Source organism: Stegostoma tigrinum, chromosome 25 (assembly GCF_030684315.1).
Source record: "Stegostoma tigrinum isolate sSteTig4 chromosome 25, sSteTig4.hap1, whole genome shotgun sequence".
Lineage (NCBI taxonomy): Eukaryota > Metazoa > Chordata > Chondrichthyes > Orectolobiformes > Stegostomatidae > Stegostoma > Stegostoma tigrinum.
This window is the reverse complement of record NC_081378.1, coordinates 53,773,841-53,918,019: the sequence shown is the minus strand read 5'-3', so window position 1 is coordinate 53,918,019 and position 144,179 is coordinate 53,773,841. Positions and strand designations below refer to the sequence as shown.

The following is a 144,179-nucleotide window of genomic DNA, read 5'->3' as shown; positions in this document are numbered from 1 at the left end:
AAACTTTGGTTAGACCGCACTTGGAATACTGCGTCCAGTTCTGGGCGCCCTATTATAGGAAAGATGTGGATGATTTGGAGAGGGTTCAGAGGAGGTTTACCAGGATGCTGCCTGGACTGGAGGGCTTATCTTATGAAGAGAGGTTGACTGAGCTCGGTCTCTTTTCATTGGAGAAAAGGAGGAGGAGAGGGGACCTAATTGAGGTATACAAGATAATGAGAGGCATGGATAGAGTTGATAGCCAGAGACTATTTCCCAGGGCAGAAATGGCTAGCACGAGGGGTCATAGTTTTAAGCTGGTTGGAGGAAAGTATAGAGGGGATGTCAGAGGCAGGTTCTTTACGCAGAGAGTTGTGAGAGCATGGAATGCGTTGCCAGCAGCAGTTGTGGAAGCAAGGTCATTGGGGTCATTTAAGAGACTGCTGGACATGCATATGGTCACAGAAATTTGAGGGTGTATACATGAGGATCAATGGTCGGCACAACATTGTGGGCTGAAGGGCCTGTTCTGTGCTGTACTGTTCTATGTTCTATGTTCTATCTCCCTCTATTTCTCCTCTCTTGCACTCTCTCACTCCACCTCTCTCTCTCTCTATTTCTCCTCTCGCACTCTCTCACTCCATTTCTCTCTATTTCTCCTCTCTTGCACTCCCTCACTCCACCTCTCTCTCTCTCTCTCAATTTCTCCTCTCTTGCATCTCTACTCCACCTCTCCGCGTCTATTTCTCCTCTCTAGCACTCTCTCACTCCACCTCTCCCTATTTCTCCTCTCTTGCACTCGCTCACTCCATCTCTCTCTATTTGTCCTCTCTTGCACTCTCTCACTCCACTTCTCTCTCTCTGTTTCTCCTCTCTTGCTTCTCTCACTCCACCTCTCTCTCTCTATTTCTCCTCTCTTGCTTCTCTCACTCCACCTCTCTCTCTCTCAATTTCTCCTCTCTTGCACTCTCTCACCCCACCTCTTCCTCTCTATTTCTCCTCTCTTGCACTCTCTCACTCTTTCTCCTCTCTTGCACTCTCTCATTCCACCTCTTCCCCTCTATTTCTCCTCTCTCACATCTCTCACTCCACCTCTCCCCGTCTATTTCTCCTCTCTTGCACTCTCTCACTCCACCTCTCTATCTATCAATTTCTCCTCTCTTGCACTCTTTCACTCCACCTCTCTCTCTACTTATCCTCTCTTGCACCCTCTCACTCCATCTCTCTCTACTTATCCTCTCTTGCACTCTCTCACTCCATCTCTCTCTATTTCTCCTCTCTCGCGCTCTCTCACTCCACCTCTCTCTCTCTCTCTATTTCTCCTCTCTTGCACTCTCTCACTCCACCTCTCTCTCTCTCCCTCCATTTCTCCTCTCTTGCACTCGCTCACTCCATCTCTATTTCTCCTCTCTTGCACTCTCTCACTCCATCTCTCACTCTCTATTTCTGCTCTCTTGCATCTCTCACTCCACCTCACTCTCTCTCTCTATTTCTCCTCTCTCGTACTCTCTAACTCCACTTCTCTCTCTCTCTCTATTTCTCCTCTCTTGCACTCTCTCACACCACCTCTCTCTCTCTACTTCTCCTCTCTTGCACTCTCTCACTCCATCTCTCTCTATTTCTCCTCTCTTGCACTCTCTCACTCCATCTCTCTCTATTTCTCCTCTCTTGCACTCTCTCACTCCACCTCTCTCTCTCTCTCTCTCTATTTCTCCTCTCTTGCACTCTCTCACACCACCTCTCTCTATTTCTTCTCTCTTGCATGTCTCACTCCACGTCCCTCTCTCTCTCTATTGCTCCTCTCTTGCACTCCCTCACTCCACCTCTCTCTCTCTCTATTTCTCCTCTCTTGCACTCTCTCACTCCATCTCTCTCTATTTCTCCTCTCTTGCGCTCTCTCACTCCACCTCTCTCTCTATTTCTCCTCTCTTGCATCTCTCACTCCACCTCTCTCTCTCTATTTCTCTTCGCTTGCACTCTCTCACTCGAGCTCTCAGCCTCTATTTCTCCTCTCTTGCACTCTCTCAATCCACCTCTCTCTCTCTACTTCTCCTCTCTTGCACTCTCTCAGTCCACCTCTCTCCCCCTCTATTTCTTCTCTCTTGCACACTCTCACTCCACCTCTCTCCCCCTCTATTTCTTCTCTCTTGCACTCTCTCACTCCATCTCTCTCACTCTCTCTATTTCTCCTCTCTCGCACTCTCTCACTCCACCTCTCTCCCCCTCTATATCTCCTCTCTTGCACTCTCTCACTCCATCTCTCTCTATTTCTCCTCTCTTGCATCTCTCACTCCACCTCACTCTCTGTCTATTTCTCCTCTCTTCCACTCTCTCACTCCACCCCTCTCTCTCTATTTCTCATCTCTTGCACTCTCTCACTCCACCTCTTTATATTTCTTCTCTCTTGCATGTCTCACTCCACCTCCCTCTCTCTCTATTTCTCCTCACGTGCACTCTCTCACTCCACCTCTCTCTCGCTATTTCTCCTCTCTTGCACTCGCTCACTCCACCTCTCTCTTTCTATTTCTCCTCTCTTACATCTCTCACTCCACCTCTCCCCGTCTATTTCTCCTCTCTTGCACTCTTTCACTCCACCTCTCTCTCGACGTCTCCTCTCTTGCACTCTCTCACTCCATCTCTCTCTATTTCTCCTCTCTTGCAATCTCTCACTCCATCTCTCTCTATTTCTCCTCTCTCGCGCTCTCTCACTCCACCTCTCTCTCTCTCTCCCTCCATTTCTCCTCTCTTGCACTCGCTCGCTCCATCTCTATTTCTCCTCTCTTGCACTCTCTCACTCCACCTCTCTGTCTCTCCACTTCTCCTCACTTGCACTCTCTCACTCCACCTCTCACTCTCTCTATTTCTCCTCTCTTGCATCTCTAACTCCACCTCTCTCCACCTCTATTTCTTCTCTCTTGCACTCTCTCACTCCATCTTTCTCTCTCTCTCGCTCTATTTCTCCTCTCTCGCACTCTCTCACACCACCCCCTCTCTATTTCTCCTCTCTTGCATCTCTCACTCCACCTCACTCTCTCTCTCTATTTCTCCTCTCTCGTACTCTCTCACTCCACCTCTCTCTCTCTCTATTTCTCCTCTCTTGCACTCTCTCACACCACCTCTCTCTATTTCTTCTCTCTTGCATGTCTCACTCCACGTCCCTCTCTCTCTCTATTGCTCCTCTCTTGCACTCCCTCACTCCACCTCTCTCTCTCTCTCTCTATTTCTCCTCTCGCACTCTCTCACTCCACCTCTCTCTCTCTATTTCTCCTCTCTTGCACTCTCTCACTCCATCTCTCTCTATTTCTCCTCTCTCGCACTCTCTCACTCCACCTCTCTCCCCCTCTATTTCTTCTCTCTTGCACTCTCTCACTCCATCTCTCTCACTCTCTCTATTTCTCCTCTCTCGCACTCTCTCACTCCACCTCTCTCTCTCTATTTCTCCTCTCTTGCACTCTCTCAATCCATCTCTCTCTATTTCTCCTCTCTTGCATCTCTCACTCCATCTCACTCTCTGTCCATTTCTCCTCTCTTCCACTCTCTCACTCCACCCCTCTCTCTCTATTTCTCATCTCTTGCACTCTCTCACTCCACCTCTCCCCCTCTATTTCTCCTCTCTTGCACTCTCTCTGTCTCTCCACTTCTCCTCTCTTGCACTCTCTCACTCCATCTCTATTTCTCCTCTCTTGCAATCTCTCACTCCACCTCTCTCTCACTCTATTTCTCCTCTCTCGCACTCTCTCACTCCACCTCTCTCCCCCTCTATTTCTTCTCTCTTGCACTCTCTCACTCCATCTCTCTCTCTCTCTCTATTTCTCCTCTCTTGCACTCTCTCACTCCATCTCTCTCTATTACTCCTCTCTTGCACTCTCTCACTCCACCTTTCCCCCTCTATTTCTCCTCTCTTGCACTCTCTCTGTCTCTCCACTTCTCCTCTCTTGCACTCTCTCACTCCACCTCTCCCCCTCTATTTCTCCTCTCTTGCACTCTGTCTCTCCACTTCTCCTCTCTTGCACTCTCTCACTCCACCTCTTTATATTTCTTCTCTCTTGCATGTCTCACTCCACCTCCCTCTCTCTCTATTTCTCCTCACTTGCACTCTCTCACTCCATCTCTCTCTATTTCTCCTCTCTCGCGCTCTCTCACTCCACCTCTCTCTCTCTATTTCTCCTCTCTTGCACTCTCTCACTCCATCTCGCTCTCTCTCTCCCTCCATTTCTCCTCTCTTGCACTCGCTCACTCCACCTCTCTGTCTCTCCACTTCTCCTCACTTGCATTCTCTCACTCCACCTCTCACTCTCTCTATTTCTCCTCTCTTGCATCTCTAACTCCACCTCTCTCCACCTCTATTTCTTCTCTCTTGCACTCTCTCACTCCATCTCTCTCTCTCGCTCTATTTCTCCTCTCTCGCACTCTCTCACTCCACTTCTCTCTCTCTCTCTATTTCTCCTCACGCACTCTCACAGTCCACCTCTCTCTCTCTCTCTCTCTCTATTTCTCCTCTCTTGCATCTCTCACTCGACCTCTCTCTCTCTACTTCTCCTCTCTTGCACTCTCTCACTCCAGCTCTCTCTCTCTCTCTCTCTCTCTCTATTTCTCCTCTCTTGCACTCTCTCACACCACCTCTCTCTATTTCTTCTCTCTTGCATGTCTCACTCCACGTCCCTCTCTCTCTCTATTGCTCCTCTCTTGCACTCCCTCACTCCACCTCTCTCTCTCTCTATTTCTCCTCTCTTGCGCTCTCTCACTCCAGCTCTCTCTCTATTTCTCCTCTCTTGCATCTCTCACTCCACCTCTCTCTCTCTATTTCTCTTCGCTTGCACTCTCTCACTCGAGCTCTCAGCCTCTATTTCTCCTCTCTTGCACTCTCTCACTCCACCTCTCTCTCTCTACTTCTCCTCTCTTGCACTCTCTCACTCCAGCTCTCTCACTCTCTCTATTTCTCCTCTCTCGCACTCTCTCACTCCACCTCACTCTCTGTCCATTTCTCCTCTCTTCCACTCTCTCACTCCACCCCTCTCTCTCTATTTCTCATCTCTTGCACTCTCTCACTCCACCTCTCCCCCTCTATTTCTCCTCTCTTGCACTCTCTGTCTCTCCACTTCTCCTCTCTTGCACTCTCTCACTCCACCTCTTTATATTTCTTCTCTCTTGCATGTCTCACTCCACCTCCCTCTCTCTCTATTTCTCCTCACTTGCACTCTCTCACTCCACCTCTCTCTCGCTATTTCTCCTCACCTGCACTCGCTCACTCCACGTCTCTCTTTCTATTTCTCCTCTCTTACATCTCTCACTCCACCTCTCCCCGTCTATTTCTCCTCTCTTGCACTCTTTCACTCCACCTCTCTCTCGACTTCTCCTCTCTTGCACTCTCTCACTCCATCTCTCTCTATTTCTCCTCTCTCGCGCTCTCTCACTCCACCTCTCTCTCTCTCTCCCTCCATTTCTCCTCTCTTGCACTCGCTCACTCCATCTCTATTTCTCCTCTCTTGCACTCTCTCACTCCACCTCTCTGTCTCTCCACTTCTCCTCACTTGCACTCTCTCACTCCACCTCTCACTCTCTCTATTTCTCCTCTCTTGCATCTCTAACTCCACCTCTCTCCACGTCTATTTCTTCTCTCTTGCACTCTCTCACTCCATCTTTCTCTCTCTCTCGCTCTATTTCCCCTCTCTCGTACTCTCTAACTCCACCTCTCTCTCTATTTCTCCTCTCTTGCATCTCTCACTCGACCTCTCTCTCTCTATTTCTCCTCTCTTGCACTCTCTCACACCACCTCTATTTCTCCTCTCTTGCACTCTCTCACACCACCTCTCTCTATTTCTTCTCTCTTGCATGTCTCACTCCACGTCCCTCTCTCTCTATTGCTCCTCTCTTGCACTCCCTCACTCCACCCCTCTCTCTCTCTATTTCTCCTCTCTTGCACTCTCTCACACCACCTCTCTCTCTCTCTCTATTTCTCCTCTCTTGCATTCTATCACACCATCACTCTCTGTTTCTCCTCTCTTGCATCTCTCACTCCACCTCTCTCTCTCCCTCTCTCTGTATTTCTCCTCCCTTGCATCTCTCACTCCACCTCTCCCCGTGTATTTCTCCTCTCTCGCACTCTCTCACTCCACCCCTCTCTCTCTATTTCTCCTCTCTTGCATACTCTCACTCCACCTCACTCTCTATTTCTCCTCTCTTGCACTCTCTCACTCCACCTCTCTCTCTGTCTCTATTTCTCCTCTCCTGCACTCTCTCACTCCACCTCTCTCTATTTTTCCTCTCTTGCGCTCTCACTCCATCTCTCTCTCTCTCTATTTCTCCTCACTCGCACTCTCTCACTCAATCTCTCTCTCTCTCCACTTCTCCTCTCTTGCACTCTCTCACTCCACCTCTCTCTCTCTCTCTCTCTATTTCTCCTCTCTTGCATCTCTCACGCCACCTCTCTCTCTCTCTATTTCTCCTCTCTTGCACTCTCTCACTCAACCTCTCTCTCTCTATTTCTCCTCTCTTGCATCTCTCACTCCACCTCTCCCCGTGTATTTCTCCTCTATTGCACTCTCTCACTCCACCTCTCTATTTCTAATCTCTAGCACTCTCTCACTCCACCTCTCTCTCTCTATTACACCTCTCTTGCACTCTCTCACTCCACCTCTCTCTCTCTCTATTTCTCCTCTCTTGCACTCCCTCACTCCATCTCTCTCTCGCTCTCTATTACACCTCTCTTGCACTCTCTCACTCCACCCCTCTCTGTCTATTTCTCCTCTCTTGCACTCTCTCACTCCACCTCTCTCTCTCTATTTCTCCCCTCTTGCACTCTCTCACTCCACCTCTCTCTCTCAACTTCTCCTCTCTTGCACTCTCTCACTCCATCTTTCTCTATTTCTCCTCTCTTGCATCTCTCACGCCACCTCTCTCTCTCTCTCTCTCTATTTCTTCTCTCTTGCACTCTCTCACTCCATCTCTCTCTATTTCTCCTCTCTTGCACTCTCTCACTCCACCTCTCCCCCTCTATTTCTCCTCTCTTGCATCTCTCACTCCACCTCTCTCCCCCTCTATTTCTTCTCTCCTGCACTCTCTCACTCCATCCCTCTCTCTCTATTTCTCCTCTCTTGCATCTCTCACTCCACCTCTCTCCCCCTCTATTTCTTCTCTCTTGCACTCTCTCACTCCACCTCTCTCTCTCTCTATTTCTGCTCTCTTGCACTCGGTCACTCCATCTCTCTCTATTTCTCCTCTCTTGCACTCTCTCACTCCACCTCTCCCCCTCTATTTCTCCTCTCTTGCACTCGCTCAAACCACCTCTTTATATTTCTTCTCTCTTGCATGTCTCACTCCACCTCTCTCTCTCGCTATTTCTCCTCTCATTCCACCTCTCTGTATTTCTCCTCTCTTGCACTCCCTCACTCCATCTCTCTCTCTCGCTCTCTATTTCTCCTCTCTTGCACTCTCTCACTCCACCTCTCTCTCTCTCACTCCACCTCTCTCTCTCTATTTCTCCACTCTTGCATCTCTCACTCCACCTGTCTCTCTGTCTCAATTTCTCCTCTCTTGCACTCTCTCACTCCATCTCTCTCTATTTCTCCTCTCTTGCACTCTCTCACTCCACCTCTCTATTTCTTCTCTCTCGCACTCTCTCTCTCCACATCTCTCTCTCTATTTCTCCTCTCTTTCAATCTCTCACTCCACCTCTCTCTCTCTCTCTATTTCTCCTCTCTTGCATTCTATCACTCCATCTCTCTCTATTTCTCCTCTCTTGCATCTCTCACTCCACCTCTCTCCCCCTCTATTTCTTCTCTCTTGCACTGTCTCACTCCATCTCTCTCACTCTCTCTATTTCTCCTCTCTCGCACCGGCCCTCTCTCTCTATTTCTCCTCTCTTGCACTCTCTCACTCCATCTCTCTCTCTCTCTCTCTCTATTTCTCCTCTCTTGCATTTCTCACTCCACCTCACGCTCTCTCTCTCTATTTCTCCTCTCTTGCACTCTCTCACTCCATCTCTCTCTCTCTATTCCTCCTCTTGCTCTCTCACACTCCACTTCTCTCTCTCTCTCTATTTCTCCTCTCGCACTCTCTCACTCCACCTCTCTCTCTCTCTATTTCTCCTCTTTTGCTACTCTCACTCCACCTCTCTCCCTCTCTCTCTCTATTTCTCCTCTCTTGCACTCTCTCACTATTTCTCCTCTCTTGCACTCTCTCACTGCACCTCTTCCCCTCTATTTCTCCTCTCTTGCACTCTCTCACTCCACCTCTCTCTCTATTTCTCCTCTCTTGCATCTCTCACTCGACCTCTCTCTCTCTATTTCTCCTCTCTTGCACTCTCTCACACCACCTCTATTTCTCCTCTCTTGCACTCTCTCACACCACCTCTCTCTATTTCTTCTCTCTTGCATGTCTCACTCCACGTCCCTCTCTCTCTATTGCTCCTCTCTTGCACTCCCTCACTCCACCCCTCTCTCTCTCTATTTCTCCTCTCTTGCACTCTCTCACACCACCTCTCTCTCTCTCTCTATTTCTCCTCTCTTGCATTCTATCACACCATCACTCTCTGTTTCTCCTCTCTTGCATCTCTCACTCCACCTCTCTCTCTCCCTCTCTCTGTATTTCTCCTCCCTTGCATCTCTCACTCCACCTCTCCCCGTGTATTTCTCCTCTCTCGCACTCTCTCACTCCACCCCTCTCTCTCTATTTCTCCTCTCTTGCATACTCTCACTCCACCTCACTCTCTATTTCTCCTCTCTTGCACTCTCTCACTCCACCTCTCTCTCTGTCTCTATTTCTCCTCTCCTGCACTCTCTCACTCCACCTCTCTCTATTTTTCCTCTCTTGCGCTCTCACTCCATCTCTCTCTCTCTCTATTTCTCCTCACTCGCACTCTCTCACTCAATCTCTCTCTCTCTCCACTTCTCCTCTCTTGCACTCTCTCACTCCACCTCTCTCTCTCTCTCTCTCTCTATTTCTCCTCTCTTGCATCTCTCACGCCACCTCTCTCTCTCTCTATTTCTCCTCTCTTGCACTCTCTCACTCAACCTCTCTCTCTCTATTTCTCCTCTCTTGCATCTCTCACTCCACCTCTCCCCGTGTATTTCTCCTCTATTGCACTCTCTCACTCCACCTCTCTATTTCTAATCTCTAGCACTCTCTCACTCCACCTCTCTCTCTCTATTACACCTCTCTTGCACTCTCTCACTCCACCTCTCTCTCTCTCTATTTCTCCTCTCTTGCACTCCCTCACTCCATCTCTCTCTCGCTCTCTATTACACCTCTCTTGCACTCTCTCACTCCACCCCTCTCTGTCTATTTCTCCTCTCTTGCACTCTCTCACTCCACCTCTCTCTCTCTATTTCTCCCCTCTTGCACTCTCTCACTCCACCTCTCTCTCTCAACTTCTCCTCTCTTGCACTCTCTCACTCCATCTTTCTCTATTTCTCCTCTCTTGCATCTCTCACGCCACCTCTCTCTCTCTCTCTCTCTATTTCTTCTCTCTTGCACTCTCTCACTCCATCTCTCTCTATTTCTCCTCTCTTGCACTCTCTCACTCCACCTCTCCCCCTCTATTTCTCCTCTCTTGCATCTCTCACTCCACCTCTCTCCCCCTCTATTTCTTCTCTCCTGCACTCTCTCACTCCATCCCTCTCTCTCTATTTCTCCTCTCTTGCATCTCTCACTCCACCTCTCTCCCCCTCTATTTCTTCTCTCTTGCACTCTCTCACTCCACCTCTCTCTCTCTCTATTTCTGCTCTCTTGCACTCGGTCACTCCATCTCTCTCTATTTCTCCTCTCTTGCACTCTCTCACTCCACCTCTCCCCCTCTATTTCTCCTCTCTTGCACTCGCTCAAACCACCTCTTTATATTTCTTCTCTCTTGCATGTCTCACTCCACCTCTCTCTCTCGCTATTTCTCCTCTCATTCCACCTCTCTGTATTTCTCCTCTCTTGCACTCCCTCACTCCATCTCTCTCTCTCGCTCTCTATTTCTCCTCTCTTGCACTCTCTCACTCCACCTCTCTCTCTCTCTCTATTTCTCCTCTCTTGCACTCTCTCCATCCACCTCTCTCTCTCTCACTCCACCTCTCTCTCTCTATTTCTCCACTCTTGCATCTCTCACTCCACCTGTCTCTCTGTCTCAATTTCTCCTCTCTTGCACTCTCTCACTCCATCTCTCTCTATTTCTCCTCTCTTGCACTCTCTCACTCCACCTCTCTATTTCTTCTCTCTCGCACTCTCTCTCTCCACATCCCTCTCTCTATTTCTCCTCTCTTTCAATCTCTCACTCCACCTCTCTCTCTCTCTCTATTTCTCCTCTCTTGCATTCTATCACTCCATCTCTCTCTATTTCTCCTCTCTTGCATCTCTCACTCCACCTCTCTCCCCCTCTATTTCTTCTCTCTTGCACTGTCTCACTCCATCTCTCTCACTCTCTCTATTTCTCCTCTCTCGCACCGGCCCTCTCTCTCTATTTCTCCTCTCTTGCACTCTCTCACTCCATCTCTCTCTATTACTCCTCTCTTGCACTCTCTCACTCCACCTTTCCCCCTCTATTTCTCCTCTCTTGCACTCTCTCTGTCTCTCCACTTCTCCTCTCTTGCACTCTCTCACTCCACCTCTCCCCCTCTATTTCTCCTCTCTTGCACTCTGTCTCTCCACTTCTCCTCTCTTGCACTCTCTCACTCCACCTCTTTATATTTCTTCTCTCTTGCATGTCTCACTCCACCTCCCTCTCTCTCTATTTCTCCTCACTTGCACTCTCTCACTCCATCTCTCTCTATTTCTCCTCTCTCGCGCTCTCTCACTCCACCTCTCTCTCTCTATTTCTCCTCTCTTGCACTCTCTCACTCCATCTCGCTCTCTCTCTCCCTCCATTTCTCCTCTCTTGCACTCGCTCACTCCACCTCTCTGTCTCTCCACTTCTCCTCACTTGCATTCTCTCACTCCACCTCTCACTCTCTCTACATCTCCTCTCTTGCATCTCTAACTCCACCTCTCTCCACCTCTATTTCTTCTCTCTTGCACTCTCTCACTCCATCTCTCTCTCTCGCTCTATTTCTCCTCTCTCGCACTCTCTCACTCCACTTCTCTCTCTCTCTCTATTTCTCCTCACGCACTCTCACAGTCCACCTCTCTCTCTCTCTCTCTCTCTATTTCTCCTCTCTTGCATCTCTCACTCGACCTCTCTCTCTCTATTTCTCCTCTCTTGCATCTCTCACTCGACCTCTCTCTCTCTACTTCTCCTCTCTTGCACTCTCTCACTCCAGCTCTCTCTCTCTCTCTCTCTCTCTCTCTATTTCTCCTCTCTTGCACTCTCTCACACCACCTCTCTCTATTTCTTCTCTCTTGCATGTCTCACTCCACGTCCCTCTCTCTCTCTATTGCTCCTCTCTTGCACTCCCTCACTCCACCTCTCTCTCTCTCTATTTCTCCTCTCTTGCGCTCTCTCACTCCACCTCTCTCTCTATTTCTCCTCTCTTGCATCTCTCACTCCACCTCTCTCTCTCTATTTCTCTTCGCTTGCACTCTCTCACTCGAGCTCTCAGCCTCTATTTCTCCTCTCTTGCACTCTCTCACTCCACCTCTCTCTACTTCTCCTCTCTTGCACTCTCTCACTCCAGCTCTCTCACTCTCTCTATTTCTCCTCTCTCGCACTCTCTCACTCCACCTCACTCTCTGTCCATTTCTCCTCTCTTCCACTCTCTCACTCCACCCCTCTCTCTCTATTTCTCATCTCTTGCACTCTCTCACTCCACCTCTCCCCCTCTATTTCTCCTCTCTTGCACTCTCTGTCTCTCCACTTCTCCTCTCTTGCACTCTCTCACTCCACCTCTTTATATTTCTTCTCTCTTGCATGTCTCACTCCACCTCCCTCTCTCTCTATTTCTCCTCACTTGCACTCTCTCACTCCACCTCTCTCTCGCTATTTCTCCTCACCTGCACTCGCTCACTCCACGTCTCTCTTTCTATTTCTCCTCTCTTACATCTCTCACTCCACCTCTCCCCGTCTATTTCTCCTCTCTTGCACTCTTTCACTCCACCTCTCTCTCGACTTCTCCTCTCTTGCACTCTCTCACTCCATCTCTCTCTATTTCTCCTCTCTCGCGCTCTCTCACTCCACCTCTCTCTCTCTCTCCCTCCATTTCTCCTCTCTTGCACTCGCTCACTCCATCTCTATTTCTCCTCTCTTGCACTCTCTCACTCCACCTCTCTGTCTCTCCACTTCTCCTCACTTGCACTCTCTCACTCCACCTCTCACTCTCTCTATTTCTCCTCTCTTGCATCTCTAACTCCACCTCTCTCCACGTCTATTTCTTCTCTCTTGCACTCTCTCACTCCATCTTTCTCTCTCTCTCGCTCTATTTCCCCTCTCTCGTACTCTCTAACTCCACCTCTCTCTCTATTTCTCCTCTCTTGCATCTCTCACTCGACCTCTCTCTCTCTATTTCTCCTCTCTTGCACTCTCTCACACCACCTCTATTTCTCCTCTCTTGCACTCTCTCACACCACCTCTCTCTATTTCTTCTCTCTTGCATGTCTCACTCCACGTCCCTCTCTCTCTATTGCTCCTCTCTTGCACTCCCTCACTCCACCCCTCTCTCTCTCTATTTCTCCTCTCTTGCACTCTCTCACACCACCTCTCTCTCTCTCTCTATTTCTCCTCTCTTGCATTCTATCACACCATCACTCTCTGTTTCTCCTCTCTTGCATCTCTCACTCCACCTCTCTCTCTCCCTCTCTCTGTATTTCTCCTCCCTTGCATCTCTCACTCCACCTCTCCCCGTGTATTTCTCCTCTCTCGCACTCTCTCACTCCACCCCTCTCTCTCTATTTCTCCTCTCTTGCATACTCTCACTCCACCTCACTCTCTATTTCTCCTCTCTTGCACTCTCTCACTCCACCTCTCTCTCTGTCTCTATTTCTCCTCTCCTGCACTCTCTCACTCCACCTCTCTCTATTTTTCCTCTCTTGCGCTCTCACTCCATCTCTCTCTCTCTCTATTTCTCCTCACTCGCACTCTCTCACTCAATCTCTCTCTCTCTCCACTTCTCCTCTCTTGCACTCTCTCACTCCACCTCTCTCTCTCTCTCTCTCTATTTCTCCTCTCTTGCATCTCTCACGCCACCTCTCTCTCTCTCTATTTCTCCTCTCTTGCACTCTCTCACTCAACCTCTCTCTCTCTATTTCTCCTCTCTTGCATCTCTCACTCCACCTCTCCCCGTGTATTTCTCCTCTATTGCACTCTCTCACTCCACCTCTCTATTTCTAATCTCTAGCACTCTCTCACTCCACCTCTCTCTCTCTATTACACCTCTCTTGCACTCTCTCACTCCACCTCTCTCTCTCTCTATTTCTCCTCTCTTGCACTCCCTCACTCCATCTCTCTCTCGCTCTCTATTACACCTCTCTTGCACTCTCTCACTCCACCCCTCTCTGTCTATTTCTCCTCTCTTGCACTCTCTCACTCCACCTCTCTCTCTCTATTTCTCCCCTCTTGCACTCTCTCACTCCACCTCTCTCTCTCAACTTCTCCTCTCTTGCACTCTCTCACTCCATCTTTCTCTATTTCTCCTCTCTTGCATCTCTCACGCCACCTCTCTCTCTCTCTCTCTCTATTTCTTCTCTCTTGCACTCTCTCACTCCATCTCTCTCTATTTCTCCTCTCTTGCACTCTCTCACTCCACCTCTCCCCCTCTATTTCTCCTCTCTTGCATCTCTCACTCCACCTCTCTCCCCCTCTATTTCTTCTCTCCTGCACTCTCTCACTCCATCCCTCTCTCTCTATTTCTCCTCTCTTGCATCTCTCACTCCACCTCTCTCCCCCTCTATTTCTTCTCTCTTGCACTCTCTCACTCCACCTCTCTCTCTCTCTATTTCTGCTCTCTTGCACTCGGTCACTCCATCTCTCTCTATTTCTCCTCTCTTGCACTCTCTCACTCCACCTCTCCCCCTCTATTTCTCCTCTCTTGCACTCTCTCTGTCTCTCCACTTCTCCTCTCTTGCACTCTCTCACTCCACCTCTCCCCCTCTATTTCTCCTCTCTTGCACTCTGTCTCTCCACTTCTCCTCTCTTGCACTCTCTCACTCCACCTCTTTATATTTCTTCTCTCTTGCATGTCTCACTCCACCTCCCTCTCTCTCTATTTCTCCTCACTTGCACTCTCTCACTCCATCTCTCTCTATTTCTCCTCTCTCGCGCTCTCTCACTCCACCTCTCTCTCTCTATTTCTCCTCTCTTGCACTCTCTCACTCCATCTCGCTCTCTCTCTCCCTCCATTTCTCCTCTCTTGCACTCGCTCACTCCACCTCTCTGTCTCTCCACTTCTCCTCACTTGCATTCTCTCACTCCACCTCTCACTCTCTCTATTTCTCCTCTCTTGCATCTCTAACTCCACCTCTCTCCACCTCTATTTCTTCTCTCTTGCACTCTCTCACTCCATCTCTCTCTCTCGCTCTATTTCTCCTCTCTCGCACTCTCTCACTCCACTTCTCTCTCTCTCTCTATTTCTCCTCACGCACTCTCACAGTCCACCTCTCTCTCTCTCTCTCTCTCTATTTCTCCTCTCTTGCATCTCTCACTCGACCTCTCTCTCTCTATTTCTCCTCTCTTGCATCTCTCACTCGACCTCTCTCTCTCTACTTCTCCTCTCTTGCACTCTCTCACTCCAGCTCTCTCTCTCTCTCTCTCTCTCTCTATTTCTCCTCTCTTGCACTCTCTCACACCACCTCTCTCTATTTCTTCTCTCTTGCATGTCTCACTCCACGTCCCTCTCTCTCTCTATTGCTCCTCTCTTGCACTCCCTCACTCCACCTCTCTCTCTCTCTATTTCTCCTCTCTTGCGCTCTCTCACTCCACCTCTCTCTCTATTTCTCCTCTCTTGCATCTCTCACTCCACCTCTCTCTCTCTATTTCTCTTCGCTTGCACTCTCTCACTCGAGCTCTCAGCCTCTATTTCTCCTCTCTTGCACTCTCTCACTCCACCTCTCTCTACTTCTCCTCTCTTGCACTCTCTCACTCCAGCTCTCTCACTCTCTCTATTTCTCCTCTCTCGCACTCTCTCACTCCACCTCACTCTCTGTCCATTTCTCCTCTCTTCCACTCTCTCACTCCACCCCTCTCTCTCTATTTCTCATCTCTTGCACTCTCTCACTCCACCTCTCCCCCTCTATTTCTCCTCTCTTGCACTCTCTGTCTCTCCACTTCTCCTCTCTTGCACTCTCTCACTCCACCTCTTTATATTTCTTCTCTCTTGCATGTCTCACTCCACCTCCCTCTCTCTCTATTTCTCCTCACTTGCACTCTCTCACTCCACCTCTCTCTCGCTATTTCTCCTCACCTGCACTCGCTCACTCCACGTCTCTCTTTCTATTTCTCCTCTCTTACATCTCTCACTCCACCTCTCCCCGTCTATTTCTCCTCTCTTGCACTCTTTCACTCCACCTCTCTCTCGACTTCTCCTCTCTTGCACTCTCTCACTCCATCTCTCTCTATTTCTCCTCTCTCGCGCTCTCTCACTCCACCTCTCTCTCTCTCTCCCTCCATTTCTCCTCTCTTGCACTCGCTCACTCCATCTCTATTTCTCCTCTCTTGCACTCTCTCACTCCACCTCTCTGTCTCTCCACTTCTCCTCACTTGCACTCTCTCACTCCACCTCTCACTCTCTCTATTTCTCCTCTCTTGCACTCTCTCACTCAACCTCTCTCTCTCTATTTCTCCTCTCTTGCATCTCTCACTCCACCTCTCCCCGTGTATTTCTCCTCTATTGCACTCTCTCACTCCACCTCTCTATTTCTAATCTCTAGCACTCTCTCACTCCACCTCTCTCTCTCTATTACACCTCTCTTGCACTCTCTCACTCCACCTCTCTCTCTCTCTATTTCTCCTCTCTTGCACTCCCTCACTCCATCTCTCTCTCGCTCTCTATTACACCTCTCTTGCACTCTCTCACTCCACCCCTCTCTGTCTATTTCTCCTCTCTTGCACTCTCTCACTCCACCTCTCTCTCTCTATTTCTCCCCTCTTGCACTCTCTCACTCCACCTCTCTCTCTCAACTTCTCCTCTCTTGCACTCTCTCACTCCATCTTCCTCTATTTCTCCTCTCTTGCATCTCTCACGCCACCTCTCTCTCTATCTATTTCTCCTCTCTTGCACTCTTTCACTCCACCTCTCTCTCTATTTCTCCTCTCTTGCACTCTCTCACTCCATCTCTCTCTATGTCTCCTCTCTTGCACCGTCTCACTGCACCTCTCTCTTTATGTCTCCTCTCGCGCTCTCTCACTCCACCTCTCTCTCTATTTCTTCTGTCGCACTCTCGCACTCCACCTCTCCCTCCCTCTCTTGTCTCCCCCCCCCCCCTCCCCCTCCCCCTCCCCCCCCTCCCCCTCCCCCCCCTCCCCCTCCCCCTCCCCCCCCCCTCCCCCCCCCCCCCCCCCTCCCCCCCCCCCCCTCCCCCTCCCCCCCCCCTCCCCCTCCCCCTCCCCCCCCCCCCCTCCCCCTCCCCCTCCCCCCCCCCCCCTCCCCCCCCCCCCCCCCTCCCCCTCCCCCTCCCCCTCCCCCCCCCCCCTCCCCCCCCCCCTCCTCCCCCCCCCTCCCCCCCCCCCCTCCTCCCCCCCCCTCCCCCCCCCCCCTCCTCCCCCTCCCTCCCCCCCCCCCCTCCTCCCCCCCCCTCCCCCCCCCTCCTCCCCTCCTCCCCCCCCCTCCCCCCCCCTCCTCCCCCCCCCTCGTGTGTATTGCTGCGGTTCTCCCCGCCCCGTCCCGTCTCTTGTTGCCCCGGTGACCCTCACCACGCCCCCAATCCCACAATGCTCCTCTCACCATGGATCAGGGTAATGGACGTTTTTCTCCCGCTTTCCCTTCCTCTCTCGCTTTTCCTTTCTTCTTCGCGCCGGGTTTGGGCCCCGTGCGTTCTCTCCGGTTGCTGCGGGAGGCGAGTCTGTCAACGCGCCCGACTGTGAGTAACCTCCGGCTGGAGCGGGACTGAGGCGGCTTGACGATTACTCGAGAGCGGCCTAAACCGCCCGGAGTCCCCGCGGTAAAGTGCCGGACCGCCTGTCGCTGTGATCACCACTCCCCTCCTTCCTCCCATGCACTCTCTACACCTTGATTATCCCCATCGCCCTGATCTTGCTCCGACACCCTGATCATCGCCTACTCTCATCCCACCCCCCCCGCACTCCTTCATCTTCCCCCCTCACCTCCCCCCCCCACTCCCTCACCTCCCCCCCCACTCCCTCACCTCCCCCCCCACTCCCTCACCTCCCCCCCCCAACTCCCTCACCTCCCCCCCCCACTCCCTCACCTCCCCCCCCCACTCCCTCACCTCCCCCCCCCACTCCCTCACCTCCCCCCCCCACTCCCTCACCTCCCCCCCCCACTCCCTCACCTCCCCCCCCCACTCCCTCACCTCCCCCCCCCCACTCCCTCACCTCCCCCCCCCACTCCCTCACCTCCCCCCCCCACTCCCTCACCTCCCCCCCCCTCCCTCACCTCCCCCCCCCACTCCCTCACCTCCCCCCCCACTCCCTCACCTCCCCCCCCACTCCCTCACCTCCCCCCCCACTCCCTCACCTCCCCCCCCACTCCCTCACCTCCCCCCACTCCCTCACCTCCCCCCACTCCCTCACCTCCCCCCACTCCCTCACCTCCCCCCACTCCCTCACCTCCCCCCACTCCCTCATCTCCCCCCACTCCCTCATCTCCCCCCACTCCCTCATCTCACCCCCCTCCCCCTCCTCACCTACCCCCCTCCCCCTCCTCACCCCCCCTCCCCCTCATCTCACCCCCCCTCCCCCTCATCTCACCCCCCCTCCCCCTCATCTCACCCCCCCTCCCCCTCATCTCACCCCCCCTCCCCCTCATCTCACCCCCCCTCCCCCTCATCTCACCCCCCCTCCCCCTCATCTCACTCCCCCTCCCCCTCATCTCACCCCCCCTCCCCCTCATCTCACCCCCCCTCCCCCTCATCTCACCCCCCCTCCCCCTCATCTCACCCCCCCTCCCCCTCATCTCACCCCCCCTCCCCCTCATCTCACCCCCCCTCCCCCTCATCTCACCTCCCCCTCCCCCTCACCCCCCCTCCCCCTCATCTCACCCCCCCCTCATCTCACCCCCCCCTCATCTCACCCCCCCTCCCCCTCATCTCACCCCCCCTCCCCCTCATCTCACCCCCCCTCCCCCTCATCTCACCCCCCCTCCCCCTCATCTCACCCCCCCTCCCCCTCATCTCACCCCCCCTCCCCCTCATCTCACCCCCCCTCCCCCTCATCTCACCCCCCCTACCCCTCATCTCACCCCCCCTACCCCTCATCTCACCCCCCCTACCCCTCATCTCACCCCCCCTACCCCTCATCTCACCCCCCCTACCCCTCATCTCACCCCCCCTCCCCCTCATCTCACCCCCCCTCCCCCTCATCTCACCCCCCCTCCCCCTCATCTCACCCCCCCTACCCCTCATCTCACCCCCCCTACCCCTCATCTCACCCCCCCTACCCCTCATCTCACCCCCCTCCCCCTCATCTCCCCCCCTCCCCCTCATCTCCCCCCCCCTCCCCCTCATCTCCCCCCCCTCCCCCTCATCTCCCCCCCCCCCCTCATCTCCCTCCCTCCCCCTCATCTCCCCCCCCCACTCCCTCATCTCCCCCCCCACTCCCTCATCTCCCCCCCCCACTCCCTCATCTCCCCCCCCCACTCCCTCATCTCCCCCCCCACTCCCTCATCTCCCCCCCCCCACTCCCTCATCTCCCCCCCCCCACTCCCTCATCTCCCCCCCCCCACTCCCTCATCTCCCCCCCCCCACTCCCTCATCTCCCCCCCCCCACTCCCTCATCTCCCCCCCCCCCACTCCCTCCTCTCCCCCCCCCACTCCCTCCTCTCCCCCCCACTCCCTCCTCTCCCCCCCACTCCCTCCTCTCCCCCCCACTCCCTCATCTCCCCCCCCCACTCCCTCATCTCCCCCCCCCACTCCCTCATCTCCCCCCCCACTCCCTCCTCTCCCCCCCCACTCCCTCCTCTCCCCCCCCACTCCCTCCTCTCCCCCCCACTCCCTCCTCTCCCCCCCCACTCCCTCCTCTCCCCCCCCACTCCCTCCTCTCCCCCCCCCACTCCCTCCTCTCCCCCCCCACTCCCTCCTCTCCCCCCCCACTCCCTCCTCTCCCCCCCCACTCCCTCCTCTCCCCCCCCACTCCCTCCTCTCCCCCCCCACTCCCTCCTCTCCCCCCCCACTCCCTCATCTCCCCCCCCCACTCCCTCATCTCCCCCCCCCCACTCCCTCATCTCCCCCCCCCCACTCCCTCATCTCCCCCCCCCCACTCCCTCATCTCCCCCCCCCACTCCCTCATCTCCCCCCCCCACTCCCTCATCTCCCCCCCCCACTCCCTCATCTCCCCCCCCACTCCCTCATCTCCCCCCCCACTCCCTCATCTCCCCCCCCACTCCCTCATCTCCCCCCCCCACTCCCTCATCTCCCCCCCCCCACTCCCTCATCTCCCCCGATCTCCTTCCCACCCGCTGATCCCCACCCTGATCCCCCCCGACCCCACCCTGATCCCCCCCCGACTCCTCTTCCCTCACCCTTGTATAGCCCTCTCCCTCTTCCACGATGCCCTCTTATCCCACTTTCTCCCCTGCACCCTTTCCCCCAGACCCCTCCCATACCCTACCCTACCCATTCTTTCCTCCCCCCTTTGCACTCCCCCACCTCCAGCCGCCAGTATTGCGCATAAGCAGAAAGTCATGTATTTAAGACGTTTTTTGTTTTATTTTCAAAAGATAAAGATCTGCAAGGCACAGATGGTTCTGGATGTCTGAGTGGCATTGATGTTCGAAGACGTATCCCCATCAAGTTAATCTCTAAACAGTCTAACCGAAATAGAATCTCATCCCGTGTTCAGAGGAATATGAGCAGAAACTCTGCAAAGTCTCTCACTGCAGATGAAGGTGACAGGATGATAGCTTCATTACAAAATCAGGTTAAAAAGTGGTGTGGATTTTGTTAGGCGCACTTGCTTGGGGAGAATTACAGAATGATTACAGCAGAATAACGCACTGACCCCTGCCGCCTCCTTGTAACTCTGCAAACTTTTCAGCTGCTTGAATCTGCCTCCAAAATCTGTTATTGTAGTGGATTCTAGATCCTAACCACGCACTGTGTTTTAAAAATATGCTGTCTTAGCCTTGTTCTTTCTCTATGCACTTTAAATGTGTATTTTCTGTTGTTTGAATCATTTCACCATTGAGAGTAATTTCTGTCCATCTACTTTGTGGAATCCCTACAGTGTGGAAGCAGGCCATTCGGCCCGTTGAGCAAAGACTGATCGTCCAGCAGGAGCATCTAGACTCTGCATCCTACCCTATCCCTGTAGCCCATAGCTAATCCACCTAGTTTACACATCCATCGACACTAGACACATTATAGCTTGGCAAATCCCCCTAATCTGTACAGCTATGGACTGAAGAGGGATCTGGAGTACCCGGTGAAAATGCAGACATACACGGGGTGAAAGTGCAAGCTTCCATACTGGCAATTGCCCGAGTGTGGAATTGAACTCGGGTCCCTCGCACTGTGAGGCAGAAGTGCTAACTACTGAGCCACAGTGCTGCCCTACTTGGCATCAGCCTTTTGAGAATTTTAACATCTTTGTCAAACATCTTCTCAGTGTTCTCATTTTCATCAATCTATCTGTGTATTTTGAAGCTTTCAAACACATTCCTGAAGTGCAGTACCCTGCAAAAACCTGAAGGCTCCAGTTGAGGCCAAACCAGTGTTTGTGTTCTTATAAGCTAATGCTCCACAGAACTCATCTCTTCCTACCTTGACTCAGTCTTTGCCCCGTCATCCAATCCTTACCCACATACACCCATGATTCATCTGACGCCTTATGCCGGTTTCAAAGCTTCCAGTTTACTGCAGCCACCTCCTCTTCACCATGGATGTGTAATCCCTTCACGCATCCATTCCCCACCAAGAGGGTCTTCGGGCTTTCGGCTTCTTCCTGGAGCAAAGACCTGAACTATCCCCACCCGCCACCACCCTCCTCTGCTTGGTTGAGCTTGTCCCCACCCTCAACAACTTCTCTTTCAACTCCTGTCCTTTTCTTCTGATAAGGTGGGTTGCTATGGGTAACCGCATGGGCCTTAGTTATGCCTGTCTCTTCCTGGGGTACGTGGAACATTCCTTGTTCCAGTCCTATTCTGGCACCCACCCACAACTCTTTCTCTGATACATCAATGATATCATCGGTGCTGCTTCCCCCTCTCGTCTAGCATTGGAAAACTTTATCAATTTCGCCTCCAATTTCCACCTTGCCCTCACTTTCACCTGGTCTATCTCTGGCTCCTCCCTTCCCTTCCTCGACATTTCTGTTTCCATTTCTGGCCACTAATCTCCATTACAAACCCACCCACAGCTACCTGGACTATACATCCTCACACCCTATTTTATGTAAAGACTCCATCCCATTCCCTCAGTTCCTCCGATGACGCCAGCTTCGACAAGGGAGCCTCCGACAGGGCCCTCATTCAGGTTTGACCCACCTCCCGCACTTCTGCCCTCAGTCCTTCTCTTCACTCCCGCAACAGCGATAGAGTTCCCCTTATCCTCACCTACCATTCCACCAGCATCCACGTCCGGAAGATCATCAGACGCCATTTCCAGCATCTCCAGCAAGATGCCACCACCAGACACATATACCCCTCCCCTCCCTTGTCTGCCTTCCACAGGGACCATTCCCTCTGGGACACCCTGGTCCACACTTCCTTCACCCCCAACACCTCCCCGCAGCCCTATGGCACCTTCCCGTGTAACTGGCGAAGATGCAACACCTGCCGGTTTACCTCCCCACTATCCAAGGGCCCAAGCATACTTTCCAGGTGAAGCAACACCACCTGCACTTCCAAGAATCTAGTCTACGGCATTCGCTGCTCACAGTGTGGTCTCCTCTACATTGGGGAAACGAAGTGTAGACTTGGCGACTGCTTTGCAGAACATCTATGTTCTGCTCGCAGAAAAGACCCTAAGCTACCTGTTGCCTGCAACTTCAATGCACCACCCTGCTCTCTGGCCACTCTCTCTGTCTCTGGCTTCACCTCTCTTGGCTTTGCTTAACCTGTCTGTCTATATCCCTCAGTAGGAATATGACTTTGTGTCATCCTAACCAGTTGCCTTCCCTATTTTTGTTTTTTCTATAAACTTGAGAGTATTGAAGATGCACTTTTCTCATCCAAATCATTATTATATAATCTAAGTAATTGTGGCACCAAGCACTGATCCGTGTCACACTCTACTAGTTACAGGTTGCTATCCTGAAGTGTCCCCCTTATCCCAACACTGTCCCCCATTAGTTAGCCAGGCCTCTATCCATATTAAAAGACAACCCCCGATACCATGGGCTCTTCTGTTAGATAATGTGTGTGTGTTGTACATTTTCAAATGTAATCTTAATGTCTGGTACATTATCAAATGCCTTTGAAAATTCAAATATGTTGCATCGATTGCTTTCCCTTTCACTCTGTCCCCCTTATTTCCTACTACCACCGCAAAGAACTCTGGTAAATTTATCAGGCATGATTTCCACTTCATGAACCTATGCTGACTGCGTGAGTGTATGTATTTCTAAATGCTATGCTGCTGCATTCTTTGTATTATAACTGGCCTACATTCCAAATAGAATGATTTACTCCTGCTGCTATTTCTTATGTTTTTATTACTTAGTTAATCCAAACTTTGTTACTTTTAAATAATGGAGTCATTGTTCTCATGGGAAACTTTTGCTTTTGATATCATGTAGAAGGATTTGACTATGACGATGATGAGAACTATGAATGCAAAGCTGGAGAGGTGTTTGGAAGCCAGCATCGACTTCCTGTGCAGTTTTTCTGGGATTTTAAGGTAACTTTTAAAAAAAAAATAACTGTACGTGTAAATATTGAAATAATGTCATAAATCATGATGTTTAAACATGCTTTACAGATAAATTTGCTTGGAGAGAAAGATGACACTCCCATTCATTTCTGTGATAAATGTGGATTACCAATTAAGATATATGGACGCATGGTGAGTGGCATCCTGAATATTGCAGTAGATTTTCAGATAAGAAAACCATGATTTTCTTTTCAGTTTTCTTTCATATTTTGCATTTAACAAGTTATATGAAAACTGTTGATTGAGATTACAAATGTGTTGAAATGTGTGTGAACTCTGATTTTTTTAAATTTTACTCTGGCAGATTTCATCATCCATTAGTTTCCCTGCAAATAATCTTGTTTATAGGCGAACACTTAAACAATTTAATTTAACAATGAGTTAATCTTGTGCACTTGTTAGTATTTTGTAATTGTCTGAAATTCAAATTGCCTTCTGCAATAGAGTTAGGTGAGAGTTAGGGCTAGTTTAGAGTCTAGAGGACATAATCTGCTATCTTATCAGAGGGAGAGATTGCTGCGGATGAGTTTAACCTGACAGTCTCCATGCCTTGAACAATATTGAGAAAGTGGGGTTTTCACAGTGACCTCAGAAACGCAGGAATTAAATGTGTGCTAATGATGTCACTGCATCACAAACCAGCCATCCAGCAAACTGTACTGCTCAAACACCCTGCCATTTCCCCTTCTCTGTCTTCTGCCAAAATGCATCACGTTACACTTCTCTATTGAAAGCCATCTGTCATTTATTTGCCCATTCTTTTAGCCTATCAGTGTCCTAAAAATGTCAGTTGCTATCATCCTCACTGCTACACCTGCAATGTAGGTAAGTGTTAGACAGTAGTCATGTCACTGGATTAGTAATCCAGAACCCCAAATTAATATTCTAGCAACATGGCTTCAAATTCCACTATGAGAAATAGTGAAATTTGAATACGACAAATTTGTAAAATTAAAAGTTGGGTCACTGGTGATGATGCAGTTTTCAATTGTTGTAAACATCTATTTGGTTCACTAATGTGCTTTAGAGAAGGACATCTTGGCCTGGGCGGCATGACAGTAGGGAAAATTCTCGAATTCATTGTCAAGGAATTTGTAGCAGAGCATTTAGAAAGCAGTGGCAGAATCAGACAGACATAGCATGGATTTATGAAGAACAAATCTGTTGGAATTCTATGTAACTAGTAGAGTTGACAAAGGGGAGCCATTCGATGTGGTGTATTTGGACTTTGAGAAAGCATTTGACAAAGTCCCACGTGAGCGATTAATGTGCAAGATTAAAGCACCTGGGAGTGGGGGAGATGGATAGGAAACTGAGGAGAGAGGAAACAAAAAATAGGAACTCATGGGTCCTTTTCAAATCGGCAAGCAGTAATTAGTGGAGTGCCACAGGCATCGGTGCTGGGACCCCAGCTATTCACAATACATATTACTGATTTGGATGAGAGAACAAAATATAACATCTCCAAGTTTGCAGATGATACCAAATTGGGTGGGAGGTTGCACTGTGATGAGGATACAGAGATCCTTCAGCATGATCTGGACAGGTTGGGTGAGTAGGTAAATCAATGGTAGATACAGTATAATTTGGACAAATGTGAGGTTATTCACTTTGGAAGCAAAAACAAGAAGGCAGAATAGTACCTTAATGGCTATAAATTGGGAGAGGGGAAGTGTGCAGCAGGACCTGGGTGTCCTTGTATACCAGTCGCAGAAGGTAAGCATGCAGGATCAAAACTGACCCTGGATAAAATGACTGAAGGTGGCAGACACAGAGGAGTTGAGCCTGATGACATCTATAAACAGGAGGGAAAGCAAGTTAAAGCCAACATATAGTCTAACAAAACAGCCACAGAAAACATGATTGAAAATTAAAACAAGTCTGTACAAAGATAGTACATGAAATGAATTTTAAAAGTAATTTTAAATTGCCAATAAAATTTCCCTCTAAGATGTATCAAATTTTACCTGTTTAATTTTTAATTTATGTAATGGGGATTTTAATTGGGAAGGAAGATTACCTTTATATGTGTGTAAATGTCTACCAAATCAAAACTAAGTGCTTAAAAAAGAGGTTGATTTTAATTACCACAGATTTGATTAGCTCTTTCAGAGCTGTAGACCTCTGACAATGAACACTGGAGTACACAACCTGCTGTTTTCTAATCTTAAAACTTTTTCTTTATCTATGCAGACACTAATTCTTCTCTTCCATGAGCCTCCATGTTTTTAACCAGTCTTTTTTGAGATACTTTGTCAAGTGCTGTCTTAAATCCATGTAGATGAGTATCGTTCAACACATTTTAGCATTGCCGGTCCATTGTTTTCAATTGGGAGGAGACAATTTGCTGCTTTCTATTGATTCAGATGGACATTAAGACTCTCAAGACACAGTTCCCTGCCAGAACTGGAAAAATCCTACAATAGAAAACAATTCTTAACATTAATTTTGTTTGAGGGAGTAAAATTAAACAAAAGGCAAGTAAAATACTGCAGGTGCTGAGAATCTGATATAAAGTTAAAAAATGCTGCAAATGTTGAGGTTCTGCAGTACCTGTGCTGAGAAAAACTGAGTCAGTGCTTCAAGTTGCTGAGCTTTCAGAATTAACATCAAAATGGTGTAGCCTTGTGTGTAGTTTTGGTAACCTTATTGACAGAAAGATACAGTTGCCATTCCTTAGAGCCAGCTCTCAGAACCTTTGTGAACAGAACCTTTGGTGTCCCTAGTAGCCAAGGCTCCCTGTTTGGACCAGATTAACAGCCGCAATCCTTGGGATAGTGCAAAATGATGGTGTTGAGATAGAAGATCAACCATGATTTTGTTGAAAGGTAGAGTAAGCTTGAGGAGCTGAATAGCCATCTGCTCTTGTTTCTTATGTTCTTAAGTCTAACTCCATTTCCATTCAAGAAAGTGAAACCGTATTGGTTTTTATCTAGTTACTCAATCACAACTGGTTTCTGTTGTGATGAGCCGCTGCTGCTGAAAATATTCTTTGGTAGGGTTGTTGTGACATGCGTAGCACAATTGTTCATCTTTATTCCTGTCCTTCAATACCAGTGCATCTCTGGTAAATTGTTACAGGACTCTTCCCACCGTTTGCGCGTAGTTTTAACCATCTGATGAATATGGTGAGCTGACTGACACCTGACCAGTCCATGAACGCTAGTGCCAGTATTGGGATAGAAGGGAGTCAGTGGGTTTCATTTGAAGTGGCAAATTGGATATCTAAGGCTATCTAGGGGAATGCTCAGGAAAGGGGATACACAGGTCAGAAGATATGGACGCATTACAGGGTGGCTATTTTGGCATTCATACCTAGAATGGGACTTGAAGAGGTAGAGCATATAATCTTTAGAAAACAGAAGCAAATAGGGTAAAAAAGCAGAGAGAAATAGTAAAAAGGCAAAATTAATAGCACTTAAATGTGCATAGTGTTCAGAACAAAATAATTGAATTGACTGTGCTCAGTATTCAAAACCAAATAAATGAATTAATGGCACAAATAGAGGTTAATGGGTGTGATGTTCTAACTATTACAGGGAACAGTGACTATAATATATTAGAATTGAGATATAATGATAGTGAAAAATTGCTAAACTATAGAAGACACTAGTTAAAGTGCACCTGCATTTCTGTAAATAATTTTGGCCTTCTTATCTAAGGAAGGATAAGCTGGCATTGACAACAGTCTGAAGAAGATATAGTAGGGTAATTCAACGTTTAGAGGGATTTTCTTATGAGGAGGTTGGGCTTGTACCCTGACCAGCACAGACCATGAGCACCACCATGATCCCTGACCAACATCTTTATCTCAGGCTTGCTGCAGTGCCCATTTACTGCTTGGGAACCCTGCAACCTTCTGGACTGAGTATCGGGTTCAACAATTTTAGGGCCTGAGCACCTCCTCCCATGTCCTTACCCCAACACCCACACACCAGGGTTCAGTCATCACGTGAGCTGCTACCACAAACAGCCCATTGTCAGATACTAATGGTTGCCATTACCAGTGACTGATTCTCCCAGAGTGACCTATAGCCATTCTGCTATCTGCCCAGTTGCTGTTCTCTCTCTCTGGGCTCTATCTCCATCTGTCATTTACTCCTAGCCCTACCCTATCTATCACCTTTTCCTAGCTACAATAATTTCTGAAGAAGCGTCACGGAACCTGAAATGGTGACTCTGCTTTCTCTCCATAGATGCTGCCAGACCTGCTGAGATTTTCCAACAATTTCTGCTTTTGCTTCTGATTTCCAGTATCAATAGTTCTAGAAGAATAGAATTCCTACAGTGTGAAAACAGGCCCTTGGGCCCAACAAGTTCACACCGAACCTCGGAGCATCCCACCCAGACTCATCCCTCCCAGACTCATCCCTCTATAATCCACCTAACCTACACATCCCAATGGGCAATTTAGCATGGCTAATTCACCTAGCCTGCACATCTTTGGGCTGTGGGTGGAAATTGGAGCACCTGTAGGAAACCCACACAGTCATGGAGAGAATGTGCAAACTCCACACAGACAGTTGCCTGAGGCTGGAATCGAACCTGAGTCCCTGGTGCTGCTAACCACTGAGCCACCATGCCACCCTTTGGTTACTTTTGTTTAGTGTTAAACCACAGAGAATATTCATAACAAAAAGAGAGGAAGTAAACTGGTTTTTACCAGTTTTGACAGGTACAGTGTGATTTTTGGAAACTACAGGACTAGATGCTGTTTTCTTTTTACTCACTCCAGTTTTCTGTTTAGCTAAAAAAGATATTCACACCTTATCTATCTTTACTAACACTGCGGACTTGTAAACCAAAGTCCCCTTATTTCTCAGTACTACCTCAGTATCTACCATTCATTATGCATACCTTTCCCCTAGTCCCAAAGTGCATCATCTCATACTTAGTGGGAATAAACTGCATTAGCCAATGCTTTGCCCAATTTATCAACTGACTATAGCCTAAGATACAAAACCACCAATTTTCATGTCATCTGCAAATTTACTAATTATACCATTTACGTTCACTTCCAAGTCATTAATGTATACAATAAACAGCACCAATCCCTGTAGTACGCTGCTGGTCACAGGCTCTAATCATACAACCCCTCCACTATCAGCCTTTACTAACTGTTTGCAGGCCACTTTTGGATTCAGTTTGCCGACATGCCTTGGATCTCATGGGCTGTTATCTTTCAGACCAGGCTTCCATGTGGAATCTTGTCAAAGGCCTCATTGAAGCCTATGTCAACTATATCATCTGCACTACCCTCAGGCTTCTTGCAATAAAACAGATGCAATTTCGCTTTCCAGTTCTCCCAGGTGTCTTACCATGCCCATGTCTTCTCTGCCTGCTGGATTGTTATGGCACTCCTATATCTGGCTGTACCTTGTTCCCCACTTCACATCAGCTGTTTTCCTACACCCCCTGCTAAATCAGTTTAGAGCCTTCCCGGCAGCACAAGCAAACCTCCCAGCAAGGACATTAGACCCATTCCATTTCAGGTGCAACCCATCAGCTTGGACAGGCCCCCCCTACCACAGAAACTGTCCCAGTGATGCAAAAATCCAAAGCCCTCCCTCCTACACCCACCCTTTTAATATGCATTAATATGACCTGTCATCCTATTTCTATATTCAGTAGCATGTGCCCCTGGAAGTAATCTTGAGATTGCAACTTTAGCAGTCCTCCTCTTTAATCTCTGAATTCCTAATGCGACCTTATTTTTTTTTGTCCGTGTCATTGGTATCCAACATTTGCAGTGACTGTTGGCTATTCACCCTTTCCCTTCAGAATGTTGCTGTGAGACATATCTGACCCTGGTACTAGGGGACAACATATCATTTGCAAGTCTCATTTGTGGCTGTATAACCGCTTATGTTCAGTTCCCCTTAGAATTGGGTCCCCTCTCAGTAAAGCTGTCCCAGATTTTTCCTCCCCCACTGTGCAGCAGAGCCAGTTGCAGTGCCACAAACATGGCTGTTGCTGCTTTCCCCGGACAGGCAATCCCACTCCCCTCCCCCATACCCAAAACAGTATCCAACACACTATATCAGTTTGAGAGGAGGATGGCCACAGGGGACTCCTGAACTGCCTGCCCATGCCTACCAGTTTCGCTAGTGGTTACCCAGTGCTTTTTTATCTGTCAAACCCTTAGTAGTGATGTGACCAGGTCGCTAAACATGTTAGGTATGATGTTCTCAGCCTAACGAATGTTCCATAGTGAGTCCATTGTAGCTCCAGCCACTTCTTGCAATCAATCAGGAGTTGTGGCTGAACACACTCCTGTGTACACAGTCACCATGGAGACTGGAAGTGTCCCAGATTTCCCACATATCACAAAAAGAGCACTGTACGGGGCCAATTTCTCCTCCCATTATGATTCTTGGCAACCACAAATGATAAACTTGGAACAAATTACTCTACTTTACCTACTACTCAGCAAAATGAATTTCCCACTCTCTTCCTAACAAAACACAAACCACAAGAATGACAGTTTATAGGTCTCTCACCCTGTGATACTCAGAGTCCCTATAGCTGGTTCCTAATCAGCGAGCCATCTCATGGCTTCTTCTGATATCACCCTGATTGCTTCTCCCCAGTCAGAATCAAGTTGCCTTTTTTCCAGTTTTTATCATTCACTGCTAAGAGCAACCTCCAACCTACTCAGCGACTCCGATTCCCAGAAAGTGATTAGGCTTCACAAACGCTGCAGTATTAGTTTTTCATCTAACCTTAATCACCCGGATTACTTGCTTCCCTTCGTCCGTTTGAACCCTGACATCACTTCTGGTGTTCTGCCTTGAGATTCAATGACGGTTCTTTCCTGCTGTTGCTCTGACTAAGAGAGATGTGGGCCTTGCCCCTCACCTAAAAATCCAACAGCTGCTTTGCTACCATTCACCCCTCGGTTTGCACCACTCTTCTGCCACTGCTTCAATTGAGATTCTTTTCTCTGAACATTGAACAATTTGATAATTAGATAGAAAACTGTAGACAGAGTCCGCAGAAGTTTTTCAAGATTCACTCTCCTGTCAAAACCCAGTCAGATTGTTTTTTCTTGTTTCCAATTAAGTGTTTGTGGTTGGCTGGTTAGTGCCAGCTCTCCTATGATTGGCTATTTGAATATCCAACCAATTTTCAGCCTGAAGCATAACAACAGCTTGTGCCCAAATCATCTCTAGTGTCTTTTGAACAGCAATTAAGTGCCATTGCTTTCCACGCCAGTTACCAAGAGCAAATATCTATCTTTGTTCTCTTCTTTAAAACAAGCTGTTATTCAAAGTTCAACTCTTGACTTCAACTCGAGTTCCAAAACAAAGACAAAAGTGAAAAATATTGAGGGCCTCACACAATTCTAATGGTTCTTGCATATTTGGTTGATTGCTGTAACAATTTGCTCTGTATCTGAACTTTTGGCAACCTTCAGATCATTCCCAGCTGTGTGATTATATTCTCAAGTTCACCTGGGCCATCTCCAACACATCCCTCACCTTCCTGGTCCTCTCTGTCTCCATCTCAGGCAACCAGCTAGAAATTGATGTCCATTTCAAGCCCACTGACTCCCACAGCTACCTAGAATACACCTCCTCCCACCCACCCTCCTGCAAAAATTCCATCCCCTATTCCCAATTCCTTCGCCTGCGCTGCATCTGCTCCCAGGATGAGGCATTCCACTCCCGCACATCCCAGATGTCCGCGTTCTTCAAGGTCCGCAACACCCCCCCCACCCCCCACCCCAGTGGTCGAAAATGCCCTTGAATGTGCATCCCGCATTTCCCGCAGCACATCCCTCACACACCCCCCCCCCCCCGCAATAACCGCCCTAAAAGAATCCCCCTCGTCCTCACATACCACCCCAACAACCTCCAGATACAACGTACCATCCTCCGACACTTCTGCCATCTACAACCCGACCCCACCACCCAAGACGTTTTTCCATCCCCACCCCTGTCTGCCTTCCGGAGAGACCACTCTCTCCGTGACTCCCTTGTCCACTCCACACTCCCCTCCAACCCCACCACACCCAGCACCATCCCCTGCAACTGCAGGAAGTGCAACGCTTGCCCCCACACCTCCTCCCTCAGCCCCATCCCAGGCCCCAAGATGACTTTCCATACATTGGGGAAACCAAGCAGAGGCTTGCAAACTGCTTTGCAGAACACCTCTGCTCAGTTTGCAATAAGCAACTGCACCTCCCAGTCGAGAACCATTTTAACTCCCCCTCCCATTCCTTAGACGACATGCCCATCATGGGCCTCCTGCAGTGCCACAATGATGCCACCCGAAGGTTGCACGAACGGCAACTCATATTCCGCTTGGGAACCCTGCAGCCCAATGGTATCAATGTCGACTTCACAAGCTTCAAAATCTCCCCCTCCCCACTGCATCCCAAAACCAGCCCAGCTCGTCCCCACCTCCCTAACCTATTCTTCCCCTCACCTATCCCCTCCTCCCACCTCCAGCCGCACCTCCATTTCCCACCTACTAACCTTATCCCGCCTCCTTGACCTGTCCGTCCTCCCCGGACTGACCTATCCCCTCCCCACCTATACTCTCTTCTCCATCTATCTTCTCCTCTGTCCATCTTTGGTCCGCCTCCCCCCCTCTCCCTATTTATTTCAGAACCCTCTCCCCATCCCCTCTCTGATGACGGGTCTAGGCCCGAAAGGTCTGCTTTTGTGCTCCTGAGATGCTGCTTGGCCTGCTGTGTTCATCCAGCTTCACACTTTGTTATCTTGGATTCTCTAGCACCTGCAGTTCCCATTATCTCTGATTATATTCTTTCTGCTTTTCAATTCCAACCAAATGGATCCTATTTCTGTCCCTTCAAGGGGCTGTTTTTCTTTCCAGATCTTTTTTGAATTGACTGTTAAAAGACCACTTCCCTTAATTCTTAATTATGTGTTTCTGTTATTGCCACTGTATCAGATTCCCGCACAGCTCTTTGTGCTGTGGCTCACCAACCTTTGTAAATTCACATTTTGTGCATTTCTAAATGTATTATGAACATGTCTTTCTCAAGACTGCACCTCTAAAACTTTCTTTTACAACTGTACTTCTTTTTCTAGTAGTGTCCAGTTTTCGTTCCTTTATACACTTGGTTCATCTTTTCTGTGATTCACACACACTCTCTCACTCACGCACGCACTGGCCCACACGCACTAGCCCTCTCGCGCTCGCCTACAGTCTCTCTCACGCACACTCACACGCTGTGACTCATGCGGACTCTGACTCACATGCACTCTGTTGCACGTGCAGTCTCGCACGCCCACTGTCACTCGCGCGCACTCTCCCTCGTGCGCAAACACTCTGTCTGTCACACACGTGATGCAATGGCCTCGTGGTATTATCACTGGACTGTTAATCCAGAGACCCAGACAATGTTCTGGGGACTCGGGTTCAAAACCTGCCATGGCAGATGGTGGAATTTGAATTCAACAAATATCTGGAACTAAGATTCTAATGATGACCATGAATCTATTGTTGATTGTTGGAAAAACCCATCTGGTTCACTAATGCCCTTTAGGGAAGGAAACTGCCATCCTTACCTCGTATGGACCGTATATAATTCCAGACCCACAGCAATGCGATTGACTCTTAACTGTCATCTGCGCAATTAAGGATGGGCAATAAATGTTGCTTAGCCAGCAATGCCCTCATCCTATAAATGAATAAAGAAAAAAATACACACACTCTGTCTTCCCATTTTGGGATTAAGTTGAAACCCTGGACCCAATATTGACTTTACTGTAAAGTCTTGCAATTGTATGATGTACTGAACAAGTGGGAATTTAATATGTTGCTTCATAAATCTGCATTTCTTCACAGATCCCATGCAAACATGTGTTTTGTTTCACCTGTGCAAGTTTGCAAGAGAAAAAGGGTGACAAGATGTGCCCTGGGTAAGATGTATTCTGTTTGTTTCGTCACTGTGCTGTGCCTTTCTTAGTATTGAAAATATTTTAAACTGTTTTCCCTTTGTAACATCTGGTCTTTGGCAGCATAAGTCCAAGGTCAGTAATATTGCCAGTTATTTGACAAGTGTTTTGATCAATTCATGCTTCATCATTTGACTCTCTGTACAACAAATGGCAGTGTATATCATTGTAGATATTTTTAATCAACCAGTTATGACACACTTCTGGAGCAAGTGGGAACCCAGGCCTTTTTGTTCAAATGTGGAAGTGTTGGTGTTGGACTCGGGTGGACAAAGTCAGAAGTCACACAACACTTTATTACAGTTCACAGCTTCATTTCTTTGGAGCAATAAGCCACATAAAAGTTTCAGAACGTCTTAATTTATACACTTGAAAATTTTGAGAGCACACGCGCGCACACACACACTCACCTCCCCCGCCTCCCCAGTACGACCGGCCAGCGGTGCTAAGGTATCGCTTTGTATTTGGATCTCTGGTACAACATCATATACAGTCAAAGCACGCCTCAGCAATTTACTTGCTGTGCACAGTTTAATTATTGACTGTCCTTAACCCAAAAGATGTATTGCCACACTCAGCAATTTTAACATTTTTCCAATTAAGCTAATGATATCACTGAACAGCATAGAGGCTTATGGTCCACCCTGGTGCTTCAAAATGTTCCCCGGACTTTCTGACCTCCCTTCTTGAGGCTTTTCACATTGGATACTGTATGCAAATAACGTTTGCCAGCTGCACCACATCAACTGCCAATTAATTGGATACATGCCTATCACTTCAGGGCGTTATTTATTTCTCCCAGGTGACTTGCTGGTCTGTTTTTAATGTCTCATACCGGTCTGAATGTTTTCCTTTATTGCTTGTAGTGAATTTTTGTGTACGTAGGTGGATTTATATGTACTTCAAAATTTATATCTATGATTATTTGAAGGGTCTGAACTAAAACCTACTCTTAGTATTGTAGCAGATTGATTAAATAATTCAAGAGAAGGAACTAATTAGTGTGAAATGTTCTTTTCTACATCTTCTGCAAAAGCAACTGCAGCTGCATATCCAGTAACTTTGAGACTACAGAGCTACTGTTGTTCTACTTGTGAAGACTACATTAGGCAAATGTTTTCCCAAGTTGTCTAACTACTGTCAGCCATGTTCTGCTGCATTTGTTATGGGCAGCCATTGGTCATTTTATGCTGCTCAGTTATAGGCAGCCCTAACACCAGGTTATAATCCAACAGCTGTGTATGAAATCACAAGCTTTCGGAGCTTAGATCCTTCATCAAGCTTGTTATGGGCAGCCATTGGTCATTTTATGCTGCTCAGTTATAGGCAGCCCTAACACCAGGTTATAATCCAACAGCTGTGTATGAAATCACAAGCTTTCGGAGCTTAGATCCTTCATCAAGCTTGTGATTTCAGACCAACCTGTTGGACTATGACCTGGTATCATGTGACTTCTGACCTTCTAGCTTAAATATAGGGGTATTTTCACTGTGCCACAAGACTCCTAATGCATGTGACCAAGTACAGGAAATGTAACCAACAGCAGCGACTGGAAGTCCCATTTTTCAGATCTGGAAAGATCTTCATGTCTAAGATCTTCGTATAGTGCACATATAGCAAAGTGGTCACACCACAGGTAAATAGCACATGGGTAAAAAGGGAATGGTGACCACCAAATAGACCTATTTTCGATGATGCTGGGAAAGTTAGCTTCTCTGAGGAATGCAGCAAGAACAAAGTCCATAGCACCACAAGTGGCTCAGCTGCACAAGGTAGGGAAGAAGATGAAGAAATGGGAGAACAGTAGTGATAGGGCATTCTATTCAGAAAGGGAACAGATGGATGCTTCTGCAGTTGCATATGTGAGACCAGAATGGAATGTTGTCTCCTGCTGCCATAATCAAGGAAGTTAGTGAGTGGCGACGGGACATTCTAACTGGGAGAGCATACAACCAGGAATCATGATCCATGTCTGCATCAATTACAAAAGTAGAAAAAGGAATGAGGAAACACGAACAGATTGTAGGGGGCTAGAAAGCTAATTAAAAAGCAGGACGTCAAAGGTTGTAGCCTCAGGATCAAACATAGCAAATGCTGGAGAAACTCAGCAGGATTGGCCGCATTTGTAGATAGAGAGTCATAGTAAAAGTTTTGGATCTGGTTTGCCTATCAGAGCATTCATCAATAAAGATATCAGTGCAAAACGTTTACATGTGGATTCTTCTCAGTGGAGTGAAGAGACAATAAGAGGCAGAAAGCATTAGTCGGAGTTATTTATAGACCTCCAAATGGTGGTAGTGGGGACATCATTGAACAGGAAATTAGAAATGTACAAGAAGAGTGCATTAGGTTACTTTAATCTGGGCGTATCATTTTGCCAGTAAACTACGGTGGATGAATTCGTGGAATGCGTCTTGGAGTTTTTTTTAAAGACCAGCATGTTGAAGAACCAACAGGAGATCTTGTTACAGAGAAGTAGGAACTGCTGATGTTGGAGAAACTGAGATGACAATGTCCAGAGCTGGATGAACACAACAGGCCAAGCAGCATCAGAGGAGCAGGAAAGCTGACGTTTCGAGACTCTTCTTCTGAAAATGGGGGGGCGGGGGGGGGGTAGAGGATTCTGAAATAAACAGGGAGAGGGGGGGAGACAGGGAGAAGATAGGTGGAGAGGAGACAGACTGGTTAAAGAGGCCGGGTTGGAGCCAGTAAAGGTGAGTGTAGGTGGGGAGTAAGGGAGGGGATAGGTCAAGGACGAGGGATGAGGTTAGTGGTATTTGATTTTGCGTAATAAGGGTCTAATTAATGATCTGTAATGAATAGAATAGAATCTTACAGTGTGGAAACAGGCCCTTCGGCCCAACAAGTCCACACAGAACCTCAGAGTATGCCACCCAGACTCATCCCCCATAACCCATCTAATCTACACAGCCCTATGGGCAATTTAGCACCTAGCCTGCACTTCTTTGGACTATGGGAGGAAACTGGAGCACCTGGAGGAAAACCACGCAGACAGGGGGAGAACATGTAAACTGTACAGACTGTCATCCAAAGCTGGAATCAAACCTGGGTCCCTGGTGCTGTGAGGCAGCAGTGCTAACCACTGAGCCACTGTGCCGGCCCCTAAGAGAGGTCCTTTAGGAAACAGTGGCCATAACATGATAGAATTCTTCATTGGGCTAGTTCACACTTAGAAATTAGAGTCATAAATGCAAATAAAGTTTGGAGGTGGGATGGGGACTAAGTTGGCTGTGATAGACTGGGTAACTTCGTCACAGTGGATAAACAATTGTTAATATTTAGGGAGGCAATACATATATTCAATCAATTGTGTATTCCTCTTGGGCAGAACAACATAACAGGAGAAGTAGCACAACCGTAGCTCACAAAAGAAAATCAGAATAGCAATAGATACCAAGAGGATGTTAGATAAATTTTGCTAAAAATTTAACACACCTGAGGAGTGGGAGCTGTTCAGAATTCATCGATGGAGGATCAAGAAGTTGATTAAGATTGGAAGCAAAGTTTATGAGAGTACACGTGCAAGAAACATGAGAGTGGACTGTAAGAACTTCTGTAAGCTTGTAAATAGAAAAAGATTAATGAAGATAAAAGTATGGCCCCCACAATCTATTTAGGGAAAATTAACAGGAGAAAACAAGAAAATAGCAGAGCAGTTAAACTGTAATTTGTTTCAGTCACAGGAGAAGACACAAATAGCTTGCCAAAGATGCTGGGGAAGCAAGGTTCATTGAGAAGGAGGAATTGAAGGAAATTAGTATTAGTACAACAAAATATGCTGGACAATCAAGTGTGTCTGAAGACTTGTATATTCCCAGGGAATTCCCATTTCCATCCCAAGATACTAAATGAGGTGGGCATGGAAATTGTGGGATGAGTTCACTATCATCTTGCAGATTTCTATAGTCTGGAATAGTTCCAGCAGATTGGAGGGTGCTAAATGAACCCCCATATTAAAACCGGAGGGAGGAAGGGAGGAAACCGGGAAATGCAAATCATTAACGTAACATGAATAGTTTGGAAAATGGTAGAGACTGTTGCAAAGGATGTGATAACAGGACACTTTAAACAAATGCAAGAGGGACTATGCAAAGTTATAATGGAATTATGAAATGGAAATTGTATTTGACAAATCTGCAAGAGATTTTTAATTCACAGCTAGAACAGAAAGAACTGATATGGGACAACCAGTGGATTTGGTATATTTGGAATTTCAGCTTTTAATTAGGTTGATGTGGAAAATCACTGCATATAGGATATGGCATATGCATATGGCATGATAATTGATTTTCAGATAAAAATAAAAACTAGGGAAAAATGAGCAATTTTTGGAGCAGAAGGCAATGACAGTTGCAGCACTACAGAGATCAGTGCTTTGGTCTGAGCTACCTACCATATGTATCAATTTGGCTAACAGAATCAAATGTAATCTTTTCCATTCTGCTGACAACACAGAACTGTGGATTGAGAGGAATATGTAAAGGTGCTTTAATTTGTTTTCAACAAGTTGAGTGAGTAGGCAAATGCAACTTTGCTATAATGTGGATAAATGTGAAGTTATCTACTTCAGTCAGAAAAACAGAATGCCCCAGAATACTGAGATAACAAGGTGTAGAGCTGGATGAACACAGCAGGCCAAGCAGCAGCATAGGAGCTGGGAAGCTGACGTTTCGGGCCTAGATCCTCCTTCAGACCCTTTTCTGAAGAAGGGTCAAGGCCCGAAGCATCAGCTTCCCAGCTCCTATGATGCTGCTTGGCCTGCTGTGTTCATCCAGCTCTACACCTTGTTATCTCAGATTCTCCAGCATCTGCAAATCCTGCTATATCTGCCCCAGAATACTGTTTGAATAATGATAGATTGGGAATTGGAGGGCACGGTGGCTCAGTGGTTAGCACTGCTGCCTCACAGTACCACAAACCCAGGTTCAATTCCATCCTCAGGTGATTGTCTGAGTGGATCTTGCATGTTGTCACGTGTCTGTGTGGATTTTCTTGTGGTGCCCTGGTTTCTTCCCACAGTCCAAAGATATGCAGTTTAGGTGGATGGGACATGCTAAAGTACCCATAGTGTCCAGGAATGTATAGGTTAGGTGGATTAGCCATGGGAAATGTAGGGTTACAGAAATAGGGAAGGGGGCTGAGTCTGGGTGGGATGCTCTTCTGAAAGTCGGTGTAGACTTGTTGGGCTAAATGGCTTATTCCACACTGTAGGGATTCTACGAGTTCTCTGATTCTTTGTTGAACTACAGAAAGACCTAGGCATACATATACACTGGTCACTGAAAGCAAGCATCTGAGTGCAGCAAGCAGTTAGGGAGGAGTATGTATGTTGGCTTTCATTGCAAGAGGGTTTGAGTACTGGAACAAGGAAATTTTAGTGCAGCTGTACTGGGCCTTGACGAGACCTAGAGTATTGTGTGCAGGTCTCCTTACTGAAAGAACAGATAAACTTCCCATAAAGGTAACCTTATAGTGGTTTATAAAATTGATGGGCATGGATAGGGTGAATAGCCAAGCTCTTTTTTTCTTAGGGTAGGGGAGTCCAAAACCATTGGTTTAAGATGAGAAGGAAAAGATTTAACAAGGACGTGAGCATGGTGTGTATGTGGAACGAATTCCCAGAAGAAATGGTGGAGGTGGGTACAATTACAACATTTTAAAAGGCTACGTGCATGAATAGGAAGGGTTTAGAGGGATATGGGCCAAATGTGGGCAAATGAGACTTCATCAGATTGGGATGTCTGGTCGCTGCTGATGTGTTGTGCTGCCAGAGGATGCACAGATGTTGCAAAATGATTTGGACGAGCTGAGAGAGTGGGCAAATGCATTGCTGACGCAGTATAATGTGTATAAATATGAGATTATCCAGTCTGAAAGGCTGCAAATTGAGTTGGGGAATGTACAACAAGACTTGGATATCCTTATAAGTCAGTTACTAAAAGTAACAGTTGGTAAAGATGTCAAATGGGATAATGGGCTTCATAGCAAGACACTTCAGGTAGTAGAGGAGTCTTCTTTACTTTGTTCTCCACATCTCAGATATTTGGGCTAATCTTGAGAAGGTGCTGGATGATTTTGGGATTGCCCACTCAGCAAGCAATATGAAATCTGCTGTACCTGTCCTTGTTAGTCAATGTCAGACTTCAGAAGCAGCCTTCCTGCAATTATACAGGGCCTTGTCATAGAATCCCTTGTATGCAGTTCTGGTCTCCTTGGCTAAGACAAGATGTTATTGTTACACAGGGAATGCAGCCAAGGTTTATCAGACTGATTCTAGTGATGATAGGACTGACGTATGAGGAGAGGTTGATTTGGATCCATTAGTTAGAATTCAGAACTATGGGGTTGTCATTTCCTGAAAGCTGTGAACAGGACCAGATAGAATAAACATAGGAACGATGGCAGGGCAGTTCAGAACCTGGGTTCACAATCTAAGGATACATGGTAAACCATTTAGGACTAAGATGAGGAGAAATTTCTTCGCCCTGAGAATGGTGAGCCTGTGAAATTTGTTACCATAGAAAGCATTCAAGGCTAAAACATTGTATAATTTCAAGAAGGAGTTGGATATAGCACTTGTGGCTAAACCAATTAAAGGATATTGGGGAGAAGCGAAAACAGGCTATTATGTTGGGTGATGAGCCATGATCATAACGAATAGTGGAGCATCGCTGGGTGACCCACCCATGCTCCTATTCTTCGTTAATGTTGCCATTTGTCACTGGGACTGCAGGTTTTCTTTCACAGCAGAAGAGGTTTGATGAGCAAAAGAAAAGGAAAGCAGACCAGGCTATCTAAATCATAATGCAATTAGAAATGATCTCAGAACAGATAGCAAAACAAATTTTCAGCCAGATTCCCAGCAGTCTCCATTACGCAGAGAAATTACACCCCCATCTCAACTTGTTACAGTTCTGCTTAATTGATTCCTGACAGTTTCCCTGCCATGAATTGTGGAGAATCTTTTCCAAATCTCCCAAAGTGAATTTTTCCATAAATCTGAGAGCCTAAACTTTCTCAGTTCTAATAACAACTGGTGAATTTCTAACCAAACTTCCCTCATCTGGAAAGTTCAAAACTAAACACTTCAGCTCAGGTAACATTTTCCCTCTACTATCCTGAATTGTCTTCGTATAGAAGAAGCTGAACTGACTTTAAATTCAACAATGGTATCTTATGAACACAGCAGAAATACTTGCTTCTGAAATGAATTTAGAAAAAACCTGCTCATCCTATATTGTTCAAACTGAAAATATAGTTAACTGACTTACCGCTATGTTTGCCTTTCCTGTGCTGTCGCCATATCCTTTATTAGTATCTGGAACTCTACCAATTTCTGTCTTGAACATGTTCAGTAATTAAGCTTCCACAACCCTGTGAATTAGCAAATTCCAAAATATTACTATCCTGTAAGGTATGAAATTCGCCTTCACCTCAAATGGTCAATTTCTTACCCTGAGCCTGTGTTCCCTCATTCTAGACTCACTAGCTAGGCCCTGCTCATAGCCAACTGTCATACTTTGTTAGAATTTTCTGTGTTTGACTGAGATCACCTCTCATTGTTTGAAAAACTAGAGGATGCAGGTCAAGTTTCCTCATCTCTTATGAAACAATCTCGATCCCAAGGGTTCGACTGGCGAACGTCTTTTGGGCTCCCTTTATGGCAAGTATATCCATCTTTCAAAAAGTGGACCAAAACTGTACACAATAGTCCACATCTCATCAAAGCTTACAGTTACAACATGATAGCTTGAGACTGAAGGCCAACATATTTGCCAGCCATCTTTCTTATTGGATCCTGTACACACAGTGAAAACTCCATTCCCTTATCCACTTTATCGACCTCCTATGGCCAGTTAATTTGAGCATTTGAATGCTTCCTTTCTCCCCACTCCCATGATGATTTTGTTTTTTTTATTCATTTCCTTCATCTGTAAATTTCTTTGTTGTCCTCCCTTCCACAATTTGATGGTTTGTAGATTGCACCTGTTAGAACACATGCTGTTTTATTACATTTTATATTTTTCAAAATGGATTCTATTTCTGTCGTGCTGATGGCTACATTACCTTTTTTTCCCCATTGCCATTGTGTCTATCATTCTGTCAGTGTCTATCCCATTCAGCATTGTAATAATACAACACAGCACAATGTGAAGGTGGGACTTCGTCTCTCTAGGATTGTGCAGAGGTCACTCTTATTAAAACTGTCATGAACAGATGGATTTACAGCAGGCAGATTGGCAAGGAGCAGGTCAAGTTTATCCCTCTTGAATGCTTCAGCACCTGCTGCAGACCCAGCCTTGCAACTAAGTGCTTTAGTACCTTACCAGCTCAATTGGTGGTGCTGCTGACCCATTCTTATGAACATTGAAAACCCCACTTAGAGTATATTCTGCGCTCTTACCAGACTCTTTGCTTCCTCCATCAGATATTTCAGTATGGAGGAGCAATGATTGATTGGCTAAGGAGGGCAGTACATAATAATCAGCAAGTTATTTTTAATTGACTTGTGGAATATAAGCATTGCTGGCTGGCCAGGATTTATTGCCCACCTCTAATTGCCCTTGGGAAGGTGTTAATGAGCTGCCTTCAGTCTGCCAGTTGTTGGTTGACCCACAGTGCCGTTAAGCAGGGAATTCCAGGATTTTGACCCAGTGATAGTAAAGAACTGCTAATATATTTCCAAGTCAGGATGGTGAGTGGTTTGAAGGGGAACTTGCAGGTACTGATGTTCCCATATATCGACTACCTTTCTCCTTCTAGATGTAAGCAGTCTTGGCTTTGGAAGGTGCTGTTCAGGGTTCTTTGGTGAATTTCTGCAGTGCATCTTATTGAAAGTACATGCTGCTAATACTGAGTGTTGATGGTCAAGGGAGTGGAGTTTTGTGCTAGTCAAGCGGATTGCTTTATCCTAGATGGTGTCAAGCTTCTTGAGTGGTGTTGGAACGGCACCCATCCAGACAAGCGGGGGGTATTCCAACACACTCCTGACTTGGCAATGTTAGATAGGCTCTGGGGAGTCAGGAGGTGAATTAGTCACCTCAGGAAGCCTTGCCTCTGACCTGCCCTTGGAGCTGTGTTTATGTAGTGGGTCCAGTTGAGATTCTGGTCAATGGTAACCCCAAGGATGTTGATAACGGGGGAGTCAGTGATGGTGACACCTTTGAATGTCAAGGGATTGTGGTTAGTTTGTCACTTATTAGTAATACTTTAAGTCTGGTATTTGTGTGGCATGAATGTTACTTGCCACTTAACAGCCCATATCTGGATATTGTCCAGGTCTTGTGGATTTGAACATGGACTACACTGATAAGCATATACCATATTCTTTATCCCCAATTAGTCCAATCCACCTCTGATTATCTACTGACAACTTGAATTCCCTTTTATTTAAACTGTTACTTTATTCTTCAATTCTGTCTTTGCCATTCATCATTTCCCTTGTCAATTTATGATATATAGCCTGGTTCTCACTTAAATAATTTATCTGACTTGCATTGTATACCCTCTCTGTTGCTCGCTCACTCTCTCTCGCTCTTGCTTTTTCTCTCTCCCCCTCATCCAGGAGCCCTGGCTTTGATTCCCTCGATTTGTTCCCTTATTGGAATATACACATCCTGTACTTGAAGCAGCTCATGAACCTTTGTCTACAGTGATCACTCACCCAAGTATCTCCAACAGACACTTGGTCAACTCAGCCCAACTCATTTCCCACAAGTAGTTCCAGCAATATGTTGCTCCTGGTTGGACTGAGACCGGTGGTCAAGAAAGTTCTATTGAACCCGTTACTGAAATTCTTCTCGCACCCCCACCCACCCCAATTGCATTACCCTATCCTGTGGCATTATCCCAGTCTATATTTGAAGGTTAGATCATATGGAATACAGGGAGAGCTAGCTATTTGGATACAAAATTGCCTCAAAGGTAGGAGACAGAGGGTGGTGGTGGTGGTGGGTTGCTTTTTGGACTATGACCAACAGTGTGCTGCAAGAATTAGTGCTAAGTTCACTGCTTTTTATCATTTATACAAATTATTTGAATGTGACTACAGGAGGTATGGTAGTAAGTTTGCAGATGACACTAAAATTGGTGGCTGAGTGGAGCGTGAAGGAGGTTACCTCAGAGTACAATGGGACCTTCATTAGATGGGCAAGTGGGCCATGGAGCAGCAGATGGAGTTTAATTTAGATAAATATGAGGTGCTGCATTTTGGCGGGGCAGATCAGGGCAGAAGTTATACACTTAATGGTAAAGTTTGCCAAGCAAAGAGACCTTGAGATGCATACTCATAGTACCTTTGGAGTGGAGTCACAGGTAGGCAGGGTGGTGAAGCAGGCATTTGGTATGTTTCCCTTTATTGGTCAGTGCATTTAGCATAGGAGCTGGGAGGTTATGTTGGTGTATAGGATATTGTTTGGGCCACATTTGGAATACTGCGTTCAATTCTGGTCTCTCTGCTATAGGAAAGGATTCAAAAAAAGATTTACAAGGATGTTTAGAGATAGTACGAACTGCCGAGCCTGGAGAATCTGACATAACAAGGTGTAGAGCTGGATGAACGCAGCAGGCCAAGCAGCATCAGAGGAGCAGGAAAGCTGACGTTTCGGGTCTGGACCCTTCTTCAGAAAATGGATGTTGCCAGGTTTGGAGGGTATGAGCTATAGGGAGAGGCTGACTAGGCTGGGATTATTCTCCCTGGCGTGTCGGAAGCTGAGGGGTGCCCTTATAGAAGTTTATAGGATTATGACAGGAATGGATAGGATGAATAGCTAAGGCCTTTTCCCAGGTAGAGGGGAATCTAAAACTAGAGGGCATAGGATTAAAGTGAGATGGGAAAGATTTAAAAGGGACCTAATGGGCATGTTTTTCACGCAGAGGGTGGTTCGTGTATGGAATGAGCTGCCAGAAAAGGTGATGGAGGCTGGTAAAATTAACAACATTTAAAAGGCATCTCGATGGGTATTTGCATAGGAAGGGTTTAGAGGGATATGGGCCAAATGCTGGTAAATGGGACTAGATTAGGATATCTGGTTGGCACGGACAAGGTTCTGTTGCCGTGTTGTATGTCTCTATACTCTACTGTAATTAAATTAAACTCCCCTGATATCACACTGTATTTTTTTAACATTACTGTGACTTTTCTTCAGGTTTTCCCCTGAAAACCTATAGATTACTTTCAGGAGCATGATTGTTCCTCCTTCTGTTTCTCAATTCTTAACCAAATCAATCAGCAACAGTCCCCAGGACCTGACCATTAAATGTATAAGTCCTGCCCTACCAAAGTGCAGCACCCCACATTTATCTATATCATGGAAGAAAGACATAGTAATTACGGAAGAAATGGGAATGCTGGAAAGAGAGGTGGTAAAGATAGAATCAATTTGGTTAAGACAAGACAGTCCTCACTATCGGCAGCTCCCCCCGATCTTTGTGGTGATCCGCAAACTTATTAATCAGGCCACTTGTATTCACTTCCACATATCACTGATCCCTGAGGAACACCACTGGTCATAGATTTCATGTTAATAAAACCCTTCCACTGCTATTCTTTGTCTTCTGTGACTAAGCTAGTGTGCACCCAGCTTAACCAGCTCACCATGGAACCCATATGACTTCATCTTTTATATCAGTTCTTCGTGAGGGACCTTGTCAAAGGCACACAACACCTACTGCATTGCCTCATCAATCATAATTGTCACTTCCTCAAAAAAGTTAATCAAGTTGTTCCCCACATGAAGCCATTATGCTAATTGCTAAAAAGTCCATCTTTTTCCAAAAGTGAGTAAATCCTATCCCCGTGAATATTTTCCAATTATTTTCCGACCACTAACGTAAGGCTCACCAGCCTATAATTTCCCTGATTATCCCTGTTGCTGTCAAACAAAGGAACACCATTGACAGTTCTGCAGTACTTTGGGACCTCTCCTGTGACTAAAGAGGGTACAAAGATTTCATACAAGACCCCAGCAATTTCTTCACCTATTTCCCTCAGCATTCTGGGATAGATCCTATCAGATCATGGGAACTTTCCTACCTCAACGCTTGTTAAAACGCCTGACACCTTTTTTTGACACTGCCGAGATTCACCACCCAACGTGACGTTTTCCTTTGTGAATACCAATGCAAGGTATTTGTCAAGGACCTCACCCACTTGCACCACTGACACATTTAATTTTCCTCTTTTGTCCTTGAGTGAACCTCTAACTACAGTCTTGCTCCATTTATACATATAAAACTCCTTGGGATTCTCCTTAATCCTGTTTGCCAAAGACATCTTGTGGCCTCCTTCAGCCCTTTTAATTCCATGTTTGAGTTCTTACCTGCTAACTTTGTGTTCTTTGAGGTCTATGTCTGTCTTTAGTTTCCTAATCTTTATGGACACCTCTGTTTTCTTTTTGAATAAGCTTTCAATTTTTCTTGTCATCCAAGTTTCCTGAATCTTGCCATCCCTCTCCTTCATTTTCACAGGAACAAGCTGGTCCTGAAGCCCAATCAACTGGTCTTTAAAAGATTCCACGCGGTGTAAATGGTCAGTCTTAGCTGCCCATCTGTGATGTAGAAAAATAAATTTCCATTCCCTTTTTAGAATCTAATCCAGGTCTTGTCTTAATCAATACCTTTATACCCACTCTGTTCAAATAGTCTTATTATTTCACTTCATGATTTAATTATAACATTTAAATTATTTAATTTTCAAGCAAACTTAAATGAATACCCGAACTTTAAAAGTATAAAAGAGAAATTCTCAGACAGCAACCACCATGTAATACTTTAAAAATAGTATCAGAGATGATGGGAACTGCAGATGCTGGAGAATCCGCGATAACAAAGTGTGGGGCTGGATGAACACAGCAGGCCAAGCAGCATCTTAGGAGCACAAAAGCTGACGTTTTGGGCCTAGACTAGGCCTGGAACGGCAGCTTTTGTGCTCCTAAGATGTTGCTTGGCCTGCTGTGTTAACCCAGCTCCACACTTTGTTATCTGTGATACTTTAACTTTGTTTTCTATTTTTTTGGAGAACATCAGTTCTGATCTCATTTACTTTCCGTTGCCACTTTTAACTGTCCTTCTTGGCTGTCTTCTCTGAGGTCATTCTTTGGTTGATTGAAATTTTTTCTCTTCATTCACGGGATGAGGGCATCACTGACCAGGCAGCATTTATTGCCCATTCCTAATTGCCCAGAGGGCAGTTCAGAGTTAAACACATTGTTGTGGGTCTAAAGTCATATGAAGGCCAAACCAGGTAAGGATGGCAGTTTCCTTCCTTAAAAGGCATTAATGAACCAAATGGGTTTTTCCAACAATCGACAATGGATTCATGGTCGTCATTAGATGATAGATTCCAGATACTTTATTGACTTCAAATTTCACCATGTGCTGTGGCGGGTTTCGAACCTGGGTCCCCGGAAAGTTATCTGGGTCTCTGGATTAACAGTCCAGTGATAATGCCACTAGGCCATTGCCTCCCCATAACACATTTAATTGTGGCATAAATGCTTATTACAACAAATGGTTTCAATTATTAAAATATAATATCGGGTCTGACAAAACTTATTTTCATTTCTTTAGGTGTAGCGACCCAGTTCAGCGCATTGAGCAGTGTTTACGAGGCTCACTATTTATGTGTAGTATTGTCCAGGGCTGCAAGCGGACCTACCTTTCTCAGAGAGACTTGCAGGCCCATATCAACCATCGGCATATGAGAACTGGGAAGGCGGTCATCAGGTCACAACCAGAGCCACTCCATCCTGCAATGGCACCTCCAGCAGAAATTGCTGAGCGCTTTCTGATGCCACAAGATAAGCACCATATTTCGCATCTTCCTCCGAAACAACATGCCATCTTGATGCCACCACCCCCTCTGCAGCATATGTCACATGATCACTACAGCCAGACACATGAGGATATTCGTCCACCACCCACTGAGATGCCTCTTCCTCCACCACCAAGGTCAGTGAGTCAGGAAACCTTTCGAATTTCAACCGTGACAACAAGAAAACACAGCAATCTGATCACTGTTCCTATTCAAGATGACTCTTCAAGTACAGGAAGTCGTGAGCCCCCGGCAGCTGCACCTCATCATCATCCTGAATACCAGAACAATCCGGTGGTATCTCATCCACATCACATGCTGCCTCCACAGCAGCACTATGCTCCTCCTCCGCCCCCTCCACCACCAATAAGCCACCCCATGCCTCACCCAGCACAGGCTGCTGCCAACCCCCACATGGTGTACAACCAGGCCCCACCTCCACCTTTGTCAGCTGCTCCACCACCAATCAATCCACCACCAGGACACATCTTGGCTCCAATGCCACCATATCTGAACCATCCACCCCATGGACCACCACCTCCTCAGCATACTGGTCCCCCTGTCAACACTCCTCCACCCCCTCACCACTACTCTGCCTCCACAATACCGCAATATACAGAAGACCAAGGAACACTTAGTCCTCCATTTACTCAGCCAGGAGGGCACAGTCCAGGTATTGGTGTTTGGCCTGCTCCCAGAGGTCCTCCTCCACCAAGGATTCAAGTCCCACCTCCTCAGGCTCCATTACCTGGGCCACATCACCCTGATCAGACGCGATATAGGCCGTATTATCAATAAGTTATGGGATGATTGTATGGAAGTACTTTATTGTTCCAGGATGCGACATTGCTTCTTCAAATGCAAATTTCTTGGGCCTTTATGAAGCAAACCTGCTTCTGGAGAGATTTTGATGCAATAAATTATTAATAAAATTGGAACGGTTTGTGTGTACAACAAAACTTGCGATTGAGTTTTCATGTCCAATATGTACTACTTGCATTTTTTATGAAAACTAGCATCTAATGTAAATTGTGGAATTTGCTGCTTGTGTGAGAAAGGCCTAAGGAAATGAGGGAATCCTGTGAAGATTCTACTGGAACTGACAGTTAACCTGGTTAACTATTCTCAAGGTAGAGGAACAAGTGACCGTAAGTTTTTTATTTAGCCATTTAGAGAGCATGTAGTTACAATATGTTATATTTTAAATATATATCTTACTGGCCTTTTTTTGGCTCATTTGTGCTTAACACTGTAATCAACATCTACAAAATGTTCTGTAAATAGATCTAAAAGTGTAACTTCATTGTAAAATGTTAAAAGTTGACAAAAGTAGAGTTGCTGTAAACTGAATGCCATCTAATAGGAGAACAGTATTTTTTTGGATTACGAATGTTTTAAATGTACAATGTAGCATTAGAATATTAAAGTGATTGCTGACTTTTCAGGGGTTTGCAGTCTCTGGACTGTGTAATGTTGTAGCCTAAGTCAATGTTTTGTTCACTGTCCTCAGCTTTCCAGCTTGGATAATGTTTCATTAATTGAATAACTATTTCAATTTACATGAAAAAGTTAGAGTAAACTTCAGGACAAGGTTAATGGCAGTTCTTTCAATTTGTGTTAATTTCAAATAAAAGTACTATATATCATGTGATATATGGTGTGAATAAGGAAGAAAGTTTTTAATCTGTTTAATTTGTTATTACTACCAAAGATTACTGAAGAATGGTCTCAGTTAGCATCTGTTTTTAGTAATGCTTGTTTTAATCAACAAGTGTCACGACTCAGTGGGGAAGCGCATTGGAAATCAAGCCCCATTATCCCCAGATTTGTCAATCCTCCTTAACAGATACAGAGACACGTTGTTGGTGGAGGGAAAACTGGGGGAAGACAATTCAGTAGTTTCTCTTCATGAGTTGCAGAGATGATCCATATGCTATTTATAGTTTTTAGAATGGTTAGAAAGTCTAACTCATCTTTCTCTGGATACTGGTTTGCAAGAGAGACAAGGTAGCTGGTTTGCATATAAAGGGTTTCTGATTAAACAGTCACATCTCACAACAATTGAAGAAAGGCTGAATTTGTTTTCTTCACTGTTAAAGTGGGTTTTGATTGTAAAGAACTGCTCCAGGCCAGTAGACATCAAATCATTTCTCTTCGGATCTTGTTTTCAGCCCAAGCTGTTGTTACCTGATAGCCAGTTAACTACTTGTTGTCAATCAAAACTGCGCCTCTGCACAGCCCCTGAGCTCCAGTTCATCGACAGCCTAAACTTCAATTACTGCTTAAAAATCAAAAGAACTGTGGATGCTGTAAATTGGAACAAAAACGAAGTTGTTGGAAAAGCTCAGCAGGCCTGGCAGTATCTGTGAAGGAGAAAACAGTTAACATTTTGGGCCCATTGACCGCCCCTCAGGGGTCACCAGACCCGAATTGTTAACTCTGTTTTTTCCTTCACATACTGCCAGACCTGCTGAGCTTTTCCAGCAACTTTGTTCAATTACTGCTTGTTCAAACACCTGTTTACACAATGCATCAGGCTTGGACAACTCGTTTTACAAAACAGGCAACAATCATTTAGAGTCAGACATGACATGAGATCAGAAAAAAAACCCATCCAGTCTGCACCAGTCAAAAGCAAACACCTAACTGTTCGAATCCCATTTTCCAGCAAGTGCCTTTTCACCTTGTGTGTTTTGGAAGTGTACATTTAGATATTTCTTATGAACTTTTCTACCTGTACCCCCCTTAAAGACAGTGAGTTCCTACCACCATCTGGATGAAAGTATTTTTCCCATCATCCCCTCTGAACCGCCTACCCCTTATAATTTTATACATCTCATTCATTTCCTCCTCCTTTCCCGCACCACATCCACCCATATTCTCTTTGGCTGCAAGGAAAACAACCCTAGTCTATCCTGTGTCTCTACAGGGCAGAAATGGCTAGCACGAGGGGTCATAGTTTTAAGCTGGTTGGTGGAAAGTATAGAGGGGATGTCAGAGGCAGGTTCTTTACGCAGAGAGTTGTGAGAGCATGGAATGCGTTGCCAGCAGCAGTTGTGGAAGCAAGGTCATTGGGGTCATTTAAGAGACTGCTGGACATGTATATGGTCACAGAAATTTGAGGGTGCATACATGAGGATCAATGGTCGGCACAACATTGTGGGCTGAAGGGCCTGTTCTGTGCTGTACTGTTCTATGTTCTATGTTCTATAACTAAAACTCTTCAGCCCAGGCAATACTGTGGTAAATCTCTATCCCCTCTCCAGTGGAATCACATCCGTCCTCTAATGTGGATTATAGAACTGCAAGCAATGGCTTAACTGCTGTTTATACACAGGAACAAAAACAAAAGTTGGAAAAGTTCAGCAAGTCTGGCAGCATCTGTGAAGAAAAGATCAGAGTTAATGTTTAAAGTCCGGTAACCTTCCTCAGAACCATTTATACAGTTCCAGCATTGCCTCATTGATCCTAAACTCCATTCCTAAACTAATAAAAGCATGTATCCCATATACCTCCCTAATCAGAGGAGCAGGAAAGTTGACGTTTCGGGTTGAGACGCGCAACGTCAACTTTCCTGCTCCTCTAATGTTGCTTGTCCTGCTGTGTTCATCCAGCTCTACACCTTGTTATGTCAGATTCTCCAGCATCTGCAGTTCAAACTACCTCAGCCCAATGGTATCAATGTGGACTTCACAAGCTTCAAAATCTCCCCCTACCACATCCCAAAACCAGCCCAGCTTCTCCCTGCCTCCCTAGCCTGTCCTTCCTCCCACGTATCCCCTCCCCCCATCTCAAGCCCCATTCCCATCTCCTACCTACTAACATCCCGCCCCCTTAACCTGTCCCCTGCCCACCTACACTCACCTTTACTGGCTCTTTGACCTGTCTGTCTCCTCTCCACTTATCTTCACCTCTAACCATCTTCTATCTGCCTACCCGTCTCTCCCTATTTATTTCAGAACCCCCTTCTCTTTCCCCCCCCCCCCCCCCCCCCCCTCATTTCTGAAGAAGGGTCTAGGCCCAAAACGTCAGCTTTCCTACTCCTCTGATGCTGCTTGGCCTGCTGTGTTCATTCAGCTCTACAGCTTGTTATCACAGATTATCTAGCATCTGCAGTTCCTACTATCTCTAATTCTACACATCCTCTTTCCAGCACTAAGCCCATTGCCTTTGACAAATATTTTTAAGGAGAATCCAAAGAGATTATACAAATGCATTAAGAGCAAAAGAGTAACTAGAGAGAGAATAGGGCCTCTTAAGAATCAATAAGACTGTCTGTATGGAGCCACAGGAGATAGGTGAGATACTTAACAAGTATTTACTGTGGAGACTGATATGGAAGCTGCAGAGCTTGGAGAAATGAATAGTGATATCTTGAAAAATGTCCATAATGCAGAGGAGCAGGTGTTGGATGTCATAAAATGCAAAAAAGTGAATAAATCCCCAGGACCTAATCAGGCATACCCTAGAACTTCGTGGGAAGCTAGGCAAGTGATTGCCAGGTCCTTGCTGGGAAATTTGTATCATCGATAGCCACGAGTGAGGTGCAGGAAGGATTGGAGGGTGGCTAATATGGTGACATTATTTAAGAAAGGCGGTAAGGAAAAACCAGGGCACGAGAGACCAGTGAGCTTGACATCAGTGGTGGTAAGTTGGAGGGGATTTTGAGGGACAGGATTTACATGTCTTTGGGAAGGCAAGGGCTGATTCGGATTAATCAACGTGGCTTCTTACAGGGGAAATAATGTCTGACTAATTTGTTTGAGCTGTTTGAAGAAGTGACAAAGACAATTGATGAAGGCAGAGCGATGTATATTGTCCTTACAGACATCAGCAAGGTGTTCAGCAAGATTCCACGTGGTAGACTGGTTAGCAAGGTTAGATGACATGGAATCCGGGAGAGCTAGGCATTTGTATATAATTTTAACCTGAAGGAGGGAGACAGAGGGTGGTGGTTGTTTTTCATTCTAGAAACCTGTGACCAGCAGTGTGCCACAACTATTAGTGCAGAGTCTAACTGCTTTTTGTCATTTATATAAATGTTTTGGATGTGAATATGGGAGGAATAGTTCCTAAGTTTGCAGATGATACCAAAATTGGTGCTGTGGCGGACAGCTAAGAAGGTTATCTCAGGGTACAACGGATCCTTGATCAGATGTGCGCATGGGCCGAAGAGTGGCAGATGGAGTTTAATTTAGATAAATGTGAGGCGTTGCATTTTGGTATGGCAAATCTGGGCAGGACTTATGCACTTAATGGTTTCCTGGTACAGACCATCACAGGATCCTTGTGACCAGCATGAAAGCCACTATGTATCATTTCAAACCAAATTTATAAACTAAACTATCCAACAGTCTGTGCACATGCCAATTAATCATCTCAGGTGCATTCCCTTAGTGTCTAGCTTCCTTTTGCCTTTGCCTGTCTTTGTGTTTCCACGCAGTACTACTCAATCAGTGTAGCATTAATCGTGTAAGACATTTAGTTGGTGTCGCAATCTTAAGTGATGACTGGGAGCAAGTTTGGGCCTAGAAACCCAGCCTCAGGCAAAACCAGTGGCACGGCAACTCAGCGGTTAGCACTACTGCCTCAAAGGTCTAGGGATCTGGATTTGATTCTGCCTACTGGCAACTGTCTGTGTGGAGTTTGCACTTTCTCCCTGTGTCTGTGTGGGTTTCCTCCCACAGTCCAGAGATGTGCAGGCTAGATAGATTGTCCATACTAAATTGCCCATCGTGTCCGTGAATGTTGTGGCTAAGTGGACTAGCAATGAGAAATGCAGTGTAAAAGGGATATGTTGGGTCTGAGAGGGTAAGTGTGACCTTGATGGGCTGATTGGCCTGCTTCTACACTGTAGGGATTCTATGATAAGTATGAGACGCATAGATAGAGCTTTTTTTCCCAGGGTACAAATGTTAATTAATAGGGGACATAGAGTTAACTTAAAAGGGGATAAGTTCAAAGGAGATGTGAGAGGTAAGCTTTTTACACAGAAGGTGGTAGGTGCCTGGAATGCCCTGCCCGAGGTGAGGTTGGAGGTCAGGTATATGAATAGGCAGGACGTAAACTGCATGGAGGCAAAACTGTTTTAGTTTAAAAAGGCATCGTGTCAGCGCAGTCTTAGTAAGGCCGAAGGATGTGTTCCTGTTCCTTGTTTTTAAAATGTTGTATATGTTTGGGCGATGTAGTTGAATAGCTGACACTTTGGACAAGTCATGGGTGGGAAGATGAGGTGAGACTATGAGTGCCTATTGATTTGTCATTGATGGAAATTGCTGATAGGTGAGTAACATTAGAGTATTTCACATTCAGTTTGAGGTTGAAAATTTTAGGCCTGAAATTAATCTCTTAAACTTAAGGCAATTCAAGGAAATAATTCATGAAGAGAATGTTGTCTAAAATGGATTGGGAAAATAAATTAAAAGGTAACTTGGTAGAGAAGCCACTGTTAAACATTTAAAAAGATGTTTCACAGCTTTCAACAAAAATATATTGTATTGAGAAAGCATGCAAGAAGAAAGAACTATCCATGGCCAGAGTTAGAGGAACTGGGGACGCAGTGGGTGAGCAGTGCAAACCAGCAAAAATGGCTGAGGAAAGTCAGAGGTACAAATTGGAGCATGAGAGGAAACCAACAAACACAATAAAATACTTTGCAAGCATATGAGAACGAGAATGGTGACTATAAATTGATTGGCCCTTTGAAGGGTGTGATTGGAAACTTAACAGAAGCAGAGATGGCAGAGACCTTTTAACAGGTAATAAAGTGTGGGGCTGGATGAACACAGCAGGCCAAGCAGCATCTTAGGAACACAAAAGCTTACGTTTCAGGTCTAGACCCTTCATCAGAAAAGGGGGTTGGGGAGAGGATTCTGAAATAAATAGGGAGAGAGGGGGAGATGATGGGAACTGCAGATGCTGGAGAATTCAAGATAACACAAAGCTGACGTTTCAGGCCAAGACCCTTCATCAAGGAGAGAGGGGGAGGCGGACTGAAGATAGTTAGAGGAGAAGCTAGGTGCAGAGGAGAGTATGGGTGAGGAGGTAGGGAGGGGATAGGTCAGTCCAGGGAGGACAGACAGGTCAAGGGGGCGGGATGAGTTTAGGAGGTGCGGCTTGAGGTGGGAGGAGAGGATAGGTGAGAGGAAGAACAGGTTAGGCAGGTGGGGATGAGCTGGGCTGGTTTTGGGATGCGGGGGGGGAGGGAAGATTTTGAAGCTAGTGAAATCCACGTTGATGCCATTGGGCTCATCCCCGCCTGCCTCACCTGTTCTTCCTCTCACCTATACCCTACTTCCACCTCAAGCCGCACCTCCATTTCCTACCTACCACCTCATCCCGCCCCCTTGACCTGTCTGTCCTCTCCAGACTGATCTATCCCCTCCGTACCTCCCCACCCATACTCTCCTCTGCACCCATCTTCTCCTCTATCTATCTTCAGTCCGCCTTCCCCTCTCTCCCTATTTATTTCAGAATCCTCTCCCCATCCCCCTTTTCTGATGAAGGGTCTAGGCCCGAGACGTCAGCTTTTGTGCTCCTAAAATGCTGCTTGGCCTGCTGTGTTCATCCAGCCCCACACTTTGTTATCTTGGAATCTCCAGCATCTGCAGTTCCCATTATCTCTGATCAGCCTTTTAACAGTTATTTGTATTTTCCGTCACAGTAGGTGGCACAAAGAACAACTGTAAGTAACAGAAGAGCAGGGGAAACTTAAATAGAAGCAGTGCCACGAGAGTAAATGTACAAGGAAATTGAATGGGACCTATAGCTTGTATCCTAAGGTCTTAAAGGAATTGACTATGAAGTCGTGAATGCATTGTTTGTAAACTTGCAAAATTCCTTATATTCAAAAAATACTAGCAGAGAGGAAAGCCCCACATGTTCCAGAAAGAAAGGAGGCATGAATAGGAAATTAGAACCCAACTAATCTGACACCTATTATTGAGAAATGCTAGAATGCAGACTGACTTTCATTGGTTAGTTTAAATAAGGTGAGCTTGCTAACCTCTGATGATTCTGTGCCCCTACCTCTGATGTGCAGCCACTCAATAACGCACTTAACATTGTCTACACATGACAATCTTGGTAATAAACAAGAAACACATCTGCACCAGTTTCCAGGGTCTCATTTTGCATGGGTGCAGCCTCATGGAATACACCCTCCTACACATGGATAAGGATCTATAGTATGTGCAACATACAACCAACTAAACTAGTATGGTGCAAAACCTGGTATTTGTACAGCTGGCACCGTGCCGCTTTGGACCCATGGTGTGAAGATGTTGTCAGCCTGCAAATGTGCAATGCTACTTTTGACCTTTAACATTCAATGTAAGGTTCCTTCCAAGTGTTTACTATGGGTGATAAGGATGTATCAAAAAACATTAAAGTTCAAAAGTTTCCACAGACTATATCGATTTACTGTCTGATTTTTATGGTCTTATTGATTTTAAAATACCAGTGGATGCTAATTTCCATAGAACGTCCTTCAGTTCTTATCTGTTCTACATAATACAGTTATACATTATTATAGTTTGTTGAAATGATTGAACCAGTACACTAGGTGGAACTAACTTGCACAGAGCAAAACATCAATGGATTTTCTGCACAGTAGCAATATTTGGTCTTACACAACTCTAAATGAAAAACAAGCATATTTTAAGGAGTGTAAAATTACTGCAAATACATTTGAATTTTCATGATGATTTTCAAAACTTTTAATCCTCTTAGTACTAACAGTAGCTTTAATGTTTCAGTTTTCTGGTGTATTAGATGATCCTGTTATTACTAAAATTCTACACAGGTGTGACATGACTTGCCAATTTTCATATTCTATGCCCCAATTGATGAAGGTAAGCATGCAATATACTTTCTGGACCAACTTATCCACTTGTGTTACCAATTTCAAGGAACGGTGAATCTGTATACCTAGATCCCTCTGTATGCCACTTACTGTATACTTACCCCCTGAATTTGCTCTCCCAAAATGTATCACCTATTTGTCCAAATTAAACTTCATCTGCCATTTCTTTGCCCAAGCGTCCAGCCTGTCTATATCCTGCTGTGTCCCCCAGCAATCTCCTCGCTATCCACAGCTCCTTCTATCTGTGTGTCATCTGCAAACTCACTAATATGGTCATCTACATTCTCCTCCAAATTGTCTTTATATTACAAACAACAGGGGTCCAAGTACTGATTCCTGCTAGTTGTACGACCAGTCAGAGATCTCCAGTCTGAAAATCATCCTCCCACTGCTACTGTCTGTCTTCTGTGACTAAGCCAGTTCTGCACCCATCTTCCCAGCTCACCGCAGATCCCATGTGACTATATCAGCCAGTCATGAGCTCCCTTGTCAAAGGCCTTGCTAAAGTCCATATAGACAACATCTACTGCCCACAATCTACGTTCTCCAGTTCCTATCTATATTGTGGTAGTTAGTCTTTCTCCCGATTTAATACTTGCAGGCAAGGACTACTTTTATTCTTATCCATAAGTAACTTAAAATTTATAGAATTATGTTCACTTGTCCCGAGATGCTCCCCCACTGAAACTTTGATCACCTAGCTGGACTCTCTCCAATACCAGATCTAGTATGGCCCCTTCCGTCATGGACTATATACATATCATTTCAAAACCTTCCTGGATACACCTAACAAATTTGTCCCCCTTTCCACACCCCTGGCACTAAGCGAGTCCCAGTCAATATAAAGGAAGTTAAAGTAACCCACCACATCAACCCTGTTGTTTTTACATTTTTCCATAATCTGTCCACATATCTGTTCCTTGATCACCTGCTGGCTATTGGTAGCCTGTAATATAATCCCATTAAAGTGTTGGAACCTTCCTTTTGCCGAGCATCAATAATACAACACCCTCACTTTTTTTACATCTCTATATCTCACTTAAAACATTCAAATCCTGGAATGTTAAGCTGCTAGTCTTGTCCCTGTCTCAAGTCTCTGTAATAGTTACAACATCGTAGTTATCTGTATTTATTCAAGATCTAATTTCATCTGATTTGCCTGTCATTCTCCTAGTATCAAAACAAATTTACTTTAGACTGCCAGTCCCACCATGTTCAGTAACCTCCCCTGTCAGTTCTTCCTCTTAGCCTTATTGGCTTTAGTCTCTGACTCCTCCATGTTCTACACCAGACCTACTGCTGTGCTTCCCAAACTCCATTTCTGCCCCACCCCCTACTGACCACCATGATATTCGCTTAAAACCTCCCAAGTAGCACTAGCAACCTCCCTGCCAGGATATTGGTGGCCTGTCATCTTCTAAAGGTCCCACCTGCCTGATGAAGACATCACAATGACCTGAAGCCCTGTACGTACACACAGCCTGGTGTATATCTTTCAGACTGTTCATGAGGTTGTTGAAGGACCAACTGAAGAAAATTAAAGCAAACCTCTATAGATTTGATCCCAGCAAATTAACCAAACTTAGGTTCACTTCATGTTAGTTAATAAAGCAATTGAACTCAAGATGGTTTTGAGTTATCATTCTGCTACCAAATAAAACATTCTGCATTGATGACTCAAACAGGCATCCTCCTACCTGGGATTGTATTGATAGGGTGGCGAATCTGGTCTTTGTCCATAAGATTGATTTGCTTAAGGCATATTGCCAAGTCCCCTCAATTAATCTAAGCCAAAGACATTCCAATTTTGTAATACCAGACACTTTGCTCCAACATATAGTCATGCCATTTGTCTTGAGCAACATATTAGGTATCTTTCAAAAACTCAATAATCAGGTGATTGCTATTTGAGTAATGAGTGATGCACATCAACAACATTTTGGTGGACAGGGAGTGTTCATGTTCAGCATTTCAGAGCTCTGTTTCACAGCTAACCTTGTCACAAATCTGCAACAAAACAAAATTGTCAAGACTAAGGTCACTTATTTCAGACAAATTATGGTCAAGGTCAAATGACTTTGAGATGAAAAGGATCAGGAAATCATACAGTTTCTTCAACCAAGGTGAAGAAAGCACTTATGTTTTCTGAATATATGTGATTTCTACATGAAATTTGAGTTAAAATTCAGCATGGTGATCATCCCATTGACGGAGTCATATAATACAGAAACAAGCCTTTCAACCCACCTTATCTATACCAACCAACAAACACCAAACTACACAAATTCCACTTAACTGCACTTGGTCCTTCCCTTTCTTTTAGATTTGCTGTAACCTTGTCCTCTCTCCCCTACCGCCTACTCCAGTGGGACTCTGTTTTTTCCAGCCTGGCATTAGACATACCATTGTCTTGCCATTCTCACATTCCAATCACTCAATCTGAATTATCAACATCTTTTCTCCCCCAGCACTCTACACCCCACTAATCCCACACCCTCACCTCAGTGATAGCATAAATGCTGCCCCCTCCACCCACTCAACTTTGGTTCTGCTGAAGAATCATCTAGGCTCGAAACGTTAGCTTGCTCTTTCTCCATGGATGTTGTCTGACAAGGAGTAGGTTCTGCATTTTTTTTTCTGAAGTTTGGACAGTTTTCCCTGTCTCTCACTCACCTTCTGAATGCATTTGAGGATGAAAGACGTCTTGATATACCCCATGTTTAGGGCATCAAGCTGTAGGCTCCGAGGCAGAATATGAGGTGTTGCTCCTCCAGTTTGCGGGTGGTGTCATTATGACACAGGAGGAAGCCCAGGATGGACGTGTCACCCAGTGAGTCGGAGAGGAGTTAAAATGGTTGGTGACCATAAGGTGTTGTAATTTATTGCATTCAGATCGCAGATGCTGTATGAAATGGTCTCCGAGTATACACTGGGTTTCACCGATGTAGAGGAGGCCGCAGCGGATACAGTAGACCAGGTTGTTGGATGTGCAGGTTAACCCCTGACTGATATGGAAGGTTTGTTTTGTGCCTTGAGTGGAGGTGAGGAGGGAGGTGTAGGGGCAGGTGTAGCACTTACTGTAGTTGCAGGGAAAGGTGCCAGAGGTGGTGGGATTAGTGGGGAGTGTAGTGCAGACAAGGGAGTTGCGGAGAGAGCGATCCCTACAGAAGGCAGATGGGGGTGGGGAAGGAAATATCTCTTTGGTAGTGGGATCGGATTGTAGGTGGCGGACGTGGTGGAGGGTGATAGGTTGGATGCAGAGATTGGTGCCTATAATCTGACTCCACAACCAAAGAGATACTTCCCTCCCCAGCTCTAACTGCCTTTCATAGGGACTGCTGTCTCCACAACTCCCTCGTCCGCTCCACACTCTCCACTAACCCCACCACCCCCAGCACCTATCCCTGCAACTGCAGGAAGTGCTAAACCTGCCCCTGCACCTCCCCACTCACCTCCATTCAAGGCACAAAACAAACCTTCCATATCAGACAGGAATTCACCGTGCTGTGTGAGCGAACTGTTGTACCTTTGCAGGCCTGAGGGAGCTGTCCTGTTCCTCCTGCAGTGAGATTAGGTGTCATCGGATTGGTTATGAAGCCACGAAGGCTCAGCTCTGTGTCAAACTGAGATGCTGTTGTGCTGATGCCCAATGATGGAAGCTAACATTTCACTATGACAGGCGATTCTGGGCAACGGTTGCTCATCTCCTTCCCCACCTTGGTACTTTGCCTCATTTTCAGTTTGTCGCCATCCTCCCCGTTGACTGAGACTGCAGCACTGGTCACTGCATACCACCCTCATCATACAGTACCTCAGCCCCTTGGTCACTGCTCTCAATATCCACCTTGAATGATTTTTACAAAATCTGGGACTGCAAGGGCTGAGTAATTTGTTAAATGGTTTTTAACTTTTCTATAGCTATTCAGCATATCTCAGCCATTTGGGCTTTCGTGTATGATTGGGCAGAGCTCAGTCAGAGCAGCAGCAAGAGAGGAGCAGAACGGACTGAACCTGGGATGAACAATGACAGAGTTTCTGGAAAAAAACTGGAGGAGCAGGGCCCAGATTAAGTTCCATCGGAGTGGGAGAGGGAGAGGAGCAAGATTGAGTTCAGCTGGAGCGGGAGCAGGAGAGGATTGAGTTTAGTTTGGAGCGGACGCAGGAGACTGAGAGGATTGAGTTCAGCTGGAGCAGGAGAGGGAGAAGGAGCGGATCAAGCACAGACAGAGCAGCAGAGGAACAGAGTGAACTCAATCAGAACTGGAAAGAAGTAGATCGAGCTTAGTTAATGCAGGAGAGGAGCACAGCAGCTCGAACATTCACTGAATCCGAAGGCAGAGCTCCTGAGGTGACATCACAGTTCAAAAGCTGATGCAGGCAAAAGGATTGGCTGCTTAGGAACCAGCTTTAGCGACTGAGTGAATACAAAGAACAAAGAAAATTACAGCACAGGAACAGGCCCTTCAGCCCTCCAAGCCTCTGCCAATTCAGATCCTCTGTCTAAATCTGTCATCTATTTTCTAAGGGTCTGTATCCCTTTGCTCCCCACCCATCCATGTACCTGTCCAGATACATCTTAAAAGATGCTAACATGTCTGCGTCTACCACCTCCTCTGTCAACGTGTTCCAGGCACCCACCACCCTCTGCGTAAAGAACTTTCCACGCATATCTCCCATAAACTTCCCTCCTCTCACTTTGAACTCATGACCCCTAGTAATTGAGTCCCACACTCTGGGAAAAAGCTTCTTGCTATCCATCTTGTCTATACTCTTCATGATTTTGTAGACCTCAATCAGGTCCCCCTCAATCTCTGTCTTTCTAATGAAAATAATCCTAATCTACTCAACCTTTCTTCATAGCGAGCACCCTTCATACCAGGCAACATCCTGGTGAACTTCCTCTGCACCCTCTCCAAAGCATCCACATCCTTTTGGTAATGTGGCGACCAGAACTGGACGCAGTACTCCAAATGTGACCAAAGAAAAGTCTTATACAACTGTAATATGACCTGACAACTCTTGTACTCAATGGTCCAACCAATGCCGTATGCCTTCTTGACCACTCTATTGACATGCGTTGCCACCTTCAGGGAACAATGGACCTGAACACCCAGTTCTCTCTGTACATCAATTTTCCCCAGGACTTTTCCATTTACTTATAGTTCGCTCTTGAATTAGATCTTCCAAAATGTATCACCTTGCGTTTGCCCAGATTGAACTCCACCTGCCACTTATCTGCCCAACTCTCCAATATTCTAATCCCTGACAGTCCCCTTCACTATATGCAATTTTCATGTCATTTGCAAACGTGCTAATCAGACCACCTATACCTTCCTCCAAATCATTTATCTATATCACAAACAACAGTGGTCCCAGCATCGATCCTTGTGGAACACCACTGGTCACAGGTCTTCAATTTGAGAAACCCCCTTTCACTACTACTGCCTGTCTCCTGTTGCCGAGCCAGTTTTTTATCCATCTAGCTTGCACACCTTGGGCCCCATGCGACTTCACTTTCTCCATCAGCCTACCACGGGAAACCTTATCAAACGCCTTACTGCAGTCTACGTGTATGACATCTACAGCCTTTCCCTCATCAATCAACTTTGTCACGTCCTCAAAGAATTCTATTAAATTGGTAAGACATGACCTTCCCTGCACAAAACCATGTAGTCTATCACTGATAAGCCCATTTTTCTTCCAAATGGGAATAGATCCTATCCCTCAGTATCTTTTCTAGCAGCTTCCCTACCACTGACATCAGGCTCACCGGTCAATAATTACTTGGATTATCCCTGCTACCCTTCTTAAACAAGGGGACAACATTAGCAATTCTCCAGTCCTCTGGGACCTCACCTGTGTTTAAGGATGTTGCAAAGATATCTGTTGAGGCCCCAGCTATTTCCTCTCTCACGTCCCTCAATAATCTGGGATAGATCCCATCTGGATCTGAGGACTTGTCCACCTTTATGCCCTTTAGGATTCCCAACACTTCCTCCCTCCTTATGTTGACTTGACCGAGAGTAATCCAACATCTATCCCTAAACTTAACATTTGTCATGCCTCTCTCCTTGGTGAATACCAATGCAATGTACTCATTAAGAATGTCACCCGTTTTCTGACTCAACACATAACTTTCCTTCTTTGCCCTTAAGTGGGCCAATCCTTTCTGTAGTTACCCTCTTGCTCTTTATATATGTATAAAAGGCTTTGGGATTTTTCTTAACCATGTTTGCTAAAGATATCTCAGGTCCCCTTTTAGCCCTCTTAATTCCTCGTTTCAGATTTAGCCTACATTCCTGATATTCTTCCAAAGCTTCACATGTCTTCAGTCCCCTAGACCTTATGTATGCTTCCTTTTTCCTCTTAGCTAATCCCACAATTTCACCTGTTATCCATGGTTCCCTAATACCACAGGGAGACAGAGTATATTGCCCTTATTTTTTGTGGTCTGCAGTTTGTTAGGAATGGAGAGAGAAAAAGCAAGAAATCTGATTTGGTGAAGTTTGGATAAGATTAAGCAATTTGTTCCCAGTTTACTGTCTGCAATTGATAAGGGCCATAATGGCAGGAGAACTTGGACCCATGGAACGATCCTCCTCCAATATATGGGAACTTGGGGATTCTTCCAGTTTCTGTTGTGACTCTATCCACAGGGAGTGTGTTCAGCCACAACTCCTGATCTGCTGCATGGAGCAGCTGGAGCTGTGGATGGACGCACTGTGGAAAATCCAAATGTATTTTGGGCAGCACAGTGGCTCAGTGGTTAGCACTACAGCCTCACAGCATCAGGGACCCAGGTTCAATTCCAGCCTTGGGCGACTGTGTGTGTGGAGTTTGCACATTCTCCCTGTGTATGCGTGGGTTTCCTCTGGGTGCTCCGGTTTCCTCCCACAGTCCAAAGATGTGCAGGCTAGATGGATCGGCCATGCTAAATTGCCCGTAGTGTTCAGGGGTGTATGGGTTATAGGGGAATGGGAATGGGAATGGGTCTAGGTGGGATGCTTTTTGGGACGGTGTGGACTTGTTGGGCCGAAGGGCCTGTTTCCACACCGTAGGGAATCTAATCTAATCTAATCCGTGAAGTTGAAAATGAGTGGATAACATGTTTAGCAATCTAGTCACATCACAAGTAAGGGCTAGACAGGCAGGAAAACATTGAATGATCAAAAGAACACCAGTGAGTGAGGGCAGGTAATTCAACAGTCCCCCTCTCAAATTGTTATAGCATGTTGGATACTGTTTTGGGTGTGGGGGTGGGGAGTGGAATTGCCTCTCAGGGGAAAACGGCAACAGCCATGTTTGTGGCACTGCAGCTGGCTCTGCTGCACAGTGGGGGAGGAAAAACCTGGGACAGCTTTCCTGAGAGGGCACTCAATTCTAAGGGGAACTGAATGTAAGTGGTTATATGGCCAAAAATGAGACTTCCATATGCAATGTTGCCTCCTGGTGCTACGGTCAGTAATGTGTCAGAGTGGCTGCCGTGTATGCTGAAGGGAGAGGGTGAAGAGCCAGCAGTCACGGTATATGTCAATACCAGCAACATGCATGTAAACAGAAATTAGGTCCTGCATTAGGAATCTAGAGAATGAGGTATCCCTCAGATGAGGGGAGAGGTCGAGGAGGAGAGTCCTTCATGATGACCTCAGCCAGTACAGGAATTGGACCCACGCTGTTGATACTACTCTACATTGTAAACCAACTGTCCAGCCAACTGAACAAATCAATCCTCACTTATCCATACTGCTCATGTTCCCAAACTAAACTAGTCCCACAAGCCTGTGTTTATCCCATATCCCTCCAAACCTTTCATATTCATCTACATATCCAATCTCAACATGACATCCCAGCTCCTATACTCAAAGGTCTGAGCAATGAAGGCAAGCGTGCTAAATTTCCTCTTAACCACCCTGTCTACTTGTGGTGCAAACTTCAAAGAATTAGGTATCAGAACCCCTAAGTCACTCTGTTCTACAACACTACCCAGGACACTACCACTAATTGTATAAGTCCTGCCATTGTTTTAATTTTACAAAGATCCAAGATCTTACATTTATACAAATTAAACTCCATGTACCAATCCTCAGCCCACTACTCCAATTGACCAATATCTCTTTGTAACCTTAGATAACCTTATCACTGTCCACTTTACCACCAATACTGGTGTCATCCACACACAGACTGACTAACTATGCCTCCTATATTCTCAACCAAATCATTTATATAAATGCTGTACAAAAGTGGACCCATTACCAATCCTGTCAGAAAAACAACCCTTCACCACCACCCTTTGTTTCCTATCAAAAAGTCAATTTTGCATCCAATTGGCAAGCTCACCTATATGATCTAACTTTTCTCATTAGTCTGCCATATGGAACCTTATCAAAGGTTTTACCAAAGTCCATCAATCTTATCGGTTACTTCTTCAAAAAATTCAATCAAGCTTATGAGACATGATTTTGTTCATACAAAACCATGCTGACTATCCCTAATCGTTCCTTGCCTCTCCAAATGCATGCAAATTCTATCTTTCAGAACAACCTCCAACAATTTATCCACCACGGATGTCAGACTCAAGGTCTATAGTTCCTAGGCTTCTCCTTATAGCCTGATGATCTTGAAATTGTGACTCCTAGTTCCTGGCATACCAATTAGTAGAAACAGAATATCCCTCTTAAAATTGTTTATAATTGTAAATATCTCAATAAAGTCATCTTTTAATCTTCTCTGCTCCAAGGAGAATAAGTCCAATTTCTTTAATCTTTCCTTGTATGTAAAATCCCTCATTCCTGGTGCCCAGAACTGAACACAATACTCCAAATGTGATCTACCCAATGATTTGTAAACGTGTAGGATCACTTCCTTGCTTTTATACTTAATGTCTCTGTTTATAAACACGGAATCCTATAAACCTTATTAACAACTGTTTTAACTTTCCAAGTCACCTTCAGAGAATTATGCACGTGAACCCCAAGTTTCCTCTTTTCCTGTATTCCTGTCAAAAGTTGTACCATTAAGCCTGTATTGTCTCTCAGTGTTTCTTCTACAAAATTCATTACTTCACATTTCTCTGCATCGAAATTCATCTCCCAGGTGTCTGCCCTTTGGCCAACTTGTCAATGTCTCTTTGAAGTTACTCAGCATCATCCTCACACTTCCTAGCTTAGTATCATTTGCAAATTTAGAGATTTTGCCCTGAACACCCATTTCCAGATTATTCATATAAATCAGATAAAGCCAGGGCCTAAACACCAATCCCTGGAGAACACTGATTTCAACTTAACTTTTAATCTACGCTGCCAAGGACCCACCAATGGTAAACATTTCTAGTTTGCTGACCTACCTGCCATGTGGCATCGTATTAAATGCTTTCAGAAAGTCCAAATGCACAACATGCATAGCACTACCTTCATTCACTGCTTGTGTCACCCTATCAAAGAACTCAATTAAATTTGACAGGTGTGACCTGCCCTTGACAAGCAAATTTGACTGTCAAGTGTTAACTAATTTTTCTTTAAGTACATATTTACCTCTGTTTATGGTGTCCATCAGTTTTCCCACTGTTACCTGCCATTACACACTACCAGTTATTAGTCACGAATGGTCCCCATTAACTATTCGCCCTCCCAGCCTGATCGTTATCAACTCTTTGTCTGCCCAAGTGCTCTTCACTCTCTTTAGGCTGTATCCTTTCATTTACACCCTACCCCCAACCCCCTCCCTTTCTTCTGTAAAACTGACATTTTCACAGCCACCATCAGTTCTGAGGAAGGGTCACCGGACCTGAATAGTTAACTCTTGTTATTTTTTCCTTCACAGATGCTGTCAGACCTGCTGAACTTTTCCAGAAATTTTATTTTTGTTCCCACTGTTGATGTCAAGCTGACAGGTCTGTAGTTTCCTGAGTTATCCTTTCTCTCTTTCTTGAACAAAGGTGTCTCATTTGCAAACTTCCCATCCCTGGGACTAATCAGATGCCGTAGGAATACTCAGACAGTCCTGTGGGCAGAGAAAGCGTGGATAGAATAAGGCACATGGGTGGTCTAGAAGGCTATATTTTATCTATTTTGATGCAAGGAGATGGACTGGTAAGGTGGATGAAATAAGAGCATTTATCAGCAAGTGGGACTATGATATTGTTGCAATTACTGAAATATGATTGAAGGAAGGACAGGACTGGCAGCTCAACATCCCAGGATACAGATGTTTCAGGCAGGATACAGTATGTTTCCCATCATTAGTCGGGGTATTGAGTATAAAGATTGGTAAATCATATTGCAGCTGTTTAAGACTTTGCTTTGGCTACATTTGGAGCGTTGTCTGCAGGTCAAGTCACCACACTGTAGAATCAGAAGCATAATAGTCTCAAATCAGTGCAGTAAAAAGTTTGTAATCTTAGCTCTTGGAGCCATCTTAGGTACAGACTACTGAGTGTTGTTACAGAGTTAAAAAAAAGTTAGCATGGGAACAGAGTTTAAACTGTTGAAAACGATAATAAAGGCGACCATAAGTACTTAAGCTCCAGTCCTTACCCAATGTGAGTTTGTGCACACTGGCCCCAGAACACAAGGCCATGCTGCCTCCACATGCTGGGTTCTCTCTGGTACTCACTCGGTTACTGCTCCGGGACTCGGCCCGCTTGCTCTACCTACGCTGTGGGACTTGACTCAGGAACACAAGTTTAGGGTGAGAAGGGCAGTGTTTAAAGGAAATGTGTGAAGCAAGATGTTTATGCAGAGGGCGATAGATGCTTGGAGTGTACTACCATGGGAGGCAAACAAAGCAGATGCAATATCAACTTTTAAGTGACTTTTAGACAGATCGACAGACAGGCAAAGAGTAAAGGAATATGGACAATGTGCAAACAGATGGGAGTAGTTCAGAATGGCAACATGATTAACACAGATGTAGTGGGCCAAAGGGCCTATGCTGAACATTCTGTGTTCTCTATATAAATCTCTCGATTGGTGTGCAGGGGGACGCATACCCACTGCTGCCCTCATTCTCATGGCTATCTTTGTGAGCAGCTGCAGTTGCATCAAGCTGTGTATAGACCCACAGCACACACTATGTACTGACGTTCCACCTGTCCTCAGTGTTGGGAAGGATGGGGCTGGCCTTGTTGCCACAGAATGCTCCAAGTAGTTGGACAGTTCCATATCACCTGCCCTTCATGGATAAACTTACAAAGAAACCGCTGTGACCACAAGTACCTAACATCCTTGAGACCCTGCAGGAAATGGAGAGGGTGGATCCTGTCAGGTTGTTCCCTGAGCTGAATGTCAAAGTCATTTTGGAAAATACCTCATTACCAGAACTTTCCAATAAGCCCCAAGATATCTCTTGGCTGGTGGTGAGAATGACACTTCCTGTGAGAACCTTCATGTATGCCCAGAATCTCAATGCCATTGCAAAATGCCCTCAAATTGACTGCAGGGTGTAGAGACTTTCACACTGTCCTTCTGGAATGTGGGTTTGCAAAGGAAGTCTATAGGGAGATGCAGTGGTCTTCTTTGTCACTGTTCATCCTGAGCAGCAGAACTCTGTGCTCTGCAGTCTGTTTCCCAGAATGCACACCGAGACAAATATTAACTGCACCTGGAGGACCATCAACTTGATGATAATTGTTGATAGGGTTGTTAAGAAGGCGTACGGTGTGTTAGGTTTTATTGGTAGAGGGATTAGTTTCGGAGCCATGGGGTCATGTTGCAGCTGTACAAACCTCTGGTGCGGCTGCACTTGGAGTATTGCGTACAGTTCTGCTCACTGCATTATAGGAAGGATGTGGAGGCATTGGAAAGGGTGCAGAAGAGATTTACCAGGATATTTGCCTGGTATGGAACGAAGGTCTTATGAGGAAAGGCTGAGGGACTTGAGGCTATTTTTGTTAGAGAGAAGAAGGTTAAGAGTTGATTTAATATAGACATACAAGATGATCATAGGATTGGATAGGGTGGACAGTGAGAGCCTTTTTCCTCAGATGGTGATGGCTAGCACGAGGGGACATAGCTTTAAATTGAGGGGTGATAGATATAGAACAGATGTCAGAGGTAGATTCTTTACTCAGAGAGTAGTAATGGTGTGGAATGACCGGCCTGCAACATAGTAGACTCGCCAACTTTAAGGGCATTTAAATGGTTGTTGGATAAACATACGGATGATAACGGAATAGTGTAGGTTAGATGGGCTTCAATATCTATAAGTTCTATAAGTGCTTTTTGGTCTGCCTTAAACCTTTTAGACTTCCAGAGCAAGAAATTGACCTCAATCGGGTGTTGTAGACTGGCATATTCCAAGGTCCAGGACTATGCGCTGAGGGACACACTAAAGCTTGGGGCAGCTGCTGCCATGGAGCAGTGGGGAAGACTGCCATGGAAAGTGTTTCTGCTGAAGTTACATGGTGGTCTCTTCAGACTCTGCTGGTAAATGTAGCCTCGTACAAGTCAGAAATGTCTTGGGTTTGTTTGCTGGATAGAGTCAAGCTCCAATGTCTGTTTGTTTCTTCATGTGCTACTGTACAGAACTGAACTGCTTTAGTGACTATGTGTGTATATAAAGATATTTTTATGAATAAAGTATATTTTGGAAATTAAAATGTGGGAGTGGTCATCATTGTGGTGAGGCAGTCTGGGAGCCATCACCATCGCAGTGAGGCAAATCAGAAGTGGTCACTGCTGCAGTGAAGCAGCTGGGAAAACCGTTCTGCAATCTGCTCTTGCGGGGAAGAACAAGAATGAAAATTCATTGGATGATCTTGGGAAAGGCAGGATTTGAAGATCACACCAAACTTCAGACAAAGAGCTGACCCAGATGCCTGTTTATCAGTAAATGGAAGGTGAACGTGTCCAGACTCACGTGAGTGGGGGAAGAGCGGCACCAGCAGTGGTGATTATGACTTAAAGCTGGGAATTTTGATCATTCTAGTGCTTGCATTGTTTTTTCACCTTTTCTTTTAGAAAGTGATGTTACAGAGAGGTTGTGATCTGATTGGCTAGTAAGGGACCTATATTAGCAACTGATTTTAATTAGGTCTACATTCAGAAAGGAGTGCAATCATTTAGGTACTATCTGAGAATGATGTAGTTAACAGTAAATAAAACCTAATTAACTATATTAGAATTGGCAGTACAGGCGATATGTGGTTTTTGGATGATGTGGGAGCTGGTGGATCCCATTGCAAGTCACACTGACTACATTCTGTTGTGCAAGATAGTTGGAGAACTAAAATCCAAACTTTAGACACCACAGCACATCCGGGATGCTGTGTTCCAGGCAGTCACACCTGTAGCTTAAATATTTCAAATTTGGCCCATGATCAAGGACAGAAAGAGTGTGACAACGTGAGGCTGGTAGAGAGATCCTGAAAGTGACATGAGAGGAGACTCAGCTCTTAACCTTGTCTAACAGGGGTAGGAGGTACCAGCTGTCTGTACAGAAGAGGCAAGAGTCAGCTGGGAGATTGTGATTTGCCTCATTGCAATGTCAAACTGACCGCTGCGGAGACAGTAAGAACTGCAGATGCTGGAGTCAGAGTCAATAAAGTGTGGAGTGGTGCAAATCAGCAGGTCAGGCAGCATCAAAGGAGCAGGAAAATCGACAAAGGGTGTAAACCCAAAACGTCAGCTTTCCCTCTCCTCTATGCTGCCTGACTTGCTGTGTTCCTCCAACCACACACTTTATTGAAACTGAGCACTGCACCTTGATACAGGAAGCCAGGACTATACAAAGGAAAGTGGTAGTGATAGGGAATTGTATAATTCGGGGGTAGATAGCAACCTTTGTAAGCAGGATCAAGAGTCCTTCATGGTGTGTTACCGAGCTGGTCCAAAGATGAAGAACATCTCAAGTCAACTTGAAAGGATACGGGAGTGAGGGGGGAAGATCCATCGTTTTGATCCATGTTGGCACCAACAACAAAGGCAAGAGGTCCTGTTTGGAGAATGCCAGGAATTAGGAACAAAATTAAAAACAGAACCTCAACTGTTTAACAAACTGAAAGAACTGTGAATGCTGTAAATCAGGAAGAAAAACAGAAGGTTCAGCAGGTCTGGCAGCATCCATCTAGAAAAATCAGAGTTAACATTTCTTGAGGAAGGGTCACCAGACCTGAAACATTAACTCTGATTTCTCTTCACAGATGCTGCCAGATCTGCTGAGCTTTTCCAGCTACTTCTGTTTTTGTTCCCACAATGTTTGTAGTCTCTGGATTGTTACCTGAGCCACGTGCAATTTGGGACCAGGATTCTAGCAGAAAGGCTAAATAGAGTGGTCACAAGGACTTTAAACTAGTTAAAGTAGGATGGGTTTATTAAAGTTTCCAGAACAAGTAATAGAGCAGAGAGTAAGGACAGGCTCAGGAATTTGATTTCAGACACAGCAAATAAGGGGAGCAATGATGAGAAGGCAGGTAGTAAATGTAAGATTGACGGTGTTGAACTTAAATGCACACAGTACATGAAACTTACAAGATAATGTATGGCTTAAAAGGGGTGGACGCTAGGAAGTTGTTTCCGTTAGGCAGGGAGACTAGGACCCGTGGGCACAGCCTTAAAATTAGAGGGGGTAAATTTAAAACTGAAATGAGACGAAATTTCTTCACCCAGAGAGTGGTGGGCTTGTGGGATTCATTGCCACGGAGTGCCGTAGAGGCCGGGACGTTGGATGCCTTCAAGGCAGAGATCGACAAATTATTGATCTCACAAGGAATTAAGGGCTACAGGGACAGTGCAGGGAAGTGGAGTTGAAATGCCCATCAGCCATGATTTAAATGGCAGAGTGGACTTGATGGGCCGAATGGCCTTACTTCTACTCCTATGTTTTATGGTCTTATGGTCTAAACAAACAAAATAAGCTTGTAGTGCAGATTGAAATTGGCAGGCATGATGTTGCGGACATCCCAGAGATATGGAGTAAGGGTACTAGGGTTGGGGACTAAATATCCAGGGTTACATGCCCTTACCAAATGGGCAGGCATATGGGCAGAGGGGGTGATGTTGCCTTGTTAGTAAGAAATGAAATTACATCAGTAGCAAAAAGCAAGTTTCAGAAGGCATAGAATCTGTGTGAGCAGAGTTGAGGAACCAGAAAGGGAAAGAACCTGGCTGGGAGTTATGTGCAGGCCCCATAGCAGTAGCCAGGATGTGGGGCAGAAAAGAAATCAGGAGGTAGAAAAGGCCTGTAAGAAAGGCGCTATTACAATAATCACAGAATGTGCTGGAAAGGCTCAGCAGGCCTAGCACCATCTGAGGACAGAAATCAGAGTTTCAGGTCCAATGACTCTTCTCCCAAAGTCTTCTGAATGTCCCTAACAGAATAACAGACTGGCATGGATACTGGATTGGCTGAGTGGCAGAAGGTCAGTGAGGATAAAGAGGTCTTTAACAGAGTGACAGCCAGTGACTGGTGGAGTTCCACAGGGGCCAGTATTGGGACCAAAACTATTCATGTTATATAGTAACAATCCAGATCAAGAAACTGGGGGAATTGTTGCTAAGTTTGCAGGTAATACAATGAGAGATGGAGGGAAGGGTAATGTTGAGGAAGCGGGGAGGCTGCAGAAGGACTTGGACAGGTGTGGACAGGGTGGTTGTGGCCTGGTGGTATTATCGCTAGATTGTTAACCAGACACCCAGTTAATGTTCTGAGGACCTGAGTTCAAATCCTCCTGTTAAGGGTGATAGAAATTGAATTCAATAAAAATTTGGAATTAAGAGTCTAATGATGACTGTCGAATGTTGGAAAAACCTATTTGGTACATTAATGCCCTTAAGAGAGGAAAACTGTTATCCTCGCCTGGTCTGGCCTACATGTGACTCCAGACCCACTGCAATGTGGTTAACTCTTAACTGCCCTCTGGTTAATCAGGGATTGGCAATAACTGCTGGCCTAGCTAGTGATACTTTCATCTCATGAATGAATAAAAAAAAGTTAACAGCGTGGCCAAGGAAGTTGCGGATGGAGTGTAATGTGGGAACATGTGAGGTTATGCACATTGGTAGGGAGAATAGAGGCATAGTCTATTTTCTAAACGAGGAAAGGCTTCAGAAATTTGGAACACAAAGGGAGTTAGGATTCCTAGCTCAGAATTAATTTAGGTTAGCATGCAAGTTCAATTTGCAGTTAGGAAGCAAATGCAATATTAACATTCATTCCATGAGGACTGGAATACAACAATAGGGATGCACTGCTGAGGCTGTGCTTGCCTCTGGTCAGACTGCATTTGGCATATGGTAAGCAATTTTCAGCCCTGTATTTAAGGAAGCATGTGCTGGCCCAGGAGAAAGACCAGAGGAGATTTACAAAAATGATCCTGAGAATGAAAGACTTGTCATTTGAGAAACAGTTGTGGACTTTGGGTCTGTACTTGATAGAGTTTACAAGGTAAAGGGGGATCTGATTGAAACTATTCATGTCTGTCAGTATTCTGTAAGAATAAAAGTACAGAAGGCATTTCCACTGGTAGGACAGACTCGGACCCGTGGGGGTAAAGACTGAGAGTGGCAGGACAACTGTTTTACAACTGAAATGAGGAGGAATTTCTTCAACGGGACTTATCTGTGGAACTTAGTGCCATAGAAGGCAGTGGAGGCCAATTCATTGAGCTTTGTCAGAACAAAGATTGATTGCCCATGTCTGCGTGGGTTTCCTCCGGGTACTCCGGTTTCCTCCCACAGTCCAAAGATGTGCAGGCTAGGTGAATCAGCCATGCTAAATTGCCCATAGTGTTCAGGGTTGGGTGGGTTATAGGAGAATGGGTCTGGGTGGGATGCTTCAAGGGACGGTGTGGACTTGTTGGGCAGAAGGGCTGCGATAGGGTTAGGGTTTGTGCTCCTGAGATGCTGCTTGGCCTGCTGTGTTCATCCAGCCTCACATTTTATTATCTTGATTGTTCTTGACCTTTCTTGATTGGTAAGTGGATCATGGGTTACAAAGAGCAGGCAGGAGAATGGGGAGCAGCCTCGATGGGCCAAATGGCCTAATTGTACTCCTTTATCTCATAGTTTTATGATCCTCCAACCTATATTTTAATGTGGATATTCTATCTACCACAGTCAATTTTCCCCCCATTCTTTTGTAATTCCCTTTGTTCAGATTTAAGATGCCAGTTTCAGATTAAAGCACATCACCTTCAAATTTAATGTAAAATTCTATTATATTATGGTTACTCTCCTTTAATGCTCTTTCACATTGCATTATAGACTTAAAACAGCTTGTTCTCTAATTGGTTCAATTCGCATGCTTGATCATTCCAATATATCATTGTGATGAGAGTTGCTTTTTCAGTGTTCGTGTGGCAGTAACTACATAAACATTATCTTTCATTATTTTTGTCGCGATCTCTATTTTTGCTTCGATCGAGTAGAATCAGAAAAAAATTAATTTCCCATTCATTAAAATATAGCGATTCTCAATTAAACACATCATCAGTTGTTTCATTTCATTCACCAATTATTGGTGTGAGCATTTTTAAATTCAAAACGTGCCACCATTCAACATATCATCCAGATGTTTAGCAATGTCTCAGGATTCAGCTTGCAAATGTCATAGCTGCCGCAAAGTGGCCGTGGTGATGTTAAATTTTATCCATCCTTTAAATGCAGGAAACAAAACTTGTGGAGCGGCCGGGTTAGACAGGATGCAAACTTTCGATTTCTCGAAAGCAGGATGAGATGCAGAGATAAAGTCAGCGATGTGACTGTGGTGTATTGGACTGCATACCGCCCTATGGCGCTATGTATTTGTTATATATGTTTGCATGCTATGAAAATTCACTAGCGTGTTTATTTTTCCAATCTTCAAGATAAAGTGGCGCGCGGGAGACTCTCGTTGCACTGGGTTCAAGCTTGGTTGAAGTTGGTATTTTGTGCAGTTCTGCGCGGTCAGTGGTTTTCCTTGTCGGAGTCTACAGCGCAAGAACGGCAGCCTGGATGGATTTTCGGGACTGGAAACGGGGAGTCGCAGTGAGGCTACGGGGCCGTTTTGTACGTTCAGGGTCTGGATCCATGGATGAGGAAAGCGAGAGAGGAAAGACAGTGGGGTCTGGTGCGTGATGATGTGAAGTAAGAGAGGCTGTGTGGGTGCAGCTTTGGGGACTGTCAGTCAAAGCAAGAAAATGAGACACCCAAAGTATTGCCCAAACGGGCGTCCATCTCAAGGCAGCACCTTCGACGGGCCTTATAGGGACTTGAGTTTTCATTTCAATTATCTTGAACAATATCCTTTTCGATGCGTAGAAGGGAAGCTGAGTCTGGAAATTCAGCCTTATCCTACCGAATGGTGAATTAAACATTGGATATTTGCATTCGGTCCAAAGGGAACAAAAGTAGAACATTGTTTCTGTCACAAAAAGGGAAACGACCTCACTGCCCTGAAGTCTTCAAGAGACACGCCAGTACACGTGGCTCACCAACAAAGCTAATCCCAGGAAGTAACTTACGATGTACGCTGAATTGATATAATACAAAATATTGACAGATGAAATTTAAATTTGAAATAAATACACTCTCGTTGTCGATAGGTGTAATGTGAATGGCAACAACACAGAAAAATCGTGATTTGATGCTCACTGTCCGCTTCTCAGTAGCTTGTCAGTCAAAGCTCTCCCGCTTCCTGGTCACACGTCTCTCCGACAGTTTAAGCTTTAAGTGTGTTTGAGTGGAAACTAATGATGTACACTTCCGTTCCACCAATTGGAATAGTATGCCACTATTAAGACATCCGCCCAACGTACGACATCGTGATAACTTAGGATGTTTAAGAGACTTTTCAGAAACAAGCCCTTCTGTGCCCTTGGTGAATCAAATAATCTTAAAGCTTCCCCTGTTATTGCAGCTTTTCACTAATCCCATAGATCAATTGGAATCAAATTGTTCTTCGAGATACTTTTTTAAGTCAACCTGTTCAGAGATGCATCTGTGCAGCAATTGGCACTTGATTCCAGGCCTCCTAATTCAGAGAGAAGGACACAACTGCACCACAAGATGCCTTCTCCCAACCAGATATTCTCAAAATGTTATGACGCACCTCTGGAGCAAGTTGGATTTGATCCTGTGTTTATTGTTCTTCAAAATTACCTCAGTAATTAGTTGGTTGCTAATTGGCAGAATGTGACTAATCTCGAACAAACAAAACAGAAATTGCTGGAGAAACCCCTCAAGTCTGGCAGCATCTGTGAAGAGAAACCTGACAGGTTCATGTTAGAAGTGAGAGGAAGGGGTATGGGTTCTGAGGCTTTCCCTAATGCAGTATTGAGGATGGTGATGCCTTCCTGACCTTCAACTCACTCCAGCTACACCCACAACTTCAGCTGCTCACTTCACCTTTCCAGAGTGGGAAATATTCTGGGCCAACGTCATCATCACCCACGACTGCCTCCATCATAGGAAGCAGCATCCAACCATCAGATTGAAAAATTATGTTCAGTAAACAGTTGACTGAAAGTAGAGCATTAGATAATTACAACTTAATTCTTTGGTTTCAGGATGTGGCTTTAATCGAAGACCAGTGTTTGTTACCTAGCCTTGTTTCACAGCTCTGCCAAATTTGTTAACTTAGTTTTCACCCTTGCCCTTCTACAGTTCTCCGTTGTGAGTTTCATACCAAGCCACTGGGACGTCATATCAATGAAGTCAAAGGACAAGAAAGATGATTGACCAGCTTTTGCTGACAAAAATGCCTGCCATCAGTACTGTTTGTTTATATATCTAAGTTAATGGATATCCAGAGTATGAATTTTATTTAGTGTGTGGGAGGGAGGAAAGCAACAAGGGTATAGGGCAGTGCGTGTTATCAAAAGACTGAAAGTTCAGGATTGTGAGAGTGTAAATCCACTAGAGGTCTTTGCTGTAAGTGTGTAAAAGGAGTGATTGGTTGGGATTAAGTGTGTAAAAACAGCAAAGGTTCAGTGAAGTGAGTGTGTACAGCCACAAGGATCTAGTGATGTGAGTGTGTACAAATTGGTTTTGTGACAGATAAGAGAATGGCAAAGTAAGAGGTCGCTTGTATGAGTAATTTATAGCTCTCCTAACAGTAATCTCACAGTTGCAAGAGGTATATGGGAAGAAATAGTGCGGTATTATGAAAAAGATATAGCAATAGTCCGTAGATGATTTTAATCTATTCAAAGCTTGGACAAATAAGATTGGCAGAGGTGGCCTGAAAGATAAATTCATAGTGTTTTCAGTTCAGATTCATACGGCAATATGTTCTAGAGCCAACCTGAGAGCAGTTAATTCCAGATTAGCTAACATTGAATGGGACAGAATAAATTATGTCCTCTTGATAAAGATGCCTTTAGGTCGCAATGGTTATCATGAGTGAATTTTGCATTCAGTTTGAGGGGGAAAAAAGAGCGGGTCTAGGATCAGTGGTTTTAAAATTAAATAAGGGCATGAAGGCAGAGCTGGTGAGCATGAACTGAGAAATTAGCTTCAGGAACAGATTAGCAGAGAAGCAGTGTGAAATATTAAAAGAAGGTATTTCTTAATTGTCAGCACGGATAAATGCCAGAGAGAGAGAGAGAAGAGAGAGAGAGAGAGAGAGAGAGATTCTAGGCGAAGGATGCATTATTCATGGCTAACTAAGGAAGCTGTAGATGGTATTAAATTGAAATAAAAAGCATCCAATTCCTCAGAGTTAGTGGCAGGTGAGATGATTGGACTGTATGTAAAATCTGTGAAAAAAAATTTAATAGAAAAGGAAGGAGAACAAATTAGAATATGAGAAAAGCCAACAGAAACATAAATACCTATAGAGGTTTTACTATCTTTTTTAAGAAGAAAAAATGATAAACGTTAGCCCTCTAGGAATGAAACCCAGGAACAAAGACTGAAAAATGGAGTAATGATACATTGTTTGACAGAAATGTTACATCTGTTTGAGCTGAGCAAAACATAAACTACATCCTAGAAATGAATGTGAATCAGGAGATGAAAGGGAGAGAGGAATTTAAAACAATTAAGATCACTAGATAAAAGGCCTGAGAACATTACTAGAACTACATCTGACAGGTCCCTGGGTCCTGATGGACTTTATCCTCTACCAGGGCTTCTCAATCTAAGGGCCAGGACCCCAGAGTGGGCAATGGGTTACATCAAGCTGACATTTTATTATTCCCAGCTTTGAGGTATCGATTGCTGTTCTAACCAAGCTGTTAATAGCATTGCTCTTTCTGTAACCTGGGTCCTGCTCCTACAGGTCTCCTCCTTGCGTAACCACATACCCACACGCTGAGGTCTCCCCAACTCTTCCCACTTTTAGTTTCAATTTTCCAACATTCCCTGGATTCTGCAAAGATCTCATCAGACAGGAAAGTTGTAAATGTAACTTCTGTAATCAAGAAAAGGAGGAGATAGGAAGCAGGAAATTACAGGTCAGTTTGCTTAATATCTAGTATATAGAAAATGAAGGAGTCTTTTATTCAAAGATATTATTACAAGGCATTTATAAAATCTTAATTCAACAAGGCAGAGGCAACGTGGTTTTGTGAAAGGTAAGTAACAAGCAATGTGAATAAAGGGGAACCTGGAGAGATGATGTACCTGCATTTCAAAAACCATTTCGTGTGATGCTACATCAAAGGTTACCACACAAAACAATAGCTTATGGTGGAGGATGCAACATATCAGATTGTCTAAAGAGTTGGTTAGGTAATAAGAAATAGGGATAAATAGGTTGGCAGGATGTAATGAGTGGAGTACAGTAAAGATCACAGCTGGGGCCTTAACAATTTGCAAAACAGTTACTTGGATGAAGGGGCAGAACATAGAACATAGAACAGTACAGCACAGAACAGGCCCTTCAGCCCACAATGTTGTGCCGACCATTGATCCTCATGTATACACCCTCAAATTTCTGTGACCATATGCATGTCCAGCAGTCTCTTAAATGAACCCAATGACCTTGCTTCCACAACTGCACAATATATGATTGCTAAATTTGCTGATGACTCAAAGGTAGGAAGGTAAGTTGGGAAGAGGACATAAGGAGTCTACAAAAGGATGGATAAAGTGAGTGAGCAAAAATTTGGCAGAAAATATGGAAAAATGTGAATTCGTCTACTTTGGCAGGAAGAACAGAAAAACAGCATATTATTAAGGTGGAGAGAGATCACAGGACTCCAACATACAAAGGGATGCGGGTGTCCCAGAATAAGAATCACAAATAGTTAATTTTTAGGTACAGTAAGTGACTAGGAAGGCAAATAGGATGTCCTTATTTATAACAAGGAGAATTGCATATAAAAGTAGAGAAATTTTGCTGCAGTTGCCCAGGGTTTTGGTAAGATCACATCCAGAGTACCATGTACAGTTTTATTCTCATTTAAATTTAGGACATAATTGCATTGGAATCAGTTTAGAGAAGGATTTCTGAACTGGTTCCTGGAATGAGGATAATGTCCTATTAGGAAAGTTTGTGCATTTTGGACCCACATTCATTAGAGTTCAGAAAATTGAGAGGTGATCTTCTTGAAACTTATTCAAGGTAATTGAAAGCCCTTGAGGGGATTTGACAGGGTGAATACCAAAGAATGATTCCCCTTGCAACAGAAACTAGAACAAGGAGGCATGGTACAAAAATTAAGGAGTCTCCCATGTCAGACAGAGATGAGTGTTTTTTTCTCAGAGGTCTCTTCTCCAAAGAGCAGTTGAGACAGGGTTATTGAATATTTTTAAGGCTAAGCTAGAGAGATCCTCGCTGCCAAGGAAGTTGAGAGTTTACAGGCAGACAGAAAAGAAGTGACAACAATTGGATTAGCCATAATCTTATCAAGTGACAGTCTATGCAGAATAAATTCTGCACATAAATCAATCTCAAATTACAGGTATAGTCCTTGCTGAATCTTGTTAGTTTACAATTCTCTGATTCTCATACTTGTTGCATCAGTTTTCTACTTGTTTTTCAAACACTCAGAAATGGGATTCCGATTGCACCTGAAAAGTAAACCAGATTATGGAACTGTTAACTTAGCAAGAATAATATTGTCTCGTAAAAAATGAAGGATATCGTTTTAGCTTACCCCACAGTTCCTCTTTTTTAAGTCTCCTTCAGAACTTGTTTCCTTGATGTTGTTTACCTACAATATTAGCGAATTCAAAATTGTAATCCAGTTGTAATTCACATTTTCACATATTGTAAAATTTGTGATCCCAGATGTGCCTGATATTGTATTAATTGTGAAGATGAGTAAAGAGCAGATAATTGCTTGTTTTGTACTGTTTCTACTTCAGCACTCATTATTGTTCTCTACATAGTCAATCACATTCTACATGTGATGAGTTAATGTGTTCAGCAAATAGTCAACAGGTTCACTAATCATTTCTGTACATGGTTAGTTGGTTATTTGGTGATCTTCTAATGTTACAATAAATTACCTCATCTCTCACAGGTAGAATGAAAATGCAAGTAGAAGAAATTCATTACAAAAAACTGTTGGTTTGAAAATTGGTTGGCATGTACAGAAAATAATTTTCTTGATTTGAGGAAGAAATCTGTATAAATTCCCAGGACCTAGAGATTGAGAAGAAACTCCAGTATCACAATATGTGAAATGCAACAGTCATTTTGCACTGAGAAATATTGCAAAGAACAATATAAAAATGACAAGAAGATCTGTTTATGTGCTGTTGATTGAATGCTATATGTTATCCAGGAATTCCCCGGTTCTCCTTCAAAAGGGTTGCACAGGGGAGAAAGGTATAAGGATTAGGCACCAAAGGCCAGGGAGCCATGCAAGGGACATTCAGGGCCAGGGAGATGAGGGCACAGAGTCTGGGGGATGTAGGGCCATGTGGGAGTGAAAGGCAATGAGGGAGATGGTGCTGCAGAAGGGGGACATAGAAACATATGGGACACTGATAATCATCTGTGATGAGAGCAAATATATATGATAGGAGCAAATATACAGGGAGAAAGCAAAGTAAATGTATGGTACAGAAGGGAAACATGAAAATACAAAATAAATTTTCTAAAGAAATGAAGGAGCAAGGAAAGAATTAGAAGTAAATAACAGCCAACCACCAACTCTGGTTGCTACATTATAGGAAGGATCTGGAGGCTTTGATGAAGGTGCAGAAGAGGTTTACCAGAACGGTGCCTGGATTATGCGGTGTGAGGTATAAGGAGAGGCTGGACAAACCAGAGTTGTTTACTTTGGAGTGGCAGCTGCTGAGGGGAGACCTGGTTGAAGTTTATGAAATTATGAGAGGCACGGACAGGGCTGACAGTTAGAATCTTTTTTCCAGAGTTGAAATGGGGGAAGGTTCAATGGAGATGAGAAGGGCAAATTTTTTCACTGATAGTGGTAGATGTCTGGAATGAGTTTTCAGGGGTGGTGCTGGAGGCAGATATGATAGGGGCATTTCAGGGGCTTTTAAATAGATCCATGAATATGGAAGAAATGGAGGCATATGAACCACGGGCAGGTAAAAAAGAATTAGTTTAATTTGGAGTCATGTTCAGTTCATCATCATGGGTAGAAGGGTCTGTTCTTGTGCAGTAATGTTCTATGTTCTAACCAAAGATACATACCTTGTCACATATGATGTTGACAGAATTAGTGGGATGATGTTTGTCCAATATGCAAAGCATTGCATCGTGGATGGTAAGGAAGAATATTTTTGGACTGATTTCATCGTCAAAAAATCCACATCTGCTTAATTTCTCCAGGATTAAATCTGAGAATAAACAAAATAACAAGAGTTAGAATTGAAACAAAGCTTGGCAGTTAAATGTCAACAATCATCTATCTGGGTCATTCTCCGTGGCAACACTACTACTATTACCATGTTCCAACCAAGCAGCACTCTCCTCTCATATAGCATAGATGTCGTACTTCTTATGAATTGCATTGACAAGTTCAAGATGAAAAAAAATGTATTTTTTCATAATACTGAAATAATTGTATGTTGAAACATTTTCTTCCCCCCACATCTTTTAATTTCAAGCAGCTACATTGATCAAAGACTCAAATTCTTACCTGGTCAGTTTCCAAGTCCCAATCTTTGGGCTTGTCACTGCTCAAACCTCAAGTTGAAAATTTGTGCTTACATTCCTTGTTACATAGTTCAAGGTGGAGGAACTGTCAAAACAGGATAAGCACCTCACCAGACCAGAAAATCTGTCTGCTGGCACTCAGCTGTGCATGAGGAATAGCTTCACCCAGTATTTTAATTCATTTTCAGGAAACCCGGAGCCGTGCTAAGGCCAATATTTATTGCCCATTCCAGATACCCTGAGATAGTGTTTCTTCAATCAGTCCACTGTGAGTGATGAAAGGACTTGCAATTCTGTTAGAACCAGTAAAGTCAGAGTAAGAGTAGCCCATGTGGGCCCCTGTGCCTGCTTCACCATTCAACAGGATCATGACTAATTGTTAATCCCAGAAATCCCCATATGCCTTAATTCCCTAACGGTCCAAAAATATAACAGTCCCAGTCTTGAATATACTCAACAGCTGAACTTTCACTTCCATCTGGAATAGAGAAGTCCAAAGCTTCATAGTCCCTGGGGTGAAGACTCTTCTCTTCATCCCAGTCTTCCTGTAAGGCTGATTTTATTTTACCCTTGTAACAGTGACTCCATGTTCTATGTTGTCCAAATAACACCTTTTCTGTAGTGATGGAAAACCCCATCAGAATTCTATATTGTGCATTGAGGTCGACTCTCATTCTCCTAAATTATAAAGTGCAAATGACCAAGAACTCTCTGTCCACAAGAGTGGTCGAAGCAGAGACAATAAATGATTTGAAGGGAAATTTATTGTATTGTGTAAGAATATAAGGCTGAGAATTTTAGAATCAAATCTTGCTTGACTGGGATCCAGTTTAGGTCAGCAAGTACATTGTGGTAAATGATTGGGAATTTTGAGAGCAGATCTTTGGATAAACCCAAGTTTTATAGAGGATTGGATGTGGGAAACCAACTAGGACAATATGAAATAGTCAATTCTTGAGACAAGAGATGAAGCTTTCAACAGCAGATGAGCAGACACAAGGGTGAAATTGACCTTAACAGGCCATTTCCTGCCTCTTATTATCCACTTACTACTTACACACTGCTAGAATCTTGGGATTCACTTTTATATTACCTGCATCCTATTCTTATTTTGTCTCAGTTTATTTTTGCCTTCACTTAATCTCCCATTGTATTCTATTTGGCCTGGTTTTCATTTGAAGAATTTACCTGAAGAATAACATCCCTGTTGCAATGTAAAAAGCCTGTACCTAAAATATTTCATCTTAAAGATCAACCATTGCTCCATTGAAGTTTTTCTTGTCACTTTCTAGTTCCATTTTACACTGGCAAGAACCCTTCTCAGCCCTTTGAAGTTTTCCTCTTCCAATTTAGATTGGTCCATGTTCTTCCAAAACCTTGATATAATGATCACTCTTATCCAGTGCTCCTCACAAACAAATGGTCCTATTGTCACACTCTCATTTTCAGCACGAGACTTATCAATACCTCTTCCTTATTTGGATTGAGGAAATACTGCTCAACGAAATTTAGAACACATTTCAGAAATTTTTCACTTTTCCTCTGACATCAATTACTCAAATATTTGGGGACATCATCCCAAACATAGCTTTGTGATTGCACTGCAGATTTCTTTCGCTGTCTGTATGAAGGAGAGAGACAATCACTATTTTGAAACATTTAAAAGCCAATAAAATATTAATGAATTCAGCCCTTACTCCCTCCAGGACTTTCTCGCCTTCCGACTGTAAAACATATTCCCCAAATTACTGCTATTCGCCTCCTCTTTTCCTTCCCTATCTTTTCTGAATATGTCTGAGTCTGGCCGTGCATGCCTGAAGTACAAAATTTATTTCGATCTGTGTCTCAAGGTTGAGGGTTGTAACAGCCAGGGAGCAAGGAATAAAGATTTACTGGGAATCAGGCACCAAAAACAGCAGACAGGGTGTTGTTTGCCAGACAGTAGCCACAAAATGTTGAGTTTCGACAGAGGCAAGATTGTTGAAATTTTGAAAGTGTGGTTGTGTGATTTGAGTGAGAGTTTTCCAGGAGGAGATAGGAAGAGATAGGATAGGGACTGGAAGGTCGATGTGCTGAACAGGGATACAGAGAAGAATCTGAGATGGCTTTGTCTTGATCAATGTGAGGCCATGTAAAATAATGGAAAGGGTTGTGACACTCAATCCATCTTAGTCATTAATATCGATTTGTAAATACTTGTGCCCAGAACTGATACCTGTGGCGGTCCATGAGTAACCTGAAACAAGTAATTAGTAAGTTGAAACTAGTAACCTGACAAACTGAAAAGATACTTGTATATTCCTAATTTCTACTTTCTGTCCTTTTAATCAATGCATGATGTGGAAGTACCAGTGTTGGACTGGGGTGGACAATGTTAGAAGTCATATGACACCAGGTTATGGTCCAACAGGCTTAATTGAAATTACAAGCTTTCGGAGCACTGCTCCTTCGCCTGGAGTAAATTCATCATCTTCATGACTTACACAAACTAATAAATTCCTGAAAATAATATTTTTTACTTCAAAATTGGTGAGAATGAAACTTACCACCACAAGCAGCGATGTAAATGTCAATTTCAATCCGGACAAACTCTTTCAAGATCTGTTGAGATAGACAGATCACTTTCTATACAGTTGATAACCAAAGTTTAATTAGATTTCTCAACAATTTCTCTCAGATTTCTTCCAAACCAACTCAAATTGCAGGAATTCTGATTAACAAATGCGATATGGTATACTTTTGACTCTTATACAAATTATTTCAAGGAGGTGACTACAATACTGGTGGAATGTATTGAGATTGTGATAATGCTAGCAAAATACAGACTCATGATTCAAATAAGATCACCCCTATTTTTGAGAGAATTAGCTGTTTTGACAGCAGTCGGACCAGATTTTTATCATAAAAATCATAAACATCATAAAAAAGTAACTGGCCAGTGTATATGACATTGTTGTGTGCAGGAGTTCACTAAATGTTTTGTATTCTTTCTTTATGGGAAGCAAGCATTGCTGGCTGGGCCAGCATATATTACCCATCCAATTTTGCCCTTGAGAAGGTGGTGGTGAGCTGCTTTCTTGAACCACTGCAGTCCACATGCTGTAGGTGCACTCACAATGCCCTTAGGGAGGGAATTTTGGGATTCTGACCCAGTGACAATGAAGGGACATAGAACATAGAACATTACAGCGCAGTGGCCCTCGATGTTGCGGTGACCTGTGAAACCAATCTGAAGCCCATCTATCCTATGCAATTGCATTATCATCCATATGTTTATCCAATGGCCATTTCAATGCCCTTAAAGTTGGCAAATCTACTACTGTTGCAGGCAGGGCATTCCATGCCCTTACTACTCTGAGAAAAGAACCTACCTCTGACATCTGTCCTATATCTATCACCCCTCATGCTAGCCATTACCATCCGAGGGAAAAAGCTCTCACTGTCCACCCTAACTAATCCTCTGATCATATTGTATGTCTCTTGATAGGTCACCTCTTAACCTTCTTCTCTCTAATGAAAACAGCCTCAAGTCCCTCAGCCTTTCCTCATAAGACCTTCAACATCCTGGTAAATCTCCTCTGCACCATTTCTAATGCTTTCACATCCTTCCTATAATGCAGTGACCAGAACTGTATGCAATATTCCAAACGCAGCTGCACCAGAGTTTTGTACAGCTGTAACATGACCTCATGGCTCTGAAACTCATTCCCTCTACCAATAAAACCTAACAACACTGGACACCTTCTTAACAACCCTATCAACCTGGGTGGCAATTTTCAGGGATCTATGCACATGGCCACCAAGATCCCTCAGATCATCCACACTACCAAGAATCTTACCATTATCCCAGTACTCTGTATTCCTGTTACTCCTTCCAAAGCGAATCACCTCACACTTTTCCACATTAAACTCTATTTTCCACCTCTCAGTCCAGCTCTGCAGCTTATCTATGTCCCTCTGTAACCTGCAACATCCTTCCACACTATCCACAACTCCACCGACCTTAGTGTCGTCTGCAAATTTACTAACCCATCCTTCTACGCCCTCATCCAGGTCATACATAAAAATGACAAACAGCAGTGGCCCCAAAACAGATCCTTGTGGTACACCACTCGTAACTGAACTCCAGGATGAACATTTCTCAACAACCACCACCCTCTGTCTTCTTCCAACTAGCCAACTTCTGATCCAAGCTGCTAAATCACCCTCAATCCCATAGCATCGTATTTTCTGCAATAGTGTACCATGAGGAACCTTATCAAATGCTTTATTGAAATCCATATACACCACATCAACCACTTTACCCTCATCCACCTGTTTTGTCACCTTCTCAAAGAACTCAATAAGGTTTGTTAGGCACGATCTACCCTACACAAAACCATGTTGACTATCCCTAATCAAATTATTCCTTTCTAGATGATTATAAATCCTATCTCTTATAATCCTTTCCAACACTTTACCCACAACCGAAGTAAGGCTCGTTGGTCTATAATTACCAGGGTTGTCTCTACTCCCCTTCTTGAACAAGGGGACAACATTTGCTATCCTCCAGTCTTCTGGCACTATTCCTGTAGACAATGATGACATAAAAGATCCAAGTCAAAGGCTCTGCAATCTCCTCCCTAGCTTCCCAGAGAATCCTAGGATAAATCCCATCTGGCCCAGAGGACTTATCTATTTTCAAACTTTCCAGAATTGCTAACACCTCCTCCTTATGAGCCTAAATCCCGCCCAGTCTAATATCCTGTATCTCAGTATTTTCCTCGACAACATTGTCCTTTTCCTGTGTGAATTCTAACGAAACATATTCATTTAGAGCCTCTCTTATCTCTTCAGACTCCATGCACTACTTCCCACTACTGTCCTTGACTGGCCCTAGTCTTACTCCAGTCATTCTTCTTTTCCTGACATACCTATAGAAAGCTTTAGAGTTTTCCTTGAACCTACCTGCCAAAGACTTCTCATGTCCCCTCTTGGCCTTTCTTAGCTCTCTCTTTAGGTTCTTCCTGGCTAACTTGTTACTCTCAGGCACCCTAACTAAGCCTTCATGCCTCATCTTTACATAAGCCTCCTTTTTCCTCTTGACAAGAGATTCAACTTCTTTAGTAAGCCACAGTTCCCTCACTTGACCACTTCCTCCCTGCCTGACAGGTACATACTTATCAGGGACACGCAATAGCTGTTCCTTGAACAAGCTCCACATTTCAATTGTGCCAAGCCCCTGCAGTTTCCTTCCACATCCTATATCTTGCAGAATCGCCTCATAATTGCCTCTCCCCCAGCTATAAGTCTTGCCCTGCTGTCTATATCTATCCCTTTCCATCACTAAAGTAAATGTAACTGATTTGTGGTCACTATCACCAAAGTGCTCAACTACTTCCAAATCTAACACCTGGCCTGGTTCATTACCCAGTACCAAATGCAATGTGGCCTTGCCGCTTGTTGGCCTATCTACATACTGTGTCAGGGAACCCTTCTGCACACATTGGACAAAAACTGACCCATCTCAAGTACTCGAACCTCTACAAACAGGATGGTCTCCATTTGAACGAGAGTAGTACTAATATCCTGGGTGGGAAATTTCCTAGTGGAATTTTGGGTGGATTGAAAATAGCTCAGCAGGGGGATGGGAAACTGTGGTGTAGTTCTAGTACACAGGAGGAAGTGAGTAGGAAGGACATGGACAGGATCTCACTGTCACAGGAGTGTGCTGGCAGACAGCAAGCTGGTTTGAGGAGTGTCTACTTCAATGCCAGGAGTGTCTGGAATAAGGCAGGTGAGCTCGCAGCTTGGATAGTTACCTGGAGCTTCGATGGTGTGGCCATTTCGGAAGCATGGATAGATCAGGGTCAGGAATAGATGTTGCAGGTTGCAGGGTTTAGATCTTTCAGTAAGATCAAGGAAGGTGGTAAAAGAGGGGGAGGTGTGGCTTTGTTAGTCAAGGACAGTATAACGGCGGCTGGAAGAACTTTTGACGAGGACTCGTCTACTGAGGTGGTATGGGCTGAGGTCAGAAACAGGAGAGGAGAGGCCACACTGCTGGGAGTTTTTTTTTTATAGGCCTCCGCAAAGTTCCAGGGATGTGAAGGAGAGGATTGGCAAAATGATTCTGGGCAGGAGTGAAAGGAACAGGGTGGTCATTACGGGAGTCTTTAACTTCCCCAACATTGACTGGAAATGCTCTAACTCTAGTATGTCGGCTGGATCAGTTTTTGCCCACTGTGCGCAGGAGGGTTTCCTGACACAGTATGTCAAAGGGTCGCCACAAGATCTGGATCTGGTACTTGGCAATGAACCAGGCCCGGTGTTTGATTTAGTCGTAGGTGAGCACTTTGGAGAGACTGACCATAATTCAGTTATGTTTAGTTTAGCAATGGAAAGGGATAGGAACATGCCACAGGGCAAGAATTACAGATGGGGGAAGGGCAATTATAATGTGATTAGGCAAGACTTAGGAGGCATAGAATGAGGTAGCAAAATGCAGGGGATGGGGGCAATCGAAATGTGGAGCTGGTTTAAGGAACAGATATTGCACGTCCTTGATAGGTATGTCCCTGTCAACCAGGGAGGAAGTGATAAGGTAAGGGAACTGTGGTTTACTCAAGAAATTGTATCTCTTGTTAAGCGGAAGAGGGAGGCTTATGTGACATTGAGACGAGATGGTTCAGATGAGGCGATGAAGAGTTGCAGATTAGCTAGAAAGGGTTTAAACAGAGAGTTAAGAAGAGCAAGGAGGGGACATGAGCAGACACTAGCAGGTAGGATAAAGGAGAACCCTAAAGCTTTCTATAGGTATGTGAGAAATAAGAGGATGACTACGGTAGGAACAGGCCTGAAGTGGGAAGTTGAGTATGGACCCTGTGGAGATCAAAGAGGTGCTAAACGATATTTCTCATCTGTTTTCACTCAGGAAAAGGAGAATATTGTAGAGGAGAAAACTGAGTTAGGGTTTATTAGAACTGAAAGGATTGAGGTTAGTAGGGAGGAGGTGTTATCAATTCTAGAAGGTGTGAAGCTGGATAAATCCCCTGGGCCGGATGGGATTTTTCCGAGGATTCTCTGGGAAGCTAGGGAGGAGATTAGCAGAGCCTTTGGCCTTGAACTTTGAGTCATTATTGTCTACAGGTTTAGTACAAGAGGACTGGAGGATTGTAAATTTTGTGCCCTTGTTCAAGAAGGGCAATAGAGATGACCCAGGTAATTATAGACCAGTAAGCCTTATGTCTGTTGTAGGAAAAGTTTTGGAAAGGATTATAAGAGATAGGATTTATAATCATCTAGCAAGCAACAATTTGATTGGAGATAGTCAACATGGATCTGTCAAGGACAGGTTGTGTCTCACAAACCTCATTTGAGTTTTGAGAAGGTGACCAAGCATGTGGATGAGGGTAGGGCAGTTGACGTGGTGTATTGAGTTCAATAAAGCCTTTGATAAGGTTCCACATGGTAGGCTATTGGAGAAAATGCACAGCCACGGGATTGCAGGAAATTTAGCAGTTTGTATTAGAAACTGGCTTCCTGTAAGAAGGCAACGAGTGGTGGTTGATGGAAAATATTCAGCCTGGAGCCCGGTTACTAGTGGTGTGCCTCAAGGATCTGTTTTGGGACCACAGCTGCTTGTCATTTTTATAAGTGACTTGGACGCAGGCATTGGTGGATGGGTTAGTAAGTTTGCAGATGATACTCAAGTCGGTGGAGTGGTGGACAGTGTGGAAGAATGTTGCAGGGAGACTTGGATAAACTGCAGAATTGAGTTGAAAGGTGAAAAATGAAGTTCAATGCAGATAAATGTGAGGTGATTCACTTTGGGAAAAATAATAGGAAGGCAGAATACCGGGTCAATGGAAAAATTCTTGGTAGTGTGGATGTGTAGCGGGATCTTGGTGTCCATGTACATAGATCCCTGAAAGTTGCCACCCAGGTTGATAGTGCTGTTAAGGCGGCATACGGTGTGTTACGTTTTATCGTTAGAGGGATTGAGTTCCAGAGCCGTGATGTCATGCTGCAACTGTACAAAACGCTAGTGCGACCTCATTTGGAATATTGCGTACAGTTCTGGTCGCTCCATTACAGGAAGGATGTGGAAGCATTGGAAAAGTTGCAGAGGAGGTTTACCAGGATGTTGCCTGATCTGAAGCGAAGGTCTTATGAAGAAAGGCTGAGGGACTTGGGTCTGTTCTCATTGGAGAGAAGAGGGGATTTAATAGAGGCATACAAGATGATCAGGGGATTAGATAGGGTGGACAGTGAGAGCCTTTTTCCTGGGATGATGACATCAGCTTGTACAAGGGGGCATAGCTGAAAATTGAGGGGTGATAGATTTAAGACAGATGTCAGAGGCATGTTATTTACTCAGAGTGGTAAGGGCATGGAATGCCCTGCCTGCCAATGTAGTTAACTCAGCCACATTAGGGGCATTTAAACAGTCTTTGGATAAGCATATGGATGATGATGGGATAGTGCAGGGGGATGGGCTTAGATTAGTTCACAGGTCGGCGCAACATCGAGGGCCGAAGGGCCTGTTCTGCGCTGTATTGTTGTATGTTCTATGTATAGCATTTCCAGTCAATATTTGGGAAGTTAAACTCCCCCATAACAACTACCCTGTTACTTTCGCTCCTATCCAGCCTCATCTTTGCAGTCCTTTACTCTACATCTCTGCAACTTTTCAGAGGCCTTTAGAAAACTCCCAACAGGGTGACCTCTCCTTTCCTGTTTCTAACTTCAGCCCAAACTACCTCAGTAGACGAGTCCTCATCAAACGTCCTTTCTGCCACCATAACACTGTCCTTGACGAACAATGCCCCACCTCCCCCTCTTTTACCACCTTCCCTGATCTTACTGAAACATTTAAACCCTGGAACCTACAACAACCATTCCTGTCCCTGCTTTATCCATGTCTCCGAAATGGCCACAACATCGAAGTCCCAGGTACCAACCCATGCTGCAAGTTCACCCACCTTATTCCGGACGCTCCTGGCATTGAAGTAGACACACTTCAAACCAATTCCTGCCTGCCCGTACATTCCTGGGGACCTTGAAACCTTAATCATGACCTCACTACTCTCAACCTCCTGTACACTGGAACTTCAATTCAGGAGCCCATCCCCCTGCGGAATTAGTTTAAACCCTCCTGAAGAGCATTCGTAAATTCCGCTACCCCCACCCCCACCCCCACCCACCAGGATATCAGTACTCCTCTGGTTCTGATGTAGACCATCCCATTTCTAGAGGTCCCACCTTACCCAGAATGAGCCCCAATTATCCAGATATCTGAATCCGTCCGTCCTGCACCATCCCTGTAGCCATGTGTTCAACTGTTCTCTCTCCCTACTCCTCGCCTCGCTCGCACGTGGCACGGGTAACAAATAGGGATAACAACGTTGTTTGTTCGAGCTCCGAGCTTCCATCCGAGCTCCTGGAATTTCTGCCTTACATCTTCATTTGTTTTCCTACCTATATCGTTGGTGCCTATGTGGACCATGACTTGGGGCTTCTTCCCCACCCCCTTCAGGATCCCAAAAACACGATCCAAGACATCACGGACCCTGGCACCTGGGAGGCAACACACCAATTGAGAGTCTCTCTCATTCCCACACAATCTCCTATCTGTCCTCCTAACTACAGAATCCCCAATGACTAATGCTCTCCTCCTCTCCCCACTTCCCTTCTGAGCAACAGGGACAGACTGTGTCAGAGACCTATACCCCATGGCTTACATCTGGTAACTTTACCCCCCCCCCCCCAACAGTATCCAAAATGGTATAATTGTTATTGAGGGGAACAGCCACAGGGTATCCCTGCACAGTCTGCCTATTCCCTTTCCCCTTCCTGACCGTTACCTAGCTACCTTTTTCCTGTACCTTGGGTGTGACCACCTCCTTATAACTCCTCTCTATCACCCACTCAGCCTCCTGAATGATCCAAAATTCATCCAGCTCCAGTTCCCTAACACTGGAGCTGGCGTTGCATGCAATTCCCACAGATGACGTCAGTAGGGCCACTGGTGGTGACCCTTACCTCCCACATTCTACAGGGGGAGCACGCAACTGCCCTGACATCCATTCCCACTGTTCGGAACCTTACCAAATTGGCACTCAGACCGTTTTTTTTGGTTAGAGGGGAGGATGGGTGGGAGACACTACCTAAGTAGTGTCTCAGGTAAAGCAACGGCTCAAACATAAAGAGAAAAGAAAACCTTACCTTCTCGTTGACACTGGCTCGCGCTGCTGCCACTGAAAAACAGTGCTTGATAGCACTGTTGATGACACCCGCCCATTATTTTACTAATGATCAAGAGTAGACAGATGGGACAGGAATTAGCTGAGTTGGATTTGATCTGTTTTTGTGTGCAGGACATAGCTGGGCAATTTTCCACATTGTCGGATAGATCTGTGTTGTAACTCTATTGAAAGAACTTGGCTAGAGTAGCGGAAAGTTCTGATGTGCATGTCTTCAGTAGTATTGCCAAAATATTTGTCAGGGCCCATTGCCTTTGCAGTATCCATTTCCTCCAACCATTTCTTGATGTCACGTACAGTAAATCAACTTGGCTGAAGACTGGTATCTGTGACTCTGGTGACCATTGGAGTTGGCCAACATGGAGCATCCACTGGGCACTTCACAAGATTTCTGTGAATGTTTCAGCGTTATCTTTTTCACTGATGTGTTCAGCTTTTCCATAATTGAGGATGGGGATATTTGTGGTGCATCTTCCCCCAGTGAGTTATTAAATTGCCCAACACCATTCACAAATGTGGCTGAACAGCAGAGCTTTGATCAATTGGTTGTGGGATTGCTTAGTTCTGTCTATCACTTGCTTCCTATGCTACTTGGTATGTAAGTATTCCTGTTTGGTGGCTTCACCAAGTTGACACCTCATTTTCAGGTATACCTTGTGCCAATCCTGGCATGCCCTCATGCACTCTTCATTGTACCAGGGTTGTTCCCCTGGCTTGATGATAATGGTTGACTGAGGGATATGCTGGACTATGAGGTTGCAGATTGTGCTGGAGTACAATTCTGCTGCTGTTGATGGCCCACAGCACCTCTTGGATGCACAGTCTTGAGTTGCTAGATCTGTTTGAATTCTGTCTCACTTAGCACAATGATAGTGCCGCACCACACAATGGAGGTTATTTTCAATGTGAAGTTGGGACTTTATATCCAAAAGGACTGTGCAGTGGTCACTCTTACCGATGTTATCATGGACGAATGCATCTGCAGTTGGCAAATTGGTAAGGATGGCATCAGTATGCGTTTCTCTCTTGTTGGTTCCCCCATCACTGCCATAGACCCAGTCGAGTAGCTGAAACCTTGCAGTGTGGAGTCAATGTTAAAGACTCCCAGAGTGCCTCCCTCCCAACTGTTTACCACTGTGCCACCACCTCTGCAGGATCTGTCCTGCCAATTGGACAGGGCATATCCCTTGTTGGTGGTGTCTGGGACATTGTCTATCAGGTATAATTCCGTGAGTGTGACTAGTCTGTGAGACAGCTCTCCCAATTTTGGTGCTAGGCCCCAAATGTTAGCAAGGAGGCCTCAGCAGGATCGACATGACTGTTCCTACTGTTGTCATTTCTGATGCCTGGATTGATGCCAAGTGGTCCGCCCAGTTTCATTTTGTTGTTGCGGCATTGTTGTGATTGATACAAATGAATGGTTTGCTGGATCATTTCAGAGGGCAGTTGAGAGTCAATCACATTGCTTTGGGTCTGGAGTCACATGTAGGTCACACCAGTTGAGAAGAGCAGATTTCATTCCCTGAACAACATTACAGAGAGTAGAGATAGTAAGAACTGCAGATGCTAGAGTCAGAGATAACACACAGTGTGGAGCTGGGGGAGCACAGCAGGCCAGGCAGCAGAGGAGCAGGAAAGTTGACATTTCTGGTCCGAAGAAAGGTCCCAACCCGAAACATCAATTTTTCTGCTCCTCTTAATACTGGATGTAGGTTAGCTCCAAGTTTTCCTACATTACAATTGTGACTATAGATCATGAACGTTCCGAAGGTGGTCACCGGACCCAAAATGTTAACTCTGTTTTTTCCTCCACAGATCCTGCCAGGCCTGCTGAGCTTTTCCAGCAACTTTGTTTTGTTCCTGATTTACAGCATCTGCAGTTCTTTCGGTTTTTATTTAACCTGTTTACTTTATTGGCTTGGAACAGACTGGTCATCACCTCTGTCTCAACTTCTGTTCATAAAAGGAACCAGGACAAAAACGTCCTAAAGCCATGGTATCATCACAAGACAAAGGGATTGTTAATGGTAGGGATTGTTAATAGCAAGTTAGGGAAGAGAAGCTAGATAGTTGATAAAGGGGATTATGAATAGTTATATAAATAAGTTGGCTGTGCTGAAAGTAACCTATTTGGTGATGGGACTTGGGTTGTGGGGGTGAGTAATAGCCAAGGAAGGAGTTGTTTAACTTTGAAATTGATGCTGCCAGACCTGTTGAATTTATCCATCAATTTCTGTTTTTGTTTGCTTACCGATTTCAAGCCTTTCATAGCAGACACATCCAAGAAAGATACTGCAGCAAAGTCAAGGACAATGCTATGTATTTCTACACTGGGAACGCAAAGACCAGCTGGAAGAGGTGACTTCCAATCAATCCGCATTGGCAATTCTCTCATATCTGTCGCTTTATCCAGTTCTTCAATCGTGTTGTTATCTTCATCTTCTGAGTCACTGTCCCTACTTCTATCTGTAGTTTGGATGTAGCCTTTCTGTGTGGAAACATGAATATGACTGAATACGACAGACGCGAGGATACAAAAGAATTTTGTAAGTTCAGTATTGTAAGGGTTTATAATGCAGTACTACAATGTAAGATACTGTGTTGTATTTGGGATATGGTACCAGACAGATCTGGATGATATTTTACTCAATCTTCTCATCCATTCAGACCATAAGATCATAAGAGCAATAACAGCAGGAGTTGTACCGCTCTCAGTACTCTGGACCTAGTGTCACCAGAACCTTGTACTTTTAAAGACTTTCCCGACTGTTATACTCCAATCCCCTTGAAATAAAGACCAACATTCCATTAGCCCGCCTGATTACAAGCTGCATCTGTATGCCTATTTCCGGTATTTTATGTACAATTGACCCCTCAGCCTGCTCCACAATATAATAGGATTCTGACTAATCTGACATCTCTCATATCCATTTTGTTGCCTTTTCTCTGTAATCATAGATTCCCCTTCTGATCAAAAATCTTTCTATCTCTGGCTTAAAAGTACACAACTCCGCCCCCACAGCTGAGGCAAGGAGTTCCAAAGACATTCAAACCTCAGAAATAAAAATCCTCATTATCTGAGTCTAAAATTGGCATCCCTTTATTCTGAGACTATGGCCTCTGGTTCTAAACTCTCCCATGAGGGGAGTATCCTCTCAACATTTACCCTGTCAAGCCCATTAAGAATCCTTTATGCTTTAATGTGGTCACCTCTTCTAACCTCCAGTAAGTACGGTCCTAACCCATTTCATCTTTGCTCATAAGACAAGCTCTCCGTATCGGGAATCATTCCGGTGAACTTTCTCCAATGAAAAGATAACTTTCCTTAAATAAGGGGACCAAAACTGCTCACAGTACTCTCATTGCAATCTCACCAGTACTGTGTACAGTTACAGTAAGAGTTCCTTACTCTTATACTCCTTATAGGCCAACATTCCATTAGCCTTCCTGATTACCTGTGTGCTAGCTTTGTGTTTTGCGTACAAGTATCCCCAAGTCCCACTGTGGTGCAGTTTTTCTCCATTTAAATAATACTTGTTCTTTTATTCTTCCTTCCAAAATAAACAACTTCATGTTTTCCCACATTATACTCCATTTGCCAACATTTTGCCCACTTATTTAACCTATTAGTATCACTCTATTTCCCTTGCACCTTGCCTTTCTGCTGATTTTTGCAGAGTCTGCAAATTTGCCTTCAATGCATTGTCATCCTTCCTCCAAGTCATTAATATATATTGTAAACAGTGGTGGTCCCAGTACTGATCCCTGTTGAACCCCACTTGTCACCTGAAAAAGAATCCCTTTTTCTGAAGAAAGGTCTAGGCCTGAAACATCAGCTTTCCTGCTCCTCTGATGCTGCTTGGCCTGCTGTGTTCATCCAGCTCTACACCTTGTTATCCCTTATCCATTAGCTAATTCTCCATCCGTGCCAAAATACTACCACAACACTGTGGGCTCTGATCTTATGACTCAGCTTTTTGTTTGGTGCATTATGAATAGTGTTCTGGAAGTCTAAATACAACTCATCTCCTGGTTCCTCTCTATCCACTCTTTGTTGAGACTTCATTGAATATTAAATTAGTCATGCCCAGATAGTATCCAAACTCTCTGCTCTTTGTCCAACTTGTAATGAGACTCACTGAATACATTTTACATTTAGACAGTGTCATCTCCGGGTGTCATCTACGATGAACAGAACTTACTGAAGTGAGGGCTAACTCTCCTTTCTGCAGCATTTTTTTGATCTTCTGCAGAGCTTTATTTCTCTTCCGAAGGATTCGAAGTGGATTGAACCCAATCTGCAGAAAAGGGGTTCCCAGTAGTTTAGTTACAGTCCAGTGTTTAAATGAAATCTCACCAAATAGAATTATTTGGAATTTATCAAAACAATTTATTCCAGAACCTTCAAAACTGTTTAAATATTTCACCTTGTGGTATTTTAATTTTACTGGAATTCAAAATAAATATATAACATCAAGCAATTAGTGAAATAGCTTTGAACAAACTGTGCATTGTTAAAACCAGAAGAAATATTACAGGTCATGTTAGAAATTATACGATAAAAGAGCAACTTACAGCCTCAACGAGTTTGCTCCTAAGGAAGTCGACATTTGCAAAGAAAATTGGTGAAGGGCATCGAAAGATCTTTACTCCTTCAGGCTCATAAATCTGAGGCAAGAACAAGTTAGATTGGTAGATGTACAGATTTATTAAAGAAATGCAATGGTGTTGAATGATGATTAAGTAATTTCCTTACATTGAGATAGTCTTTCCTGTTCTTGTAGATATCCGTTCCACTAATATTTGCCAACACAGAACATATTGGACTGAAAATAAAGCACAACGTACTGATCACTGCCATTTATTGGTCACCCTGCTTACTGTTCCCATGTATTGTTCACTCCCATTTGCAGGTTTATCCCCTATATACGTACTTTAAGAGTTACTGATTATTCCCACGTAATGTTGGACCTAACATGAAATTCAAAGTCTGTTGAGCAATGGTCTTCTCCACACTGTTATACCATGGCCCTAGCACTTCTTAATCAATATTGCATTGATCGTGCAAGTAAGCAAACTAAAGAACAAATATCACAGCCTTCCCAGACAGAGGCCAAAGTTGGTGACTATGTTACCTCATCAGTTGTGACGGACAGGACCTGTCATTAAAATGCTCAGCTCAATGGCATCCAATCAGATGCCCTGCAGAAGGCGATGTAAGGGATCTGATCACCTGGGATTTTGAAACTTCCCTGAAGGTCAACTCTGTTAACATCAACATATGAGAAACAGGGGCCCAGTCATGATCAGGTTGGCGATTGAGCCAAAGGTATCAGGCCTTTCAAATCAACGAATGCAGAGAACTGCAAAAGTGACATGAAAAGACAGAACAGCAGCTCAAGCTAAAAATCCACCAACACCTTGACTGCTGACAATTGATGTCCTCACTGAGAAGAGAAAACTAGGCCATTACAGGGGTTTGAATACATCCGCAAACTCACAGTAACACTGATATTTCACTAACGTCCATCCAACTCTTCATGAGGATGAACATTCTCAACACAACTGACAATGGTGGGTCCCATGTACTGGTTAGTTGTCTGAAATGATTACTACTTTTTACTAGTTGTGTTACTGGCTCCTATTCTAAATATACCCAAACGCTACAATGATGATAGGTAATTTAAATAAAGGTTCTTTATTAGAGAATAAAGAAATTCCAGGAATGCTCTTTCCACACGTTTACTGATTAATACTGCTCCATCCAACTATGATATCAAATATGAACTTACATCGCTCGCTGTAATTTTTAAAATTCATCCATACAACGTAAATGTCACCACCTGGGCCAACATTTATTGTCCATCCCAAGTTGCCCCTTGAAAAAGTAATGGTGAACTGCCTTCATGAACTGCTGCAGTCCATGTGCTGTAGGTAGAACCACAGTATTTTGACCCAGCAACAGTGAAGGAAGAGCAATATATTTCCAAGTCAGGATGGATTTAGAAGGGAGCTTCCAGATGGTAGTATTCCCACATATCTGCTGTCTGTGTCCATCTGGAAAAATGGTGTGGTGACAAAGTTGGAAGATGATATGAGAGGGATGTTAGTGAGTTGTTTCTGTGCATCTTATACATGACACACACTTCTGCCACGATGCAAAAGTGATGAAGGAACTCTATGTTAAAAGTGGTGGATGCACGCAGAAGAAGCCAACCGCATTGTGAAGATAACGTCAAGTTTCCTGAGTGTCACTGGAGTTGCACTCCTGACTTGAGCCCTGTAGACAGTGGCCAGACTTTGGAGAGTTGGGGGGGGGGAAGCGTTACTCATCGCAGTATTCTAGCTTCTGAGCTGCTGTTGTCGTCACTGTACTTATGTGGCTGGTCCAGTTCAGTTTGTGGTCAATGGTAACCCCCAGGATGTTGATAGCGGAAGATTCAATGATGGTAACACCATTGAATGCCAGAGGGAAATGGTTCTATACTCTCATTGGAGATTGTTATTGCTTGGCCCTTTTGTGGTGCAAATATTACTTAATGTATACTAATCCCTATACAAATGCAGTAAAATGTTAATCAATCAATATGTGAAACCATAAACTACAAAGCACACTACAGATCTGTGGTCGTTCTGAGTGGAATGGCAGAGTGGCTCAGTGGTTGGCACTGCTGCCTCAGTGCCAGGAACCCAGGTTCAATACCACCCTCGTGCAACTGTCTGTGTGGAGTTTACACATTCTGTGTGTCTGTGTGGGTTTCCTCCAGGTGCTCCAGTTTCCTCCAACAGTCCAAAGCTGTGCAGACTAGGCAGATTGACTGAGCTAAATTGACCACAGTGTTCAGGGCTGTGTAGATTAGGTGGGTTACAAGGGGATGGGTCCAGGTGGCTTACAATAAGGGTCAGTGCGGATTTGTTGAGCCAAAGGGCCTGTTTCCGCACTGTACAGATTCTATGAATCTTCACATTTCCTGCCACATCTCCCATTTACTCAATGTGACACAAGATTGTAAGGAAACTGGAAATAATAGTTGACATCAATAATTCTGCATTCCATGAATACACTAAAAGGGAAAGCTTGAAGTCTTTATTTTAACATTCAGCCTTCATCTCAATTCACTGAGTTCCCACTTCTTAATTCACTACCTGTTCATCCTGCCAAAACCTCTCTTCAAGTAAACTCTCTGTATTCATGGTCATATCCTTGATTTGTCATCTTACATGATCTTGCTACTCAACTCATAAATATGGCCATATCTAGTCATTTTCCATCTATCATTCCACCCACATCCCAAACTTATTTCCCTTTGTATCCATCCATGGGTAAAACTTTGCTCCGTTAACTTACAACTGCACTTTCAACATTCCAGCCGGCTAGCCTTCAGATGTTTGTTTGGTACCCCCTAGCTGCAACTTTTGATTTGCTGAATCCATGCTGACCCCCACATTTGAAGCCCTTGTTCTCCCTACAACCATTACTCCCTCTCACCCTGGCCAATTCCTCTTATAACCGTCATCTTCCTTCCATCAAGTCCAAAAAGAGGTAAATGTAGAGTCATAGAGCTGTACAATATGGAAACCATGCTTCGGCCCAACTTCTCCACACTGACCAGATATCCTAAATTAATCGAGTCACATTTGCCAGCATTTGGCCCATATATGTCTGATCCCTTCCAGATGCATTTTAACTGTTGTAACTGTACTAGCTTCCACCACTTCCTCTGGCAGCTCATTCCATACACGCACTGCCCTCTGCATGAAAAGTTGCCCCTTAGGTCCCTTTCAAATCTTTCCCCTGTCACCTTCAGCCTATACCCCTCTAGTTTTGGTCTCCTCCACCCCAGGAAAGGACCATGGCTATTCACCCTATTCATGCCCTTCATGATTTTAGAAACATCTGCAAGGCCAGACCTCAGCCTGTAACACTCCAGGGAAAGTAGCCCCAGCCTATTCAGCCTCTCCCAAGAGCTCAAACCCTCCAAACTTGGCAACATCCTTAGATCTTTTCTGAATCCTTTCAAGTTTCACAATATCCTTTCTCTAGCATGAAGACCAGAATTGCCTGCAGTACTCCAATAGTAGCCGAACCAATGTCCTGTACAGCAGCAACGCGACCTTCCAACTCCAATACTCAACACACTGACCAATAAAGGCAAGCGTACCAGATGCTGTCTTCACTGTCCTGTCTACCTGGGACTCTACTTTTCAAGGAGCAATGAACCTACATTCCCCAAGGTCTTTTTGTTCAGCAACACTTCCCAGGCTAGGCTGGGCCACATAAAGTATTATCAGATCCTTCTATTTTTGACTAAGTCTGCTTACTATTCCAGAATCATCCTGCAATGTAAAGATAGCTTCCTCCAATCCGCTCCACCCACCCAAAAGCTTTTTTTTTCCCCTGCAGATTGCAGATTCCCTTTCTAAACCTCTTTTCTTTATCTTCTCCACTCTCATCTCTAACAAGACATACAGGGAACTCAGGGAGGGCTTTGTCTAAGCTGCTGGGCAAGATTTCCTCGAAGTTTCCTCTTGCCCTCACCTTTACCGTTTCCCTTACCCTGAAATCACATTTATCTACAGTTTCTTTCTAATTTCATGCTTGTCCAACGCTCATCATATTCTTTCGAGCCACTTCCTGCTCTCCTGACTGTATGCTCACTGATGGTAACTATTGTCCCTCTTTCTTTTAAAATCCACTACATTATCCCCTTCCCAGAAAAACAAACATATCACCCGACAGCTTTTGCAAGCGAGTTTTGAGAAGATTTGTAGCTCAGGTTGAGGTTCTGGATGTGAGTTTGCTCGCTGAGCTGGAAGGTTAGTTTTCAGACGTTTCGTCACCATTCTAGGTAACATCATCAGTGAGCCTCCGATGAAGCACTGGTGTTATGTTCCGCTTTCTATTTATCTGGTTAGGTTTCCTTGGGTTGGTGATGTCATTTCCTGTTTTTTTCTCAGGGGATGGTGGATTGGCTCCAAATCAATGTGTTTGTTGATGGAGTTCCGGTTGGAATGCCATGCTTCTAGGAATTCTCGTGCATGTCTCTGTTTGGCTTGTCCTAGGATGGATGTGTTGTCCCAATCAAAGTGGTGTCCTTCCTTATCTGTATGTAAGGATACGAGTGAACAGGACAAGCCAAACAGAGACATGCATGAGAATTCCTAGAAGCATGGCATTCCAACTGGAACTCCATCAACGAACACATTGGCTCCAAATCAATCCACCATCCCCTGAGAAAAAGAACAGGAAATGACATCACCAACCCAAGGAAACCTAACCAGATAAATAGAAAGCGGGACATAACACCAGCGCTTCGTCGGAGGCTCACTGATGATGTTACCTAGAATGGTGACGAAACGTCCGAAAACTAACCTTCCAGCTCAGCGAGTAAACTCACATCCAGAGCTTTTGCAAGCTCCATCCCATCTCCTTCCCCTTCCTTCTCCAAAGTCCTTCAAAATGTGACCTTCCAGATCTGCTTCTATCTTTTCTGAACCTCCAGGTTGGAATCCCTAAAACAGAATGGCGTTTATTGTCACATGCACTCAAATGAATGCGGTGAAAAGTTTGTAATGTCGCCTCCTAGCACCATCTCACGTACAAGCGATCTAGGTACATATATTTAAACTGTAGTTACAGAATTGAAATACTGGTAGTAGAAATGTACAGATAGACAAGCATGGAACTCAGTTTAAAAAGTCCAGAATGATAATAAAAAGCATCTTTAAAACTACTCGAGTTGCATTCCTTTTCCACTGGGCTTCAGAACATGAGGACTTGTTGTTTCCACACACTGGCCTCTGTCTGAGACTCATTCCCACCAGCCTGCCCGGGCTTGCTCTGCTTCCTACTCCAACTCCAGCCACAACTCACTTCCGCGCCTCGGCCTGCAATTGCTCTGCTCCCTGCTCCAGCCGTGACTTGCTTCCGGACTCCGTTCTCCATTGCTCTGGGGAACGTGCTTTAAGGAGTTAAAAGATGGCGGGGGTGGGGAGAAGAAAAACTGCAGCAAGAAAGGAAAAAAAAGAAAAAAAAATTAAGAAAAAGGGACCGGCGACCAGAGGAGCTCCAAATGGCGGGTCTTACTCTGCCGCCATCTTTACTGTTTTGAAGATGTAGATGGTAAGATATTGATAAGGTAAGATTGATAGAAATTGATATGACATAGATAAGGTATGACCAACTACTGCTAAAATGTTGTGGCTGCTCTTATCAAATTCACAGATGCCATCTTATGTGTCTGTGACAAAAATAAACCATACTTCCTCATCTCTTCAATGCAGCTACGTCCTTTTACAGAGTATGAAGTGGAGATGCTGGTATTGGATTGGAGTGGACGAGGTCAGAAATCACATGACACCAGGTCATAGTCCAACAGGTTTAATTGAAAATTCAAGCTTTGGGAGCCCTGGTCCTTCAATTTTTACCTATTCAATCATAGCCAGAGAATCACTTGCAGTGACTTCGCTTCCTGCTCCTGTACCATCACCTGTGGTATCCTCCAAGGATCTATCTGAGGTCCCCTCCTATTTATTATCTGCCCCTGGGAGACTCGAGCAGATTATTTACAATCTTAGTGTCATATTTGAGACTGAAATGAACTTCCAACCCACATATTTAAGTCATTGCTATAAACCAATAATTACAGCCTTATTAACAGAGACCAAGGCAGTATTAACGTTGTGGCTCAGCCATCTTCTGCAAAACCTCATATTCCTGCATTTTTTTTTCATTCATTTGTGGGATGTAAGTGTCACTGGCTGGGTCAATATTTATTGCCCATCCCTAGTTGCCCTTGATCAGAGTATGGAGTAGGCCATTTTGAACTAAGATGAGAAATTTCTTCAAAAGGGTAGTGAATCTGTGGAATTCTCTACCATAGAAAGATATGAAGGCCAAGTCACTGAATGTAAATAAGAATGAAACAGATTTCTAAAAACTAAAAGTAACAAGGGGAAAGGAAGAGACCGGGAGTAAAGTACTGAGGTAGAGGATCATTATGATCATGTTGAAAGATGTAGCAGATCCAATGGGCCAAATGACTTATTCTTCCTCCTATTTTAGAACATAGAACAGTACAGCACAGAACAGGCCCTTCAGCCCACAATGTTGTGCTGACCATTGATCCTCATGTATGCACCCTCAAATTTCTGTGACCATATACATGTCCAGCAGTCTCTTAAATGACCCCAATGACCTTGCTTCCACAACTGCTGCTGGCAACGCATTCCATGCTCTCACAACTCTCTGCGTAAAGAACCTGCCTCTGACATCCCCTCTATACTTTCCACCAACCAGCTTAAAACTATGACCCCTCGTGCTAGCCATTTCTGCCCTGGGAAATAGTCTCTGGCTATCAACTCTATCTATGCCTCTCATTATCTTGTATACCTCTTTTCTGTGTTTCTTACAAAGACCTAAGACTCAAATAGTCCCTCTTAAGCCCAAGCTCCCAAACTGTTCTAAGACCACCAAAATAACAGATGGAGGCACTGAGTGAGTAACCTAGCAGCAGGACGGAGCAGAGGAGAAGTCATTAAAGGAAACAGTCCAATCCACATGGTGACTGACAAAATGGAAAATGCAGAAAGCAATCTCTAATGAGGGGAAGCTAAGGAACAGGTCCTAACACTATCATGGATGAGAAAAGTCCTTGGCAAGTCGAAATGCAGCCAAACTGGCACAGATGATTCACTAGGCACAGGACTATTTCAGAATTAGCAACCAACTCAAACCAGATCGGTATCCTTCACTGCACAATCAACATTGCAGATGATATTTTAGGCAAAGTACATGGAAACAGAGAAACTTTCACTTATGACATTATCAGAGCTCTCACTGTATATTGAGAAGTTATAATCATGGTGTACTAAAATGAAGTGAAAGCCCTGAGAAAATATTGCTTCATTTATCAGTGACCTATATGGCAGTGATTAGATTGTGCTTGGAGTGTTAGTCCATGAAACTGAAATATGGAAACAGAAGAGTCTTTGTTCCAGGCAATAGAGGGCTTTATGGAAAATATAAATCGCAGCAACATTGCATAAAACCCAATGTGTCCCAAAACCTCAAAATCTCCCCACCCCTCGACCTCATCCCAAGACCAGCCCCTCTTGTCCCCACCTCCTTGACCTGTCCATCTTTCCTCCCACCTAACTGACCTACCCCAAGACCCACTTCCTACCAACTAGCCTCATCGGCCTGTCCTTCTTCCCTCCCTCCTCACTGACCAACTCCCATCCCAATTCCTTACCTATACTGACTTCATCCCTGCTTCCTTGACCTATCCACCTTCTATCATTGCCTCCCCCTCTCTATTTATTTCAGAGCCTCCTTCCCCTCCCCCACTTCTGAACAAGGGTCCAGGCCCAAAACATCAGCTTTCCTGCTGCGTTCATCCAGCTCCACACCTTGCTACCATTACACAATGTTCTTGCTGTGGAAAGAAGGGGCTGTGCCGCAACAATATGCTGTTGCATTGAAAGTGGAATAGTCACCAGGAACAGAAAGGAATAATCCAAGGGTAGAAGTACGAATCTTCCAACTCTCTGTAGATAGAGGCTTGGAGGAAGAAGAGGGCAGAATTGCGAATGTTCGAACCTTCCTCTGAACAGAGTGTGGGGATAAATGCAGCATCTACAGGCTTCAAAACTTAACCTCAATATTCCAAACAGTAAACCAGAACACAAATAGAAGTCACTTTCAGTAGTTTGGAGTAATGAAGGCAAGCCACAGGTTTATTAAAGGGTAGTGATTCTGTTTGGTTGAGTTTTTGATAAGGTAATAGAGGGGTTTGATGAGTCTAATTGATGTGGTTTACAAGGACTTTCAGATGTGTTTAATAAAGAGCCACGTAATTGACTTCTAGAAAAGTCAAAACCCATGTGGCAAAAGGAGAGTGGCAGCATAAGTATGAACTTGTTAGAGTGGTAGAAAACAGAGATGAATGATGAGCAGTTGTATTTCAGACTGCAGCACCTTGTACAATGCAATTTTTTCAAGTATCAAAACTATGACCAATGCTGTTGCTGATGTGCTTTGATGACATGCCATTTGGGTGGACTGGACACAATTTCAAAATTCGTGTGTGGCAGAAATGTTGCAAAATTTGTGATATGTGGAGAGGATGGTGAGAGATTTCAATAGGTGAAACTGATGAATATGTGGCAGATAAGATTTCATGCATGGAAGTGTAAACTGATGTGAAGAATATCAAACAACAGTATAAAATATTAAAAAAATGCAATTTCAAAGGAGCAGAGGAGCCTGATGATAAATATGTACAAATCATTCAATTAACAATGGTTAATTAACAACAATCCCTTAACAATGGTTAAACTGGGTTCCAGCATTCTCAAAATCCAGGAATGGAGTTCAAAACCAAAACAGTTATGAGGAACCCTTGTAAAAACAATGGTTCACCTTCAACTAGAGAATGTGTCTAACTCTGGTAGCATACTTTGAGAATGAAGGAAAAACTTCAGAGAGGAAACAAAGAAGAGATTCATGAGTCTACAACTCTAAACAGCAGCTCATATGTTGGAATATACTCACAATTGTGTTCTGAACACAACAGTCAGCAGCTCAAATCCTACACCAGCTGCAAGGCCAATGTCAAGCCCAAGAAGAACGGCAGCAATGAAAGCCATTATCCAAACCAGCTGTAAGAAACAGAGACCTGTGTCAAAAACTTAGAATCAGCGAAACCTGTTAATTAACTGATACTGAGTGACAGTGCAGACAGTGACACTGAGGGGCAATCCAGTCATCTGAATAGATAAAATAACCTAAAATAGTGATTAAGTGATACATGCATAGAGATTTTTTTTAAAGAATTGTATTTGGTATTTGGAAGGGAGTTTAAGGGAAGAGGTTTACTTTTCTGAGATACTGAAAATATTGAAGTACTATAAAATCTAATGTAAAGTCGCCTGGATTTTCACGCTGTTAAGTTCAGAGAAGGTGCACAAAACGTTTGTAACTGAGTGAGGGCACCGTGTTAACTGGAGTGAGGAGGTGCACATTAAATGCACAATCGTGATGCTGGCTGGAAAGAGAAAAATAGAAAATGAGTAAGTGGGACGGAAGGACAGAGATAGGTAGAGGGAGAGAAGAAACAACAGACACAACACCAAGAAAGAAAAACAGGGTGATAGAGAATCATAGAAAAGGAGAGAATGAAAAAGAGCAAAAAAGAGAACAAAAAAATTGAACACAAAAAGGTAAAGTTGTAAGTTGAAGATTGTGAGCATTTCATAACTTATTCGTGGAGGAAACAGGAAATCCAAATTCCTCAGTTGTTATAACAAGTCATTAACCAAGTGCCAATATTCCGATAAAATTCATTCCAGCACAGAATTTCTGGTACTCAGTGAGAAAGAGAGGCGCTTTCAGAAAGGCCCTGAATGGCAGGCAGAATCCCATAAAGTGGTCACTGCCTGTTACTATCAGGACTGTTTTGATTGAACAGGAAACATATACCAAGCTTCTTCTGCCTATTCTTTGTAATCTCATCTCTGCTTTCACCCTGAGCTCCACATCTGGGAAATCTCCTTCTCAAACCTTTCAAAGAATGATACCTGGTGAAGCCGCTGACATAGTGGAGCGGCTAAAGCTGCGCCTGATACTTACACAATCAAACTTGTCTTTCTTCCATAGAATCCTGATTTCTCTGAACTGCATTAACATTCCTTTCAAATTAATGATAACAAGAGCTCCCAAAACCGACTGTGAGGAGAATAAAAAGACAAAATAAGTAGGTCTATTAGCACATTTGAAATATAAGACTCCTTCTATTTTGACTTCTTCTGACAGAGTAATGCAACATTTGTATGGATGTGCTACTAGTGTCATTGCATGGTTGACTGTATCATTCAGATCCTTTGTATTAAGCTCCCTTATGGATTATGAGTAGTTATCAGCAACAATGTCACGAGCTTCTTTTTGGGAATGAGGAATACATATACTGGAACACAAATGGGTTCCAATTAAAATGTCTCATCATTCATATCTCACCTAAGCTTGTCGTAGGCAGTTGTTCATTTTTACAGTCTTTGCCATGTATATGTTGTTACATTATTAGACAACGAAAATTATTTTTATTTATTTTAATAATTTCAAACACTACATTTCTCTTGTACGAAATGTTAAAGTGTATACTTTAAAGTTGTATCGTACTTACAGAGCACAAAAATGAGGAAGTTAGGCCAAACATTTACAAAACATTAAATTGTCTTCAGCTGTAGAATTCTGCGCAGTTGTGAGTGTGATACTGTAGGAAGAATGTCAAGGCTGTAGATTTACTAGAATTATGTCAGAGTTGATCTCAGGTCTATGCAGACAATGGGGAAGCTGGAATTATTCTCCTTAGAGCACAGAAGGTTAAGAGGTAATTTAATCAAATCATGAAGGGTTTTTATTAAGTAAATAAAAAGAAACTATTTCCTGTGGCGGGAGGGGTGACAAGCACACAGGATTTTGATTTAAGGTGATGATAAACATACCAGGAAGGCAATGGGAAATGATTGCATGCAATTAGTCATGATCTGAAATGGCACTGAAAGGAGATTTCAATAATAACTTTCAAAAGGGAATTGAAGAAATACTTGAAACAAAAAGCAGACAGATTTATTGGGAGAGAAATGTGGTGTAAAATTATTGGATAGCTCTTTCAAAGAGGCCACAGAGAACTGATGGTTTGAATGGCCTCTTCCATACAATTCCATGTTTCCATATGTCAAGAGAAGCTGGATTTCAGGCACTCATATCTCTGACTAGCCAAAGCATCAAGACAAAATGAGCTTTTCAAATTGGGACTCTTTTTTGGCCTGGTTAAACAATGAAATGGATATATGTAACATGTACACATCCTAAAATCAGCAAAGGCACTTGTCAGCTTTCAGTGATTGTGTTGTTTCTACTTAACTTCAACTGGCTCTGTTGACAATGGGCAATAAAAGCCATCGTTAGAGCCCAGAATACTATCATTTTATAGTAGAAATGTTTGATTACCTACCTTGGGTAGTGGTGCAAGCAGAAACCCAATGGCCAGAGTTACAATCATCACCATCACAGCAGATATCAGACTAGCAAGCTGTGTCAAAATGAATCAATGGATTAATCAATTAAAAATGTTTTCATTTCATTCAATTGCTGTTGTCCTCAACTGTAAGCATTCCATTTCTGCATCAGTCAGTTTCTTAGTGCAGAATCTCCTCGTCTCGGTTGGTGAGTTGTTTAAGGAGGATGTTGAGGCTTTGGGGACGGGGTGTGGAGAGGACTTACAGGAATGATTATCAGGGATGAGGGAATTCAGCTAAAGGTGGAGAGAATGGAGAAAGTGGGATTATTCTCCTTTGGTTATGAGAAGATTTAATAAGAATTCAAAATTGTGAGGGAATTTAATAGAGTGAATCAGGAGGAGTAGTTCCCAAAAACAAGGTCATGAAAAAAAAGCACACTTTCAAAAAAAAATTGAAAAAATCCAGTCTAAAATGTGTGGATAATTTGTTGAAATAAATTGTTAATATCTGAAATCCACTACTTGAACAGGTGATTGATGACAAGTCAATGATCACTGTTAGTAGGGAATTCGAAAAATACTACAAGAGGAGGTATTTGCAGGGCTATGGGAAAAAAAGCAGAGGAGTAAAATCAGTTCTGCCAAAGGACAGGCACAGTCTTCTGTGCCAAAGATTCTTTTAATGTTGACTGCACTTCTAGACAGACTCCTGGAACTAAATTTTCAATTTGGGATAGGGAACACAATCCCTGGGAAACAATTCCAAATCCTATTCTCTGTATTACATCGAGACCACTGATATGACTGAGTTTTTAAATGCAAGCGGCTTCACTGGCCTGCAAGCTGGATCTTGAAATGGACAATCTTTTGAAAGCAAAGAAGCCATGAAGTGGGTTTGTGATTCGATCAGGAAATGGAACAGGAAGCTTTGCAGACCACCAGAATTGTCGCAAGCAGGTGTGTAAAAATATCTCCAAGGTTCTCTGACATTTCTCCTCAGGCATTAACCAAGACAGCCACTGAGAGCTAACAGATACTTTCCCAATCAAATCCACCCCCAGATACAAAGGAAGGACCAGGATGACATTGGCTATGGAGGTTAGCAGTGAAGAAGTGCCAAGAAAGATGTGGGCCAGGGTCATAAAAGATTTAATATTCTGATATTATCTGGAAAGTTGAGTGGCTGGAGAGACTCAGGTGACAGCTTTCCAATTCTATAAAGAGCAGCATGTGCTTGGGTAGAGAGGGCTGGGTACCCATCAATCCACAAAACAATTTCAGAGCAAGTGGCTTGCTGCATCACTTGGACATCAGCCACTTTCATAAATGGGCTATGAGTGAGAAGGATATGGAGGGCCATGTCAATGTCATGCACAAAAAGATGATGATGATGTGGGGTTCCACAGGGCTCTGTCCTTGGGCCTCTACTGTTTGTAATTTTTATTAATGACTTGGATGAGGGGATTGAAGGATGGGTCAGCAAGTTTGCAGACGACACAAAGGTCGGAGGTGTCGTTGACAGTATAGAGGGCTGTTGTAGGCTGCAGTGGGACATTGACAGGATGCAGAGATGGGCTGAGAGGTGGCAGATGGAGTTCAACCTGGATAAATGCGAGGTGATGCATTTTGGAAGGTCGAATTTGAAAGCTGAGTACAGGATTAAGGATAGGATTCTTGGCAGTGTGGAGGAACAGAGGGATCTTGGTGTGCAGATACATAGATCCCTTAAAATGGCCACCCAAGTGGACAGGGTTGTTAAGAAAGCATATGGTGTTTTGGCTTTCATTAACAGGGGGATTGAGTTTAAGAGTCGTGAGATCTTGTTGCAGCTCTATAAACTTTGGTTAGACCGCACTTGGAATACTGCGTCCAGTTCTGGGCGCCCTATTATAGGAAAGATGTGGATGCTTTGGAGAGGGTTCAGAGGAGGTTTACCAGGATGCTGCCTGGACTGGAGGGCTTATCTTATGAAGAGAGGTTGACTGAGCTCGGTCTCTTTTCATTGGAGAAAAGGAGGAGGAGAGGGGACCTAATTGAGGTATACAAGATAATGAGAGGCATAGATAGAGTTGATAGCCAGAGACTATTTCCCAGGGCGGAAATGGCTAGCACGAGGGGTCATAGTTTCAAGCTGGTTGGTGGAAAGTATAGAGGGGATGTCAGAGGCAGGTTCTTTACGCAGAGAGTTGAGAGCATGGAATGCGTTGCCAGCAGCAGTTGTGGAAGCAAGGTCATTGGGGTGATTTAAGAGACTGCTGGACATGCGTATGGTCACAGAAATTTGAGGATGCATACATGAGGATCAATGGTCGGCACAACATTGTGGGCTGAAGGGCCTGTTCTGTGCTGTACTGTTCTATGTTCTATGTTCTATGAAAGCAAGTGTATTCTCATAGATCATTGCCCCCTCCTCCTGAAAGAAAATAGATCTCACAACAAACAAGGTAATATGATCAAGTGTGTGGATGAGGGAAGATGATGTAGTTTATATGGATTTTAGCAAAGCTTTTGATAAAGTCCCACATGGGACACTGATTGAAAAGGTTGGAGCAATTGGAAATGGAGGGAAACTTGGTGAAATGGATTAAAGACTGGCTTGGTCATAGGACACAAAGGGTAGTGGTAGAAGTGACTGGAGACCGGTGTCCAGCAGTGTACCACAAGGATCAGGACTGGGACCCTTACTGTTTGTTACGTACATAAATGATATAGATGGGGGGAATGTTAAGCAAATTTGCAATAACTGTAAGATTGGAAGAGTGGTTAATAGCAAAGAAAATGGTTGTAGATTACAGGAAGATATGGATGGGTTAGTCAGATGGGCAGACCAGTGGTAGATGGTATTTAACTCTGATAAGTGTGAAGTGATGCATTTTGGAAGAAGAAACAAGATGAGGGAGTATGTAATGAATGTTAGGACACAGCATAGCTTGCAGGAACGGAGAGATCTTGGGGTAATTATTCACAGATCCCTGAAGTCAGCAAAGAAAGTGAATGCGATAGTTAAGATGGCACATAGGACACTTGCTTTCATTGGTTGTGGCTTTGAGCTAAGTGCAAAGAGGTAATCATAGAATCCCTGTGGGGCTGAAGGGCCTGTTTCCACAAGTCCACACCAACATTCAGAGCATCCCGCCCAGACCCAGCCCCTCTAATCTATACATCCCTGAGCAGTACAGACAATTTAACATGGCCAATTCACCTAGCCTGCACATCTTCAGACTGTGGGAGGAAACCAGAGCACCCAGAGGAAACCCACGCAGACACAGAATGCGCAAACTCCGCACAGACAGTCACCAGAGAGTGGATTCGAACCCGGATCCCTGATGCTGTGAGGCAGCTGCGCCAATCACTGAGCCTTGTGCCGTCCCCATGTTGGAGTTGTACAGAGCATTGGTCAGGCCACAGCTGAAGTACTGGTACAGTTCTGGTTACCTCACTACTGGAAGAATGTAATAGCACTAGAGAGGGTACAATGGAGGTTCACCAGGATGTTGTCTGGGATGGAGAAACAAGGAGAGACTAGAAGGCTTGGATTGTTTTCTTTAGAGCAGAAAAGACCAAGGGGGGAGCACGACTGAGGTATATAAGGACATGATGGGTACGGACAGGGTAAATAGAGAGCAGCTGGTTGAGGGGTCACAAGGGGGTATCATTTTAAGGTAAGAGACTGAAGATTCAGAGGGACTCGGCAAAAAACATTTTCACTTTGTGGGTGGTGGGAATCCGGAATGCACTGCCTGGAAAAGCGCTAGAGGCCCAAAACCTTTAAAATATATTTGGATAAGCACTTCAAAAATCATAGCATTGAAGTGTATGGGACTAGTGCGGGAAATTGGGATTAGCACACGTTTAGTGATAGTTATGTCAGTGCAGACTGGATGGGCCAAACGGCCTGTTCTGCACAATGACTATGAATCTATAATATTTTCCTTTCATGAAACCATGTTGTCTCTGCCTGGCTGCTTTGAGATTTTCTCAGGGCCCTGCAACCTCTTGAATAATAGATTTCAGCATTTCCTGCTGAGAGATACTTAACTTACTCCCCTGCAGTTTCCTGCTTTCTGTCTTCCTCCTTTTTTGAAATCAAGAACAATATTTGTTACTTTCCAATCTGATGGGACGTTTCCATAGTCTATGAGGGTGTCTGTTGCTGAGTGAAGCCAGCAGCTTCACGTCCCTCTTAAGTCTGGTTAGCAAGTGCTCACAAATGCAAGTGCCTCCCCTTCAGTGACTGAATTCTGCCACTGCATGATTTCCCACCCTGCGAGCATGTTGACAAGTGTGTTCATCAGCCCTTATGGCTCAAGCAAATGTAGCCTGACATTATACAGACATGGTAACTTCCCTGGGAGTTAATTCTGTTTGGAGATTCCTTTTTGAAACCTGTTAGTGTACGTGTTCCTTGCTCACCTACCCCACATCTTTAATGGGGCTGAAAACTGATAAAATCCTCAGGACCGATGGTCTACATCCCAGAGCGGTGATGGAAGTGGTTATTGAGTAGTCAGTACTGATGATTATATTCAGTGCAGTATTTCAGTAGAAGGAAGACAATTTATAGTTTCAGACAATGCAGATAATCTGTCAGATTGGGTCAGGAACTGACGGTATTCTAGTTGGCTCCTTGATAATGTTCTATCACCTCAGACTAACAGGGCAGTACAGAGCAGGAAGATGATAGTAATTTGCAAAGCCCATTCCATACAGTACCTGTGTCTTTCCTCCTGTGCTTTCTTGAACAGCAGTTCGAGACAGAGCTGTGCTTCCTGCAAAACCACGAAATGCTCCACAAAACATATTACTGATTCCAAAAGCCACTAATTCCTGTACAGAAATCAAGAAGTGTTTGTGCATCGTTTACAAGAACCATTTTACCAGACAATTCTGCACTTTCCATGCCTACACAACTGACCAGAATTTGTTGCCCATCTCCAATTGCCCTTGAGAAGGTGGCAGTGAGCTGCTTTCTTGAACCACTGCAGTCTGTTTGGCATCAGCACACCTGCAATGACATTTTTTGCCCAAAAAGACTGAAATAACTGTGATATATTTCCAGGATGATGTGTGATTTGCAGGTGGAGGGGGTGGTTTTCGTATATCTGCTGCCCTTCACCATCTACGTGGTAGAGAATAGAAAGGTGCTGTCTAAGGAGCATTGGTGAGTGGCGACAGGACATTTGTCTTTGTGATAGAGGGAGTGAATATTGAAGGTGCTAGATGGAGTGCTAATCAAATGGACTGCTTTGTTTAGGGTAGAGTTGATGGTATTGTCAAATAATTAAGGGCAGAAGTATGATCCAGCAAGCAGCACCAGTTGAAATTGTTCCTTGCTGTGTTCCTGAAGAAGCAGAAATCATGGATCCATCTGCTTCCTTTGAACAACATTGTTGCCATGATATTAACTATTACTCACCTACTGCCAGCCAGGCAGAGATACAGAGTGCAAATTATTTAATTTTTTTGCTCCTTAACAAAGGAAGTATTAAGAAAAACAGAAATTGCTGGATAAGCTCAGCAGGCCTGGCAGCATCTGTGGAGACAAATTACTGTCAACATTTCAGGTCCAGTGGCCTTTCCTCAGAACTGATGGTACTTAAGAAAAGGGTTTCTTTTATGCAGAAGATAGAGTTGGGGGGAGAGGCTAAGGAGTAAATGATAGGTGAAGATAGAACCTAAAAAAGGAAAAAAAAAATCAATTGGACGGACAAAGCAGTGGATAATGAAAAGACAAGGAGAATGAATAGTTACTAAAGGGGACTATTATAGGCTGACAATGGGTTGTGTGTAATAACAGGCCATATGATAACCAGGCCTGCTGTGTGAGGGTTAGGGTAAGGACATGGGATAAGTGCCTCAAGCCCTAACTTTGTTGAACTCAGTATTGAGTCTAAAAGGCTGTAGAGTTCCAATGTGGAAAATGAAATGCTGTTCTTCCAGCTCACACTGTGCTTCTCTGGAGCACTGCAGCAAGACTGAGACAGAGATGTTAGCCAGGGAACATACTGGTATGTTGAAGTGGCAGGTAACTGGATGCTCAGGGTCTCTTTTTGTGGACAGAACGTAGGTGTCCTGCGTAGACTGGGTGACCGCTTTGCTTCATTTCCTCAATCTACGCAAGACCATACTGTGAGTAGGAATTGTAATTAGAATAGATTGTGGGAAGTGCAGGTAGATCACTGCTTCAATGGAAAAGGTGTGTTTTGGCCCTTGAATACTGAGGAGGGAGGAAGTAAACAGGCAGGTGTTACATCTTCGGTGGTTGCAGGAGGAGGTGCCATTGGGCTGTGAAGGTGTTGTGGGAATAAAGGTGGTGTTGGCCAGAGTGTCCCAGAGACAATGGTCCTTGTGGAAGGCTAACACGGGAAGACATGGGCAATATGTATCTGGCAGTTTCATCCCACTGGAGCTGGCAAAAATGGTGGCTAATGATCCTCTGGATGTAGATGCTGGTGGAATGGTAGGTGAGAACAAGGAAGTCCCTATCACTATTGTGGGACAGAAGAGAATAGGTGAGGCACAAGTGCAGGAGATGTGTCAGACCAGTTTGAGGGCTCTGTCAAATACAGTGCTAGGGAGTCCTTGTTTGAGGAAGAAGGTGACATTTCAGAGGCCTCCTTGTCAAAGTTGGCATCATTAGAACAGATGTGATGGAGGCAGATGAAGAATGGAAGAGAGTCATTACAGGAAGTTGGATGTGAGTATGTATAGTCAAGGTAACTGTGGGAGTCCATTGGTCTCCAGTGGATATTGGTGGCCAGCCTATCCCCAGAAATGAAAACAGATGTTGAAGGAGGGAAGGGAGCAGTCAGGGATAGACCAGGTGACAGTGAGGGTGGGTGGAAATTTTTAAGCGAAATTCATAAACTTTTTCAATTCTGGACAAGAGAGGGAAGCAGCACCAATAAGATACTGGGGAAAGAGTCGTGGGTGGGGGCCAGAATAGGACTGGAAAAAGGAATGTTCCATGTATAGCACAAAGATGCAGGCATAATTGGGGCCCATGTGGGTACCAATACCACACTTCTGACCTGAAGAAAATGACAGGAGTTAAAAAGAGAAGTTGTTCAGGGTGAGAACAAGCTTGGCCAGGCAGGGACAGGTGGCAGAGGATAGGGAAGGCTCTCAGGGCTTTCTGCTTCCTTCTGAAAAATATTTTCATTTTGCTGCTCCTTTTAAAAGGTTGATTTTTTCCTGGAACTGGTTTATTTGATTTTTCCAAGGGCGTAAAAAGACTCTTATTGACAGAAGTGCTAAGTTGTAGGGTTGGAAGTTTACGTTTGAAATCTCTCCCTTTTGTGAATAAAATCTATAATTGATTAAAGATTGGCTTCTTGTCACCTCCATCACCAACTATCTGATTGGGGTTTAACAAAGCCAGATCGATTTTTCACATTGCTAGGTAAATGTCAGTGTTATATCTGCACTGGAACAGCTTGGCTAGGGGCACAGCTAGTCCTAGAGTATTAGTCTCCAAGCTTCAAAACTCCAGCTAAAGTTTTTAGGTCTGAGGTAGCAGCTTTGTTTTCACTAATTCTGCACATCATACATTTTTGTTTGTTGAGCCTATCTTTTTTCCTGATCAATCTGTTCAGAGATATTATTCCTCACCTCTGGAGTGTAACTTGAACCTAGCTCTTGGTTCAGGGGCAGGGACATCGCTATCAAGCCACAAGAGGGCCTTCTCTACACATGCCACATGATGCATTATTGAAATTCCTACATCTGTCATAAATTAAAAACAATTGGTATGAAATTAACTTTCCCTCTTACACATTCATCTCACATGAAAATCCTTTGGTTACATCCTGGGGGCCGGGGGCCGGGGGCAAGGGGATGGCTTTGCAGTATTAATTGCTGGACTAAACACAAAAACAAAGTTGCTGAGAAAACTCAGCCAGTCTGGCAGCATCTGTGAAGAAAAAAATCAGAGTTAACATTTCAGGTTGAGGCACCCTTTCTCAGAACTCAGATCACCAAACCAGAAATATTAACTCTTGTTTTTTTCTTCACAGATGCTGCCAGACCTGCTGAGGTTTTACAACAACTTTTGTTTTTGTTCCCGATTTACAGCATTTGCATTTTTTTTTGGTTTTTAATCACTGTACTGTTAATCTAGAGACCCAGACAGCACTTGGTGCACCTGGGTTCAAATCCCACTTTGGCAGATGGTGGAATTTGAATTCAATAAAAATCTGGAATTAAGCATCTAATAATGAAGGTGAACCCATTACAGATTGCCAGGGGAAGAACCCATCAGGTTCACTAATGTCCTTTAGGGAAGGAAACTGCCAAACTTACCTGGTCTGGACTATGTGTGACTCCAGACCCACAGCAATGTGGTTGACTCTGAACTGCCCTCAGGACAATTAGGGATGGGCAAGAAATGCTGCCTAGCCAACAGCGCCCTCATCCCATTAATGAATGGAGGATCCTATTGAAATCTGATTACATAATAAAGGAGTTATAGCATAATAATTACTCTGGAGTATCCTCTCTAGGCCTGAATATTTAATTTTGTGGCAAAACGTCAAATTCCTCCACCACAATCAAGGATCTACCTTTTTTTAAATAAAAAAGCTTCAACTTTTACTTTAATCATATTCGTACATCTCAACCATTCATTTCAATCTCTGTAAAATACCCTGAAATACATTAAAGTTTCATTTCCAGTGCAAGGCAGGCATTGAATTCTGATGAAACATTAACTGTGTTTCTTTCTCCACAATCAGATCTGCTGAGTAACTCCAGCACTTTTGGTTTTCATTGTCTGTGTGGAATTTCCTGTTTTCTGTCTACGATAATACTTCAATGGGGTTATCTGCTTACTCCACTGATGCTATTGTTGTTGCTGGATGCCTGGAGATCATTTTGATTTGGTACCAGATTTAAACTAAAGCCAGGAACAGAGAAATCCATGCCACCTAGACTTTTGTTGGCAGCTTCTGAGGTCAGCAAAGGGTTTATGATGCTTACACTATAAAACCTGCAGTGGTTCAAGAAGACAACACTGCCAGAATGTCAAGGGCAGTTGGGGAAGGATGCCCACAACCTTGAGTAAACAAAAACAAAAATCCACAAGATTTTCACATATATGAACAGACTCTGAAACCTGTTGAATGTTCTAAGGACTAGTGATGATGAACGCTGACCGTTTAACTGTGATTCAATTTAGTTCTGACTAAGTGACTTAACCTTTTGTATCCCCGTGGAGCATCTCTTCCACACCCTAGCACAACCCTTCCCAAAAGCCCCTCCCCACTGCTCTCCACCCACACTTCCCCTCTCCCAAGCACCCTCTAACTGCCTCTTATTACTTTTTCACAGAGCCCTTCATAACGCTGCTCCCCTTTCCCACACATCAACCCATTCTGATACCCTCATCCACACAGACGCCCTCAATGCCATTACTCACACCATTCCCACACACCCACCTTCTTCTACCAGACACCCACAACCTTCACATTTCCCTCACACAAACAACTGCACAGCCACCTCCCACTCACACACTTACTCTCCCAATTCCCTCCAGTCCCAAACACCTGCTCTCCTATCTCCCACATAGTCTCCTCTCCCATTCCCCTGTCTCCCATACTCGCCACTGAACTATATTATACGTTAAAACACTTATATTTCTCTCAATAAATTTTGTGTAACTTACATATTAATCCCCATTCCTCACCTGGTTCCCATCAAGAACATAATCATGTTTGATGGCATAGACCTTGGCCACAGAGAATGCAACAGCAAAACCAACAATTGCAATCGAGAAGGCATCACCAACACTCTGTTGTAAGACACCCATATTGGGAGTGAGAGGACTCTGATAGCTGAAACAAACAGACAGCAAATCAAAACATTCATTATTACTCGCGATGTCCCTTATTACACACCAAAGCTTACTGAAACTCTGACGGCCTAAAGCTCTAGTTAGAAATGGAAGGAAGGAAATTACAGGCCAATCTAACTTAGGTGGTCAGGAAGAATTTTGGGAAGTTATTAGAAAGAATTTTGAAGGACAGACAATGTCTACCTTTGGAGATTCACAGACTATCAGGCATAGTCAAGATGAATTTCCTAAAAGGTCAGGTTTGATCAACATTTGAGGAAGTAAGCTGGAGTATTGTTGAAGCTAGTGCATTTGGTGTGGTCTACATGGACTTTAGCAAGGCTTTTGAATAATCCCACATGGCAGACTCGTCAAAAAGTTAAGAACCCATGCAAAGATGCAAAGCAAAGTGATACATTGGAGCATTTATTATTTGAGGCACCATTGTTTAAGAGCAGGGAGGTTATGGCAGAATTGTATCAAACACTTGTTAGGTCACACTTACAGTACTGAGTGCAGTTCTGGAATCCATACTATAGGAGGAACGCGATAGCCCTGGAGAGGGTGCAGAGAAGATTTACCAGGATGTTGGTCACCCAGGATGCCCTGGGTTATGATGAGAGATTGGATAGACTGGGGTTGTTTTTGTTAGAGCAGAGGAGATCGAGAGGGGACATGATTGAGATGTATAAAATGATGAGGGACATAGATAGGATAGATGTGAAGAAAACTTTCCCCTTCATGGAGGGAACAATGACTTGGGGGCACGAACTTAAGGTATGAAGCAAAATGTTCGGAGGAGATGTGGAAAGTTTCTTCACCCAAAAGTGAGAATCGGAGAACTCACTGCCTATGAAGGTGGTAGAGACAGAAACCCACATAATATTTATGAAGTATTTAGATGTGTGCTTACAATGCCAAAGCATACAAGGCTATGGAGCAACTGTTGGAAAATAGGATTAGAATAGTTATGTGGTTGTTTTTGACTGGTGCAGACATGTTAGGAGGAAGGGCTTTTTCCTGTGCTGTCATTCTCTGGCTCTACAGTAGGGGTATGTATTCTGTGAGTGGAAGTCCATTTCCAGTGTGGTTTCTGCAGGGCTCAGTGCTGACTCCTTGCTTCTTGTAGTTAATCATTTGGACTTATATGTAGGGGGTTTCATCAAGGAGTTCACAAATGATGCAAAAATTGCTGGAGTAGTAAACAGTGAGAAATACAGTTGTAAATTGCAAGGGGATATCAACGAATCGGTCAGGTGGGCAGAGCAGTGGCAAATAGAATTTGAGATGACTAACAAGGCAAAAGAATGCACAAGGCCCCGGACAGAACGGAGGATCAGAGGGACCTTGTGCATATCCACAATCACTGAAGGTAACAGGGAATGTAGATAAGGTGGTTCATAAGCCAAGTAGGATATTTGCCTTTTTAACAAAGACATAGTACACAATAGCAAGGAGGTAATGTTTGAACTGGTTGTTACAACTAGAATGCTGTGCGCAGTTCTGGTTACCACATTTATTAGGTAGGATGTGATTACTTTAGAGATTTTTGAAGATGCTGCGTGAGCTTTGTGGTGTGAAATACAATGAAGGATTGGAAAGGCTGGGCTTGCCTTCCTTGGAGAAGTGAAGGTTACAATGGAGCCAGATTGAGCAGTGTAAGATTTTGTGGGGTATTGATAGGGTGATGGGGAAGCAGTTATTCCATCAGTATAGATGTCACTAACCATGTGTTGTAGATTTAAGGAAAGAGAGGGTAAGAGCATAAGATATAGGAGCAGAATTAGGCCATTTGGCCCATTGAATCTGATTACCATTTGATTGTGGCTGATACATTTCTCAATTCCATTCTGCTACCTTCTTTCTGTAACACCCGATCCCCTTACTAATCAAGATCTGACTTATCTCTGTCTTAAATGTACTCAATTACTTGATTTCCATAGCTTTGTGCAGCAATAAATTCCACAGATTAACCATTGAAGAAATTCCTCTTCACCTCAGTCCTAAAGGGTCATCCCTTCAGTCTGAGGCTGTGCCCTTGGGTCCTAGTCTCTCTTACTAATGGAAACGTTTTTTTCTGCATCCACTTTATCCAGGCCTCTCAGTATTCTGTAAGTTTAATGAGATCCACCCTTTATCCTTCTATCAGGTGGCACAGTGGCTTAGCACTGCTGCCTCACAGCACCAGAGGCCTGGGGTCAATTCCACCCTCAGGCAACTGTCTGTGTGGAGTTTTCCCATTCTGCCTGTGTCTGTGTGGGTTTCCTCTGAGTGTAACAGTTTCCTCCTACAATCCAATGATGTGCAGGTTAGGTGGATTGGCCATGCCAAACGTGGGTTTAGAGAGTTGGGATGGGTCTGGGTGGAATGGTCAGTGTGACTCAATGGGCCAAGTGGTCTGTTTCCACACTGTGGGTATTCTATGAAACTCCATTAAGTACAGACTCTTCACTTCAAAAGCCCTTCATCTGTGGGATTGTCCTTATAAACCCCTCCAGTGCCCCTTGAAAACCGGAATGTCCTTCCTTAGATACAGAGCCCAGTAGAAGGCTAATAAGAGAGTGAGAAGACTTATTTTTATAACTGAGAGGGCTGTGGAAATCTGGAACATACTGTCAAAAGAGGTGGTTGAGTGAAAAACTTTTAGTTCACTTGTGTTGATTATGGGCCAGAAGCTAGAAAATGGGATTCATGTTATGAATTATTCTGGGATGCAGATTTTACTGGCACTTAGTGCCTACTTCTGGTTGTCTAGGAGAAGGTGGTGATGAGCAGTGTAGTCAGATCTTTATTGACCAGCATGGGCACAATGAGACAAACAACCTGCTTCTGTGCTGTCAACATTTGAGCCAATAGGTTACTCATGAACCATCTGCCCACAATGACAGCCTGTTTCCTAGGGAGACCAGAATTCATCTCAACAGGTTTGGAAGTGTCAGTCAGATGCTGCAGCTGCCCAGAGATTGCCCTGGGTGGCAGAGGAGAGAAAGAGAAGGAATCAGCCATAGTGAGCAAAATGGGGAAAATTAGGGTAGAAGGTAGCCTGGGCAGCACGTGAAAACTAGTATAGAGCAGTTGGACTGAATGGCCTGCGTGAGGTTAATTCTGTATAATGTTTGAAGTGAAGACCTGGAAAAAACCACTAAAGTCCGGAGTCTGAATGAGCATCTAGAAGGTCTGGATTCAGTTTGAGTTCTGACCATATATGAGGAGAAGGATGCTATAAACAAATCACTAACCCGCTTGTTAAGTTTCCAATAATGTCAACATTGTATTTCTCATTGAAGTTGAATGCATACGAGACCCCTGTTGCGATTATTGTCTGCAAAGAAAAGAAGAAAAGCAGACAAATCTACTTTACTCTTCTAATTACATACATTTAATATCTGGTATACACTTAACAAATTACACCAACATACCAAATAGATGCAGAAGGAGACCATTCAGCTCCTCAATTGTGCATTAACTTTCAATGAGATCACTGCTGATGCATTTATGTTTTGAAATAGAGACATAGACAGAGTATAGAGATGTATAGCACAGAAACTGACCCTCCACTCCAACTCGTCAATGCCAACCAAATATCCTTAACTGATCTAGTTCCCCTGGTCAGCATTTGGCCCACATCTCTCTAAAGCCCTCCTATCCATGTACTTTAGTCACCATGTAATGCTAGTAAGCCCTTAGATTAGAATTGCAGGGACAGTTGGTAGTGAAAGGAGATCATTTCACAACCACATTCTAGCCGTGGACATCTTTTACAGCAGTCACCAAAGCACAGAAGAGACATAGATAGACGTCAGAGATGAATCAACAGTGGAGATCAAAGTTTTGGTCAGCTATGATATCTATTGAATAATGCCAGGATCAACAGATGTTTGAAGCTAGTAAGACATTTCCACTGGAGATTACCGGTGAGCAGAACTTGACCCGAACACTTGGGAATTTGCTGATTTGAGTGTAATGCTTTTGGGGTGTGGAATTTTTTAATTCACGTTCCCCTCTCTTCACTTTTAACAGTGCCAGGAACATTACGAAATTGCATCTGCTAGATCTACAGAATCAGTAAAATACCACATCAGAAAATGTAGAGCGAACATTGCATACTGTATCAACACTGAATAATGTGACTACAATGTCAGTATTACAAGTCCCAAGCATTGGTGAAATAATTGAATGTAGTTAACGAATATCATGATTTTTGATCATACAATTTATAAATTGGTTACAAATCCAAATAATTAACCCCATTCATGAGGAAATAGCAACACCCTTGTGTAACAAGGTGTAGAGCTGGATGAACACAGGTCAAGCAGCATCATAGGAGCAGGAAAGCTGACATTTCGGGCCTAGACCCTTCATCAGAAATTTCTGATGAAGGGTCTAGGCCCAAAACGTCAACTTTCCTGCTCCTAAGATGCTGCTTGGCCAGTTGTGTTCATCGAGCTCTACACCTTGTTATCTTGGATTCTCCAGCATCTGCAGTTCCTATTATCTCTGCTACACGTTAGTGTAAATCCACTTTAGTCTCTTCTGTTGCAAATTGAATGGCTCTAACTCATTGGTGACTTCAATGGGAATTGTTTCCCTTCCAACTCACCATTGTAACCTCTGAGGCAACAGTGCAGAATGTAGAATAAGAGGATATAATACCAGGGATATTAGTAAAAGTAAAAATGACTCAAAAGCAGGAACTTACAATATTCAATATAAATTCATTTGTGGTAAAGATGGCCTGGGTATTAAAAGATTAAAGTAAGAAAATTTATCGATTAATTAGTCATGATCTTATGAAAGCACTGAATTTAGGTATTTTCCTTCTGGATTAAGAGTTGTCAATGTTATTCATGGGAAATGTGGAGAGATGGACAGGTAAATTATAAGTTGCTTTGTCCAATGTCTGTTCTGGGAAAGTTATTAAAACCTGTAATAGGGACAAAGTGACTGAGTATTTTGGATGAATATGAACCAGTAGGAGAGACAACGTGGATTTGTAAACTTATTTGAATCTTCTGAGAGGGTTAAGAATGTGGACATTAAGCTCATGCATTTATTTATAGAAAGTTCCAAAAGGTTCAAGAGGTTCCATTGAGAGACCAGCGGAGAAGGCTAGAACACAACAGGTAAAAGAGGAATGCTGGAAAAACTGAAGGTGTCATTGCAATATCAAAAGGACAGTTCAGTGATTTAGGTGAAAAGACGGTCAACAAAAATGACACTGCATTGAAAATGGAATTGTTATGAAGGTGAGAGACAAAGAATAAGGAGAATGTATACAAATTGATTGAATGTTAATATATTATGCTCTGTACTGGATTGCCAGCTTGTCACTATTTTTATAAATGAAGTAACAAGGAACTTTATGACGTCAAAATAGACAGCAAAGAAAATAATGCAGATGAGATCAGAAAGTTGCAAAGCAAGGTTGATAGAATCAGTGAGTGAGAAAAACCATGGCCACCCACTTTAGACACCAGAGAAATAGAACTTGATCTTTTCTACATGGTGAGAAACTGGGAACTGTGTCGGAACAGAAACCTTTAAAGGTCTATGTCCAGACATTACTAAAAACCAACAGACAAGTCGAAAGATCATTGAAAAAAAAACTAATGCAGCCTTGATCTTTATCTCAAGGGACCTGGAATGCAAAGCTTCATTCTCGCTGCGTCAAGTTCAGCTTGAACCCCCTGGAGTAGAGCGTTCAAGATTGGAGCAGATCTTGAGAGGGTGCTGCACACATTCACCAAACTGATACTGGGATTAACATCTTTATGTTATCAGAGAAGATTGCATCATGCTTGTACATCCTTGAGCATAAAGTTCAGGGATGGTTCAGTTGAAACATTTAAGATGATTACGGGATAATGTCATAAAACACCTTCTGGCGGAAGAGGTAATGAAACACTTACGAAAAAGCTGAGTGTCTGCTGGAAAGGGCAGTGGCGAGATTCTTTTAAAGCAAGAAAAATAAGGTTTGCAAAACCAATAAAGGGAAATGGAATTATGACAAAGGTCAGTCATGATCATATTGAATCTGGAACAGACTCAAAGGGGCTGAATGGCCTCTCCCTTTTCCCATGCTCCTACGGAAGTCAAAGGCCCTTTTCTCAATATTAGAAATGTGTATCGAGATTGAATGACCCCTACTTACCATTATAACTTCAATGGGAATAGGTACGGGCAATTTTGACTTGAATCGATCATTTATTTCTTTCACAAAAAATACAACGACCATGATGATAAGTGAAATGATGACATCTGGGACGTTTGTTTCAGTGATATGATTGATAATGTACTCCAGTGTCTAAGATAGTACAGAACACATACATTAATCATCATATTCATTACAGCAGTTACAAATATAATTTGTACTTATTGACTTGCTCTTTGTTTAAATAAATACAAAGCAGCTAGTCTACACTTAGAGTATAAATAAGTATGAATGCGAATGCTAAGGATCAAGTGGGAAAGTTGCTGAAAATTGCTTTTTGTGTAGACTTACGTAAATCACAGAAAGTGGTCCGTTGAACCCCGGAACATTTAGCTGCAGGACAAATTTGAGCTGAGAAATGAGGACATGAATGGCAGCAGCTGTGGTGAAGCCTGAGATCATTGGATCCGAAAGGTAAATGACAATGAAACCGACTTGCAGTAATCCAAGAACCAACTGGAAATGGGAAACATTCTTGGTGACTGTTAAGAATAGTTATTGTTGAAATGAGTATTTTTCTCATACCTAGAATAACACAAACCTGAAAAATCCCAGCAAGCAGAGTAACAGATGAAGCAACCCAGACCTGTCGGTCTTCTAGACTCATATCAGCCGGGAATAGAGTACTGTTCACTGCTGTATTACCATCAGCCACCAGTCTGTTCACCACTGTGCCCACCATCAAGCTCAACACTGGAAAGGGACCTGGTGACAACAAGAAACGTTCAAGGTAGGAGCAGGTTTGACAAATTCACCGATTCAATCATTCAATAATGAGTGACTCTTGAGATTTGAAGTTCTCACCGACTGATAAATGCTTTGATGTTCCTAGAATACAGTATGTCAAGACAGGGAAGAATGCTGAATATAGGCCATAGCCAGCAGGGACATTCACCAGCAGAGCAAAAGCCAGCCCTGCAAAATACACAGAAATGTCAAGGTAGCATTCTGCATATTACATCTGCATGATCATTAATAACACTTCTCCCACTAGAAATTTATGGTTGCTTCTCAAAGACCTTTATTGTTGCTTAAATAGATTTTTACATTATATTGTAAAGTTTATCATGATTATAGATACTACTTTTGACCTTGATGGTAATCATAATGATCAATTCTTAAAGATGAGCAAGTCTGACGTAAAATTCCATTGAATCACTGAAACATTGAAGTTTGGATTGATTTCAATTTCATAGAATAGAATCATGGAAACCCTACAGTGTGGAAACAGGCCCTTCGGCCCAACCTCAGAGCATCCCACCCAGACCCATCCCCCTATAATCCCCCACTTAATCTACACCTCCCTGAACATTACAGGCAATTTAGCATGGCCAATCCATCTAGCCTGCACATCTTTGGACTGTGGGAGGAAACCAGAGCACCCGGAGGAAATCAAAGTCAAGTCTTTTACTTTGATCCCAGTATTATTTAATTAATGTTGAAAAACATACTCTTTTGAATCATTTCTTCTTTCATTCATCAGGACACTTCACAAGGAAACCAATTCAAGGGGAAAACCACCTGCATACTCTGAGAAGAGTGCTGATTGTTTGGCAAAGGGGCTCAGATTGGTAAAGACTTTGGCCACTAATTCACTTATCCCACTAACAGAATGCCGACTAATAATAAATAGTGGCTGACAAAAAAAAAGAAGGAAGTTCAAAGAAAATTACAGCACAGGAACAGGCCATTCGGCCCTCCAGGTCTGTGCCAATCCAGATCCTCTATCTAAACCGGTCGCCAATTTTCCAAGGATCTGTATCCCTCAGCCCCCTGCCCCCATCCCCTCATGTACCTGTCCAGATATATCGTAAATGACGCTACGTGCCCGCCTCTACCACCTCCGCTGGTAATACATTCCAGGCACCCACCACCCTCTGCGTAAAAAAACTTTCCACGCATATCTCCCTTAAACTTTTCCCTTCTCACTTGAAATCATAACCCCTAGTAATTGAGTCCCCCACTCTGGGAAAAAGCTTCTTTCTATCCACCCTGTCTATACCTCTCATGGTTTTGTAGACCTCAATCAGGTGCCCCCATCAACCTCCGTCTTTCTAATGTAAATAATCCTAATCTACTCAACCTCTTGTCATAGCTAGCGCCCTCCATACCAGGCAACATCTTGGTGAACCTCCTCTTCACCCTCTCCAAAGCATCCACATCCTTTTGGTAATGTGACAACCAGAACTGTACGCAGTACTCTAAATGTGGTCGAACCAAGTCCTATACAACTGTAACATGACCTGCCAACTCTTGTACTCAATACCCCATCCGATGAATGAAAGCATGTCGTATGCCTTCCTGACCATTCTATCGACCTGCATTGCCACCTTCAGGGTACTCCCAGATCTCTGTGCATCAATTTCCCCCAGGGCTTTTCCATTTACCATATAGTTTGTTCTTGAATTGGATCTTCCAAAATGCATCACCTCGCATTTGCCTGAATTGAGCTCCATCTGTCATTTCTCTGCCCAATTCTCCAATCTATCTATAGTCTGCTGCATTCTCCGACAGTCCCCTTCACTATCTGCAACTCCACCAATCCTAGCATCATCTGAAAATTTGCTAATATGATCATCTGTACTTTCCTCCGGATCATTTATCTATATCACAAACAACAGTGATCTCAATGCAGATCCCTGTGGAACACCACTGGTCACAATTCTCCAATTGAGAAACTCCCTTCCACTACAACTCTCTGTCTCCTATTACCCAGCCCGCTATCTCCTGTTATCCATCTAACTAGTACACCCTAGACCTCGCTTTCTCCATCAGCCTACCACGGAGAACCTTATCAAACGTCCTATTGATGTCCATGTATATGACATCTACAGCCCTTCCCTCATCTATCAACTTTGTCACTTCCTCAAAGAATTCTATCGAGTTGGTAAGACATGACCTTCCCTGCACAAAACCATGCTGCCTATCACTAATAAGCGCATTTTCTTCCAAATGTAAATAGATCCTATCACTCAGTATCTTGTCCAGCAGCTTCCCCACCACTGACGTCAGGCTCACCGGTCGATAATTACCTGGATTATCCTTGCTACCCTTCTTTAAGAAGGGGACAACATTAGCTATTCTCCAGTCCTCAGGGACCTCACCCGTGCTCAAGGATGCTGCAAAGATATCTGTTAAGTCCGCAGCTATTTCCTCTGTTGCTTTCCTCAGTAACCTGGGATAGATCCCATCCAGACCTGGGGACTTGTCCACCAAAATATGTTTTCTTTTTTCACAAATACTCAATACTCACATTTGGTACTACCAAACTGCTATTTATTATTTAAGTAATGAAAGTCTAGGAACAGTAGAAGCCCAAAGAGATTTTTGGGTTGAATTTTTGTAGAGGAGACAGGAAGGTTGAGTCAGGTCAGCAAACCTGTCTCCTCTTAAAAAGCTCCCAACTATTGTCCCTTTGTTTTAAGGAAGTGGCAGGAGCAGTCAGGACATGAAGAATGGAGCTCAACCTCGGAAAGGGAGTCAGGACACGGGGTATGGAGTCAGAAACAGGATGGAGTCATGCATAAGCAATTGGGTCAGGAACTTGATGCTAGAACTCAGGTCTAGAGGATGGAGTTGAGAATCAGGCAGTTAAACAGGAATCAGTCCATTTTAGATCTGGTAATGTGTAGTGAAGCAAGTTTAACAAATTATCTCAGTGTAGAGGATGCCCTCTGTAACAACAACCATAACAAGGAAGTATCTAGAATTCAGCTTCTGAGTAAAAAACTCAGGCCAGAAATAACTGTGATAAACATAAGGAAAGATCAGGGTACCGTTGATTGGAAAGGACTGGGAATGTAGTTTATCAAAGAAGGTAATTAATAAACAAACAAACAAACACAGAGGTTTAAGAAAATAGGTCATAGCTCACAGTGAGCAAGACGGATTCTAGGAAAGGGTTGAACCAGGGAAGTTATGAATTCTATCAAATTGAAAGAAGAAACACACAAAGTGGCAAAGATTAATGCTAAAGCAGAGGATTGGGAACATTCAAAAACCACCAAAAACACAAGGAAATAGCAAGTAAAGTTAAAAATGGGACAATAAACGTTTCCATGAATATATAAAATGGAAGAGAGAGGTCAGAGTGAAGTGAACACGGGCCCCTTAGAAAATGAGGCTGGGGAAATAATAATAATATAGAGCCATTAAAAAATAGAGGAACTGAATAAATAATTTGCATTTGTACCAGAAGGCGATAACAACATTCCAAAATTACTAAATAATCAAGGGCATAAATGGAGAAGGAAAAATAAATACAATATCTAACACTGGAGCAAAAGTGCTAGAGAAACTGATAGGGAAGGGCCAATACATCTCCTGGAGCTGATGGGTTGTATCCTGAGATTTTAAAGAAAGTAACTACAGGGATAGTGGGTGCGCTGGTCCTAGTCTTCCAGGAATCCTTGGATTCTAGAAAAAGTCCCTGAGGATTGGAAAATTGCCCATGTAACACCCTTATTCAAAAAGGGGAAACCAAAAGCAGATAAATGAGGCCAGTCTGTTTAACATCTATCATGGAAAAATGTTAGATTCTGCCATAAAGGATGTAATAGGAAAGCATTTAGAAACACAGTCTAATCAAGCAGAATCAGCATGGTATTATGAATGAATCATCATGGCTGACAAATTTATTACCTTCTTTGAGGAGTTAACAAACTGGATAGATAAAGGGGAGGCAATAGATGTCATATATATGGATTTTTAGAAGGCATTTGATAAGATACCATACATTAGGGTACATAATAAGATAATAGCCCATGGTGCTGGGGTAGTATATTAGCATTAATAGAGGATTAGCTAACTCATAGAAGATACAGCTGAGATAAGGGGAAGCATTTTCAGAATGGCAACTACAGTGATTGTAATGAGGTCAGGGTCAGCCAGGTGAATTCAAAGAAGATTAGTTCCCTGATTGAGGCAATTAATCTGGTCCAATCAGGGACCCCTGGCTGACCAATCAGAACAGGAGTGTCAGGCATCCCGTTCACTCCAGGAGCTGGATCAGTGTCAAGGACTCTCCAAATATATACAGAGGGTGTCATGGTGATAGGATCAGGACATTTCTGAAGAAGGGTCTGGACCTGAAACATCAGTCTTCCTGCTTGTCTGATGCTGCTTGGCCTGCTGTTCATCCAGCTCTGCACCTTGTTATCACACATTTTAAAACTTGTGTTTGGGGTCAGTGTGGTGGTGATGAACCAGTGGGATGATTTAAAGTGAATGAAGTTATACTATAGTATATGGGGTCAGACTGCCTCTCATGTCTGTTGAGGTGTGGTTTTAAATTATAGGTGGTGATCAAATTCTTGGACAGAGACGTGGTTTTAATAGGAAAGAGAAGAGGAAGGATTTGGGAGGGAAATTCTGGAACTTATGGCCAAGCAAAGTGAAACACTTAAAATCAGGACACATGAGATGGTAGAATTGGAGAACAAAAATTGATTAGGAATAGTCAGCATGGTTTTGTGCAAGGAAAGTCATGTCTCTCAAACTTGATTGAATTTTTTGAGGTAGTTAGCAAAAAGTTGGTGATGGCAGTGCAGGAAACAATGTTTATTTGGATTTAAGTAAAGCATTTGACAAGGTTCTGCATGGTAGACTAATTAGTAAAGTTGGGTCACACAGGATTCAGGGTGAGCTTGCCAATTGGGTATGCAATTGGCTTCATGGCAAGAGACAGAGTAAGAGTGCAGGGTTGTTTTTTGGACACAAGGCCTGTGACCTGCGATGTTCCACGGGGATTGGTTCTGGATTCTCTTTTGTTAGTCGTTTATATAAATGATGTGGATGAGAATATAGAAGGCATGGTTAGTAAGTTTACAGAAAACACCAAAATTTGTGGCATAGTAGACAGTGAAGAAGGGTTTTTTTTAAAATCACAAATGGATCTGAGCAAATGGGTCAATGGGCTGAAAAATGGCAGATGGAGTTCAATCTGGATAAATGCAAGGTATTGCATTTTGGTACAAAAAAAAGGGTAGGGCTTATTCAGGTAATTAGAGGGCCTGGGTAGTGTTGTGGAACAAAAGAACCTGTCTAATCTGCTGCGCTTCTCCAGCCTCTCACTATCGACTCTGGCTTCCAACATCTGCAGTCCTCATTGTCTCCAAGTTAATAGAAATTGTCTTTTCCCTAGGATAGGGGATTTCGAAACTAGTGTGCACATTTTTATGGAGAGAGGAGAGAGATTTTAAAAAAGACATGAGAGGCAAATATATTACACAGAGGGTGCTTCATGTGTTGAATGAACTTTATGATGAAGTAGTGGATGCCATATAATTACAATGTTTAAAGGTCATTTGGACAGTACATGAATAGGAAAGTTTTGTAGAGATATGGATCAGGATCAGGAGCAGGCAGGCGGAAACAAAAACAGAAGTTGCTTAAATCCAAATAAACATGGTTTCCTGCACTGCCATCTACAAGGCTCAGCAGGTCTGGCAGCATCTGTGAAGAAAAGATCAGAGCTAACTTTGAGTCTGGGGACCCTTCCTCAGAAGCCATTTCTGAGGAAGTGTAACCAAACCCGAAACATTAACTCTCATCTTTTCTTCACAGATGCTGCCAGACCTGCTGATCTTTGTAGATGGCAGTGCAGGAAACCATGTTTATTTGGATTTAAGCAACTTCTGTTTTTGTTCCTGATTTTACAGCATCTGCAGTTCTTTTGGTTTTTATTTAGCAGCAGGTGGGGCTAGTTTAGTTTAGGATTATATTTGACATGGACTCGTGGATAAAAGGGTCTGTTTCTGTGCTGTATGACTAATGTCTCAGAATGTTGAAGAGCTGGGGGAGGTAACAGAGATAGGGAGGGGAAAACACCATGAAGTGGTTTAAATTTAATTTTAAAATTTAAGGTTGAAATGTTGTTGGACCAGAAAACAATTGATGTCAGTGAACACAGAGGTGAGTGGGACTTGGAGCGAGTTAGGATATGAGCAGCTGACTTTCAGATTCAGGCTCAGGTTTATGGAAGGTAGAATGTGGGACTCCAACCAGGAGTCAAATCTGGGGCTGTTTTTTACTGGAGTGTAGGAGCTTGAGAAGCAACCTGATAGATGTTTATAAAATAATGAGGGGTATAAATAGAGTTAATGGTCCTGATGAAGGGTTTTGGCCAAAACATTGAGTTTCAGCAGAAAAGGGTTTCCGCCATAAATGAGCTGAAACATGAGATGATGTGGAGATTATTGGTTGGCAGTTTAGCTTAGGGTCAGCTAATATGCCAAGGTTATGAACAGTCTCAAGTAGAGGTCTGGGACGAGGTACTGAGTCAGTGGCAAGGGAACAGAGCTTGTGGCAGGGACTCGGGTAATGACTAGAACATAGAACATAACAGCACAGTATAGGCCCTTTGGCCCTCGATTGTGCTGACCTGTCATACCGATCTCAAGCCCATCTAACTAACACTATTCCACGTACGTCCATATGCTTATCCAATGACGACTTAAATGTACCTAAAGTTGGCAAATCTACTACCGTTGCAGGCAAAGCGTTCCATTCCCTTACTACTCTGAGTAAAGAAACTACCTCTGACATCTGTCCTGTAACTTTCACCCCTCAATTTAAAGCTATGCCCCCTCGTGCTCGCCGTCACCATCCTAGGAAAAAGGCTCTCCCTATCCACCCTATCTAACCCTCTGATTATTTTATATGTTTCAATTAAGTCACCTCTCAACCTTCTTCTCTCTAATGAAAATAGCCTCAAATCCCTCAGCCTTTCCTCGTAAGACCTTCCCTCCATACCAGGCAACATCCGAGTAAATCTCCTCTGCACCCTTTCCAAAGCTTCCACATCCTTCTTATAATACGGTGAGCAGAACTGTACACAATACTCCAAGTGCGGCCACACCAGAGTTTTGTACAGCTTCACCATAGCCTCTTGGTTCCGGAACTCGATCCCTCTATTAGTAAAAGCTAAAACACTGTATGCCTTCTTAACAGCCCTGTCAACCTGGGTGGCAACTTTCAAGGATCTGTCTACATGGACACCGAGATGTCTCTGCTCATCTACACTACCAAGAATCTTACCATTAGCCCAGTACTTTGCCTTCTGGTTACTCCTACCAAAGTGCATCACCTCACACTTGTCTGCATTAAACTCCATTTGCCACCTCTCAGCCCAGCTCATCTATGTCTCTCTGCAACCTACAGCATCCTTCGTCACTATCCACAACTCCACTGACCTTAGTGTCGTCTGCAAATTTACTAACCCATCCTTCTACGCCCTCATCCAGGTCATTTGTTAAAAATGACAAACAGCAGTGGACCCAACACCGACCCTTGCGGTACACCACCAGTAACTGTTCTCCAGGATGAATGTTTCCCATCAACTACCACCTTCTGTCTTCTTTCAGCAAGAAAATTTCCGGTCCAAACTGCAGTGTCTCCCACAATTCCTTTCCTCCGCATTTTGTACAATAGCCTATTGTGGGGAACCTTAACGAATGCCTTGCTGAAACCCATATACACCACATCAATCGGTTTACTCTCATCTAACTGTTTGGTCACCTTCTCAAAGAACTCAATAAGGTTTGTGAAGCACGACCTTCCCTTCACAAAACCATGCTGACTATCCCTAATCAATTTATTCTTTTCTAGATGAAAATAAATCCTATCCCTTATAACCTTTTCCAACACTTTACCAACAACTGAGGTAAGGCTCACTGGTCTATAATTACCAGGGTTGTCTCTACTCCCCTCCTTGAACAGGGGAACCACATTTGCTGTTCCTATAAATATTTTGCTCAGAAAACAAATAGTGGTGCCATCCAATATTGGAGGCAGGATAAGCAGAGGCAGTGCAACGCGCTCACTCACTATACACGCACACCCATCTTCACAATGACAACAACTGCCTCCACCTCATACAATTGTTTTCCATGAACAACCCCAATTATAGGCTCTTTAAAGCAAACTCAGGAAGTTTCATATCAGGTTAACTTTATGGGCATTGTATGCTGTTTTTGCATAAGACAAGATGATCTTTGAAACTTTGATATTGCAGAGATAAGGCAAAGAACAATTTCTGCATCCTCAAAGGTCATTGATAACCAGTTTATGATGGAACTAAAACCAACAAAATGTTGACAGGAACTTTAACCCCTTACCATGACCTTTCCAATTTAGCTGTAAATAAGGATTTTTTAGGGTTAATTTCTCTAACATTGTGTGCAAATGCTTTTTTCACTTGACAGTGATGTGTGGGGCGGATTTGCCCTGGTAGTACCTTGTAAGACACTCACAAGTCCAGTGCTAACACCAGACACAAGATCACTAGGAAGCCATTCTTTCACATTATATCCTGGCAGCCACGATGCGATGGGAAGGAATGTGTAAAAAACCTTCTTTGCCTTTGCAGTTGAACATCTGGAAGAGAGACAACCTCTTAGATAAGAAATAAATTGTGCCATGTTACTTTGCATATGGTCAGTATAGTAATTAAAAGCAATTCTGATCCTGTCAATTCTGCAGAGGAGTGACTGGACTCAAAAATTTAACCCTACATTTCTCTCTGCAGATACTGCCAGACCTGCTGAATTTTTCCAGCATGTTCTCTTCTTGTTTCTAATCCTGTCAGGCTCACTTTCAGATTCCACATCCTCAAAGAGCTTTGTGACAGTTCTTCAGTTAATCCTTACATCAATTGTTGGGTCCACCCCTGCAGACTCAGAGGTATCTAAAGGTTTGTGATAGAGTATGGCTGACATGATCTCACTCTTTGGTAGTTTGATGACAAGCCTGTTGCCAAGGGAGAGATGGCGCAGGATTTGAAAGGCTCAGAGAGCAAAGTACCTCACTAATTGCATTCTTACAATTCTCTCTTCATTTAATCTTCACAATTTTTTTTGTTTTATAACATAAATGCTTAATACAAATACTTCTGTCTTAGAAATTAGCTGTCTTAGCAATCAGGGGTGCAACAGAGACAAATGTTGTTTCAAGCCAGTCTGGTATTAAGATGACAGTTCAATAGCTTGAAACTACCTCAGAGGAGAAGCTTCTCGAAGTCTTTGATATGCGTTTCCATGTTATGGATAATTGCATGAATTTTGTCTCAGTCTATTTTTGATAAACTTCGCTGAAACTTTAGCTGTGAGCAACATTCCCACTACAAGTACAGGAGAGAATACTGGGGATTTTTTTCACTTGATCTAGAGGCCATCAGGAAATCCTGAAGACAGAAAGGGCTGCAGATGCTGGAAGCGAGAGTCAAATAATGTGGAGCTGAAAAAGCACAGCAGATCATACAGCAACCAAGGAGCATGGAAGTCAACATTTTAGGAAAGAACCCTACTTCAACTGTTCTTCTGCTACAACCTTGCCTCTCATTACACACCTCACACTGTTAGTGCCCAGAAGAAAACTGTTGTATTCAGTCGTTCACAAGGCCACTTGCATCTCTGTGAGTATCAAAAATATGGTGTTTCATCTGAGTGAAATGCATACTGACCGATTCAGTATAAAATGTTGTAAACTACTCTAGCAAAGTGTTCCCTGTTTATAATGACATTGCAGCAGTTGCCTCTTTTCATGTTTGAGTAAGGAATGGGATGAGTATTGAAAAATTAATTTCTTACTCCATTTCTGAAACAAAACAGGAGTTTTGAACCTCATTCACCAAATCAGTGTGCCCTACAACTGAAGTTCTAATTGCCAGAGCTCAGTAGCAATCTCCAGGACAATATAGTGAAAAAGAAAGGAGTTCCTCAGGGTCGTATCCTAGGCCCAACCATCTTTAGCTGTTTCATCAATGACCTTCCCTCCATAATAAGGGCAGAAGTGGAGATGTTCACTGATGATTGCAAAAACGTTCAAAACCATTCACGATTCTCCAGATGCTGAAGCCGTCCTTGTGTAAAATGCAACAAGGACTGAACAATAAACCGAACAGTTTTAGGCTAAGTAGCAACATATTAGACAAAGCACCAGGCAATGACCATCTCCACGAAGCAAGAATTCAACTGTTCCTCTTGATATACAATGGCATTGCCATTACTGAATCATCCATTATAAACAACTTTTGGATTAGCATTGACAAGAAACTGAACTGAGCTAGTTATAAAATATTGTAGCATACAAGGGTGCTTATGGATTGTGTGTAAATGCTGGCTTGTCTCGGGAGTGAAATTTTCTTTGATTGGCTGGTGAATGAAGGTCACCGTTAGAATGGAATGCCATGGGATTAATGGTAATAATGTTCCATTTGGTACCTGATTGACTTCAAAACAGGAAAAGTAAGTCTATACGTGTCCCAACCTGGGGCTGGATGAGAGCTCTTATAAGCTGTAATTAAAACTCTCCCTCACTGCGGAGTTCTTCACCTCTTTCTGTGCTCCTATAAACCAATTGATAGAGAATGATTGCCAATTGATTGACAAAGCTTGTTCTTTTCTCAACTAATAACTTCTGTGTTCTCGTCTCAGAATTTTGGGGTTACCCTGGTAATGATATGGCATTGAGTAGATCCCTATAGAATACTACAGCGCAGTACAGGCCCTTCAGCCCTTGATGTTGCGCCGACCTGTGAAACCAAACTGAAGCCCATCTAACCTACACTATTCCATTATTATCCATATGTTTATCCAATGACCATTTAAATGCCCTTAAACTTGGCAAGTCTACTACTGTTGCAGGCAGGGCATTTCCACCCCCTTACTACTCTGAGTAAAGAACCTACCTCTGACATCTGTCCTATATCTATCACCCCTCAATTTAAGGCTTTGTCCCCTCATACTAGACATTCTAGCCATTGTTCTATGTAGAAAAATACAATTAATTCACATCACTTGCCTGAAATAAATCCTGATATTGTCCCAGGTTGTCTTGTGGTATCTCTCCACTTGCTGGTGGTGTTCTTTAAAGCTGACTTCAGAATAGGCTGGACGAGCCACAATGTAATGCTGGTTCCCAGAAAGCATGTTGCCCAGTGGCCTGTAACCTGTGACAGAATCTGATCTGGACAAGAGCCCCGTTTACCTCCTCCAGCTTACTTACTGAAAAGCAAGGTACCAGCTGAGAGAACAGCTGACCAACAGATTAAAAAAAAATTATTCCTATGAACAGGAAGTCAAGAAGTATTAATCATTACCTTCCAAATGAATTTTATAACTGTGAAATATATTTAGTGATATTTTTAAAAATTGTATCAGTCCAAAGAGTTAAACATGAGGTTAGACTTCAGAAAGACGAGGGTAATGGAGTGAAGAGTTGAGAGTTGGAGGGTAATGATTTGGAAAAACTAGTGAATTGGAGAGAGTTAGGAGTTGGGGAGGGTAGTGATTTGAGGGTAGGGAATTGGACAGAATAGCGAGTTGGAGAGGGTAGCGAGTTGGACAGTACAGTGAACTGGAAAGAATAACAAGTTGGAGAGGATAGCAAGTTAGAGAGGGCAGGGAGTTGGAGACAGTGGTGACTTATAGTGAGTTGGAGATTAGCAGGTTGAGGAGCATAGCAAGTCGGAGCTCATACCAAGTTATAGCAAATCGGTGTCAAAAATTGGAGACAGTACCAAGTTATAGCAAGTTGGAGGAGTAGTGAGTTATCATAATTTGGAGAGCATAGCAAGTTATAGAAAATGATGAGTTGGAGAGAGTAATGAGTTATACCAAGTTGGAGAGGGTACAGGGTCGGAGAAAGTAGTCAGTATAGTGAGTTGGTGAGTTGGAGAAAATAGTGCGTAGTGAGTAGCGAGTTGGATAGGGTAGGAAGTTACAAAAATTTGGGGAGAGTTGCGAGTTGAAGAGGGGGTAAGTTGTTGGAGAGAGTCATGAATTGGTGAGTGTAGTGAGTTGGAGAGATACTGTATTTCAAAAAGTAGCAAGTGGGGAGCGTAGCACTTTGTAATGAATCGGAGAGAATAGCAGGGTAGTTGGTTGTAGAGGGTGAGGAATTAGATAGAGTAGTGAGTTGGACAGAATAGCAAGTTGGAAACACTAGCAAGCTGGAGAAAGTAATGATTTGAAAACAGCAGTGAGTTTGAAAGGATAGGGAATTGGAGAAGGTAGTGGGTTTTTTTTCAAATTCACTGACAGGATGTGTGTGGCGCTGGCTGGCTCAAGTTGTCCTTGAGAAGGTGGTGATTAGATGCCTTCTTGAATTGCTTCAGTCCATGTGATGTAGGTTGACTCAAAATACCCTAAGCAAGAAAATTCCAGGATTTTAACCAAGCAACAGTGAAGGAACAGCAGTATGTTTCCGAGTCAAGGCAGTGAGTGGCTTGGTGAGGAATTTGCATGAGGTGGTATTCCCATATATCTGCTGCCCTTGTCCTTCTAGATGGAAGTAGTCATGGCTTTGGAAGGTGCTCCCTGAGGATCCTTGGTGAATTTCTGCAATGCATCTTGTAGATTATTCACACGGCTGATAGTGAGTGTCAGTGGTAGAGGGAATGAATGTTTATGGATGTGATACTAATCAAGCAGGGTGCTTTCTCTAGGGTGGCGTCAAACTTCTTGAGTGTTGTTGGAGCTGCACTCATCCAGGTAACTGGAGAGTATTCCATTACATTCCTGACTTGTGCCTTGTAGATAGTGGACAGGTTTTGAAGAGTCAGAAGGTAAGTTATTCACTGCAGTAATTCTAGCCTCTGTTCCACTCTTGTAGCCACTGTGTTAAAGTGGTGCTTCCGGTTGAGTTTCTGGTAATGGTAACCCCAGGATGCTGACAGTTGGTGATTCAATGATGGCAAAACTATTGAATGTCAATGGGTGGTAGTTAGATTGTCTCTTATTGGAGATGATCATAGCCTGGCATTTGTGTGGTGCGAATGTTATTTGTCACTTATCAGCCCAAGCCTGATTATTGTCCATATCTTGTTGCATTTGAACTTGGATTGCTTTGGTATGTGAGTCATCACAATAGTTCTGACCATTGCACAATCATCAGCAAATATCTCCACTTGTGACCTTTTGACGGAGGGAAGGTCACTGATGAAGCAGTTGAAGATGGTTGGGCCTAAGGCACTATCCTGAGGAACTCCTGCAGAGATGTTCTGAAGCTGAGATAACTGACTTCCAACAACCAGGACCATCCTCCTATGTGCCAGGTATGACTCCAACTACCAGAGAGTTTGCCACCTGATACCCATTGATTCCAGTTTTTCTAGACTCCTTGATGCCACACTCGGTCAAATGTAGCCTTGATATCAAGGGCTGTCACCCACCTCTGGAATTCAGCTCTTTTGTCCCAGTTTGAACCAAGGCTGTAATGAGTTCAGGAGCTGAGTGGCCCCGGTGAAATCCAAACCGGGTGTCACTGAGCAAGTTATTGCTGAGCAGATGTTGTTTGATAGCACTATTGATGACACCTTCTATCAATTTATTGATGATCAAGAGTAGACTGATGGGGCAGTAATTTCCTGGGTTGGATTTGTCCTGCTTTGTGTGCAGAACATATCTGGGCAATTTTTTAACATTGTTAGGTAAATGCCAGTGTGGTAACTGTATCGGGAAGAGCTTGGCTAGAGTAGCAGAAAGTGCTGGAGCACAAGTCCTCAGTGCAATTGATGAAATGTTGTTCGGACTCACCCTCTGCAGTACGTCCAACCATTCCTTGATATCAGGGGAGTGAGTGAATGGAATTGGCTGAAGACCGGTATCTATGATGCTGGAGTCCACTGGAGGAGGCTGAGATGGATGACCCACTCAGTGCTTCTGGCTAAAGATTGCTACAAATGCTTAAGCCTTATTTTTTGCATTGATGTGTTGGGCTCATCCATCAATAAAGAATGAGGTTGTTAGTTAAGCCTCCTCCTCCATTGAGTTGTTTAATTGTCCACCACCATTCATGACTGGATCTGACAGGACAGCAGAACATTGGAATTGGAGTGGGAGAGAAAATGAGTTGGAAAGTGTAGGGAGCTGTAGAAAGTAGTGAGCTGGTCAGTGTATAGAGTTAGAGAAAGTAATGGGCTGGAGAATGCAATGAGTTGGAGGTTGTAGTGAGTTATGACAAGTTGAATTGACAGTAAGTTGGAAAGAGTACTGAGTTGGAGAAAGTAGTGAGGTAGGGAGGGTAGTGATTTGGAGAGGGTAAAGAATTAAACAGGATAGTGTGCTGGAAAGATTAGTCAGTCGGAGAAGGTAGCAAGTTGGTGAGGGTATGAGTTGGAGAAGGTAGTGAGTTAGAAAGACTGGTGTATTGGAGACAGAAACGAGTTGGAGTCTATGGTGAGTTGCTTAGACTAGAAAGGTAGAAAGAGTAGCAAGTTGGAGAAAGTAGCGAGTTGAATAAGATGGCAAGTTGAATAAGGTAAGGAGTTGGAGAGAGTAGCGAGTTAGTGCAGAACAACAAGTTATAGCCGGTTGGAGACCTTAGCAAATTGGAAGAGAGTAGCAAGTTTGAGTTGGTTGTCAGACAAAGTCATGACCTATAGCAAGTTGGAGAGAGTACTGAATTGGAGATATTAGTGAGTTGGAGAGAGTAAGAAGTTATTGCAAGTTGGAGAGTGTAGTGAGTTGGGAGAGAATAATGAGTTATAGCAGGTTGGAGCAAGTTGCAAGTTAGAGAAGGTCGGGAATTGTAGAGAGTAGGTAGTTGGAGGGTGTAGTGAGTTAGAGTCCGTTGGAAAGAATAGTTGGAAATAATACTGAATTGGACACTATGATGAGTTGGTTAAAGTAGCAAATGTGATGGAGAGTGTAGCATGTCGGATGGGGTAGGGAGTCAGACAGAGAAGCGAGTTGAAATTGCCAACTTGTCTTGGATCCCAAGGGCTCTTACCATTTGGACTTTGTCAAAGACCTTACTAAAGTTCATGGAACCACAACAACAAAACCTTGGGGTGGCACAGTGGCTCAGTGGTTAGCACTGCAGCCTCACAGCACCAAGTAGCCAGGTTCGATTCCAGCCTCAGGTAACTGTCTGTGTGGAGTTTGCACATTCTCCCCGTGTCTGCGTGGGTTTCCTCCGATTTCCTCCCACAGTCCAGAGATGTGCTGACTAGGTGGATTGGCCATGCTGAATTGCCCATAGTGTTCAGGGGTGTGTGCAGGTTATAGGGGGATGGGTCTGGGTGGGATGCTGCAAGGGGTGGTGTGGACTTGTTGGGCCAAAGGGCCTGTTTGTACACTGTAGGGAATCTAATCTAAAAACCACCCGCATTATTCTATTGTGTCAGTTCAATAGATAAGATCTCTGTTCAACATATTGGTGCTACCTCCAATCAATCCTTGCCTCAAGTATTGATTCATGCTGTCTTTCAGAATTTTTCCAATAATTTCCCTAGCACTGACATCAAACTAACCTGGTCTCTCCTTGCTGCCCTTCTTGCAAAAAGGAACCACATTAGCTACCCTCCGGTCATCTGACATTTCACCTGTGACCAGCAAGGTGTTAAATATCTCTGCCCTTGCCTTTTGTAACAGACTAGGACACACTCCATCAGGCCTTCGTGATTTGTGCATCTTTATGCCTGCTAAAACCTCCTCCTTATTCATCTTAAACTCTAGAATCTCACCACCAGAAAAATAATATTCCACCTACAGTGTTTTTGTCCTTTGTGAATACAGATGAGAAATATTAATTTAAGACGTCTACATGCAGATTGTCCCTTTGGTCTCTAATAGGCCCCACTCGCTCTCTGGTAATAGCATTGCTGTTAATATACTTATAAAATGCCTTGAGGTTTTCCTTAATCCTACCGGCCAAAGATATTTTGCGGCCCCCGTTTGGCCTCCTAATTTCATTTTTTAAAGCACACCCTGTACTCTCTATGTTCCTGAAGAGCCTCCTGTTTTTAATGCCAAGTTCTGCCATCATGATCCTTACCAACTACAAACAATAAACTGGGAACAAATTACTCAATCTAACCCACTACTCACCGAATCAGATTTCTTGCGTGCTCTCTCGCTCTATTCCAAACAAACTACAAACTAGAAAATGAGGTGTTTTACATTGGAGAGAGTAGTGGCAACAGTAGTGAGTTGGAGAGCACAGCATGTTGGACAGGATAGTGAGCTAGAAGGAGTAGTGGCTCAGTGAGTTGTGAATTGTAAATAGTAGTGAGCTGGAGAAAGTAGTAAGTTGGAGAGTAGAGTGAGCTGGGGAGGGTAAAGAGCCAAAGAAAGTAGTAAATTGGAGAGATTAGTGAGTTGGAAAAGGTAGCAAGTTGGAGAGTTTAGTGTGTCGATGTGTGTAGTGTTCTGGAAAAAGTGGTGTGTTGGGGAGAGTAGTGAGCTGAAGAGAGTATTGAGTTGAGAAGGATAATGAGCTGGAGGGATTAGCGAGTTGAGAGGGTAGTGAGTTGGCATGTGTAATATGCTGGAGGGCATAACAATTTAGAGAAAATTATGAGCTGGAGAGAGCAGCAAGTTAGAGGGGGTAATGAGTTGGAGAATGTAATGAATGATGAGTGTAGTAAATTGGAGAGAACAGTGAGCTGGAGAGAGCAGTGAGTTGGAGGGGATAGCAAGTTGGAGAGGGTGGCGCTGTGGACAGCATAGTCAGTTGAAGAAAATTGTAAGATGGAGAACCTATCAAGTAGGAGAGGGTATTGTGTTGTAGGGGGTAATTAATTGGAGAGAGTCGTGAACTAGAGAAAGTAGTGAGTTAGAAATGATTAAACAGAAATTGAAGATAATATTTAGCCAGTAGAAAAGATTGATTGTCAGGAAAAGGTAAATCCTAAACTAGTTGGAATTGATTTGATAATTAACAATATAAATATCATAATTATTGTACTAAACTAAGACAACTGAAGTAGTTAATTTAGATAAAGGATGAAAAATATTGGGTCCTGATAGAGTTTATACGAATAGCCTAATGGAGATGAGAGTGACAATCTTTGATATCAAAGCAGCATTTGACTGAGTATGGCATCAAGGATCCCTAGCAAAGCAGGAGTCAATGGGTATCAGGGGGCAAACTCCCCACTGGTTGGAGTCATATCTGGCACATAGGAAGATAGTTGTGATTGTTGGAGGTCAGCCATCTCAGCTCCAGGAGATCTATGCAGGTGCTTCTCGGGGTAATGTCCTAAGCTAAACCATCTTCAGCTGCTTCATCAATGACCTTCTCTCCATCATTCAGTCAGAAGTGGGGACATTAGTTCTTAATATTGTGCATTCATGACTCCTCAGATACTGAAGTAATCAATGTTCAAATGGTATAAGTTCTGTACAATACCAGCTGACAAGTGGCAAGGACTAACAAGTAGAAAGTAACATTCGTGCCAAAGAAATGCCAGGCTCTGATCACCTCCAATAAGAGACAATCTAACTATCACCCATTGAATTTCAATGGTTTTACCATCATTGAATCCCCCACTATCAACATCCTGAGTTTACCACTGACAACTGCACACAGCAGATAAATACAGTGGCTCCAAGAGCCAGGAATACTGTGGCAAATAACTCACCTCCTGACTCCCCAAAGCCTCTCCATCATCTACAAGGCAAAAGGCAGGAGAGTGCTGGAATATTCCACACTTGCTGGAAGAGTACAGCCCCCAACAACACCCAAGAAGTTTGACACAATCCAAGACAAAGCAGCCCGCACGATTGGCACTACATCAGCAAACATCCATTCCCTGCACTACCGATGTTCAGTAAAAGCAGTGTCTATGATCTACAAGATACACTGCAGAAATTCACCAAAAATCCTCAGACCAAACTTTCCAAACCCATGACCACTTCCATTTAGAAGGACAAAGGCAGCAGATACTTGGAAAAACCACCAGGTTCCCCTCCAAGCCACTCACCATCCTGACTTTGAAACATATTGCCATTCCTTCACTGTTGCTGGGTCAAAATCCTGGAATTCCATCCCTAAGAGCATTTGTGGATCTATGTACAGCAAAAGGACTGCAGTTGTTCAGAAGGACAATTCAACACCACCTTCACAAGGTCAACTTGGAACTAACAGTAAGTGCTCACTAGGTAGCGATGCCCACATCCCATGAATGAATTAAAAGAAAAGAGACAAAGAGCAGAAAGGCAAGAAACCATAGTTCAGTGTTTTCTAGAGCAGATATATGTTTGTGAAGGTCCTTGAATTGTTACTGTGGAGAAAAACACTGGCTTTTATGGTTAATACAATGAATATTGTTAAAGACAATACAATGCATGTTCCAGGAAATCAGTGGATGTGGCTTAAGATTGTGAATGTGAATATTATGGGGAACATTCTTATATAAAATTTAATGGACATGGTGCACAAACACTTCCAAGTGGTAGATGTAGGTACATTTAAAAGACATTTGAACAGGTACATGGATAGGAAAGGTTTAGATGGATATGGGCCAAAAGAAGGCAAATGGGACTAGTTTTAGTTACAGAAACTTGGTCAGCAAGGACTAGTTGGACCGAAGGGTGTGTGTCTGTGCTGTATGACTCCTTGATCCGATAAGCTGGGAGTGGAAGGAGGCTGGAAAGGAGCATAAGCACCAGAATGGGCTAAATGGCCTGTTTTAGTGACCTGTATCCTGTGTAACCCAATGTAACTCTGAACAAATATTTTGTTCCCCATTTTGAGGATACTGAGGACAGTAGTTTCACCCACTCCCCTGCCTCGTTGGCAGCTGTCAGCTAATACAATGCCATCCGTGTAGTGGAGTGATTGATGATGGCACACTCCAGGTCCAGGACTTTGCATTTACAAAGAGGAGAATTCGACAATCAAATAAAGAAATTATTGCATCTAACAATCTGTAATATTTTAGATTTTTGCTATAATACCAAACATCCAGTTTACACCGTAGCAAATGCACTATACAGACTAAAATTGTGGAAGATTTTACCTGTGGTATTCTGATGAATACAAGTGAGGTCAAATTTTGAAGGTGTACGGCGGAGGATGCAGTCTTGTTCAGTGAAACTGATCAGACTCTTTTATAGTGTTTAGAGACAAATCCTTTCTGCTGCAGTTGTAATAATTAACCACAAACAGATTCCGATTGAGGTTTGAGGTTAGATATTCAAGATGTGAGGAAAGGGTTTGTCTTGCAGTTTATTGAACCATCTCTCAGCAACACCCATTGCTTTATGGCAAGGGGAAAGAAAATCAGATTAAGCAAACAGAAAAGGAACTGATCTCCTTGATTGGACTGGAGTGAGGAAAGAGGAAAAATTAAAATGAAAGGGAGAGAGAGAGAAGGGTAATCAGCACAATTTATTCATAGGATTTGGGAAGGATCTAACTGATAAGAGTGAAGATTAATCTTAACATTGCTATTTTTGGTTTTGCTAATTGCTCCATTGTTTCCATTCAATGATCCAATAAGTAGTGATGCCCAACAGATAAAAGCGGTGGGCAGTGGGAAGTGAGGCTGGTGAATACATTTTGCTGGGGGTGAAAGGTCTGGAGGGATCAAAGGAGTCAATTAAGATTGCAATATGTTGAAGGCACACTGAGCTTCCAAACACAGGAACCACTTTGTAACACATTAGGCTGATTTGCATTCTCATGGAAGTGCAACTTGCTAGATTAAATATTTTGCAAATAATGCCGTACTAAACAGGAAGCACGTTGCACAACTCTTCTAGACTCCTTCAACATTACCTACAAATCCATGAGTACTTCCACCTCAAAGTGCAAAGCAGCAGACACAGGAGAACACAACCAGCTGTAAGTTCCACCCAAGCCATTCACCATCCTAAATTTGAAACATATCGCCATTCCTTCAGTGCTTCCTCCTCAACCTGATTCATCAGCTGTGGGCTGGTGGAACATGGTAACAACAGGAGGTTTCCTCAGATAACAAGGTGTAGAGCTGGATGAACACAGCAGACCAAGCAGCATCATAGAATCAGGAAGGCTGACGTTTGGGCCTGGACCCTTCACCCTTCACCAGACATGCCCTCATTACGTTTAACCTACTGCCTTAAGACTTCATGGGGTCCGGAGTGAATGTTGAGGACTCCCAGGTCAACTCCCTCCCAACTGTGTACCATTGGGTACTACCTCCACTGGGCCTAAACTGCTGCTAGAAAGGGACGTAGCCAGGGCTGGTGGCGGAGGTCTCTCAGACATTGTCAATAACGTATGATTCTGAGAGTATGGCTATATCAGGCTGTTGCTTGATGAATCTGTGAGGTTGCTCTTCCAGTTTTGGCATAAACCTCCAGATGTTAGTTAGGAGGACTTTGCAGCATAAATTGGGCTGCATTTGTTAGTGCCTTAGTCAAAGACAGACCGCCCATCAGAATTAATTCCTTTCTGTAGGCTTTGTAGCACTTGATGCAATTCAACCACATTTTGTGGTGTCTGGAGTCGCATAGTGTGGAAGTTTCCTTCCCGAAAGGATATTAGTGAACCAGATGGATTTTTAAGACAGTTGTTTCATGGTGATGATTTAATGTATAATTCCACATTTTTATTGAGTTAAATATGTGCCATGGTTTCCACAGTCCTTGGGACGTTGCCTGTGTTTCTGGATTACTAG

General features: G+C 43.9%; 2 protein-coding genes across 3 annotated transcripts; one reads left to right on the top strand and one right to left on the bottom strand.

The window, feature by feature from the left end:
• The first annotated feature begins 16,734 nt into the window (after positions 1–16,734).
• LOC125463037 (E3 ubiquitin-protein ligase Hakai) lies at positions 16,735–48,285 on the top strand. 2 transcript variants are annotated; one of them, XM_048553663.2, is made up of 6 exons: positions 16,735–16,777; positions 19,719–19,886; positions 22,736–22,836; positions 22,918–23,001; positions 32,689–32,762; positions 46,389–48,285. In XM_048553663.2, exons 1-6 carry the CDS (start codon positions 16,768–16,770, stop codon positions 47,428–47,430), a joined length of 1,479 nt encoding a protein of 492 aa, XP_048409620.1. In that variant the 5' UTR covers positions 16,735–16,767; the 3' UTR covers positions 47,431–48,285. The 2 variants fall into 2 exon arrangements, with proteins under 2 accessions (XP_048409620.1, XP_048409621.1); XM_048553664.2 differs by lacking the exon at positions 16,735–16,777 and adding an exon at positions 16,876–16,983.
• A 24,355-nt stretch (positions 48,286–72,640) lies between these two features.
• On the bottom strand, positions 72,641–142,652 carry LOC125463051 (chloride anion exchanger-like). Its single transcript, XM_048553697.2, has 21 exons — positions 142,536–142,652; positions 134,591–134,824; positions 132,027–132,166; positions 123,596–123,706; positions 123,333–123,496; positions 123,083–123,247; positions 122,732–122,884; positions 119,820–119,902; positions 116,434–116,581; positions 111,465–111,578; positions 106,746–106,823; positions 105,362–105,457; positions 104,285–104,391; positions 95,486–95,555; positions 95,305–95,397; positions 94,932–95,027; positions 92,981–93,217; positions 83,035–83,089; positions 80,024–80,169; positions 78,513–78,569; positions 72,641–78,426 (listed from the first exon to the last, which is right to left on the bottom strand). Exons 2-21 carry the CDS (start codon positions 134,716–134,718, stop codon positions 78,403–78,405), a joined length of 2,265 nt encoding a protein of 754 aa, XP_048409654.1. The 5' UTR covers positions 134,719–134,824; positions 142,536–142,652; the 3' UTR covers positions 72,641–78,402.
• Between the last annotated feature and the right edge of the window lie 1,527 nt (positions 142,653–144,179).

Coding starts and splice junctions, on each gene's coding strand:
- LOC125463037 (XM_048553663.2), top strand. Junction 22,837..22,917: donor AGTTTTTCTGGGATTTTAAG/GTAACTTTTAAA, acceptor CATGCTTTACAG/ATAAATTTGCTTGGAGAGAA. Junction 32,763..46,388: donor GGTGACAAGATGTGCCCTGG/GTAAGATGTATT, acceptor TCATTTCTTTAG/GTGTAGCGACCCAGTTCAGC.
- LOC125463051 (XM_048553697.2), bottom strand. CDS start 134,718: ATGCTTTCTGGGAACCAGCATTACATTGTGGCTCGTCCAGCCTATTCT. Junction 95,028..95,304: donor GGAGCAAACTCGTTGAGGCT/GTAAGTTGCTCT, acceptor CCTTTTCTGCAG/ATTGGGTTCAATCCACTTCG. Junction 78,427..78,512: donor TAAAAAAGAGGAACTGTGGG/GTAAGCTAAAAC, acceptor TTTACTTTTCAG/GTGCAATCGGAATCCCATTT.